This window comes from Mixophyes fleayi, chromosome 1 (assembly GCF_038048845.1).
Source record: "Mixophyes fleayi isolate aMixFle1 chromosome 1, aMixFle1.hap1, whole genome shotgun sequence".
Classification (NCBI taxonomy): domain Eukaryota; kingdom Metazoa; phylum Chordata; class Amphibia; order Anura; family Limnodynastidae; genus Mixophyes; species Mixophyes fleayi.
In genome coordinates, this window is record NC_134402.1 from 2,867,279 (window position 1) to 3,011,457 (window position 144,179).

Consider the following 144,179-nt stretch of genomic DNA (forward strand, 5'->3'; position numbering starts at 1 on the left):
TGGGATCAAGTTCCTCTGTGCTCTCAGTGTCTGCATCCTATTATCTTTGTATGCTTCCACTCATCAACACTTGTACACATCCTCACCTATTAAGCAGTGGTACAACTTGCTATACGCAGACCACTGACTTCCCCGCTACCTACCTTCACCTGGACAAGTCTTCTCACCATAAGCAGTGGTACAACTTGCTATACGCAGACCACTGACTTCCCCGCTACCTACCTTCACCTGGACAAGTCTTCTCACCATAAGCAGTGGTACAACTTGCTATACGCAGACCACTGACTTCCCCGCTACCTACCTGCACCTGGACAAGTCTCTTCACTATAAGCAGTGGTACAACTTGCTGTACGCAGACCACTGACTTCCCTGCTACCTCCCTGCATCTACTCACGTCCATCCTGATCTCTGTGTTCAATTCTGCCTTTCCATTATATCAGCTAGTCGCTGATTCATGGACCAAAGATTGCTGCAAGTCACTGACTTTCCTATTGTTTATTGGCATTCTCTCTCCATCTGCTGTGATATTTGTTCCGCTAGTCATCCTGCTACCAGTGGACCGTTGTGTGAACTTCACTACACTGGTAAGCCCAGTCATCTGGTGAAATCCTGGGCAAAACTCCTAGTGCCCGTGACAGTGAGATTGCTGTCATTCACAAAATGGTGGAGCGGCTGATTCACAGCTGTGTTTGTTCACTGGAATACACACATGCAGCAACATGCAATTGAAGGTCTCCACAGCTATGCAGCACAAACTTTAGCCCCCACATCGATCCCACTCACTCTCCACATCCATCCTACACAGTCCCAAAAATCATCCTACTCAGTCCAACATAGACTCTCCTTGTGTGACAATTAAATTAAAGAGAATTTAATCATAATGTCAGACTGGGCGATCGGGCTGTGAACCTGATCCCCGGTATACTTACCTTCCCCGCCAGCTGTCCGCTCCTTCTCGGGTGCCGCGCATGCGCAGACCCGTCCTATCTAAATCCTCTGCTGTTATTGGCCAATAAAATTGGCTCCAAACTTTAAAAGGCACCTCCCCTGGATGTTTGGTGCCTGCTCTTTAAGTTACCTTCCGGTGCTAGACTTGGCTCCTTTCCTGTGTGGTCCCTGCTTGTTTGCAGAGCTGACTTTCTACACTCGACTCCAGTGGGATAACCTACTTGTCTGCAGTGCTGACTTTCTACACTCGTCTCCAGTGGGATAACCTACTTGTCCACAAATCTGACTCTCTACACTCCATTCCTGTAGGTTATCGGCTTGTCTGCAGAGCTGACACTCTACGCTTGTCCGCAGAGCCGACACTCTTAAGGTTTCATTCCAGCTGTACCTGCTGACTACAGGACTGACACTTCCTAGTGTATCTGCTGCCATCCCAGTGGTAACCTGTTTGTCTGCAGAGCTGTCTATCTACTCCTCGCTTTACCTCCATTCCAGTGGAAACCTGCCGGATTCATGACTAACACTTCCTAGTGTATCTGACGCCATCCCAGTGGTAACCTGATCGTCTGCGGAGCTGACTATCCACTTTACACTTCCTTGCTTACCATTCCGGCTGATCTCCCAAAGGGGTTTCGTTCGGTACTCCTAGTGGCAGCTGTGACCTGCGAGACAGACGCAGTTAAGGCTAAACCACCTTGCGACGGACCCTGGTGAATCCCGTCTCCTCGTTAAACTCTGCGCCCTACTTGAGTAGCACTAATCTGGGCAAACCTTAGGATTCGAATTCTGAAACCGTGACAGGTAATAAGTGTAAAGTTGGGAGTCAGCAAACTGTTTTACCTGATATGATCATACATGTGTTGATATTGTATTGTGAGAACTGATTTGTAGGTGAGTAATTAGTGAGAAGTGGGAAACTAATGAGACTGAAAATGATAACTGACTAGGAGATGAGATGTCAGGACATATTTGTAAGTATGAATTGGATCAGATATGGGGGATTCATGGGATAAAGTGAGTGAAAGTGGTGTAGAGGGGTAAGTGGGGGTTGCAGAATAACTAATATATTAGTATCTGGGCATCAATTTAGAAAGCTGTAAGAATGTAGATTGGCACTTTTTGTTGATGATATGTTAGCATCTATCTCCTATCCCGTGACCTCGCTCCCCAGCTTGATAACCGAATTTCACACTTTTGGAAATATCCCGTATTTCAAAATGAATTTTATCAAAATCTGTGGCCATGAACCTTACCATCCCTCTCCCAATAGTTGAAAACTTTAAGAATAAATTTACATTTATTAGGCACCAATCTCATCTTAAATATCTTGGAATTAAATTGAACAAAGACCTTTCCTACTTCTTTCATTCCAATTTCTCGACTATCATTTCGTCCTTAGAGATTAACTTGGAAAAATGGCATTTTTAGAGTCTATCATTGATTGGTCGAGTTAAAATGAACATACTTCCTGAAATCCTGAATAAAATGCAAACTCTTCCAATCCATATTCCCTCAAAATGGTTCCAAGACATTCAAGGCTTAATCAGATGTTTTATTTGGGGTAAAAAATCTTCTCTGCATTCAACAAGAAATTTTATTCAGATGCAAACACTCAGGACTTCAACTCCCACACATATCTAGTTATTATGATGATATTATGCTAAATAGGATCACAGAATGGACTAGGTTTGAAGATAATAAGCAATAGGTCTCTATTGAGGAAGAATTCCTACACATCCCAACTGAGATTGTGCCTTGATTGCCGAGCCTATCCCCAATTTCTCACCCAACTATTTCACCTACACTGAATTGTTGGAAACGATTTTGAACTTTACCATATATCTCTTCTACAATCTCACCACTTACCTCCTCTTTAGTAAATCAGAATTTCTTTACAGGTACTCTCCTTCCCTCTTTCATAAATTGGTATCAAGCTCGGGTTGGGACAGCTGATGAATATAAAAGGCGTTCGTCCATTTACTGATATTCAATAAATGGTATATACCCAAAGCTGATTTCTAGAAATCCCAACAAACTCACTATTTTTTAATATGAGCTAAACGAACTCAACTAGTATATAAAGAACTTACTGGTTTTGAAGCCCTGTGTACATCTGTTTCTAAATCATCCCATACAATCTCAATTCTACAGTATATAGGCTTATTATTGAAAATATATTTCAATCACTATCTCATTTCACTAAACTTTGGGAACAAGATTTATTAAGAAACATTTCTACAGAAGAATGGCAGAATTTTTTTAAAATCACACATATATGCTCCATTAACACCACTATAATAGAGACACAATGCAAAATATTAACTCGTTGGTACAGACATCTGCGTTTACTTCTACAAATATACCCGAATACCTCTGATGTATGTTGGCGATGCTCTAATGCTGTAGGATGTTATTTACACATATGTGGGATTGTCCCATTATTCACAAATGTTGGGTACATTTTATATATATCACTAATACCATTATAAATTACAAAGCCCCTTTAGATCCTGCCTTCTGGCTCATTAACTTGTTTAAAATTCCAATAAACAATTTTAAAAAAACCACTGCTAAGCCATCTAAGCAATGCAGGCAGACTGTAATCCCCACCTGATGGAAATGTTCTAACCCTCCAACACTTAAAGACTGGTATTCCCAAATAGGCTACTATATGTTAATGGATGATTTAATTTCCTCTACAAATGAGAAAACTTCAGAATTTACTATAACCTAGTTCTCCTGGTTAGAATTCAAGACTACGGCCTGCTATAAATTTTACATTTTGTGGCAAATAAACGATTAAATATATATTTATCACATAACATCCTTCATAATAACCTACAAACTCACAAGATCACTATATCTCTATTAATATTGAATAGACCTCCTCCCTTCTTCCTTTCCCCTTTCTGTCCCTTCTTTCTTGCCCCCTTCTCTCCCTTCTTCCTTCCCCGATTCTAGCCTGTCTTCTTTCCTCCTTCTCTCCCTTCCCTTCCCCCCCTCATTTTATTTTTATTAATCTTTATATTTCTTTATTACTAACTATGAAAATGGAAAGCTCTGCAATGTATCTTGTTATGTCAACACTGATTATTTCTCTTTATTTTATTATGAGCTTTCAATAAACATGAGTTTAAACAATGTATAAAGCTAAATGGTAGTTGAGATGTGTCTATTGACTGATATTTGAGGGCTGAGGTTGGATCTGGAAAGAGTTGCGAATGAACAGACTACTGAGAGCCATGGTTGTGGAGATGAGTGGGATGGTTCAGGATACTAAATGGTTGTGGTGAATGTGTGTGATGGTTCTGGCAAACGTTTTTGTGAGCTGCATGTGATAAATGTGCATTGAGTGTGTTCATTATGGGTGCTATGATGGGTGGTTATAGGAACTGGTTGTAATGGTTGTGAAGACTGAGTTATATGGATATGAGGATTGATTGTTATGTATGTGGAGACTTCTGTTACATAGCTGCTAAGACCGTCAGTTAGATAGCCTGTATGTGTTTGTTGCAGTGAACACAGAAATCTATCAATTAGTAGCTCCCCTGTTCTGGGAGTGACAGCAATCTCACTCCATGATAGCAGTGAATCTGAAGCTAATCACTGGATAGGATGGCATACCATGTTTACATTGCACAAGGAACACAGCCAGTAAGGATTTTGCTTTAATGATTATAAATTAATTGCTTTTTGGTAAAGTTTCAAAAGTTTTCTTAACTTTTAAATCACGTGTAAGTATCAAAAGCCTTAATCTGACATGTTCAACTAGACGTTTTATGGTCTAAGAATTTTTTTTTCTTTGTGATCAATCTATTTCCATTGATTTCATGCCTGATGTCATGCCTATATAAAGTGAGAGCAGACAATTAATTAATTAAACATGATTCAGTTAACAAAGACAAAGTCCACGAGGGTACAGTATGTCATGTTTTACAAATTGTTCTTCTCCAGCATAACTTTTCTGGAGTTCAATTCAGGTTTTAGAAGCAGAATGTAGACTTTTGGGGAAAATATACAGCCAAGAATTCCAACACATGAGGTCAATATGGCGAATATCTCCACAGCCACCATGTATTTCCCTTTAGTGCTCAGATAGGCCGGGATCATTGCAATCCAGACACTGCAGAACACCAGCATGCTGAAGGTGATGTACTTGGCCTCATTAAAGCTGTCCGGTAATGTCCTCACCATGAAAGCCAGAACAAAACTCACAGCCGCCAGAATCCCCATGTAACCCAACACAGAGTAAAACCCAATCACTGACCCTTCATTACACTGAATGATGATCATTCCCTGGTAAGTGTGGTGGTCATACTCTTGGTAGGGAGGAGAAACAGACAGCCAAATACCACAAATCAGACCTTGGACAGAGGAGCACACAATGACCACATAATTAGGTACTTTATATGTGACCCACTTCCTCCAGGAACTGCCAGGTTTGGTGGCCTTGAAAGCAATGCAGACGGTTACAGTCTTGGCCAGTACAGAAGAGACAGCAGTGGAGAAGAAGATCCCAAATGCAGTTTGTCTCAGCATGCAGGTTATATCCACCGGCCGGCCGAGGAACAAGAACACACAGAGGAAGCTCAGCAAGATGGAGACCAGGAGAATGAAGCTTATAGCCCGATTATTGGCTTTCACGATTGGAGTGTTCCAGTAATAAATAAAGATTCCTAATATAAATAATGTTATGATAGAACAAGATAAAGCTATTACTGAAGATATTAGCACTATAACATCCTTATCATAGGACAGAAAGTCGTATGTTCTGGGAATACATTTCATTCTTCTCTCATCCGGCCACTCTTCATCTGGACATTTATGGCAGAAGTCACTGTCTATAATTAAATATAAAAAATACATGTATTATCTGTGTGGTCAGTAATGTGTTCAGTATAAAACTATCAAACAGCAAGCAAGATCAGAAAAGTAAAAAAATGTAATATCACTTAAACCTGTTGTTATAGTTTATAACTAACTGTTAGTAACACGTTGATATAAATGAAGTCACTTTATTGCATCTTTAAGTGAACCTATTTTTTAATACATTTAGTACATATATATGTAAGTATATGTGTGTGGGTGTGTCTGTGTAACTATACTTATGTTCATATACAGTAGGAGTATATATTTATGTTAATTATATATAACTTACACACATATAAGTATTGTTGATTGAATGTATGTGTATGAATGATTGTTAGTAGGTATATATGTATGTATTTTTTTAAATGTTATGTATATTGTTTATAATGCCATACATGATGATTTCTGTACTAATTTAGAATTTAAGTATAGGAATTTAAATCATTCATTTATGCTTTCCCAATTTCCATCCACTCTCCTCCTCATAATTATCATTTAGCCCTATTATCATCCCCTCCCCCTTCAATTTCCTCCCCTCCACTCGCCTCTCTGATCATCACCCTCTTACAATACTTAATACCTTCAATATCTCCTTCCATATTTTAACCTCTACTTCAAATGTTCATTATCACCCAATTCCTTTATTACCCCCTTTTAGCATAACACTATTCTATCCTAAGTACATAGGCATGTGCATGGGGTGTGCAGGTTGTGCCCAGGCATATCCTAATACACAGCTGTATGCAACAGCTCCACAGCCTGAATTAATAGCACTGTATTGTTTTTGGAGACTGGCCCCTCATCATGGGATCCGCCCCCCTAAATGTGCCCATCTCCTTCCCTCCCCTATGTGTGTATGTCAATAATGATATCTCACATGTTACATGCACCACATGACAAGAGCTGTCACATGCGAACAATCTGCAAGAGAGCAGACAGAAGAATCTGCCTCTAACCCAGCTGGAAGAAGGTGAGTGTGAGTGTGAGTGGGGGGTTCTTAATGCAATGAAGTGGGCTATTAATTTAATCTTGGGTGAGGGATACTTATAAAATGGTGGGTGCTATTAATTTATTTGTGGGGCATTTGATTTACTAGTGGAGCTTTTTAATTTAAGGTTGGGTGATGGGTACTTTTATGCTGGGGTGGTATAACATGTGTTTAATGATAATTACCATGTATATATGAATAATATGATTAGGGAACACTACTGTATGGCATAATATCATTAGGGGGCACTACTGTGTGGCATATTATGGACTGAGGAGACTTCTTGAGACCCTCACCCCTATGCAGTGCTAGAAAGTTAAGGCACAGAATATCCCTCTGTAGTTATACCTGGGTACATAACCTAACGAAATGTGCTGTGTGTGCCTATTCTTTACTACTGTAAAGGGAAAATTAGGGGGGGATAAAGGAAATGTGTATAAAGGGCACTCTTTTACTTAACGATATATAGAATTAGTTTCTGTTAAGAGTAATATCTTTATTAGATTAATTCAATTAGCGAAATAATAAAAACACTGAATGAATGGACATAATGACCAAATACATAAGGTAAACATACTGTTAAGAAGTAGTAAAAATACTACTGTGCTGTCTCACTGTATTCTAATAATTATAAATGATTGCACATTGATATAATAACAATGTCACGTTCACTACGTATGTCTGCCATTCTCAATATGCATAAATATAGGGATCTTATAAATGTTGAATCAAAACCTTAGTTCAGGTGTATTTGTTTATATGGGCAATAAGACACTATGAATATTATCCTACTACTCTGTGTACATCCTCTCAAATCCTTTATATTTGCTCCTAGGGGTGAGTCGCAGATTAACCCAATAGACTAGTAATATAGGGCCTGATTCATTAAGGATCTTAACTTGAGAAACTTCTTATTTCAGTCTCCTGGACAAAACCATGTTACAATGCAAGGGGTGCAAATAAACATTCTGTTTTGCACATAAGTTAAATACTGACTGTTTTTTCATGTAACACACAAATACTTGATAGCTTATTTGTACACTGAAATTTAAAGTTGATATTTGTGTGCTACATGAAAAAACAGTCAGTATGTAACTTATGTGTAAAACAGAAAACTAATTTGCACCCCTTGTATTGTAACATGGTTTTGTCCAGGAGACTGAAATAAGAAGTTTCTCAAGTTAAAATCCTTAATGAATCAGGTCCATAACTATTACAATATAATGTCATATATATTCCCCACCACTCTCCTCTATCCAATCATATATAGATGGCTAAATGTCAGGCATCACCTAACAGATAATATTAATTTTCCTGCAGTTCATCTGCTATTGGATGTGCACTTTTATATAAAGTGTCTGATAGCGTGAGACACTTGGGGCTAGATTTACTAAACTGCGGGTTTAAAAAGGTGGGGATTTTGCCTATAGCAACCAATCAGATTCTAGCTGTCATTTTGTAGAAGGTACTAAATAAATGAAAGCTAGAATCTGATTGGTTGCCACAGGCAACATCCTCACTTTTTCAAACCCGCAGCTTAGTAAACCTAGCCCTTGGTGTTATTCTAAACTCTCTCAGACAAACTTGGATAGTATAAAGCGTGACCCCTTTAGGCTGATACAATAGAGTGCTATAGTAACCTCAGAGCATAGTATTTAACTTATATTATAAAGTAACACACTCAAGATTCATTCAGTGTCTTGGTATCAAGCACGCCTAATAAACTCTGTCCCTTTCTCCTTCAGCTGTGCTGCTATTAGATTTGCTATTATAAGCCTGTTTGCAGCTATGCTGGGAACTCGTTACGGCGTGAGTTGCTTCATAATATTGTCATCTCTCTCAGATTGTCTGAGAAGAGTGTTATGATGGGCTTAATGCTAGGTGTTTATCTGATATAGTAGTATTGTCTAATATAGCGCTCAGAACTCGCTCAAGATTTTAAGGAACCACCTAATAGAGTCTTTCCATTTCTTATAGAGCTAATCTACTATGGGAGTGCTCTCTTATCTGTTACGAGCCTATTAACTACCAATTCGGAAAATCGTTATAATGTCTTTCACTTTCCTATTCTTTATTAACACACAAGTATAAGTGAAACCAAGGTGCGCTTCATTAAAGTAATTAAATGTGTGCAAGTGAATAAAATAATTACAAAAAGTGCTGCCAGGACAATTAAGACCCTGTTTGTACTGACACACAGTAATATATACATTGTTTGGACTATCTTATCTTGTGTGTTAAACATTACTTAAGAAATTCCGTAGAATAGGCAAATATGGGTTTATGAAATAGAGGTTACTAGAGAAACCTAATATGAATTCAGCATAGTGATCTACATGTATGTCTTTTACTTTCCAGTCATCTGGGGGATTGTTTCTTGTAATCTGTATTATCATCTGTCTTCTATCCTGAGCACATTTCCCATCACAGTTCTATCCTCAGTGACTCTCATATAATGATTTATCCTTTATATAACACATTCCTACCTGTTACATTGGACATTTCTCCCTCAGAACACATGACACAGTCATAGCAGCAGATGTGGAATCCTCCATCAGAAGCTTTTCTGTATCCAGGAGGACATCTGTCATTGCACCGAGATATGGGGATCTTGTACATATAATAACATGTAAATTAGGACACACGTTGTAGATAGATAGATAGATAGATGTACTTTGTATTTGTAGACTATATACTGTATCATGTTCATTCTATACAGCAGGTAATTTCCATTACGTAACCTCTGTACTTGTTGATATTTATTGGAATTAATTAATATAAGTCCCATGACTTGATTTATGTTCTATATGCAGTGTAGTTATGTCCTCACTAATAATGTTACAACTAGAGATGGTCACTGACCCCCGTGTTTTGGTTTTGCATTCGGTTTTGGATCTGGATTGCCGTTGTGTTTTGGTTTTGGTTTTGCAAAACCGCCATTGCGTGTTTTGGTTTTGTTTGGTTTTGTTTTGCAATTTGTTATAAAAATTTCATTTATTGGTGCTAAAATAACATAATTTAGGTATCATTTTGTAGCTACATTATTATTAACCTCAGTAACACTAATTTCCAGTCATTTTTTATTCAATTTTGAACACATCCTAGGTCACAATATGATTTTCATACACTTGAAAAGAAAAATTGTTGCAGTTCTTGCCAGTGATAACAAAAAGGCCATTGTCATGCCTGGGCATAAGACCAAAAATCCACCTCTTAAGTGTGGAATTATTTTTACACCAATCCTGACAACAGTTGTCTATCCATTTGTAGCATTTTTAAAGCCACACTCAGTAGAGGTAGGGACCTTAACTATCTGGGATCTTCATCCATGTTTCGTCATTTTTCAGCGAGTTATTGGAAAACTGTTGGGAAAATCAGAAACTTCGTTTAAAAAAAAAATAACAACAAGCATTCCAGCATAATCTACCTCCCTTCTCTCATCTACATCCCAGCACCTGCAATCTTCCCCCCAACAATTGGCAGTTAAACAATCCTCTGCAAGAGGAAGCAAGAATGAAACCTGTCACCCAGTCGCAAAGCGGATCACAGACGCCCTGGGTACTATGCTAGTGTTAGATCTGCGTCCAATGTCCACTATTAATACAGTTGGTTTAAGACATTTAATTGAGGTGTTATGTCCCTGTTAGCAAATGTCATCACTATACCATTTTACTAGAAAAGCTAATTCTCTCCTGTACCGGAAAGTTCCTAAAAATGTCATTATTGGGTGACAAAAGGGTATTCTACTCACTGTACACTTAACCACAGATATGTGTACAAGCGTAACTGGGCAAACAAAAGATTATATGACTGTGAAAGCCCACTGGGTTGGTCTTTCGCCTTCCCCAGCATTGACAGCAGCAGCATGTACCCAGGTACATCACATTTTTGAGAAGTAGGCTACTCTGTGTATCAGCAGCTTCACTAAGAGGCATACAGCTGGCAAACTGTTCCAAAAACTAAGGGATGTCATTGAAAGATGGCTAATCCTGCTTGGAGTCTCCTGAGGATATGTCATTTCTGATTACGACCCCAATATTGGTCCAGCATTACAGCGGGGTTGAATTCCATCACATTTCCTGTTTTGCACACACTATCAACTTGGTGTTACAGAACTTTTGAAAAATGACATGCAGGAGATGCTGTTTGCGTCCATAAACATTTAGGGTCAATTTCGGGTTTCTGCAATAGCATGTAGGAGAATGCAGCAGCTGCAAGAAGACTAACATTTGAGGGGAATATACTTTAGTCCAGCGAAGTAGTTACCTGTAAAGAAAGTGCAGACACGGTTAGCTTGAGTCAAGTGATTGCCTTAATAATAGATTTTGAAAAGGTGCTACATAAAATTATAGTGTGCAATAAAACAAAGTAAATGTGCTAACTATATTTTAATTGTAGATTAAATACTTAATTTTCTTTGCAAGGATCCCAGACTTATCAACATCTTGTTGGGAAGTCTTCTCCTTCAGTTTCTCTGGCAACTACTTGTTGTAAAAGAAATTGCTTTCCCAAGACACCCAGTGGTGATGCAGATGAGTCCGCTAAACATTTTGATATTTGCTGTGCTGTAAAAGATTTGCCCAAAAATCGTGACAGCTCTGCCCTAAAATCAACTAGTCATTCCCTTTGGAAAGCCATTATCAGCAATTACATCATACTACACAGACTTCTATGATATTGGGATGAATTAGTATTGTTGGAGGAAGATTATCACTAAACCCTGCCACCTCTCCAGTTTCGCAGTGAGCTATGGTACAATAAAATGTAACTGCAGATTTAGACCAAGACTGTCAGCCCTATTATTTCTATTTCAGCAATTACAATAAAGGGCTCACCCTGTATGTTTCGTAAACCTTACATCAACCTTATAATTCTAAACCTTTGCATGCAAATAAACACACAGAGGGCCTGAGTCATCAAGGGATGTATGTCCCTTTTCAGCGCATAGCGAACGCCAAAGTTTAGTGCGCATGCCCGGTTGCCGGGTCAGTTTACTTTCACGAACGCAAAAACTGTACGGCCGCGATCGCAAAACCCATTTGCGACGAGCTACGAGTTCTGGGCGGGAAAAGGGAGGTTGAGGGGCGTGGTGCCGTAGTCAATTTCTCATAGGGGCGTTCCCGTCTAACTACGTCCAAGTCATAGTGGTGCGAACGCAGCTGATCGCGTTTGTGGTGGCGTACGCTGTGCGCCTGCCAAGGGTCTAGTTTATCTCTCAGATCTAAACCGCGAGCACACACAACTTATCCGAAGGAACGCCCATTTGATCAGGACGCATGCAGACCCTCACCTGCATACTCTCTGCTAATTAACCACTGCTATAAAGCTCGGCGTAGATGATGTGCCCTGTTCACTGCTGATTCATTTACTGGTATGTTTGCATGATGTATTTTAAGATATTACTATGGTTTCTTTGGTTGATTTGTTTTAACATTTTATTGTTTGAATTGTCTTGGACTCTTTTGTTATTTTGGGTGTTATACTTTGTTTCAAATAATAGTTACAGATAATAGTTTGCTTGTATTGGGCTGTGTAGTACTTTGTAGATTATTTTTATCTTTTGTTTACTTTATTTTATCTTTTTTAGTTTCCCATTGACAATTGTTTGCAAGTGACCAAGATAATCCTGCTCCATTTTGAGGTAAGTAACATGGGTCTAGGTCTGCAACCTGACATAGCATAGAAGCAGATGCCATAACTTCTTATTCACCCTCTGACAATTTTTGTTTTGTTTTTTTAGCCACATTATGAGTTTGGCCAACCCACTTGTTGGTGTAAGTATATTGTCAATGTTTCCTGTGCAAATAGGAGTGACATTTTCCAAACTATGAGTTAATTGTATTTTTTTCACATCCTTCTCTTTTCAAATATAGCGTTTCTTAGAAATGGCTGAGGCACAGGAGGGCAACCAGCATCGCCGCCCCCAAAATCAGCAAGTAACCCATCGTCGCCGACCAAGGGAGCGTGTGTTCAGGCCACGTGTCAGCCTCTTTGGCATGTCTGATGCTGAGGTGGTGCGGCGTTATCGGCTCCCGCCTTGTGTCATCCTGGACACCCTGCGCATAGTGCAGATTGACCTGGAGCCCAAGCGCAACAGCCCAACAGCAATACCGCCATTGACTAAACTGTTGGCGGTATTGCACTTTTGCGCGACAGGGTCATTTCAGACCACTGTGGGAGCCGCTTCAGAGATGTCCCAGAAGTCCTTCAGTCGTGTGCTAAAGGTTGTTCTGGGGGCGTTTGTGTCGCGTCTAAGGCAATTCATACATCTGCCACTCGATGAGGAGTCCCTGGTGCCGATAAAACGGCAGTTTTCCTACATAGCCGGTTTCCCGCATGTCATAGGGGCAGTCGATGGGACTCATGTAGCCTTGGTCCCCTCCGGTGGGAATGCTGCTAATTTTTTAAATCGCAAGCATTTCCATTCTATAAATGTCCAAGCTATATGTGACGCCTCTCTCCAGATTCGTAACCTGGTAGCTATGTGGCCAGGGAGTACACATGACTCCTTTGCCTTCCGGCAATCAGGGATGTGGGAAAGATTGGAACTGAGGCAAGGTGGTGCAAGGCCGAATGGTGATGCGTGGCTGTTAGGTATTTTTATTTAACAAACATGTCACGTATGTAGTAGTTTAAAGTGGAAATAGTAATGTCTTAAGTTTCGTAGCTAAGTAGATATATTACAAAGGCACATTGCAATATCATTCAAAGGTACATTTAATTGTGATGTTTACCTTAAAATCCAACATGGACAGCTGCCCATATGAAAAGTTGTTCAAAAACTTAAACATTGGTTACAAATACATTGAATATGTTATGTGTCTGATTGCTTCTTTTGCCATTATTTCTCATCCATGTTGCCTGTCTTGTTGGCATAGATATAGTTATTTGTGTCTACAATTATGACACTCGCTCATATTTTTGCACTTTCTCCTTCTTGTCACCCCTTGTAGGAGAACACATACCCTTTTCACCCTTGGCTCCTCACTCCTCTATTAAACCCACGTACGGAGCAGGAGATGGCATACAACTCCCCACATACAGCCACTAGATCGGTTGTGGAGGGGGCATTTGGTCTTTTAAAGGCCAGATTCCGGTGCCTAGATCGGTCTGGTGGTGCTCTAATGTATGCTCCATCCACTGTGTGTGATATCATAGCTCTGTGCGTGGTGTTCCATAACATCACCATTAGGAGTGGGGTTCCTTGGGTGGAGGAGGCCGAGGTTGCTGTCCAGGAGGTGTTAGATGCTCACCCCAGCCCTCCAGAATCAGTTGATGCTGTGTCTTTCAAGCAATATGTCCTGGACACCTACTTCTCTTGTAAGTGTTTTTGTAATGTTTTTTAAAAATACAACATACATAGCTAATAAGTTTATAATTATACAATTTATTTACACAACAAAAACACATCAAACAAACAATTATTTTTTTTTACGGGGCCTCTTTGCTGGTATAATGGTTGCATCACATGGAGGATGAGTCCGGCTTCTGGTAACCCGTGACATAGAAGGCAACAGTGGGGAGGAAGCAGAGGCCAGTGGAGCAGCAGTGAGTGACTGTGCAGCAGCCGACGATTGTGTGGCACGGGGGGCACAGGGGGCGCGGGGGGCACGGGTGGCAGATGGAGCAGAGATGGCAGAGATGGCAGATGGGGCAGATATGGCAGATGGGGCAGAGATGGCAGATGGAGCAGAGATGGCAGATGGGGCAGAGATGGCAGATGGAGCAGAGATGGCAGATGGGGCAGAGATGGCAGATGGAGCAGAGATGGCAGATGGTAGATGGGGCAGATATGGCAGATATGACAGATATGGCAGATGGGGCAGATATGGCAGATGGGGCAGAGATGGCAGATGGGGCAGATGGGGCAGATATGGCAGATGGAGCAGAGATGGCAGATGGGGCAGATATGGTAGATGGGGCAGAGATGGCAGATGGGGCAGATATGGCAGATGGGGCAGATATGGCAGATGGGGCAGAGATGGCAGATGGGGCAGAGATGGCAGAGATGGCAGATATGGCAGATATGGCAGATGGGGCAGAGATAGCAGATGGGGCAGAGATGGCAGATGGTGGTAAATAATAGTTGTATTGCTGATTAGAATGTGAATATGGTTCAATGTCAACATATGGGTTGGTTTGAAAATGATGGTGATGCATTTGGGGTCTTAGACTAGAACCAATAGAACCTTGAGAGTGGAGTTGTACAATATGTGAAGACGGGTGCGCGCGATAAGGCCTACTTGTGGAATGATAATCGGGTGAAGTGTAGTATGATTGATACATGGGACTAAGAGATGGAGAGAAAGAAGTAGGAGAAGATTCCTGTGATATGCATGATTGGGGATTGGTGATATACATTGCATTAAGGTCAGTGAGACGGGTAAGGGTAGTGTTGATAGATGAAAGGTTTAAGTCCATAGTGTTCTCTATACGGATGAGGCTTCTGTGTAAAGTGTGCTCCATACGGGTGAGGGTTGTGGCAATATCTGTGGTATTGGACTGAATAGTGGCATTTGTGTCTCTAATACTGTGATAGCAGGCGTGCAGTGATTCCCGTTCACTGACTTCTGGCTCCTCATTCATCTGATGCTCTTCCACATCACGTGGCTCCTCCACCAGCTCATCCTCTGAAATGTCTTCCGCTGTATTGGGCCCTACAAGGGGAAAAAATGAAATAAATAATGCTGTCCTTAGGTAATTAGTGTGAATTTATATATTTATATATATGTGTGTGTATATACCTGTAGCTGTGATAGGCTCGATGGCGGCTGGGCTACGTCCGGTGTCAATGCGGCCCACACCTTGAACCATCTCCGCATCCAAAGAGGCCAATGCCCTGGTCTCCAATGGGGTCAATTCCAGCATTGCTGGAGGTCCACCACCTGTCATTCTTGCATGTCTTCTGTGTTCAGAAATTTTATCTTTTTGGCGGCGTTTAAAGTCTTGCCACCTGTGTGCAAAATATACACATTAGCAGGATAATATTATCCACAAAATCTGGACACATTTAACCAATTTTTGTACGCTTAAATATTTAACTTTTCTGGACCTCATTAACCTTGCGTCTGATTGGAGCCACGGCATTGACCTCATTTGTAATTTCTTCCCATATTCTTGCTTTTGATGGTGCAGAGAGTGGACGCGGAGTGGAGTGGAGCCTATCAACAGCCAATTCTACCAAAATGTCGATTTCATTTTTTGAGAAATTAGGCTGTCGTGTTTTTTTAGCAGCAGCAGCAGCAGCAGCAGCAGATTATGAGCCGGATGGCTCATTGGAGTCTTGTTCAGACATGTTCAGGTTCTCCTGTAGAAAAGAAAGTGCAATTATTTCATTTCCTACCACGCTATCTGTCAGGTAGCAGACCTAGGCCCATGTTACTTACCCCAAAATGGAGCAAGGTTCTCCTGTTTTTGAAGGTTTTTTTTGAAAGTGAGTGCAATCTAAATAAGGAAAAAAGAAAGTTCAATTATTTCATTTCCTACAATGCTATCTATGTCAGGTAGCAGACCTAGGCCCATGTTACTTACCTCAATATGTGGCAATATTAACCGTTTCCTGACAGCAACAACTTAGAAAAGCCATGCAGAAATTGTCAGGGCGAACTATCGCATGCTATATGCGATTTTATAGTGGTGTGTTCAGTTGCGAACGCGCCAGAACGCTAGGCACGCTTGAGCAGTGATTGACAGGTCAGTCAGCCATCTTAGTACAGGTTCCGCGATGGACGTGCAGATGCACCGACGTGCACTGAGAACCAATCGGTAAGCAGGATGTTAAACTGTCATTTCTGAGACAAAATGAGGTCTGCAGTATTCTCACGTACCGAACTGCGGGTGCTGACAGCAACGATGGACCGTTGTTTTGAGCCCGCAGGGAGGTATGTGGGAAATGATGAGAAACTGCAGGCATACAGAGCCGTGCACAGGCGTCTGCGTATGCAGGTTGGTACCCGCTGCTCCATCGTGCAGTTGCAACGCCGATGGAGTGATCTGCGGAGACAGCAGCCCGACCTCCTTGCACATTTGAGGGCTGAAATTATTGCTAGTAAGTCGTGCTCAAACACTAAATAATATGGCAATGAAATTTTTTCTTCTCACAGGAAATATGGACAGAAAAGGCCTATTTTCTGACCATTCTCATACTAAACGTATGAATAATGTTAGTCTTATTTGTGATTATTCTGATTATGTCCTATTATATATATGTTAAAAATTTAAGTGTACATTTATTTACAAATTTAATGTTATTGACATGAGTACCATTTTAGCATTCCAAGCTACCATTCGCTGCATGTATGTATGTATGTATTCGCTGTGTATGGTGAATACATTACAAAAATACACATAAGATAACGCATAATGGTCTCCAACAGGACGCCAACGCATCTCCGAACACCACCGCCAACATCAACAGGTGGTCACACCGGAGGCGCCAGGTGGTAGCCAACAGCAACAGGTGCAGTCAGCGGTGGTGGAGGATTCGCCGCAGTCCGCTGACCTGGCAGCATCACCTCTGCTATTCCAGAGCCAACCAGAATCCACCTCTCAGCAACCACAAGTGCTGGTTGAGGAAAGTAAGTACATTACATGGTAATTTTCGTATACTTTAGTTGTGGTTTTTTTTTTTTTTTTTCAATATATGATGCTTGGATTTTTTGGGTAGAACATGACAAACAGTTTTTACTGGCCATTCACAGTACAAGGCATCCTAAGTTCCTACAATAAGAAAAAAGTCCTCCCACCAATTCTTGTCTTGTGCGCAGGCCAACTCAGCTGGTAGGCTTTAAAAATGCACCCTAGAGGGTGAGATTCTCCTTGGCTAAATTTTGCAGAAAGTTAATGTATACAACAAAACAATATAATAGTAATATAATACTTTGTATTACTTGTGTCTCCCCCTTCCCTTTAGGTTGTAAGCTCTTATGCGCATGGCCCTCTTTTGTTGTGTGCTCCTTCTACAGTACCTTCACCCTCTTGTCCTTTTTCGATAGGCCTGTTTTCCCTGTTTTCTTAAGCTTAGGCCTTCTTCTTGCTGATTTCTACCATCACTATCTGTCAGAGATAATCTGATTTGGTTTACCCTGTCACCTGTATTTGTATCATGTTGTGTCTTGGTTCTGTTTTCAGTATATGTTATGTACTTCTACATTTATCAAAATTTAATGAATGGGGCCAGTGTTTGGTTAACATTCATTTATGCAGTATACCGAGCTTACAAAATGCAAAGGTACAAGAACCGACAGCTAGCATTTCACCACATTGAAATGTATTAAGAGTCCATTTACTAAATTGTTGTCTTTCATTTTTTCCAGCTGATGGGGAGTCGATGGGTCCTCCAAGGCACAGCCAGAGGCTTCTGGATGAATTAAAAAAACAAGAAAAAAAATATAAAAAGCATAAAGAAAAAGCAAAAAAATGTAAAAAAAAAATAAATATCTCAAAAAAATGTTAAATACCTTTTATTGATTCTTTTTTTTCCTGTTTCTTACTTAACATTTGTTAATAGTTTTAGTATATAAATTAAAATATTTTTGTTACAAGAAAAACTGGTATATGTGTGATTTCATTGAACTAATTTACGTATTAGCATTATACACTTAAGTAAAGCTGTTGTTTAAAAGCCAATGGAGAAGAGGCCAACCAATAGGGTCACACCTCACACCCGGGATATAATGTGATAAGGCCCAAAGAAATAACAGTTTGGTACGACATAACCTCTTTCTAAAACATATACTGAAAACAGAACCAAGATACAACCTGATACACAGGGAAAACAGGGCTAGCGGCATAACCTCATTGGTGTTATATAGGTTAATAAAGTCATAAAAAAATTCCTTCAGCAAAAGACACTTAACGAATAAAATTGGATCATTGTTTCTTTAAAAAATAATAAGCTTCCACTCTTTTTCTATGCTGAAAACTTTGATCTTAAACAGACCAGAGATGTACTTTGTGTTTCAACAAAAGAAGGTTATACTATAATTTACACCTATCATATAACAATTGGATGAGAAAGTATTTAGGCGTATCCTGATCCTTTTGAGTCTCCTGGATGCAATGGACAAGTCGAAGAAGTCTGCAAGTCTTTGTTGAAAATCTCTGGATTGAAAACATAGGTTCTTTGAATAACTACTTCATTTCTGTTAATATTCCTTTCCTTCCAGCTGACACCAAAGGCTTATTTAATATAATAATAATAGAATACATATGACATTATAAAAACACATCAAATATACATGATATACTGATATATGATATACGATAAAACACTGTAAATATTTCAATATTACGAAATTTTAATCATCAAAAGTAAAACATCTTGACAGAGTAAACAAAGTAGTATAACAAGGAGAATATATATTTTTACGGTTATTTGCAACCAGCACCATGATTCAACAATTGAGAGATACACCAATGATGTTACTATGCACTAAACAGCGTAGCGTTCGCTTCTGCACGTAATGCAAGTATGTGCCGGCGTGTACGGCCGTGAATGGGTAGATTAGGAAGACTTGAGCCGCAAGTCATGAAGCTGCGTATGTGAGAATACGCAGCTTCATGACTTCGGCCGTTCGCAGCCACAAAGTACGTACATTAGTGCACGTACGTACGCTGCGCTCATTTGGGTCCCGTAATGAATCAGGCCCAGAGACTTTTATAAGTTATTAAGAATTGCCAGAACTTTTTATTATGATTTTAATTTTAACTAGACCTATGGTGGCGGAGAAAGGGCCCTGCGAAACAACTCTCAAGCTGACAAACACTATCACGAGTGGACTGGCGTAAACCGCCGTACGTCCACCACCACGGGGAACAAATCCCATCATAACTTGCGCTGAGTTGGCGTCAGAGTGACTGCCCCTTTAAAACTCATGCTGCCCTCCCTCACTGAGCCAGGGACCCTCCTCACCGAAGGGCCAAAAAGGGAGTTACTGGTGCCTCAACGGGAGGCAGTGACCTACGACAACTACCAGTGCGCCCACAAATCAGCCGCTGAACGCAGTGCCTTCCTACCGCAACATAACCGGACATACCATATTAAAGGAGTGGGTGGGTGGGATCTCGTGCTGTGGAATGAGGCAGAACAGGAAGTACAGCCTCCTATATCAATCAAGGTCCCTCCCACTGGAGTTCACATTGGTCGGGCCAACCCATGTTAACCCCTTCAGGTAAGTGTTCAGCTTACTACAAACCCTGTCACCCTTTAAGTGCATTCGTCCTATTCAGCCTCCTTTGTCATTAGCAATGGAGCAATGGAGCTCTTCTCTTTGGGTGTTACCTATATAACGCAGCACAATTTGCCTGCAAATTCTACAGACAAGGCTGCTTGTCTTCCTCTCCATCAATGACTCTTAGCAATTGAGCACTCGTCTTTGGGTGTATATTACACCCAAACATTATTAGTGAAAATTATGAAAAATACGGTTTAATCCCCGATAGGCCCTCCACCATCCTTTGCATGTTAATAGTAGGATTGGTTGGAATTATGGTCAAGGTCACACATTTTTTTGACAAATCCTTCAAACCAGCCCAGATGTCAAACTGTTGTGGTCTGCCACCTGCGTCATCCCTGCTTGTGTTTGGAAAGTGCATATTGGTGCCAGAACCTCACATGCCAGAACTGCTCCCACTGTTGCCACACTGCTGCAGGACTTACACAATCAACCGCATCCTCATCGTTGGGTACCCAAATCCCCCCCACATCCTCTTCTAAAGAAAAAGTGTCATCCTCACTTGGTGTATCACCGGCTACACACGGGCTGTTCAGGCACACATCAGCAGAACTGCTGAAAGGGCCCTTCTTAATGGGTACACTAACAGAATGGTCACGATTAGACATCCCACTGTTGGATGGACTCTCCACAGGGATTGGTGTCATTTTTGATTCAGAGCAAACATTATCCTCTAATGCCTTACTGTTATCTTGCAGCTCGGCTTTGACGCGTAACAGTAGTTGTGCACCAATTCTAGGCTGGGTAACTTTTTGGGATCTGCCACTAATAGCCAAAGGTGAAGGCCTCATTCTCTCTTTGCCACTACGTGTGTAGAATGGCATGCTTGCAATTTTTTTTTTTATCGTTACTTTTGTTTTTTGCACTAATTTGGAAACACTCTGTTGTTTGACATCGCCTTGGCCAGATGACGTACTGGGAACACTAACATCAGGACTGGTGACAGAACCTGGTTGCTCATTCTGATCATATGTGGACTGCTTTGTATCCATTCTGAGCGCAAAGCACTGGGGAGTGCTAAAAATTATTTGGTAGATACTGCTGACAGATATGACTTTTGACAGCCAGAAATATTTATGCGCAATTATGGGGGGCACCCCAAAAGCACCAAGGAGTGCTAACAATTATTTGGTAGATACTGCTGACAGATATGACTTTCGACAGCCAGAAATATTTATGCACAATTATGGGGGACACCCCAAAAGCACAGAGGAGTGCTAAAAATTATTTGGTAGATACTGCTGACAGATATGACTTTTGACAGCCAGAAATATTTATGCACAATTATGGGGGACACACCAAAAGCACTGAGGAGTGTTAAAAGTTATTTGGTAGATACTGCTGACAGATATGACTTTTGACAGCCAGAAATATGTATGAACAATTATGGGGGACACCCCAAAAGCACAGAGGAGTGCTAAAAATGATTTGGTAGATATTACTGACAGATATGACTTTTGACAGCCAGAAATATTTATGCACAATTATGAGGGACACCCCAAAAGCACCGAGGAGTGCTAAAAATTATTTGGTAGATACTGCTGACAGATATGACTTTTGACAGCCAGAAATATTTATGCACAATTATGGGGGGCACCCCAAAAGCACCAAGGAGTGCTAAGAATTATTTGGTAGATACTGCTGACAGATATGACTTTTGACAGCCAGAAATATTTATGAACAATTATGGGGGACACCCCAAAAGCACAGAGGAGTGCTAAAAATTATTTGGTAGTCAGAAATATTTATGCACAATTTTGGGGGACACCCCAAAAGCACAGAGGAGTGCTAAAAATTATTTGGTAGATACTGCTGACAGATATGACTTTTGACAGCCAGAAATATTTATGCACAATTATGGGGGACACCCTAAAAGCACAGAGGAGTGCTAAAAATTATTTGGTAGATACTGCTGACAGATATGACTTTTGACAGCCAGAAATATTTATGCACAATTAGGGAGGACACCCCAGAAGCACTGGGGAGTGCTAAAAATTATTTGGTAGATACTGCTGACAGATATGACTTTTGACCGCCAGAAATATTTATGCACAATTAGGGAGGACACCCCAGAAGCACTGGGGAGTGCTAAAAATTAATTGATAGATACTGCTGACAGATATGACTTTTGACAGCCAGAAATATTTATGAACAATTATGGGGGACACCCCAAAAGCACCGAGGAGTGCTAAAAATTATTTGGTAGCCAGAAATATTTATGCACAATTAGGGAGGACACCCCAGAAGCACTGGGGAGTGCTAAAAATTATTTGGTAGATACTGCTGTCAGATATGACTTTTGACAGCCAGAAATATTTATGCACAATTAGGGAGGACACCCCAGAAGCACTGGGGAGTGCTAAAAATTAATTGATAGATACTGCTGACAGATATGACTTTTGACAGCCAGAAATATTTATGCACAATTATGGGGGGCACCCCAAAAGCACCGAGGAGTGCTAAGAATTATTTGGTAGATACTGCTGACAGATATGACTTTTGACAGCCAGAAATATTTATGAACAATTATGGGGGACACCCCAAAAGCACCGAGGAGTGCTAAAAATTATTTGGTAGCCAGAAATATTTATGCACAATTATGGGGGACACCCCAAAAACACTGGGGAGTGCCACATATTACAAAAATAAAATAAACCTCTATCCTCCTCTCTTCTCTAGCGATTTTTGTTACAGCAGTTGGAATAAGAATATTGTATTCTCTGTCTCTGCTCTAATCAGCCTGTGACTACACCCTGCTCTCTCCCTCTGTCAAATGGCGATGGATTGCTGTGGAGGTATTTATAATATTGAAGTATCGCGAGAACCGAGCCCCGAGATCCGACGACGTCACAATGACGTTCGGCGTCGATTTGGATTAGGAACGGGCGGGAGAGTACCGAGCTGCTCAAAGTTCGGGTGGGTTCGGTTCTCAGGGAGCCGGACCCGCCCATCTCTAGTTACAACATGCTTACAGGACAGAGGATGGTAGGATCCTTAGACATATCTTGTCATTATGTCCTGTAAGTGTTGGTGTCATGGTATCTGAATATTCATCCAGGTATTAAACTGGACTCTTCCTGAGTATATAACACAATATGTATCATGAATAACACTACAAACTAACTTCAACCCCTCTTGTCTCCCACCTGCTCAGACAACTTACAAGAGAAATCCCTCAGCAGGTCACACTCCTTACAATATGATCAGTTAATGTTGTCATCTTTGTATCTCACAAGCATTATTGGTCACCTTTGGTAATGTGTGGTCTCTCTGTCCATAGGAAGCGCAGACACAGATTAGCCACAAGATTTTTGTATATTCTGTTTTGCAACTTCCCTTTTTGGATGCTGATTGTGTCATAGATAACAAAGGTTTCATCCTTTTGTCAATCTGAGGAATCTGCAGCTGTCTATTTAAACATTTCACAGTGTTTCTATCTGAGCAACTGCCCCCGTCCTCATGACATGTTCCTGGATTGTAGCTTTGTCTTGTTTTCTGGTATCTCCTTCACTTGTCAGTAGTCTCCTGGTAACATTACTGTACTTTGTGTTCTCTGCCCTGTAGACTTCCTGCAGTTTATGCTAATAAAATATGATACATTTTATATACTAGTGCTGCCATTTGCTTCTTGATTAATTCTATGCTAATATCCCCTTGCATGGTCCTATGTTAATAATAATGGAGGTCATGAGCATCCATAATCTAATGGAGTCATCCATAATCCAATGGTTCCAGTTCCAATTACCAGGAGCACAGGAAGTGAATCCTCACAGTTTGCTCAGGTAATGGACCTTACTGACATTCCTCTACCAACCATGTTGTTTCATGACCTTTCAGAACGTGGTGAGAAGCAAGAAATCTGATCAGCAAATGTATTTCCATTAAAACTGCATGAATACATTTCAGACCACTCAGTACTTGCACTTCCAACATGTCAGCTTCCACTATCTCCATGGTAGTGGTGAATTAGCATCACATTGGGCCCAGGATGATGAATAAGTAATGGGCCCAATCCAGTAATTATCAAACCCCTACCATTGTTTAGTAGCACATTCCTTATATACTAAACTGCACTAAACCATTTAAATTAATATAATATACACCACTGGCCAATTAATATCAAGCATATATACATTTAAAGGCAAATAAAAACAAGTGGCAAGTATTTCTATTCAGTGTAAATATAGCAGGAGGACCCTATATACCCAATTTATGTGTAATGCTTCAATTTGGGCTGCAAGAATTTGAGTTGGACCAGGTTGCATGATATTAATGTAGGTGATTTGTTTCAACGTAATGGTCACAGCGACACCCGATACCAGTAGATCAGCCACTATAACTAGATTAATTGTGTTCGTCACCTTTAGAAGCCCCTTAACCATAGAACTTAATGGGTTCACCAGTACTAAGTCGTCCCTCAGAGACAAAAGGGTGAGGGAGGTAAGGAGGACTTTTGAACAAATAAACAGTGATGATGACAATGAAGAGCAATACACAAATGGACAAACGTTGCACCACATTGTAGGTATTAGGTCAAAATTGGACAGACAGTAAAGAACAATGGTCAAGACCAGGGCCAGAAACATTAACCCAATAGACAGCAACACACAGGTCAGTAAACCTATAACGGGTGTATAAGTAATGTCAGGCCCAAGGTCATACAAGTGCTGTTACATTGAGGCACGTGCGTGTACCCGCTCCCACAACCGCACATGTACACATGTGACCAGCACACTCAAGACAGGACGCATGCCAGACAATGCCAGAATTGGTCACAGACACCACTAAGAAGACACCATACATTAATGTATCCGACATGAGGTGATGTCTGGGTGCATTTTAACCAAAGTAACAAAAACATTTAAATGCATTATTGGTTTAATAAGTTACAATTATTATCATTACTATATATTTATATAGTGGCAGCACACTCCACAGTGCTTTACAATTGGGAACAAACATAGTAACAGGATGGAGTATTAATAGACAGGAAAAGAGGGCGCTGCTCACACACAGTTGTGTCATACAATATAATACATCTTTTAGTTTCTTTTTAGTTGTTTAAAAAGATTTCTATTTGGGCCTCAAATAATAGTTTCTTTGAAACACAACCCCCGACAACAACCATCATGTTACTTAGAAGCATTGCCTCTGCTCTGCCCCAGATGACCCTCTCTGCTGCGGCTGCTGTCTACTGTCACCACAAGCACAAAACACAGCCTCCTCCATCGTTACAGGTGGAGCCAGGCTGCGGCTGAGTGCTTGTGGTGTAAGCAGTGTGCTATGGCAGCTGTGCCAGGTAAATTGAAATGAAAATGTATTGCATTGTCTCTGGCTCATAAATGACTTGCAGGGCCTCATGAATATTAGTTTCAGCTCAAGAATATTAACCCTATATTATCATCTTTAAAGGATGATTCCAGCCATGTTTAATTCAATGGGGGGTACCTGCAGATATACATGCAGTCACCTCTCTTGAAAGTTATCACTTAGTTGTGCGCACAAAAATAATTCTATCTGGCAAAAGCTTCTCTGATGCTCCGTTCCATAATTCATCAATGAATTGTGAACATATATTTCAAGACAGATAAGGTGGTAACTGATTTTGGTAGGGGCAGAACAAATAATTTTTAACAGTCAGTTTTAAATCTGAAATGTTTTTTTCTAGAATACATGTGAACCAACAAATTGATTGTTGTGATTTAGATGTAAAGTGATAATGCCACCCTGTCTGTTGTGCTGCTGGGGACCAGCTGGGCTTGCCTTGCCACCGTCCCCTTTCTTTATCCCAAATATGCCCCTCCTGTCGCAAGAGTAGCCTGCTGCCACCACTAGGCTCCAACACTGGCACCTAGAGCCACGTTATTCTGGGTAACTCTTACTGCTAGTTTACCCCCTTGCTGGTACACCTGGGCTGGTATCCCTGACCTTTTGCCTTCAGATCAGGGTTCCTGCGGTTGGTTCCCCCTGGCCTATCACACTGGCCAGAGCTGCAGGGTAACGGGCAGGGTGTTGGTACTGGATGTGGGGTCCCAACCTCAGAACAACTGGATAACAGATTAGATTGGTCTAATCAGCAGGTCACAGAATTTACAGCAGGTAAGTAGTCATCAAAGCAGGGTCTTGAAGCAGTGATGTTTTAATAGCTGAAGTGTCCTATAAAGGGCAGTTAAATGCCAGTTTGCGGTACTAGTGATCTTCCAAGAGTTACAGATGGAATGATATATTACATGGTCAAACAGGGCCATGTTTATGCATATTCTGACACACTTTAGCAGGTAGTAACCCTGCCCCCTGATCCTAGATGGCTCCACAAAGACTGGTAAATCACATTCAATAATTACTACCTGCCTTGGAGAGATAGCAAGTCTAATTACCCTCTGCTGTCTTTCAGGCTAAAAAGATGTGTTGGCCACTGAGATAAAAATGTTTACTTAACATGAGGTTACCTGCCTTCAGACAATCACAGAAAACAAAAACATACTTTCTCTCCTGGCACTGGTCTTAGCAAGAAATAAATTTCCTATAAAAAAGTGCACAAAATATAATAAAAATCAGTACATTTGCAATTATATAAATTAGTGCACTGGGCTAATAATTTAAATATATGGCTGGATCACTTGCAAATAACTTATTGTATAAATATATTTAAACAAGTTAACCCGTGCATGATACTCATGCATTCTAGTCAAATCAAGCTACTTAAGGTGTTAAAAAGGTTCTTGTCATGCATTTGGGCCATAGCCCAGGCCTCAACCACCAACCACTCCCCACTGTCACCCCCGGCAACCACCAACCACTCCCAACTGTCACTTCTCCTTCAAGAAATATATATATTTTTTTTAAAATCTTTATAAACACTTTTAACAATTAACAAATTAAATTAACAAATTAAAAACATCTTAGTATACCAAATTTCAGCCCTTTCTGAATTTTTTTTTCCACACACACTAAGAATTTAGTAGGTCAGTGTATAACTTTGCCCAGCAGGTGGCGCTGCAGCTTGGTTTTATTTTTTACACACACACACACACACACACACACACACACAAACAGACAGACTAACACACGCCACTAGACATTTATATATTAGATTATTAGCCCAGTGCACTAATGTATATCATTGCAAATGTACTGATTTTTATTATATTTTGTGCACTTTTTTTATAGGAAATTTATTTCTTGCTAAGACCAGTGCCAGCAGAGAAAGTATGTTTTTGTTTTTAAACCAGAATTACTGCTATCTTTAAAAAAAGGTTAGCTTAGTCTACAGTACTAGGACAACTAGTTCAATGACAAATGGAGGACCACAAGTTGTGTACGTCTTGTATACGTCATCATCATCATTGCTGTATATCATAAAGTATCCTACATGTTTTATGTGAGTCACAACAATGTCTTTTTTACCAATATGTAAAATGACTTATCCCATCAAGGTGATTGCAGCCAATTATAAATAAATAGAGGAAGACACTGTGCAGCCTCATCACCATTCTATATATATATATAAACATAAATAGAAAGGCCCGTCAACCAGCAGGGTTCAATTAACTGTCACCCAAGCGCGAGCTCCTAAATTTCAATCAATGGACCAGGGAAGGGCTTTTGCGGACATAGGGGGTAGAAAAACAGAAGGGACAGGAAGTACTGGACAGATGGAAGCCCTGACACATCATAAAGGTGTAGAAGGGGTTAATTCAAGGAGGGACTAGGTATGATCCAAGATCTGAAGTTGGGGAAGGCAAATTGGTATCCATTGTTTTAACAGGACTGGCCCATTGTGGCAGGGACACAGCAGGGGAGCCATTGCAGAAGGCCGGCTCATTCCCACTCCCACTCCAACCCCCTGGTCCAGCATCCACCAATATTTAAGAAGCAGCGATCCAGGGGTTTGCCCGGGGAGGGGAAAATACAGTCAGAATTTGACACTGGAAATAAAGAGTGACTCGATGAGGGGTAAGGGGCTTGTGCTGTGGAGTGTTTCCTGGAAGGTACAAAGCTGACTAGTGTTAAGATTTTGTTCTCTACCAGCAGACCCGGTGATCATCAATGTCCTGTGTCCAGGGTAGCAGGCTGTTGCTACATCTTGAGAGCTGTCATTAACTCACTTCATCGGGAGATAATCGCCAGGTTCTGGCTAAATTGTTGAGGCCACAGGAGTAGGGAGACTGATACCCTGAGCCCCACCACACTGATGGAGAGTTGGCCAAATGGCCGGAAACAGCAAGATACCAAGATAACGCCTACCAGTGCACTAATGGGGACCTTCTCTGCTCGACACCTGAGAACCCTACTGTCAAACATGTTGTCTTCTATCCCATGGCCTCCCATCCTTCAAAAGGAGTCCTTTCTAATGGTGGCTGTACTGCAAAGCTTCTTTATGGCTAGGTAAACTCCATATCCAGTAAAACCTGCATAGCACTTGTTCTGCGACCCATCTGAATGTGTGCAGCTTCTAATACTAGGGGTAAATGAATCTGTAGAAATACCAATTGTTCTACTTTCCTCCCCTTTACAGTAATCACTCGAAATAACACACTATTTTTGACAATATATGATGGCATACAGCCTGCCGAATTGACAGGTCTCGCTATATCCCCAACATTACTAGCCATGCTTTAAAGGTACTTTGTTTTTCTCATGATATGCAAAGTTTGACACATGAAACAGTTCGAGATAGTGAGACCAGTATATACACTCGCCAACAGGCGGGCGGCCACATCCTCAATGTTACCAGCCATCGCTGATTCAAAATGTCCATGCTTCTGTGAACAGTGAAGCTTTTGTGGCACTCCTGCCATGACCCCAAGATATCCTTCTGAGTTGGCAGTTCCCAGTGATCAAGGTTCAGACTCTGTGAATTCTTTGGCAGGTTCTTTAAGACAGGACTTCTGACCATTGATTCAGTTGCTGACATGCCCGGCAGGTCTTGCTTACAGCGGACTTCTCTAAAGTGTGAAAAGTCTTGTCCTGGGATAGATGGATACGGCAGCTTCGGTGCTGTGGCAGCCACCACCTTAATGGTTTGGCCTCTGAGTCCAATTGCCAAAATAGTCCTTGCAAGCTCTTGGTTGTCCCATGCGTGCCTCGCACTTTAATTCTGAGTAATCGCGAGACCTTGCCTCGAGCCAGGACAGAGCTGAAGACCAGTGTAAATTCACTCTCAGAGTCCACAACTGCATGGACAACCTTGGTGTTCACTTGCACCGTCACTTTACTTAAATCGGGTCCACTGGTTATGAAACTCTGGGAACAGAAACTTTGCTAGGCAGGCCCAGTCCATGGGTTTTTAGGGTCAAGTGCACATGGTTCTATAGTGTCCAAGCTTTCCACACTTGAAACACCTCTGGTCAGTCACCCTTACAGCTGGACCTAGATTAGCAGCAGAGTTCCCTTTTAGGCCCATGACTTAGGGTTTACCCACTTGGACTCTCTCATCCTTGGTGTACATCAAACACATCTGAGAGATGTCAAGGCCACTACTGTCACGTTTCTCAGCATATCTAGAAAAAAGAGTCTTTTCCTCATGGAGTAATTGTTCAAGCATTTCATACTCTACAGCCAGATGAAGCCTTTCTAATTTGCACTCTACAAGTTTCCTTACAGACTCTCTTGATGTGTACACCTCTTGCTGAACCATTTTTGGTTTGAAGCAGCAATATCTTAGTCTTTCTCTGCTGCTATCTCTTTAAGAGCTCCCACTGCCTTTTCCCCTTCTTCATAACATTTCTGCAACACATTAAACTTGTCTTTCAAAGATTCAAACCCCACAATTTCCTGCTCTCTCTCCTGCAATCCCCCAGGGGGTAAATGTATCAAGCTGAGAGTTTTCCAGTTGGTTTGAAAAGTGGAGATGTTGCCTATAGCAACCAATCAGATTCTAGCTATAATTTTGTAGAATGTACTAAATAAATGACAGCTAGAATCTGATTGGTTATTCAAACCCGCCGGAAAACTCTCAGCTTGATACATTTACCCCCAGGTTGGGATATGTATAATTTCATCCAGGCTTGGGATACGTATCATTTCCTCTATGCTTGGGAAACATATAATTTTCTTCAAGCTTGGGATACATATTATTTCCTACGTGTTTGGGATATATACTATTTCCCAGGAGCCTGGGAAACATATAATTTCCTCAAGGCTTGGAATGTTAAATACATAATTTGTTACCACAAATCGCCGGATACTTAGAGATCTTTCCAGAGGATACAGTTGCTGCCAGTCTGGAACTGATATTGTTTCTGATAAATTCCATAGGGTTAAACCTACTATGCTTATAATGTTTAATCACTCAGAGTATGATCTGAGTCCGCAGATCTCACTCTGTGAGTCATTGAATCCCATTGTTATTAATTACATTATTTTATTAATTACATTATTGATCACTAATACTGAAAACAATCCAAATGCAATTTATTTATTCAGTCTATTCTTTCCCACATGGTACAGACTGGGTGTGTGCATCACTTTTACAATACATCAGTTCACCAACATGAATAATTCTTCCCTCCTTATCACTACATCCATTGTTCCCTTTACTTTTGCCATCACCCAAGAATGAGAAGACCGAAAGAAAAACCATGATGTCCAAATAATTAGTTACCTCTGACTCTCTAATTTAGCTTACAAGAATAAAGAAGACGTGGATGGTTCTAAATCAATTAATGAGAAATAAAAAGAGATAAACATAGTAGACCTCAGAAGGACAGAGGAAGGTGTGTAGCCTTGGATGACATTCAGCATTATCTAGTGCTCAGTTTGTTTATTAAATATCAGCAATATAACCCTTTGCGTCCCAGTACTAATTGTTGTACATTACAGGACTATTTTGAACTAAACTAATCTAAGCATGAAGTTCCCTAACGAGACATATGTAGTCCATAGTGGTAATTCTCAGATGTTCAACAAATTCTGACCCAAACTCAATTTTTCAAATACTTAATCAATAATATTCCCACCCAAAAACAGAAGATTCCTGCCTGACATTTCTATCTCTGTTGATAACATGACCATAAATCCCACCCTGCAAGCTCGCTGCCTACGTGTTATCCTCGACTCACACCTATCCTTTATTCCCCACATCGACTCTATATCTAAATCATGTTACATAAATCTAAAGAACATTTCCAGAATACGCACATATCTCACACAAGACACTTAATTCTTGAACCCATTATCTTCTGCATTGACTTTTGCAATTACCTCCTTACTGTTCTTCCCAAAATCAGACTTGAACCTCTGCAATCTATGTTGCACGCAGCGGGTAGATTTTCCTTGCAAATTGTTCTTCCATTGCTGAGCCACTCTGTCAGTCTCTATATTGTTTGTTTTTCAACAAATCCAGCATAAAATTCTTCTACTAACCTACAAGGCCATAAACAAAATTGCACCGACATACATCTTCTCGCTTGTCTCAAACTATCTCCCAACTCATCAACTCTGTTCTGCACAAGATCTGCGTCTCTCTTCCACTCTCATCACATCCTCCCATTCCCGGTTACAGGACTTTTTTAGGGCTGCACCCACTTTGTGGAATTCCCTCCCTCGCTTAATAAAACTTTCCTCTAATCTTCAAACCTTCAAGTGCTCTCTGAAAGCCCACCTCTTCAGACATGCTGATGATATTCCTCAGCCAGCATCGTAAACTCTCTCGGTTACCCTATTACCACCCTCTACACAGCTAACACAAGACAACAACCCTTTGATCACACAGCACACTCAAAACTTTTTAACTTTGCATTCTAGCTGGTCCAATGTGCAATATGATGTAGCACGTGCCCTTGTGTTTCAACTGCCATTGTCCTATAGATTATAAGCTTGAGAGCAGGGCCCTCTTACCTCGCTGTCTGTATGTATTACCCAGTATTGTTTTATTGATGTTTGTTCCCAAAGAGCTATGGAATGTCCTGGTGCTATATAAATAAATGTTGATGATGATGAAGATGATAAGTTAAATACTTGTGTTTTTTTCATGTAGCACACAAATATTTGATAGTTTTATTTTTACTCTGAAATGTAAAGTTAATCTAGGACACGGCTTTCCCCAGCTATAAATCTATCCCCACATTTTAAAATTAGCTCCTCTACAATGCAACATTGTTTTGCCAAAGTAAATAGTTACTCATTTTTTTGCTTTACTTTCCTTAATGAATCAGGCCCGGAGTGTCCAGGAGAAAACTTACTATTTTTTTTGCCTTACTTTCCTTAATGATTTAGGCCCATTCTCTCTGGCCCATTAGAAGGGAATGCATTTAGACATTAAGTCAAAATAATTTAGTACAGAGAAGACAATGAGCTTATTTATGTATTCAATAAATTATTCTGAAAGATGCCTTATATTAAACATTAACTGATTTCATACATGATATATCTGATAATTACTTACCGTGCCTTTTTTCCATGTGAATTCTCCTGATTCAGTTTGGTGAAACTGGATGTCCTCTACTGGTTCTTTAAAGGTTATCAAGGATTTTACAAGAAATTCAGAGTTGTAAATGACCCAGTTTGCTAAAGACCACTTAGAGGGCAAATCTCCTCTCTCATTAAAGAAAATCTCTTCTCCAGTGGGGTCTGTGTAATGAAGTTTTTTCAGATAGTGCCCCTTTCAAAATTAGAAAAAAGTATGTTAAATTAATAACAATAGAATAAAGTGTTCTGTTCACGTGTACCTACTTATAACATACATGGGGCCAAAGGTTTTATAGTCTATAAAAGCAGACTTGTGTCTTTCCCTCAAGATCAAGGATGGTGAGGTGGACAACAATCTCTCTTCTGTATATCGTGCCATCTCGCATGTATGTCTTCGCAGATGGAACATATTTTAGTGCCCATTCTTTGGTGCACTGTATTGCACATAATACAGTATGACACAGCATGTCACTTAGTGGAAGAGGAATACTAACAATGTATCCAACCAATAGTTCATAACCAAAGACCCAAGCAAGCAAGAAACATGCTGCAACTAGGTCTTCTCCATATGCATATTGTTAGGTGAGGAAGGGACGATTCATTGTATTTCAATGAAGCATTTGTTCTTTCTTTTGGTCAGTGGGGTATTTACTTTTCTGACACAAAACTAATTAACAGAAAAAAGGGTATTCTAAATATGTACATATTTGTAAAACCAGTTCTGTGTGTAGGATCTTACCCCACTCATATATCCAAAGAACCCAACAATTCTGTTAACTCACATACACATGTAAATTGATAACCAGAAACAGAAAGAAATGGCCTAGGTGCACAGTACTCTTATTTATTTTAAAATTGGAGATGGAGAGAGGTATATAAAACGTAACTTTTATTTATTACAAACAAAAAGGCGAAATAAATTTGACTATCCTCTTTTAAAAATGTGTGTGTTTAAAATCCACTGATAGAGTGATTCTGCCTCTTGTTTTATAAGGGATCGATCATGGGTAGCATCATAGAGGAATTGTTGATATAATATGGTACGATAGGGCTGCATAAAAGATTGTCTATCTGTAAATAAATCCTGGTATAGTGACCACTCGGATTGCAGCAGATTGCAGATACGTATAGATGGGTATGAGCAAATTCTGCTATAGAAAAAGACCTTCTATTATAGTACAGCAATGTGTCTTGCTATCTACCTATCTATTGCTCCTTCTCACTATGGATCTAGCGGAGCGGTAAACAGCAATATTCCTAAACGTGTCTTGCTAACTACCTAAAACTAATGCTCCTTCTAACTTGGGGTATATTGGAGCAGTTTAGACCAAAAATCCCTGCAATATAGAGAGGCAAGCACTGGATCAGCGGAACATGTAAATTGGTAACAGGGGCAAGAAAACTCACAGCCCCCACTCTTAGGCTGGGTACACACTACAGTGTTTTCAGCCAATTATCGGGTCAATCACCCGATAAATGACATTAGTGTATATACTTCCACAATGAACTACAGTCATTTCATTTGATTGTTCAGCAGAACTATAAATCTCATTCCAACCCCCTTCCGATCCTGCAGTGTGTAGGAGACCAGTTGGTCGACCAACTGCCGATAATTCCTCAGTGACCCCTTTCTGGGTGTGTATATTCAACTTCATGATGGTATCTTTACCTCTCCCACCTGGTGCAGTGTCAATTGGGAATAATGTGCTTTTTATGGAGAAGCAATTATAAACCCAGTGGCGCACGGAGGGGGGGTTTCTGGGTCTCCAGAAACCCCCCGCCCCCCTCTGCTACCTAAGTGCCCTCCATAGCGGCACCGTACTATACAGCAGCAGCGGCGCTGTCAAAGAAGCATCCGCGGCGTTGCTGTATTGTATACAACACCGCCGCGGACGCTTCTTTGACAGCGCCGTGGCTGCTGTAAAGTACAGGGCTGCCAAAACGCAGCTGCACTCTCGCGTGGTTTTTTTGTTTTTTTTTGGGATGGGGGAAACCCCCCCTAACAATCCTGCGTGCGCCCCTGAAACCTGTGTTACAAGCTCCATGTGACATTTGTGTTCCTGTATGGAAGTGTATACAAGATGTATTCTTACCACATGTAACAATACAAATTCTCATCAAAGTGTCATTGATTTCCTGATGGGACATGTGTCCATCTATTTGATTTCATATTATTATTTAAAATTATTTATAAAATACAAAGGTATAATATTCATAGATTTATGTGTATTGATTGTACATATTATGGCCAGTGAGACCTCTGTGTTCATAGGACTTTCTTACAGTAATGGCTGAGTAGGAAGCAATTTATATTGATGAGTATTACATACATCTCCTTGGATGATTTCTCACCGACATCCGCCCTGTGTGACTCCCAAAGAACATACCTGTGTATTACACATGTTTTGCCTTTATTTGAAGTCTATCTTTCTTGAAGGTGCATCAAATAAAACACAAAGTTGTTATCAATAGCATTTATTTTTAAACAATATTGAGTGAAATGGATGTAATAATAAGAAATGGCTGAACCTCTTGATCCTCTGATATATTTAACGTTTAACCTGCATTCTAACATTCATTTCTCATATATTTGAAACAATTCCAAGTAATTTTTCTCCAGTTTTTGGAACTTTTTCTTATCATTGATGTTAGCCGTCAATTCTTTAAAGTATTTGTACAGCTTTTCCATCTTCTTGGCCACACCTTTCCCATCACCGGAAGTACTATAAACATTAATTTGTGTGCCCTCCTTCTTTACTTCCAAACATTCATCAGATATGACGATGGTATCTACATGAGGAAAGGACAAGTATTTTGTCTATGGTTAACGAAGAAATGGAACACAGCCTCGTTTTTACCAGAGGGAGTACTTCCATTTGTCCCTGGACACTGCTGGAAATCCCTTTGTGCTAATGTCCCTCCTGGGTCTGGCCAGTCATGCAGCTGAGCTGGTCCATAGCATCTGAAATATACAAGCCATTTTTTACCATAGCAGAACAGGGTGCACCTTACACTTTCTTTTAAATGGTTTTTAATGACCTTCTTTATGTTCCATCATCATCATCATCATCATCATTTATTTATATAGCGCCACTAATTCCGCAGCGCTGTACAGAGAACTCATTCACATCAGTCCCTGCCCCATTGGAGCTTACAGTCTAAATTCCCTACTATAGACACACACAGACAGATAGAGAGAGAGAGAGAGACTAGGGTCAATTTTTGATTGCAGCCAATTAACCTAGCAGTATGTTTTTGGAGTGTGGGAGGAAACCGGAGCACCCGGAGGAAACCCACGCAAACACAGGGAGAACATACAAACTCCACACAGATAAGGCCATGGTCGGGGATTGAACTCATGACCCCAGTGCTGTGAGGCAGATGTGCTAACCACTAGGCCACTGTGCTGCCTACCACTTTTCCACTTTTATTTCTCTAATTACTATTTCTGTGATTTATTGTTTTATAGTTGCTATAGCATCTTTCCTTTAATTTTTTTCACTAGCTTCGCAGCTCACTTCAATGTGTATTCTTCTTTCTGTAAATAGATATCAAACTAATATTAACCATAATGAACTTTATTGTTACCGTTAATTACTAACTAGTTTTAAACATTTTTAATAACCATTATTTTTTATGTTCTTTTGGATTCTCAAAAGCCTGCTTTGCTCTTTAATTTTTAAGCCAGACCACCGTTTTTGGACTTGGAATTTTAGCCTTTTTTGCCGAGTTTCTATCTGATCTGATTGATAAGTTTTTGCATAATCAATTCTTTTCTCTGATTAACTTTTTGATATTTTTGCTTTTGACAGTCGTAGTCATGCTGGTCCAGTACTCTCACCATCATCTCCATTTCCCTTGGGATCATTGGCCTTGCTCTTTTAATGTCCTCCTATTGCATTACTTCTTCTCCATCCCCCCTTCAATTCTGCATCACTTCTCTCCTGCACCTGGTCGTCATCCGCCGTTTTCTTACGTACCGCCACCGTCAGTCTGGCTCCTCTATAAATTTATACATGTAGACATGGGAGTTTGCAGGTGGAATGGACCAATCATGGCAGCTACAGTTGCAGAGTGAAGCATTGTGGGTGAACGTTCATTTATGTATAAACCTTGTGTTTGCAGATGTGTAAGAATAACTTGCCTTCAACTCTCCATAACATATGAACGGATACCACAAGCGTTTTATCTGATTTCATTGTTATTACAGCAAGGTATATATTTTATAGCACAGACTTTTTTTACTTTTCGTTTACGGTTGTGTATGTTCATTATGTTATTATTTTGTAAAGCAGTGGAATGTTTGTATGGTTTGTGCTGTGTATATAAATCTGCGAATATAAGTGTGTGTGTGTGTGTTTTTTATACCAGTAGACGTTTTCGTACCCAATTATGATTGAGTACGAACCTGATCAGCTGCAGGGTCAGCTCCGTGGCTAGACTGTTTCTTTGAAGGTAGTGTTGGCATGTGGCTATGCCAACCTTGTGGGGTATGTTAGAGAACAGAGACTCCACATCCATAGTTGCCAGTATTGAGCCTTCTGGTAGTGGACCCAGGGCTGAAAGTTTGCAGAGAATGTCCGTGGTATCCTGGATATAGCTGGGTGTTCGTCTCACCAAGGGTTTTAGAACATTCTCTATGTCGGTGCAAGAGATGCTTTCTGTGACTCGAAAAATTTCTGGTCATTTTCGTTGTTCAGCAAACACATGTAAATCATTGCAGCAGCTATAAACAAAATGACCTATCATGCCACCAACTGAAGTAAGAAGTATGCGGTCAATGGTTAGACATTCATTTGATCAATATTTGAAATTCAATAACATTAGGTCAACAGTACAAGTGTTGACTATATTAGTAGGTCGACAATTCACATGCAGACAGTATTATATGGTTAGTGTTAGGCTATGGCTAGGGATAGGGTTAGGGATATGGTTATTATTGTCTACTAAATTATACTCTCTACATTTTCTTTGACGACCTAACAGCACTGTTATCACCATCATTATCATCATCATCACCATTTATTTATATAGCGCCACTGATTCTGCAGCGCTGTACAGAGAACTCATTCACATCAGTCCCTGCCCCATTGGAGCTTACAGTCTAAATTCCCTAACATACATACATAGACAGAGAGAGACTAGGGTCAATTTTGATAGCAGTTTTAGTTTTGGAGCTGAGGGGTGGGGGCACTGCACTAGTATTAGCCCTGGCATCACACTCATTCCAAAGTTTAATGATCCAAGCAGGGCCAGAGGCAACAGTTACAGAGTCAATTTTAAACTTCCCAGTGGGAAATTTGAAAGTGCTCTGAGGTTCCTGTACTAATCTCAGGGAGCGGTGATCGCTGAATGTAATAGGAGCAGGGAATGTGCCAGTCAGTTCATGCTTTGCTCCCAATATGGATGTAACATAGTGGCTGGACAATTCAGACCTCCTGGCACTGGATGATCCAATGTGCACATGTACCTGTGTGTCCCTTGCAGCAGTATAGTTCAGATCCTTTAACTTCTGAGCACCCTCTGCTATTCTCGATTTACATCACTTCTCTTCGAAAACTAATAACCTCCTCTGGATGTTAATACCATCTCTATGCAGATGATAAACAAATTTATCTATCCTCTCCTGATCTCTCACCATCTGTGTTGTCTCGCGTTACTGACTGTCTTTCTGCCATTTCATGTTGGATGTCTTCTCGCCAACTGAAACTCAATCTTTAAAAAACAGAGTTAATAATATTCCCACCCACCAACAGAAGCTTCCTGTCTGGCATTTCTATTTCTGTTGACAACATGACCATAAATCACTATGCAACTTTCGTTTGTTCCCCACATCTACTCTATATTTATATCATGTTGCATACATCTGAAAAAAATATTTCCAGAATACGCCTCTATCTCACACAAGACACTGAAAAAACTTTAATTCATGCACTCATCATCTCCCGCATTGACTATTGGAATCAGCTCCTACTGGTCTGCCCCAAATCACAATCTATTTTGCATGCAGCGGCTAGATTGATTTTCCTTCTAAACCGTTCTTCCTCTGCTGAGCCACTCTATCAGTCTCTACATTGGTTGCCTGTTTTTCAACAAATGTAATATAAAATTCTTCTACTAGCATACAAGGCAATCAACAAAATTTCACCAACATACATCCTCTATATAAATAAATGGTGATGATGATGATGATGATCCTCTCACTTGTCTCATAATATGTCCCAATACGACCCTTCCTCGCACAATAAGACTTTCCTCTAGTCTTCAAACCTTCAAGCGTTCTCTGAAAGAGCATCTCTTCAGGCATACTTATAATATTCCTCAACCATCCCACTAAAACACTTAGGTTACCCTATTACCACCTTCTACACCGTTAACACAAGGCAACAACATTGCAACCAACATTGCTGTGTGATTGGATCATATAGCCCACTTAGTACTTTTTAACTTTGCATTCTAGCTGGACCAATATGCAATATGTAGCACTAACCCTCATGTATCAAATTCCCATCGTCCCATAGATTGTAAGCTTGCGAGCAGGGATTTCTTAACTCTCTGTTTGTCTGTTTTACCCAGCATTGTTTGTTTTAGAGATGGGCAGGCCCAGTTCCAGGAGAACCGAACCCACCCGAATTTTAGGTATCCGGTATTCCGATGATTCGGAATTCAAAACAAGGCAAAACGTCATTGTGACGTAGTCGGATCTCGGAGCTCGGTTCTCGCGATGTTTCAAATGCATAAATATCCGCATCCACAGTGATCCAGCGCCATTTGACAGAGGGAGAGAGAAGGGTTATGTCACAGGATTAGAGACGGGAGAGAGCAGTTATTACAGCAGTAATTAGAGCAATAATTAGAGCAGTTATTAGAGCAGGAAGAGAGGAGTATAGAGGAGGCATTTTTCCAAACATTACAAACTGTTTGGGGTGTCATATTCCCTCCTAAAGAAATAATTTTCTGTCTGCAGAAATTGTAATATACCAGCACAATTTATTTCTGAATTTGCACTACAAGTGTTTGGGGTGTCAGATATTCCCCTCTTTGAAAAAAGCAATTTTCTGATGTTGGAATTATTTTATACCAGCACTATATCTTTCTAAATTTGCACTACAAGTGTTTGGGGTGTGACATATTCCCCTGTTCCAAAAAATCAATTTTCTGGTGCTGAAATTATTATATACCAGCACTATATATTTATGAATTTGCACGACAAGTGTTTGGGGTGTCAGATATTCCCCTCTTTGAAAAAATATATTTTCTGGTGTTGAAATTATTAGATACCAGCACTATATATTTCTGAATTTGCACTACACGTGTTGTGAGTCTCATTAAAATGGATTCACATCAGTCCACATATGATGCAGGATCAGCAAGCAGCTGCTGGCACCAGTCCTGATGGTAGTCTTCCCTGTACGTCATCTGGTAAAGCCTATGTAAAAGTACATAGTCTTTTTAATTCTGGGAAAAAAACACACACACAAGAAAAAAACCTTTTAACGTGTTGAAGAGAAAAAGAGCTGTAACTCATGAAAAGTTAACTGCCGAGAAAAAGAAAATTGCCAACATGCCATTCTACACACGCAGTTGCAAAAAGAGAATGAGGCCTTCGCCTTTCTCTATTAGTGCGAGATCTAAAAATGTTACTGAGCCCTCTTCTTGTAAGGTCACTCGTGACCAAGTAAGACCAAGAAATTCGGAGTCCAAAAGTGGTGCACAACTACTGTTATGTGTGAAAGCCGAGCTGGAAGAAAACAGTAAGGCAATAGAGGATAATGTATGCTCAGAATCAGAAATTACACCAATCCCTGTGGAGAGTCCATCCACCAGTGGTATGTGTAATCGTGACCATTCTGATAGTGTACCCATAAAGAAGAGCCCTTTCGGCATTTCTGCTGATGTGTGCCTGAACAGTCCGAGTGTAGCCGGTGATACACCAATTGAGGATGATACTTTGGAATTAGAAGAGGATGAGGGGGAGGTTTGTGTAGCCGACGAGGGCGCTGATGAGGATGAGGTTGTTTGTGTAAGTCCTGCACCAGTGACAGCAGTGTGGCACCAGTGACAGAAGATCTGGCACATGAGGTTCTGGCACCAAATTGCACTTTCCAAACAGAAGCAGGGATGATGCAGGTGGCAGACCACAACAGTTTGACATCTGGGATGGTGGAGGATTATTTTCAAGAGTTAATTGATATGGAAATGTCAGACAGTCCCTTTCCATACTGGGGCATTTCTATTTAACGTACATTCTTTGTAGTCTGCTGTTTTGTCAATGTCACTATAAGAATAGGGTGTAATCTAGACCCATACAGACAATCTGCTTTGGGCATTTCTATTTATGGTACAGTCTTTGTAGGCTGCTTCTCTCTCTATTTACCTATAAATGTAGGGTGTAAAATACAGACAGACAGCCAACTGCCTTTTTTTGCTATGAATGTCAATTGCTCTTTATAGAATGTTGCCTGCCACCCTGGATTGGTGTGTGTAGCTGTAGCATTAAGGAGGGCCTAGCAGGGATTAAACAGTATTTTTCATAATTTGCACTAATAAGGTTTGCCAATAATATACACCTAAACAGAACATCTGCTTTGGGCATTTCTATTGTATTATACAGTCTTAGCAGGCTGATTCTTTTTCTATTTAAATTTTGATGTCTGTGAATAATCTAGACCCAAACAGAACATCTGCTTTGGGCATTTCTATTGTATTGTACAGTCTTGCAGGCTGCTTCTTTTTCTATTTCAATTTTAGTGTATAGAAAATCTGCTTTGGCCATTTCGATTGATCGCCCAGTCTTTTCAGGCTGATTTTTTTCCAATTTAACTATAAGTGTAGGGTGTAAAATACAGATAGACACCCAACTGCCTCTTTTGCTATGTATTTCAATAGCTCTTTTTAGTGCGTTGTCTGGCACCCTGGATTGATGTGTGTCTGATAAAAGCACATATCCCGGGGGGCGCAGCGCTCTTTGACATTTATTAACTGTAGATTTACCTCACTTATCCAAAAAACAGGTGAAGCACTAAATTATGTTATTTTAGCCCAAAAAAATTGAATTTTTAACAAATTGCAAAACAAAACCAAACAAAACCAAAACACGCAAGGGCGATTTAGCCAAAACCAAAACCAAAACACGGGGGTCAGTGAGCATCTCTAGATTTTTTACTGTGTTTGTCCCCAATTGTAAAGCACTACAGAATTTACTGGTGCTATATAGTTTTACCTGTTTGATATCACCATCCCACGGACAGCTGCGGCGTTGCTAGATCTGCCTGAGCTATTAATCTTTAATGGGGTGTCTCGAGTACTATTTGCCACACTACCATTCCTTGATGCATTTTAAAGATATGAATAGCCCTCTAATCGAAGACTGCATTTGGGTGTCAGCCCTCTGCATGACTGGCCCAAGAGTTGAACATTGAGACTTTTATGAGTGAATGTACAGCAGTGGTGAGAGTGACTGACTAGCCTAAGTTCCATGCTGCCACAAAAACATTATTTTATTCTTGATTTGGACGGTAGCAATAATGTTATATTTAATACCAGCCAGCCTTTGGCTGTATTTGTTATGATGTGTTATTTCACTTTGCTCAACCTATATTAGTTAATTTTTTCTCTTAACGTCCTTTTGTTATATTTGAAACTGTGTCAGTTAATAATTTAATTCTGTGGATTAATCATAAACTGAAACAAATACTTTGCCTGAATTACTTGATACTAAGGGGTCAGAATCCCTTCTCCACTGCAGGCAAGGCAAGGCGCAGTATCCCTGGTACCGTCGATGGAGCCAATGCTGCATTGTTGCACAATGGGAACAAGGAGCACCATCCCCAATGGAGCACCAGAAAAAAGGTGTCATATTCTGAGCTTATACTAACTTTCTCCCAGGGGAGTATGGGAAACACCCACAGAGATTCCCCCAGCACCAGTACACTATTGAGCATTACACACCAGAGCACCTGAGAACTGCAGCCCGGAAAGTCGCACTTAATGTGCCCCCAAGAACGGTGCATATCTAAGTTACTTTCGCAATTGCATGTGTATTGCAAGAAAAGCAGAGATAGCACCTAAAGTGATCCCAGGGGGTCCTTCTTTCCTTCCTTGTCCTTGGTGGTGGATGTGAGGACAAAAGAACAAGATTACAATTGCACAGTGCATTTGACGCAGGCCTGGCAGCCATATTGAGGGTGAGTGTTTGGTCCTTATAATACTTTTAAACATACAAACTATCACCCTCCCTAACTACCCGAGAGGCTCCAAGAGTCACATAGTATACCACTGGCATATGGCCAAACAGTCAATAATGGCATGGAAGGCGAGGGGGCACTATGAGCGTATTTGCCTAGGGTGGTCTGGACACCTGATCAGGCCCTGGTGCAGTCGCTGTAGCTGGTACTATATGTTAGTGAGCTGTATTTCCTCCCAGTTGAGCCACATGGGTGCACTTATTTCAGGGTCAGCTGTACTACACAAGGTGGTACATAAGAAAGGCAACTAGAGGCTGTGCAGTCACTGCAGCTGATACTATATAATAGTGAGCTATATGTCCTACGCATTGAGCTGCACTTCTCTCATGGGGAGTCGTACTACACAAGGCGGTGCATAGTGGATACAGCTCAGGTAAGAGTAATGAACACTACTGAGCGTCTCTGTCAGGGGCAGTGCAACATGCAATACTGCAAACCAGCAACACTAGATGGAATATAAATTTGTAGCGATGTTTGACTTACTTGTGCCCCATTGGGAGAGAGGTACTTTCAAAAAACGACCAAGAAATACTATTCCAGCGCGTCCATCATAACTTCTGCTTCTTTAGCTGCTGTAGAACTTAAATTCACACTCTTCCCAACCTACCTGCTGGTTTGTCACTGGTTACATAGATCTGCTTGTACAGTAGGCAACACCACATAAGTATTATACTGTAAGATAGACATGCCAAGCAGCTACACTTACTGAAACATTAGACTTAACCTTGATGTTTTATACACTTTTATGCCCATGATTTGCTGTAACTGATACAGGTGCTTTGTATTCCCACTTCTCTCAGTCATAATATTCTGCATACAATGAAACCTGGAATTAGGAATTAAACCTTTCATTGGCAGACAATGTAGACTGCATTCTCATGCATCTATGTTACATTATGACACACCAGTGCATATACAACATTCCTATGCTATAAAGCATGGAGAAGTCTAGTATTTAATATTAAGAAATGCAGCATACACTGGAAATGCTAAGGAACAATATAACTAAAATTCAAGATTTTTGTTTTTTACATTAAACATGTTTTTGAACGTATTACATGCCTGCTCTTAAACCAGTTGACACTTGCAAAAAAGTAAAATTTTTGAACATACAAATTCCCCATAGATAAAACCATGGTTGAGAATCGAACTCATGATCCCAGTGCTGTGAGGCAGAAGTGCTAACCACTAGGCCACTGTGCTGCCCACTTGATTATACATGATAAGTGCGGGCATCCATTCCTTGGAGGAGGGCTTTCCCAGAGATCACGCCGGTGGTCTGTTCCAGTGGATTAACTTCCTTAGGCGAATATTTTTATTTTTTTACCGTTAGCTCCCATTTTGGAGCTGTTTAGTCCATCACTACTTTTCTAAAGTTTTCTAATGTTTATAATGTTCAAGTATTTTCTTATTGCTATGTGTTCATGCAAAAGTATACTACAAAATTGGATATGTTAGTACATATGTGTAGCCAAGGTCCTGCGTTTCTCTTCTGGGTTAGGGCCCGGGATGTGACCACCCGGGGCTCTCTTGGAGGTGATTGTCGCTGTTTGTTGCTCTCCTCAGGGCTCCCAGACCGAGTGTTATATTCCGGACCATGTTTGGACCACGGTCCTATACGGCTTACCGGAACGGTCTTATACACTTGCCAAAGATTCCTAGTTCTTTGTTGATACTGTTACTTCAGTTTAAGCATTTATGGCTCCCTGATCCTCCTTCCTCCCCCCTCACCCCTACTCCTCCCAACTTTCCCTAACCTCTATCCACTTATGGGTTCATACATCTTTACTTTTTGTGGTGGCATACATGTAATTACCTAGAATTGCTTGGTAATGGTGGGTAGGCTCAGAGGCGTTACCCTTAATGTTAAGGGTTTGAATGTACCGGAAAAGCGGTCCCGATTACTTCGCGACCTCATAGCTAAGAAAATCGATGTAGCCTTTCTCCAGGAGACACATTTCAAACAAGGTTTGGCTCCTCGATTGCATAGCCGGCAGTACCCACACTCATTCACGAGTAATAATGCAGAAAATAAGTCCCTGGGAGTGGCAATTCTTTTGTCCAGACGTTTGCCTGTTCAGAATATAGACACACATACACTGCAAGAAGGTAGAGGTTTGGCGGTGACGTGTACAATCTCCACCCAAATGTATACTTTTGTTAACATATATGCTCCGAATTCTAACCAGCCTGTTTTTTTTAGAAGCGCTCTTGGACAAAGTGGAATCGATAAAGAAAGGCATCACTATAATAGGCGGAGATTTCAACTGGGTTCTGCATCCCCTGATGGATTCTTCTTCGGGATCTGCTAGATTTGCCGGTAAGCTGTATCGAAGGGTGAGGCGTACTATGCACAAACACCAGCTGGTCGACGCGTGGAGTCTCAAATATCCCACAGACCGTGACTATACTTTCCTTTCGCACCCACATAATACATATTCGAGATTGGACTATTTCTTTCTCACACATAACCATCTGCCCCTGATCACAGACGTATGTATAGGCCAGGTTACATGGTCCGACCATGCGCCGGTATATTTGACGCTCTCTATCTCCAGGACAGGAAGCCGACCTTTTACCTGGAGGCTAAACGAGCTCCTAATTCAAGACTTGCATAACAAGACATTGATAGAGGAGGCCATAATGGACTACATCCAGACTAATGACACCCCTGACATCTCGAAGATATCATTGTGGGAGGTCCATAAATGCGTTATACGAGGCAAACTTATCCAAATGGGTGCGGTCAGAAAATGAGAAAGAATAGCATATAGGGACTCACTCCTAGAAAAAATTAAGACCTTAGAAATGCGACACAAATCTTTTCTGGATCCCTCCGTTATGACGGAACTGACGGAAGCTAGGAAGGCCCTGAATCAATTAATGTCCGATAAAATGAAACATGATCTACGTAAATGCCAGAATCAGTTTTATCAGTGGGGGAATAAAATCGGGAAACTTCTGGCTCGTGCCCTGCGCTCACAGAGAGCTCAACTCTACATTCCTCAGATTAATTGACTCAGCTGATGAATTACTAGCACTCCAAATTTTGGAAGAACTAGATACAGCAGAAAAAATACAATTTTCTTGCGATATTGATAAAACCTTACCCCTTAAAAATAAAAATAGGAATAAGAAAAAGTCTATGTTCACACCAGATATGAGCATTTGTCCTCAGGTTAAAACGTACAAAGACCTTGTATCCAAAGACTTGGATCGGCTATATTATCAGAAAAATTATAAATTGAGAAATAACTACAATCTCAAAAAGGGGGAGTGGAAAGCGCTCAAGGAAATAGAAAAATGGGACAATATTATAATAAAGCCATCCGATAAGGGTGGCAATATTGTCCTGTGGCCGAGATCACTATACCTCAAGGAAGTGTATTGTCAACTAAATGACATTAGCTGTTACAAAAGACTAATTTTCAACCCATCAGCTAATTTTCAGCTTAAATATGACAGATTAATCTCAGATGCACATATGAGAGGAATTATCTCAAGTGCTGACTTTGACTTTCTCACGGTACCTCACCCAAAAGTGGCTACCTTTTATAGCCTTCCAAAAGTTCATAAGGACGAAAAAAATCCTCCCGGAAGACCTATTGTCTCCGGTATTAATAACTTAACGGAGAATGCCAGCAAGTTTGTGGACACACAACTACGGGAATTTGTAGTGAGTCTTGATTCCTATGTAAGGGACACAACAGCTGTCCTGACAAAGATTAATAACATCAATATCAATGAGACAACCAGATTAGCCTCATTGGATGTGGAATCCCTATATTCCAACATAATCCATGAACGAGGCCTAAATTCAACTAAATATTTTTTGGATATGAGGTCCATGGATGATTTGAATGATTTCATTCTAAATCTATTGGAGTTCATACTAACTTGTAATTTTTTCATTTTCGAGGGGAAATTCTATCTCCAAAAAAGGGGAACTGCAATGGGCAGTGCGTGCGCACCAACGTATGCGAATCTCTTCCTGGGTTGGTGGGAGAGGGAGAAGGTTTTTATTGAAGAAAATTGCAGATACACCAGCCACATCGTTTTATGGCTCAGATACATTGATGATATCATGGTCTTATGGGATGGCGAGGAGGATTTATTCCTAGAATTTACCAGAACTCTGAACAGTAACGATTTAAATCTCAAATTGACGTATGAGATACATTCGGACTGTATTCATTTTCTGGATTTGACCATTCGCAGAACATCACACGGATATCTAAGCACTGATATTTACAGAAAACAAACTGCAACAAATAGCCTTCTCCATTCATCCAGTTCCCACCATCCCGCAGTCATCAGGGGTATATCCAAGGGAGAATTATTAAGAATGAAGCGTAACTGCTCAGAAACACATACGTTGAACGTAAGAGCGGATGAACTCAAAGGTAGACTTTTCTCCAGGGGCTACAGCAAACGCGTTATTCGCAAGCCTGAGACCTCGACTAACAAAAGAGAAAGAGAGGATCTTATTTATTCATCCACCAAAGATAAAACTCAGAACTCTAAGGTTCGGCTTATAGGTTCCTTCTGTCCCGAATGGAAGTTCATTGAAAAAATCTTCCAAAAACACTGGAGGGCTTTAAAATCGGATGATGACCTGGATAGGATTTTACAAGATAAGATATCCATAACATGGCGTCGTTCTAAAAATCTAAGAGATAGTTTGGTACATAGTACCTTATCCCCACCAAGGGCAAGAAACAGAAACATACCCACTGGATTTTATAAATGTGGCAAATGTCAGGCTTGCCAGTACATGGTCCAAACCAGGACTTATAAGGACCGCTATCAAAAGATTTGGAAGATCAATGAGTTTATGAATTGTGACTCTCCGAATGTAATCTATTGCCTTATGTGTCCATGCAAGTTGAACTATATAGGCATGACCAGTAGACCCTGAAAAAGAGGGTCCTGGAGCACATTGGCAATATAAGAAGGGCAGAAAGGGACATACATAATCTAAAACAAATCACCACTGTAGCGAGGCATTTTATAAAATGCCATGAGGGGAAACCATTGGGACTGGAGGCCTTCGCTATGGAACGAGTCCATTTGGGCTTAAGAGGGGGTGACCTCAATTTAGAGCTTCTCAAAAGGGAAGCAAAGAAAATCTTTCTGATGAACAGCCTTGCCCCCAAGGGTCTCAATGATCACAACAATTTCTCAGTTTTCCTATAAGTTATTATTATTTCTTTGAAGGGTCTAATGGTATAGTCTTTTTTTCATGATCCACTACTAATAGGTTTTAATTTACTCACAGTTTTCACCTGGACTGCTTTTGGGGTCCCTTAGCTTTTTACCTTTTTGGGATAAGAATTTATTATTCTCTTTTCACTATTTTACATGGACCATGTAACTTGGTCCCTTACACACCTAGTACTTTTTGATATTCTTATAATTATTGTTCCTCTACATTCACTTTATTAGTGATGGCTTCAGGTACATGTATTTCACTTTGTTATAGCTATTTTTGTGCATATCGCACATACACATTATTACTAAGTCATTTTCTTATTTAGTGGTATAATCCATTGCACATAAGGCGTATCTATTTGTGGGTTTGGCTAATATTGTACTTTTTACACTTTTTATGGGTTCCTGGGGTCGATTCCACACTGTAACGTCTGGATGGGGTCATCAATATATATTCATCAGAATCATCAGTTTGTCGTTACATCGGGCTACTGATCTTCTCTTAGCTGGATCTCCCCTGTTTTCCTCTCTCTTTTTTGTCCCTTTTTATCTTTTAATTTATTCTCTTGAGGTTTATACTTACCGTCAGCGACTCGAGTCCTCTGCTTATTTTTGGAGAGTTTTGAGTGTATCCATAGTAACCGGTTACCATGACGCGCATGGAAGGTGGGGTGATGGTGCCGGAAACCTCGAATGCATTCAGCTGCCATGACAACCGCTAAACATGACATATACCAGAGGGTGGCGGCTTGTAGTATAAATAGCCTATGGGAACGCCGGGACAGATTGCCTTGACAAAGCTTAGTAGAGTGAAACGTGCGTTGGCGTCTCACGCGCTGTTTCTTCTCTACCCCACAGTATATCACTATACATCTTTAGATTGCTCTAGGGTCTTATAGGGGCTGTCCTGATCGCTTCTCATTATCTTTTATATAGCCATTACAGCTAGTTTATCAGATATAGTAGCTGTTGCTCTTCATTACTATGAGAAGTATCTCTCAGATTATCCACTAGATCGTCCTTTCGATTAACAACTACATATCCCTGATCAGCTGCTCTATGTTTGATTCTCAATACTATCAGAGGAAGGGGAATAGTGATATCTGGTGGTAATAGTACCATGCCGCTTCATTATCGTAGCGGTCAAAGGAGGGTATGAGTTACTGGTGTAGGTGTAGCATTCATATATCTCATTATTATACATATAGCCTCACATGCTAATCAGTAACTGTAGGACAGTATAATACGCTCCTCAACCGACCTGGCATTTTTATTTAGTTATCGTATATCTTTGGGGTAGAAACAGCGCGTCCCGATAGTTCTACTATCGGTTTTAACTGTTACATATTAGTTGGTCTAATTTTGTCATATACTTGTTTTTAACATTTCACTTCGTCTAACCATTTATCAAGCGTTACAATTTTTAACAAGACATTAATAAAATTTATATATGTTTTAAGATAATTTCATTATCCTCTGAGTGCACGGTAAACACATGAGGTGCTTTCCAGTTTTTCTTCTCATTCCTCAGATTAAGACAGAAGCAGGGTCCACATTATTTCATACACCTGATATTTGTCACGGTTGCATACAGGAATACAGCTGGGAGCCAAAAATATGGTGAAAACACTCTGTGTTTATTTGCAGAAATGTAAAAAGCAGGTAATCAAGTCTGTAGAAATAAATACCAGGTGCAAGCTGATGCAGGAAATGATATGATTGTTCAGAAACCAGCAGGTAAACAGTTAATGCAGGGAAGCAGGATGTATGAACAGATTTCCAAGCAGCATGAACCAGAGGAGCAAGGCGGGAGGAAGAGTCCACAGGCTGCAACAAGGATATGACTTCACAGGATGGAACAACAGGAAATGACATTAATAACCAGCAATGTGTGCTGGGAGTGTCAGGTATATAAAAGGAAAAATGAGACCACACCCAGGTGCATGGGATAATTAGTGAAGCAGAAAGGTTAACTCCTAAAGCACAAGAAATGCACAATAGCAGCACCTCTGGACATCAGAGGTACTGCTGCAAACACATAAAAAGAACAAATACAAATAACAAAGTCTGATAGTCCAGGTTAGGAGCTGCCAGGCCAAGCAGATGCTGCAGACAGATCGTGACAATATTGCTGGGGCATTCCATGCCTATTACACTAAGCTTTACAATCTGTTTGACCCATCGAATACAGCTATACACCCCATCAAACAGGCTCGCATAGCAGAATATCTCAAACACATAGATTTCCCCACGTTAGATGAGGAATCCGTACAATCGTTAGAAGAACCTTTTACTATCGAGGAACTGGAAGAGGCGATCAAGACGACACCATCAGGGAAGAGCCCAGGGCCCGATGGTTTTACCATTTTATACTACAAAACCTTCAAAGCACAGTTAGCCCCTCTTTTGCTACAGGCCTTTAACTCTATTTCTGCCCAAAAATACTTTTCCCCACAATCTTTAGCCGCCCAGATCACTGTCTTGCCAAAGGAAGGGAAAGATCCAGCACTGTGTGCTAGCTATAGGCCCATTTCTCTACTTAATGGGGACATTAAGCTGTACGCTAAGCTGATAGCAAATAGGTTAAAACTAGAGATGAGCCCACCCGAACCTTTCCGATCTGAGTCGGATCCGAGACAGATCCGGGGATTGGCGCCAAATGAAAACTTGAAACCGAGGCTCGGCGTCATAATCCCGCTGTCGGATCTCGCGATACTCGAATCCTATAAATTCCCCGCTAGTCGCCGCCATCTTCACTCGGGCATTGATCAGGGTAGAGGGAGGGTGTGTTAGGTGGTCCTCTGTCCTGCTATATCTCGTGCTGTTCAGTTCAGTTCTGTGCTGTGCTGTGCTCTGTTGTGCTCTGTGTTCTGCTAAGTCCAGTGGTGCTGTGTCCTGTGCTCTGTCCTTCTGAGTTCAGTGGTGCTGCTGGGTCCTGTGCTGTGTCCTGTTCAGTCCAGTGGTGCTGTGACCTGTGCTCTGTCCTTCTGAGTTCAGTGGTGCTGCTGGGTCCTGTGCTGTGTCCTGTTCAGTGACAGTCCATTGGTACTGTGTCCTGTGCTCTGTGCTTCTAAGGGCATAGTGATTTCCCCATTATTCCCAAGTGTTTTAAAAAATAAAAAAAAGTTATAAAAAAAAATACAAAATTTTTTTTTTTTTTTTTTTTTATTATTTACAACTAAATTTGCAAAACCAATCCTGCAGTATAAGCCCATTGGTACTGCAATATTACCAAGTTCACACATTCAGCAGTAAAAGTCCAGTAGTGCTGTGTGCTGTGCTCTGTCAATTTTGAGTTCAGTGGTGCTGCTGGGTCCTGTGCTGTGTCCTGTTCAGTCCAGTGGTCCAGTGGTCCTGTGTCCTGTGCTCTGTGCTTCTAAAGGCATAGTTATTTCCCCGTTATTCCCAAATGTTTAAAAAAATAAAAAAAAGTTATTAAAAAAAATACAAAAAACGAATTAAATTTTTTTTTAATTACAACAAAATTTCCACAACCAATCCTGCAATATAAGCCAATTGGTACTGCAATATTACCAAGTTCACACATTCAGCAGTAAAAGTGGTACTGCAATATTACAAAGTTCACACATTCTGCAGTATCAGTCCAGTGGTGCTGTGTCCTGTGCTCTGTCCTGCTGAGTTCAGTGGTGCTGCTGGGTCCTGTGCTGTGTCCTGTTCAGTCCAGTGGTGCTGTGTCCTGTGCTCTGTCCTTCTGAGTTCAGTGGTGCTGCTGGGTCCTGTGCTGTGTCCTGTTCAGTCCAGTGGTGCTGTGTCCTGTGCTCTGTGCTTCTAAGGGCATAGTTATTAACCCATTAATCCCAAGTTTAAAAAAATAAAAAAAAAGTTATAAAAACACACTAAAAAAATAAATTTTAAAAGAAAATAATTATAACCAAATTTGCAAAACCAATCCAGCAGTATAAGTCCATTGGTACTGTCTGCAATATAACCAAGTTCACACATTCTGCAGTATCTTGTGCTACATATAATGGAGAACAAAAATTTGGAGGATAAAGTAGGGAAAGATCAAGACCCACTTCCTCCTAATGCTGAAGCTGCTGCCACTAGTCATGACATAGACGATAAAATGCCATCAACGTCGTCTTCCAAGCCCGATGCCCAATCTCCTAATACAGGGCATGTAAAATCCAAAAAGCCCAAGTTAAGTAAAAGTAGCAAAAAGAGAAACTTAAAATCATCTGCGGAGAAACGTAAAGTTGCCAATATGCCATTTACGATACGTGGTTCAGCTTCACCCACGGATCTTAGCCCTCCTCCTCCTCCCCACCCCTACAAAAAATTTAAGAGAGTTATGCTGTCAGCAACAAAACAGCAAACAACTCGGCCTTCTAAAGAGAAATTATCACAAATCGCCAAGGCGAGTTCAAGGGTGTTGGTGGTTGTCAAGCCTGACCTTCCCATCACTGTACGGGAAGAGGTGGCTCGGGAGGAGGCTATTGATGATGTAGCTGGCGCTGTGGAGGAACTTGATGATGAGGATGGTGATGTGGTTATTGTAAATGAGGCACCAGGGGGGGAAACAGTTGATGTCCATGGGATGAAAAAGCCCATCGTCATGCCTGGTCAGAAGACCAAAAAATGCACCTCTTTGGTCTGGAGTTATTTTTATCCAAATCCGGACTACCAATGTATGGCCATATGTAGCTTATGTAAAGCTCAAATAAGCAGGGGTAAGGATCTTGCCCACCTAGGGACATCCTCTCTTATACGTCACCTGAATAACCTTCATAGTTCACTGGTTAGTTCAGGAACTGGGGCTAGGACCCTCATTGGTACAGGGACACCTAAATCCCGTGGTCCAGTTGGATACACACCAGGAACACCCTCCTCGTCAACTTCCTCCACGATCTCCATCAGATTCAGTCCTGCAGTCCAAGTCAGCAGCCAGACTGAGTCCTCTTCAATACGGGATTCATCCGAGGAATCCTGCAGCGGTACGCCTACTACTGCCACTGCTGCTGTTGCTGCTGTAAGTCGATCATCTTCCCAGAGGGGAAGTCGTAAGGCCGCTAAGTCTTTCACAAAACAATTGACCGTCCAACAGTCGTTTGCCATGACCACAAAATACGATAGTAGTCACCCTATTGCAAAGCATATAACTGCGGCTGTAACTGCAATGTTGGTGTTAGACGTGCGCCCGGTGTCCGCCATCAGTGGAGTGGGATTTAGAGGGTTGATGGAGGTATTGTGTCCCCGGTACCAAATCCCGTCGAGATTCCACTTCACTAGGCAGGCGATACCAAAGATGTACAGAGAAGTACGATCAAGTGTCCTCAGTGCTCTAAAAAATGCGGTTGTACCCACTGTCCACTTAACCACGGACATGTGGACAAGTGGTTCAGCCAAACGAAGGACTATATGACTGTGACAGCCCACTGGGTAGATGCATCCCCTTCCGCAGCAACAGCAACAGCTGCCTCAGTAGCAGCATCTCCAAAATGGCTGCTCGTGCAAAGGCAGGCAACATTGTGTATTAAAGGCTTTAATAAGAGGCACAACGCTGACAACATATTAGAGAAACTGAGGGAAATTATCTCCCAGTGGCTTACCCCACTTAGACTCTCATGGGGATTTGTGGTGTCAGACAATGCCAGTAACATTGTGCGGGCATTAAATATGGGCAATTTCCAGCACGTCCCATGTTTTGCCCACACCATTAATTTGGTGGTGCAGCATTACCTGAAGAGTGACAGGGGTGTGCAGGAGATGCTTGCGGTGGCGCGCAAAATTGCTGGACACTTTCGGCATTCAGCCAGTGCCTACCTCAGACTAGAGGCACATCAAAAAACCATGAACCTGCCCTGCCATCACCTCAAACAAGTGGTTGTGATGCGCTGGAACTCCACCCTCTATATGCTGTAGAGGATGGCGGAGCAGCAAAAGGCCATTCAGGCCTACACAGCCACCTACGGCATAGGCAAAGGAGTGGGGATGCGCCTGAGTCAAGCGCAGTGGAAACTGCCCTCCAGATAGTACAGAGGGACCTGTGGTTGTGGAGTCCAGCGGGGACGAATTGATAATGTGTGAGGAGGAGGAAGTACACACTGTAGGGGTAGAGGAATGAGAGGTTGAGGATGAGGACGACATTTTGCCTCAGTAGAGCCTGTTTAGTTTGTACAGGGAGAGATGAATAGCTTTTTTGGTGTGGGGGCCCAAACAAACCAATCATTTCAGCCACAGTTGTTTGGTAGGCCCTGTCGCTGAAATGATTGGTTTGTTAAAGTGTGCACATCCTATTTCAACAACATTACCAAGGACAATTCCATCTTGCAACTATTTTTTTGGCATTATGTGACCATTCAATCGTTTGCCATGTTAAAAAAGTAAAAGAAAATGCCAACAAATTCCATAAATTTAATCTAAAGTTAAATGCTCTGTCATTATTTAAAACAAGAGGTTTTGACGTGCTAGAATTAGTGTAGTGTTAAGATGTTATAAACACTAGACTTGGAACTTGGAGAAGGTATTGTGGCCCCGGTATCAAATTGGGTACCGGGGCCACCCCACTACGCAGTCCAGATACTTGTTTGGTGGAATTCTGACCAGTTGAGGGTGTATTTATTTTATTGTGGCCCCGGTATCAAATTGGGTACCGGGGCCACCCCACTACGCAGTCCAGATACTTGTTTGGTGGAATTCTGACCAGTTGAGGGTGTATTTATTTTATTGTGGCCCCGGTATCAAATTGGGTACCGGGGCCACCCCACTACGCAGTCCAGATACTTGTTTGGTGGAATTCTGACCAGTTGAGGGTGTATTTATTTTATTGTGGCCCCGTTTCAAATTGGGTATCGGGGCCACCCCACTACGCAGTCCAGATACTTGTTTGGTGGAATTCTGACCAGTTGAGGGTGTATTTATTTTATTGTGGCCCCGGTATCAAATTGGGTACCGGGGCCACCCCACTACGCAGTCCAGATACATTTATTGGTGCGAATCATACAAGTTCAGGGTTTTTAATTTATATTGTGGTGACCACTCCTCTACGCAGTCCAGGTACATTATTCGGTGCGATTCAGACCAGTTGATGGTTTTCTTATTATATTGTGGTGACCACTCCTCTATGCAGTCCAGATACATTTATTGGTGCGAATCATACAAGTTCAGGGTTTTTAATTTATATTGTGGTGACCACTCCTCTACGCAGTCCAGGTACATTTTTTGGTGCGATTAAGACCAGTTGATGGTTTTCTTATTATATTGTGGGGACAACTCCACTACGCAGTCCAGAAAGATACCTCGTTGCAACGTTTTGGACTAATAACTATATTGTGAGGTGTTCAGAATACACTGTAAATTAGTGGAAATGATTGTTATTGAATGTTATTGAGGTTAATAATAGCGTAGGAGTCAAAATAAGCCCAAAAACTTGATTTTTGAACTTTTTATGCTTTTTTCAAAAAAAAAATCCGAATCCAAAACCTTAAATCCGAACCAAAACCTTTCGGCAGGTGTTTTGCGAAACAAATCCGAAACCCAAAACATTGCGAAAATCAGGATCCAAAACACAAAACACGAGACACCAAAAGTCGCCGGTGCACATCCCTAGTTAAAACCGTATTTAACCCAAATAATTCACACTGATCAGGTAGGGTTTGTTCCGGGGAGGGAGGCGAGGGACAATACCACCAAAATAATCAATTTGGTACAGTATGCAAACACTGCCAATATTCCAACAGTTTTACTATCCACGGATGCCGAAAAGGCGTTTGACAGAATAGATTGGGAATTTATGCAAGGGGTCCTTAGTCACCTGGGCCTGGGCCCTTTGAGTTTGGCTTGAATTGCTGCCTTGTATGTACTGCCAACTGCAAGGGTTAGGGTTAATGGGGAATTATCAGAGCCCATTGTCATATCAAATGGTACCAGACAGGGATGCCCCTTGTCCCCGTTGATTGTTATAATGTGAGTGGAAGCCTTGGCCCGCTCTATCCGGGCAAACCCTGATATTTCTGGTCTACAGATGAAGGACAAAAGCTTTAAACTGGCACTCTTTGCGGATGACCTCCTGGCAATCCTTACTAACCCTGTGGTCTCAATTCCTAATTTACTATCAGAATTTCAGCAATATGGCGAACTATCAGGCTTTAAAATTAACTATTCAAAATCAGTAGCACTTAACATCTCTGCGCCTAAGGCAGTAGTTGAAGGCCTGAAGCCAGCATTCTCATTCATGTGGCATCCCTCACGTCTCAAATATCTGGGGGTGTTTATCAACAAAGACGACTCGAAGATTTTTGAGGAAAATTTTATACCTATCACCAACACAATTTGTAGGGATCTGAGAAATTGGCACCCAAAAGGCTTTTCCTTGATAGGCAGAGTCAATGTGGTAAAAATTAACATATTGCCACGGATCCTCTATCTGCTCCACACGCTTTCCATACACCTCCCCGCCTCTTGGTTCAAGACGCTACATAAAGCAGTTAGGGATTTTAGCGTCCCCGTTTTAAACACAATACATTATATATGCGTAAACATGCTGGGGGACTACAACTCCCCAACTTTGCATTATACTACGATGCAGCTATGTTAAATAGGGTGATGGACTGGATGAGGCAGGGACTGGACAAGCATTGGGTCTGGATTGAGAGCTATGTTTCAGGTAAGGCACTCCAATTCACACCATGGCTGCACTCACTCCCTAAAGTTATTCACCCGACGATTACACCAAGTCTGGCTAGATGGGGTAAACTGCGCTCGGTTTCTCACATCTACTCATGACACTCACCTTTGACCCCGATATTTGACAAACCAGAATTTCCTCCAGGACTCGCTAGATGGACTTTCAGACATTGGATAGGGGCGGGACTCCACAGGGTCGGCCAGCTGGTGGACACGTCAGGGGTTCTGCCTTTCATCAATCTCCAGTCCAAATGGGAACTCCCGGAAGCGGAGATTTGGGGACACATACAGTTTTGCCACTTTCTAGGATCCTCGGAGTTACGGGTATGTGTGGGGCGGCCGCTTACCCAGTTTGAATCTTTATGTACTACCTCGCTATGTCCTAGACATACTTTGTCTCTCATTTACAGTATCCTCATTGAACATGCCTTTAATAAACAACCCACCTTCACACGAGACTGGGAGAGGAAGCTGGCCTGCTCAATAACCGACCAAGATTGGAATTACAGTGGCGCACGCAGGGGGGGTTTTTGGGTCTCCAGAAACCCCCCCCCTCTGCTAAAAAGTGCCCTACAAGTGCCCTACTGTAGTATACAGCAGCCGCGGCGCTGTCTAAGAAGCGTCCGCGGCGGTGCTGTATTGTATACAGCACCGCCGCGGACGCTTCTTTGACAGGGCCGCGGCTGCTGTATACTACAGTGCTGCCGAAACGGCTTTGCCTCGCATGCACGGCAGGTCTCTAGATTTGTTTATTTTTTTCCGGGGGCGGAGGAAACCCCCCCTGACAAATCCTCCGTGCGCCTCTGAGTTACATCTTTTTACGCACTCAGTCAAGCTCGGTCAGTATACGGGTTATTGAGACACAGTACAAGGTGATGACTAGGTGGTATCGATGTCCCAGTCTGTTGGCTAAGATGGTTCCCAGGGTGTCAAATATGTGCTGGCGATGTCTGTCAGCGCCAGGTACCCCATTACATATATGGTGGGAGTGCACAGCACTCAGAATTTTTTGGGATGCAGTCCTTCTAGTTGCTAAAGAAATAATGGGTGTTGAGCTACCCATTTGCCCTAAATACTGGCTATTAAATGATAATAAAATGACCATCTCCCAATATAAAAAATCAACAATTAAAAATCTCAGCAACGCGTTATTCCGGTTCATTGGAGATCCCCGAATATCCCTACCATTAAAGAGTGGTTTGCCCGATTAGAGTCTTACAGAATAATGGACGATTTACTTTATTCATCAAGGGATAAATATAGGGAATATTACTATATATGGTTTGAGTAGCTTGAATTCAAGGATTCACCACTATATTCTCAGTGGAATACGTGAACCCCTCTAAACCCCCCTGCTCTCAGCTTTGCCTTTCTTTCCCACTCTCTATCCCTCTTTGTCTTTCCCCCATCCCTATATGTTCTACTACTGAATACTAAATAGTATTTTATATGCTGGACTATTGTCCCACCTTTTATTTGTATTTCTCTGTAATACCTTCAATTTATTGCTCAATGCAAAACAGAGATGTTTGTAAAAGCTATTTAAATCTTCAATAAAAAAGAGATTTAATAAAAAAAATAAAAAATTTCCCTTCATTATGGAACAAATCTCCATGAAGACACATTTTATACATACACACCAATGTTTAGAACCTTTTTTATTACTATACAGACAAAAAAACAGGTAATAAATCATTACTATAAAATTTTTCTACGAGTTCAACAGTTTGTTTAATATCTGTTTTATTTTATTATGTTTTTTAAATTATTTTTGAAACACAAAAAGGCAGGGATGGGAGATTTTCAGCTGGGGGGTGGAAATGCAGGTCAGGCCAGTGGCCAGTATAGCTATCTTCTTGAACTGTTAAAAAAAATGCAAACAATTAGATTAGCAAGCTTACGCCAACATATATATTACTTCTGTGGGTATACTTTGTATACCCATTTGCTTGGATCAGCAGAGGTCTGAAGTGTTACATAACTTAAAAGTCTTTGCAAAGGTTCATATTATGTTAAACACTGTAGTAGCCAGAAGACTAATACTTTTTGGTGGCACATGCAGATGTATATATTTGTGGGGTGTTGGGGGGAGGGGCACTTTATTGGCAACAAACACTTATTAAGCCCATCATGTCACGAACTTGTAGAATGCCAAATGTTGCCGAGGTCTAGAGTAAGGCTTTCTGACGACACTTTAATTCTGTTCCACTCAATCCCACAAAATATCCAACATTATTACCTCAAGATACTTACATTCTTCAACAGCCTCCTCCTCCTGACAGTCCTGACCCTCCTCCAAAATGATGACCTTCTCGGCCTCCAGCGCCACCTGCTCCTCCTGGTCCTCCTCGCCCTTCTCAACATTTATTTCCTGCTCTGTCTCCTCTTCGGTTTCCTCCCCGGCCTTCTCCTCAGCCTTCTCCTGTTTCTCCTCCTCTGCCTCATTTTTAACCTCCTCCATTCCCTTATTCTCTGGCCTCATTCCTAGCCTTTGCTCTTGCCTCCTCCTCAGCCTCATTCCTAGCCTCCTCCCTTCGCTCCACCCTTGCACCTCCTCCTCACCACGAAAATTCCTGTTGCGGAGCTCAGTCAGGTGGTCTGTTGGAATAAATATGACACATTAGCTGTTTTCAAAATGTTATCTCTGTTTGACACTTACATAGAGACAGCCAGATAATGTTAGGTTACATTGTGAAATATCAATTTCCAAACATAGACAATTGAGTGGCATAAAAAACACACCTCTACAACACTTACAGATGGACTTGAACTGGGTGAGTAATATCAATCACATAGTGAATCAGAAAGTTCACTATTACAGGATATGGTTGAAGACAGAATAATTGACAGGTGAGACATGTTACATATGGTACTTGTATAAGGCCTTGTACTTTGTCAAATTAAGTCTATTACCAGTTATATTGCATAACATAAGCCAGATCTAACAGTTAACCAATTATATAAAATAAAAAAATCTGATTACTAGAGAACTCGTATCTATGAATCTCAGCCCTCAGATGTTCAAGCAGACTGCTGCCTCCTAAGATCACTCCAGTAGCACTGGAGCTGCACCACAGTGCGCCTATGGTTGACTTGGTGCCTTATGTGGTGGCAAATGGAATGGTAAGTACAGAGCTTAACCTCATTCATTATGTACCAGCCCCTAGGCCGGTATAGGTCATCCGTTGTGGCAGTAAGCATCTGTAGCTCTGCATGGGAGAAGGTGGCAGCTCTCATGTTTGCAAGTGTACGACTCTCCAACATTCTGCACAGTGATTGGTTCTAAGTGCACGTGATTGGTTCTCAGTGCATGTATGATACATTGCTCATGGATTCCTTCAGTAACGTATGTGAGATGTCTGGCTCACCTGTCAATTTATTTTCTGTCATCAACCATATCTAGGCTATTAGGGGACTGCCAAGCTCCGTGCTAATCACAAGTGAATACACCTGAATTAAATCACAGTATAATACTTTTGCATGCCCTATATAAGAGCTGACGAGACAATCATTCAACCCTGCCATTTTGTGAGATAACAAATATATCTGCTTTGACAAACTATATTCCATATAACATTATCTTTGAAATGATTGGTGAGTACAATGGCCTGTGTCAGACACTTACAAGGCATTTAAGTTGTTACTAAAGACTGTTCTATTTCCTTCTCTTTAGAACACTGCTAAATATGTCGAACGAGCAGCAGACAGGACCCAGTCAGACCTCAGGCTCCAGATGGAGACAGCCTAATTCCACTCATCAGGAGGTGGTGATCTCGTCAAGCTGGTGGTGGAGAAGCTGCACTCCACCACCCGGCAGCTGTCCTCCCCGGTCAAATCCAGGATCTGGGATGACATCATAGTTGGAAGTTGGACAATTTGTGAGGGCGCACCATCTGGAGGGACTTTAACCAGACTTGTGGAAGCCAAAAACTGTCCACAAGCTCATCAAAAGCTGGTGTTCAGAGGTGACGTGAAAGTAACGATTGTGGGCATATGGTGTGACCTGTGAGCAAGTGGGAATATGAGGTGGCATGTGAGAGAAATGTTTGTGCACATGGGTGTCATGTTAGACCAAGCTGGTGGCATGTGAGACAAAGCTGGTGGCATGTGAGAGAAAAGTTGGAGGGCTTATAGGGGATGTGTGATCTTAAACAGATTAAAACAAGTGAGTTAATGTGTCTACCTGAATTTTATTCTTTATGTTGTATGAAAGCTAAACGGATCATTATAGGTTCACTGAAGAGATGGGGTACCTTACTCATTTTGTTTAAAATATGGGATGCTATATATTATATACCCTTATTTGTAATACTGGATAATGCTGATTTTTATATATGTATTTTATTCGGAGTGATAAGTGATTGGTTTGCGTTTAATATTGTTTTTTGGAGATCCAGTGATCTACTGGGGCATCAGTGAAAGAGTTGAGCAGCCTGACTGAGAGTCTGTGTCCACTTGTCACATTGTTGAGTGTGGGGTGCAGAAATCACTGAGATGGACTACACATAGCATGAGAGATCCCACCGACAGCTTCTTCACGGTGAGTACTTTAGTTATTCTTCCTGCATACACTGATACAATCCTCATTCTACATGCTTGTTATTACTCGGGTCTCTGACAGGTGGAGGGCTGCAGGCAAAACACTTCCCACGACCAGAGTAAATGTGTAGCCTCTCTGCTGGCTGTGGGTTCTCAGGAGGCAGTCTCTCTGCCATTGATCTCTCCTCTTCTTTCTAGCCTTCTCTCACTTGGCAGCCTCTCCTACAGTGTCCATCTTTCACTCGGGTATCGCTAGAAGTCTCCTCTTAACAACTTTAGCAGCACCGTATTGCTGAAGATGTCGGTGACCTGGCATCAGCCTATAGGGATCTTCTCCCTCTCCCTCCCCAACTCCAACCCAAGTTCTCACCTCCCTACTTAAAGGTGATATATATATATATATATATATATATATATTTATCCACCCCAAACAGTGACTGGAATTTAGTGGTGTACTCAGCTACTGATCAGAAAATATTGCAGATGGAAAGTGGTGCGCTCGGGCGGCAGGAAATAAATGACAGACAGCGGCCGTGGAAGTGTGACCAGAGCAAGCTGAGCAATGAGGGCAGGGAGATGTCTCCCAACGAATGAGGGAGGAGCGCAGAAAGACATATTCTGACCCAAAGTGTTTGTGGGCAGACTGGGGTCCTGAAAGTAATAAGGGTATGGTGAGGAGTAAGGTTGGGAACATAATTGTGAATAATAATAAAAAAGGTGGAAAATGTGATGAGGTGCTCAGTATATAGAGGGGGTAAGAATGTGACCAGTGGAGAGCATGTGATAAAAATCTGGTGTGCAGGGGGTGACATGTGTATGAAATGCTGAGCACAGGGTATGAGGTGAAAACAAAGTTGGTGCACTCGGGGTGCTGTCAGAGAAATATGGTGTGCAGGGGATGACATAGGAGAAAAACTGGTGCACTAGGGGTGATGTGAGAAAAAAGATGGTGCACATATGGTGACATATGAAAGAAAAGCTGGTACGCAGGGGGTGACATGTGTGAACAGCTGGAATGCAGGAGCTGATGTGAAAGATATGCTGTTGTGCAGGCAGTGATGTGTGAGAAAAGCTGGTGCAAATGTGGGTGGCATGACAGAAAAGCTGGTTTGAATGGGGGTGGCCATAAGAAAAGCTGGTGCGCATGGGCATGACATTAAGAAAAGCTGGTGTGATTGGGGTGGCATGTGAGAATAAAATTTATGCAAAGGGGTGTAATGAGAAAATCTGATGGCAAGATGTGACAAGTCAGAGAACATTTGATGCGCAAAGGTGTGACATCAGAGAAAAGTTAGTAAAAATGGGGTGGCATCTGAGAGGAAAACTGGTGCTCAAGGGATGATGTGTATGAGAAAAGCTGGAGCATATTTAGTGTGTGACATGATAATAAAGATGGGGCATATAGGGGTGATGTGAGAGAATATTTGGTGCACGGGGTATGATGCAGGAGAAAAGCTGGTGCGCATGGGTTGACATGTAAGAAGAGCTGGTACACAGGTGGTGACGTGTGAAAAGAGCTGGTGCACAGGGTGCAATGTGATAAACAAGCAGGTGCACATTGGGTTTGGATCTAGATTTTAATTAAAAGTTGTGAAAAATAGGTAAAATAATGTCATTTTGAGCTGTTTTTGCTCATATATTACTATTTATAGCATTAATACCATTTTCCAATAATGTCCAATCATTGCCAGTTAATTGTCTAATGATCCCTTCACAACTGTCCCAATTGTCACTAAGTTTGGCCAAGTTTGTAGCAGGGGCAGACTGGGCTGGGGGGGACAAAGAATGGAATCCCGGCACCCGGTCCTATAGTGGGCTACCTTGTGCTGGCTCACTGGGCCCCTTGGGTTGGCTCACTGGGCCACCTGCGTTTTGTCCTTTAAAATGTTCCTAATAGGCTGCTGTGTCAAGTCTTGCCACCGGACTAAAACTTGCCAGCCCTGCCCTAGTCTGCAGCGAGCTGTCTTAATGAAGGATTTTGTAATTTTGCCATTGTTACATTTGTATTTTCTCATTCAATTCCAAAAATAAATAATCAGTCTATATCAGTGGTTCTTAACAAGGGGTGTGTGTACCCCTGGGGGTGCAAAAATGCATTTCTGGGGGTGTGAGTGGTAACAGTAGGTTTTTAACTTTTTTATTTGTAATCTAAAATTATAAATTTCACTCAACTGTACAATGTACTCACGGAACCCATGATACACTGGCAAACGCTACAATATGACCCCACTAGTATTTAATGACTGCCATAGTATATGTCTTTGTTTACTTTCGTTATATGTTAATTTTATTGAAACTTTATTGTTTGATTTAAAAAGTTAAATCAATAAAATAATATATATATACATATATATACACATAAATATATTTATACAAGTTAACCCGTGCATGATACTCATGCATTCTAGTCAAATCAAGCTACTTAAGGTGTTAAAAAGGTCAATTGGATGAGCCCTTTCTGAGAAAATAGTTTTTTACACACACACACACACTAACACACGCCGCTAGGCTTTTATATATTAGATAATGCTAAGAATTTAGTAGGTCAGTGTAGTATATAACTCCGCCCAGCAGGTGGTGCTGCAGTTTGAGCACTCTGTCACCCGTTAGTTTTTTACACACACACACACACACACACACACACACACTAACACACGCCGCTAGGCTTTTATATATTATATATATATATATATATATATATAAACATATATAAATATATATACATAACACATACATATACACACATATATATATATATATATATATATATATATATATTGGTACACATTTTTCAAGGGCCGGGGGAATGTATTTTAAGATTCAATGGGGAGCCGACCACAAAGAGGTTAAGAACAGCTGGTCTATACGGTTCTCAAACTCCATCACTTAGCGTACATCGTCAACTATCATATCTCCATCTCTACATGTATTCTTTACCAGGGACCAAATCTGTCCTCTTAAATTTTCAGAATGTGGACTATAAATTGCATAGTCAAGACATGTTTTGGGCAACCAGCTCTGCATCACTGTGAGATTTATACATACTTACATGTGTGGGAAGGGCAAGTATTGGCCTTTCTGAACTGTCTGTTTTACATATTTCTTATACTTCAATTATAGAACATATAAATACTATTTATATACATTCCATATTTATATACATGGGTCTTTCCCCCAGAGGACTGATTCTTTAGCCCTCCCCATAAATATATACGCATCCCCTGATTTGAATCTGAAAAGCAGCATTACGTCACAGAGCAAGTAAGTAAAACTTGATATGAAAGCTTTCCTTTTGGCTACTGATGAATGCCCTGCACACCGAGAAGTGCATAATACTAGTCTTTGAAGTTTTTGGTATGGGTGCAGGCCACCTTTGTTTATTTACTTTTAGAAATGTCTAACTCTATTAATAAATATCACTGTCAATCCAATGACCTCTGCCTGTTACTGTAGCTTCACTGTCTATGATGGATGCCCTGTAACATTAAAAATATATCTTGTGCATAATCTTTGAAGTTTTGTTGAATGGGTGCAGACACCCTTCATCTAATGACTTTTATAAATGTCTAACTATATTCATTCATACCACTCCCCATACACTGACCTCTGCCTGTCTCTGCAGCATCAGTGTCTATGATGGGTGCTCTATTATGTTTCAAATGAATTGTGAGCATAGTCTTTGAAGTTTTTGGTATGGGTGCAGGCACCTTCATCTATCATCATCAACATTTATTTATATAGCAACAGCAAATTACGTAGTGCTTTCCAATTGGTTATCTAGTTGTCTAAATATCTACTGATGCCACTGTCAATCTAATGACATCTGATTGTTACTGCCTCTTCACACTCCATGATGCAAGCTGTTTAACATTTCAAATTTAGTGTGTGCCTAGCATTGTAACATTTTTATCTCTTGCACCTTATACTAAATTTTTTTGGTTGTTTAATTTATCTAAAGGGCTTGATTCAGTTGGTGGTAAGGCAGATGATTGTTTTTTTGCAGCCACTGCAATGTTCTACATGGTGTCGCTGAATGTCGAAATGCTAAAAAAAAACCTCACATGCAAACACCCTTTTTAATATAGATGTCACTGAAAGACCCTTTACAAACTGAAAAGTATTAAAAAATAGAAAAAAGCTTAGAATATATAGCGGTTTTGGGGGTGTGCAGCTGCTTTGGCACTCACACGCAAACACCCAGTTTTTTTCAAGTTAATTCAGATGTCACTGCCCACACAAGATTACTCTTACTAGAGAAACTTAAAATTTTAAAAGAAATAAAATCAATGTGTTTTTTGGATTCTGCTATTAATATTTATATAGCAAAAGCACACTGTTTTCCTCCACTAAATATACTATTTAGTGCAGAATGATATCTAACTCAATCTTTATACCAGTACTATTATATACAGCGAGTGAAATAAGTATTGAACACTTCAACATTTTTCTCAGTAAATATATATTTAATGTGGCTATTGTAATGAAATTTACACCAAATGTCAGCAACCACCATTGTAATCCACATATGCAAAGAAATCAAACCATAGATGTCCATAACTTAAATTTTGTGTAATAATGCGAAATGACACATGGAAAAAGTATTGAACACATAAATAAAGGGAGGTGCAAGAAGGCATGGAAAGCCAAGACACTAGCTGAAATCTATCAGTAATTAGAAAGCAATCCTTCCAGCTGGTTCAGCCACAACTGATGGCCTATAAAATGGTGTCTCATTACAAAGGTGTCACACAAGAAACATCTCATGATGGGTAAAAGCAAAGAGCTCTCTCAAGACCTTCAGTACCTTATTGTTGCAAAACATACTGATAGCATTGGTTACAGAAGGATCTCTAAATTGTTGAATGTTCCAGTGAGCAATGTTGGGGCCATAATCCGGAAGTAGAAAGAATATAATTTCACCATAAACTGGCCACTACCAGGTGCACCTCGCAAGATTTCTGACAGAGCAGTGAAAAAAATTATCAGAAGAGTTGTCCAAGAACCAAGGACCACTTGTGGAGAGCTTCAGAAGGACCTGGAATTAGCAGGTACAATTGTTTCAAAGAAAACAATAAGTAATGTAGCCAAACGCCATGGCCTGTATGCACGCTCACCACGCAAGAGTCCTTTGCTGAAGAAAAAACATGTTGAAGCTCGCTTAAGGTTTACTGCAAATCATTTGGACAAGCCTGTGATATACTGGGAGAATATAGTGTGGTCAGATGAGAGCAAAATTTAAATCTTTGGATGCCATAATACACACCATATTAAATAAATTTCAGGAAGTGTGTTTAATACTTATTACCTGTGTCATTTCACATTATTACACTAAACTTATATTATGGGCATCTTTGATTTGATTTCTTTGCATGTGTATATTGCAAGGGTTGTTGCTGACATTTGGTATACATTTCATTACAATAGTCACATTAAATATATATTTACTGAGAAAAATGTTGATATGTTCAATACTTATTTCACCCACTGTGTACACTAATAACAACCCAATAGCCATTAGTCCGTCTAAACTCTCTGAAAAATTGAAAACTAAAGCAATTAATCAGCAAGCTATTCTAACTTACTGATCTCTACAGAACTGCTTTAAAATAATCACATAATTCTATTGCTTTCTATGTCCCTCTTTCACCCTTAATGCTATTTTCAGACCAGAGCACTGCAGCTAACCTCCTCCCTGCACGTTGGCAATTGAGAAAACGAGGGCACGCTATATATATATATATATATATATATATATATATATATATATATATATATCACGGGTGTTTCATGAAATTTTCCCGAAAATGACATTTTGCTTCTTTTTCAGATCCAAAATTGGCACGCTAAACCGATTCATGACTCCGATTTCCCCAAAATCTGAACCGCTCATCTCCAGTATACAGAGGTTACACAAATGGATTTGCTATGCTCTAAATAGCACATAGGGACATTTGCAAGGAGACATTTAAGCAGCAAGGTATCAAGGAACAGTATGTGGAAATAATGAATGTATACTAGCATATTTAAAATTCTCCTTTAAATGGGACTAATGGAGGACTCAAGAGAATGAAATGTTTAAATTAGAGGAATTGACAGTCAGTATAAAAAAATGACCCCATTCACTTTATATATATATATATATATATATATATATATATATATATATATATATATATCACACAACTTACTATTTTTCTTAATCCAGGTGTTTCAGATTTATTTTTATGTGGATTCATTTTCTGCAAAGCTTGAGCCAGCGCATATACTGCCGAGTATGTATAGTAGGGCTTTGTATCCTTCATACCATGAAATGTCATTGGTAGACTTCCATTGCCAGTGCAATTAATTAAAGAAAAGTTATATGCTACTTGATAAATAAGATTTTGTCCTTTGTGTGAAGAAAGACAATTAAACATTCTGAGCCAAATCTCTTCCAGTATTGGATCTCTTGGCCGATTATTCGGGTTTACATTTTTAATATCATTATTAATGTTGTGGATTTGTTTTGAGGGTAATATGAAAATCAAACTACAGTTTACAGATGGATGGAAGACATCATCCATATATTTAATATTAGTCCATGATTCGTGGAGGATTAGTGTGATATTTTTATTAATAGCTTCTGATTTATAAAAAAATGTAAGATAATTTGGGGAGAAAAGGCCACATATTACTATAACTCTAGCAGTTAATTTCTTGATATCAGTTATTTTCCTTAAATTAATATCGTCATCATTGGTCAATTTAATGATGACCTCAATGCAGATCCCATGCTGGGTCATCATTTTACTGAGTTCTCGTAATTCCATGTCCCCACTACCATCACTTGGTGTAATTATCCCAACCCAGTTCCATCCAAAATGTAGCAGACACTTAACAATAGCTGCGTAACGAACCCGATCATCTGGGACAATCCGGTAAAATGTGGGATATAATTCTCTGTCATTTAGGACAGGGTCAGTGGTTCCATAATTGATCTGTGGAAACAGAATATACAAAAAATATTGTAAATATATTCATAATATATTCAACAACAAACAAATTGTCTTAAATGGGTGTTGAGGGGACACTATTTAAAAAGTTTTTAACAATTTCTGCCACTGCATATTGTTTTATGTCAGTACTGTGGAACAACTGGTCCTTAGTCACCTCTAATGTGGAAACTTGAGAACACAAAGAGGTTCCTTTTCCAGCAGACCTTTATTTCCAAGACAATGGCTCCAAGTCTAAAGATGATCTGTTGTCATTCCGTATCTGCAACCAGCAAGTCCTTCTGTATTTGTACAATTCATATAATATTGAAGCTTATACAGATTGCCAAATCAGCTTTCTTAAAAGGCATATACAGAGAACCAGCATATTTCTAAAACAAATTAAACATTTTCTTCAACACATAAACCTTCAGTAGATAATACGCAGGGTGTGTGACCACACATTTGATAATTAGTCTGATAGCTTTTACCCCATCTGTGCACTTACAAATCTGTGGTCAACTATTCACTACAGTTTCTGTCCATTCATCTTATTCAAACTCTGCTAAATAGTTACACCCAAAATGCAAACCGGACACTTTATGTAAATGTATCTTATTTATTGTGCAGCATTATTATTATATATTGGTAAATGGATGAGTTGTGACAGCTATATTAGAGAATGTGGGGCTCATTCACAGTTGTTGTTACATCACATATACATTTTATCCACATACATTGGCTGTAAAAGGTATTCACCCTTTTGGACTTTTTCACATCTTGCTGTGTTACTAAATGGAACCATGATGGATTTATTTGGAATTTATTCCCACTAATCAACACAAAGTACTGGATAATGTGCCTGGGTGCCGCCCTGTAACAATGACCACACGCTACTATGTAAGTAGCTCATGCACATGTATATCAGCAGAGTATCTCATGCCTGAGCTAGGTGTGAGAGGTGACAGGTGGAACTGAGTGGCAGCTGGGGAACGGGCACGAGGACTGAAAGTGATACTGGGGGACATTGGAATAATATTATGTGGATAGGTGTATGATCACAGTGATTAGAGAACAGTGCGTTACTATTCAATCTGAGTGACCATGTTGATCAGCATATCAGAGTAGGCTGAGATCTCTGGAATATGAGGTGGCCCTTAAAACAAGCAGCAGAGAAGTAAACAGGGGTAATACCTTCTGCATGTTGATGGTGTCATTGGAATACTGGTGGATTGATTGTGATATTAATGTAAAATTGTGAATTGTATACTGGTCACTTTCGTGTTCTGATCATATCAACAGAGATTACTTGATTACTAGAGTGACATCCCCAATGACCATATGGAAGTCCAATATATACTATTATCATAGTGTAATACAGTTTAAGTGAAGAAGATATTATACTCTTGTAATCAAAATATCTGCATTAAACTGAATTGTTCCAGTACAATATTTTTCATTAATGGAGAGAAGAGGGTGTACAAGACCTATACAGTGACTTTAATTACCCTTTACTATAGGGGAACCGGTATCACTGAAGATTATCATCATCATCATCATCATCATCATTCATAGATTACTAGGAAGATGATATTATTAATGTCAGTAATGACTAATATTATAATATTAGATACTGAAACTAAATACTGACCTGTCGGATAAATCAGGAGTGATAATCATAAGTTCAGCAAATTAGTTATATTACCACTGCGATTATTTCTACGTGCACCAACTTATGGCCGTCATCTAACTGTGGGTTATATATTGTTATGGAAGTTTTCAGGAATAATTCAAAGACGAAGTCTGTTCAGAATATGCTCAGTTTATTTTCGTATGCGCAATACAGACCATTCAATTCAAGCAGAACAATGGTGATTACATACTAACTTTGCAAGCCTTTTAAGCACAATAAACACAAACTAATCCATAGATAAAGCATCATATAAGACTTTAAACCAATAATATCACCCCATTTGACAGGACCACTCAACATCACCCAACATCCCCCAGCTACAGGCATAAATCCAAGTAGACCTTGCCACATCTTATCTGGTGTAGACTTGCTCACCACAACTTACCCGTTTCTCATCATGGACAATGGAGGGCACATTTAATTTTAGACAAGTTGCACTATATAAAATATTATAGACATATTTCCTCATATACTTTGAGCAGCACTGGCCAAAGAACAGAAAAGCAGTTGGATCCTGTGCAGGTTTTAAGTTGGTTAAGGTCCCGGTCAGACCTCCAGTTGGTATACACTGGGCAGAACTTTGACCCGGGGAGTCTGTTCTGAGCCTTCCACTGGATGGATTTGGATGAAAACTTCACAGACTGGCAACATTGGATCCCAGAAGACATACCAGGGGGTTGAGGCCTCAGTCAGACCTTCTGTTGGTGTATGCTGGCCAAAACTTTGACCTAGGGAGCCTGTTCTGGGCCTTCCATTGGAAGGATTTGGTTTGTTTGTCTATCCAGTTATGCATTCAGACACCGCTGCACTGATTGGGATGAAACCAAAGCGAGCTGGTCCAGTTGGATCCTGACTAGGTTTTAGTGGGGCTAGGGTCCCGGACAGACCTCCCATTGGTGCATGCTGGACAAACCTTTAATCCAGGGAGCCTGTTCTGAGCCTTCCACTGGATGGATTTGAACCAAAACGTCACCGTTTGGTAACATTGGATACCAAAATACATACTAGGTGGTTGAGGTCATAGTCGGACCTCCTGTTAGTGTACTCTGAGCAGAACTTTGACCCTGGGAGCCTGTTCTGGGCCTTCCACAGGATGGATTTGGTTTATTTGTCTGCCCAGTTATATGTTCTGACCCACGTGCACTGATTGTGATGAAATCAACTCAAAGTGGTACTGTTGGAACCTGGAAATATTTTATATGGTTAGGGTCCCCATCGGTCCTCCCGTGGTATTCGCTGGGCACTTTGACCAGGGGAACCTGTTCTGGGTCTTTCACTGATGTATTTGGTTTGTTTGTCTGTGTGGTTATGCATTTGGACACCCCTACACCAATTGGAATGAAACCGATATGAAGTGGTCAAGTTTGATTCTGCCCAGGTTTCAGGGGGGGTTAGGGTCATGGTTTTACCTCTCATTGGTATACGCTGGGAAGAACTTTGATGCAGGGAGCCTTTTCTTGGCCTTCCACTGGATGGATTTGGATGACATTTAATATAAAAACAAAAACAACACTGGGCAGCTGTTATGGACTGGAATAATATCAGGCCAAGTGGGCGGTTCCCACAAAGGCCTGTGCACGTGACTTAGCTTAGTCAGGATCTTACAATGCTTAGAGAATAAGAACAAAAGAACACAAGACAATGGGTCTGCTTAACAAGTACTTCAATGAATATGAACATAAGTACATATCAACACATGATAAACAACGAAGCACGATTGTAATGATATGTTAGAGATAAGCAGATTGTCATATATAAGATTGGTAACATCATCACACATTTCTGTATCTACCCGGCATTCAAAATGATTATCTAAGTCACGATGTTCAAAATATTCCATGCTCAGCGAACAACTTTTAAAAGCACGTGCAGAAGCAGAGAGTACCAAAATACAAGCTGACTTTGCATAAAAGAAGGCAGAAATGGAAGCCAGAGTAGCACGTGAAAAGGCGTAAATAGAAGCTTTAGAGCAACAATGTGAGCATGTCGCGGCAATGGTACGGTTAAAGGTTTTGGAACAAGCTGCCAGTGGGGTGGGACAAGAGACTTAAGCGCACAAGAGACTACGTCCTAAGCCAAAACAGTGAATCACTGATTGCTGCAAGCATTCCTAACAGTGCGGACATCTTTCCGGAACAAACAGACTCAGATCCCTATGCAACGTACCACCTCCAAGGTCAGTTCAATGCACAACCATTTTGTCAGCCTGACCCATTTTCAGACACCACAGCGCACCAGGGCCCAACACCTCAACAAGCTCAATATACAAAAGCCTGATCGCAAACCAATATGCCAGTAAGTCACCAGGTCCCTGGCAACCACACAGTTACACATGTAGCGAGACCTATGGAGTTTAAACCAGCTCTTAGGCTGAATGCCTATGCTACCCCATATCTCCCTGTGTCTCTTACCCAGAACACCACAAATAATATGAACAGCACTACTCAGTCAGCAATGCCTTGCCCAAAGTCAGAGAAAACAGACATGTCAGACTTTGCAAGATACATGGTTCGCCGTGAACTTATTAAGACTGGCCTTACTAGATTTGATGACCAGCCTGAGAACTACAGAGGTTGGAAATGTGCCTCCAGAACCGCAATTAGTGACCTTGGCATTACTGCTGCTGAAGAACTAGATCTGCTGATAACGTGATTCAGCCCACAATCTACAGAACGTGTCAAGAGACTCAGATCTGACCACATTGATAATCCTGCGGCAGGCCTCATTGCTGCTTGGAAAAGGTTAGAACGAAGCTTTGGAAGTCCTGAAGCCATAGAGAATGCTCTGTTCAAACGGCTGCGAGATTTTCCAAAAAATATCTGGTAAGGACAATGAGAAATTCCAAGAGCTCTTTGAGCTCCAGCCTGGCTAAAATTGATACTCACTTACCTGGCCTCAGTTGCCTGGACAAAGCTCATGGGGTAAACCCAATAGTTTCCAAGCTGTCATACAGTATTCAAGGAAAGTGGACTACACTTGGGTCAAGATACAAAAGGGAAAATCGAGTCTCCTTTCTTCCCTTTTCCTACTTCTGTGAGTTTGTCAGGGACATCGCAGAATCCAAGAATCACCCAAGCTTCTCCTATAGTGAGTTAAGTCACCCTGGTTCACCTACTCCAAGTATGACAGCCCACGCCCTAATTACAAGAACTACAGAGGTCCAGGTCCAGGTGAAAAAGACTGAAATCCTTCCACACCAACATCAGCTCCTGACAAGAGCAACCAAGGTGAAAGAACTGAAAACCCCAATCGGCTGTGTCCCATTCATAAGAAGCCACATCCCCTCAAGAAATGCATTGGTTTCAGGAAGAAACCACTCCAAGAACCCAAGGAACTTCTAAAAGACTTGGGGTATGTTTCAGATGTTGTGCTTCTACTGATCATTTTGCTAAGGATTGTAAAACCGCTATTAAGTGCATAGAGTGCGACTGTGAGGACCATGTGCAAGCACTTCACCCATCTCAACCCAATCCTATACCGCCTGCACATTTCCCTTCTGCACCAAGGCATGGCAGGAAGAATGCAGATCAAACTGCAAGTTCTACTACTGTATCTTCTTCATGCACTAAGGTCTGTGGGGAGGATCATTCCGACAAATCTTGTGCAAAGATATGTCTAGTTAATGTATACCCCAAGGGACAGCCAGAAAGGACTCTAAAGGTGTATAACATCTTGGATGCCCAAAGCAACAGTTCACTCGCAAGACCAGAACTCTTTGATCTGTTAAATTTAAAAGGAGATACTTACCTTTACACCTTGGGTACCTGTAGTGGAATTACAGATGTCTCTGGAAGAAGAGCCAGTGGACTGGTTCTAGCTTCTCTCAAAGACAATCGTGAGATACCCTTACCCACACTTGTTGAGTGTAATCAGATACCATCAAATAAAGAGGAGATGCCTACACCAGAAGTCGCTCTTCATCACACTGACCTAAGGCCTATATCCAATGAAAAACCAACCCTTGACAAAAATGCAGAGATCTTACTTCTGCTCTGTAGAGACATCCTCAGGGTACATTATTATTATTATTATTATAATTTATTTGTTAGGTGCCTCAAGGTATCCGCAGCGCCGCACACATTACTACAGTAGACTATACAGGGTGAAACCATACAGAACAATGAACAAAAAGTACCAATACTTCAGAAACTCCGGCCAGTCATAGACAGTAAAGATGAAGCGGAAGAACAGGTATGGAGACAGGAGGGGAGGGGGCCCTGCTCATACGAGCTTACATCCTAAGGGAGGGTAAACAGACCAGGCACAAAAGGAGCCAGTTGAGGCAAGAGGAGAGAAGGGAGGATGAGCAAAGGGAGGAGTTGGGGTTTAAGTAGATGGTTGGTAGGCTTTGAGGAAGAGGTGAGTTTTGAGAGCACGTTTGAAGGAGCACAAAGTAGGAGAGAGACGGATGGAACGAGGGAGGTCGTTCCAGAGAAGGGGGGCTGCACGGGAAAAGTCTTGGATTCTGGAGTGGGAAGAGGTGATAAGGGTGGAGGAGAGGCGGCGGTCATTGGCCGAGCACAGGGAGCGGGCAGGAGTGTGAATGGAGAGGAAGTTAGAGATATAAGGGCCAGTAGAGTTGGAGAGAGCCTTGTAAGTGGTGGTGAGGACATACATAAAGTATGTCAGCAGATCAATGGACCAAATGATGCTCTGTGTTCCCAACACCTTGATCTAGGCTGGGTTATCATAGGCAATGTCTGTATAAACAAGATGAAGAAGCCTACCAAGATTTTCTCATTTAAGTCAAACATCTTGCCAAATGGTTGCAGCACTCGTTTTTGGCCATGCCCACATCATTACTAGGTGAAAGAGAAGCTGGGCAGTAGTAAATTGCAGCATTACCGTCAAGATAACATGAATTTGGTCCTGTCTTGGGATGACAGTCTTGGGTCGACAGTATTTAATTCAACAAATGAGGACAACAAGTTAGCATCTGCAAGAGAAGATAGAGAATTTGTCAAGGTAATTGACAAAGATTTCACTCAGGACGATTCCAACAGCTGGGTAGCACCTTTACCCTTCCGTTTTCCAAAAGTGAAACTACCAAACAACCTACTGCAAGCTTTTGCTAGATTTTCCTCTTCAAAACGAACCCTAAAGAGGAAACCAGAGATGGAAAAACATTTTGTGGATTTCATGCAAAACATATTTGACAGATCACGCAGAACCTGCACCAGTAAAGGAAGGAGAAGAATGCTGGTACCTTCCGTCCTTTGGTGTGTATCACCCGCGGAAACCCAACCCAATTTGGGTGGTTTTTGATTTCAGCACTCAGTATGATGGTGTCTCCCTCAACAACCTACTCCTTACTTGGCCAAACTTAAACAACAGCCTTATAGGAGTGCTAATTCTCTTTAGACAAGAACCTGTTGCAGTAATAGCTGACATCCAACAAATGTTTCATTGCTTCTTAGTCAGGGAAGACAATAGGAACTACCTAAGGTTCCTGTGGCACAAGGACAACAATGTCAACAATGAGGTCAAAGATTACCGGATGAAGATTTATGTATTTGGCAGCCCTTCTCCTGCGGTAGAAATCTATGGACACAGGAGAACAACCCAGGGAGGTGAGAAGGGCTATGGATCTGACGCTCAGCATTTTTTTTTTAAAACACTTCTATGTTGATGACGGACTTAAATCTCTACCCACAAGTAAAGAGACAATTGATCTCCACACCAGAACACAAGAAATGCTTGCTGTATCAAACCTCAGTCTCCACAAGATTATATCCAATGGCTAGAAGTTAATGGAAGCATTTTCGTCTGATGATCACGCCACCAACTTGACGGATGTTGATCTTGGTTCTTATGTTCTTATGCTCCTCTCATATAACGCTTGCTCTGGGACCTCAAACAAGACATATTTGAATTCCAAGTATCTGTCATAATCAATGCAACACCACTTGTCCCAGTATCCTCAGCCACTCTTCTCACCCAGAAGATTGGAGCTGCTTCAATTCCTCCTGAAATCTTAGACCACAGTGACATTAACAGGCGTCAGTGGAAACAGGTTCAACACCTGTCCAATATTTTCTGGCATCATTGAAGGACAGAGTATTTACACATGCTTTAAAGTTGTCACAAGTGGCAGATGTCAAACCCCAACCTCCAGATCGGTGACCTTGTTCTTTTGAAGGATAAGGAGGCCTATCGCAATGAATGGCCAATGGGACTTATCATCATCATCATCATCATTTATTTATATAGCACCAACATATTCCGTAGCGCTTTACAAGCTTATCACCACGGCTGTCCCCAGCTTATCACCAAGGCTGTACCCAGTGACGATGGAAAGACTCGTAAGGTGGAAGTTAAAGTGACCAAAGGAGGTTCAAGTTTACGTCCATCCAATCACTGAACTAGAGCTTCTTCTTCCAAAGGAAGATATCATGTAAAGAACAACTTGGCTACGAGATTCAGCTCATGATGGGAAGTATTCTACCACAAACTTCCAGCTATGATATACCATTGACACTTGATTATTTGGATTATGCTGTGAGTTGGTGGAAGTATTTTCAAGTTGCGACCTCTCCAATCCGAAGATGGGTTAATTACTTGGTTCTTGATCTAATATTTCTCTACTGTTATAGATTACAGGTCCCAAGATCAATTCCGGACTTCATTTAAGGACATTATTATAATGTTTGATTTAATGTGAAATCTAAAGATTTCAGACAGGGAGTGTCATGTCCCATATGTATGTATGTATGTATATATATATATATATATATATATATAACCCAGATATTCTCTAAGCGCAGAGCGCTTATTTAAATAATATGATAAATTGAAATAAATTAAAATACTTAAATGTAATAGGCAGCTCCCCGATCATTCAACACCTGTCTGCAAGTGTCAGACCTAGTACATGGAATACAAAAAGACAGGGGGCGCCAACATAGTGCATTACAGAAAATTGACAATGCATAAAACTCTCCAAAGATAGGTATTTTCCGTACCAAATATTGGTAGACTTAGAGCCAGTAGAATAAAATTCTCATTAGAAATACTGGGAATCTGTACCAAGCCTGTATAGCAGATGGATCCCTCCAATATGAGCAGAGTAGTATCCAGAAAACCTGTGGACTTAGATATAATCACAATAGTGTGATACCATAAAAATAGAGACCATATGTCTCGAGGCAAATGTATATTTACTAGCAGCATGAGAAGCACTGCTTCTAAGTAAAATCAATGCCCGTACATAAAAACAGTTAAAATAAGCTTATCTGCGCCCGCTACACAATCGTAGAAGAGGGTTCCAGCTGGCAACACCTCTAACATCCAACAGCGATCACAGGAAACAGATGTGGCAAAACTCTCCAACGCGTTTCGTCTTATCAATAAGACTTTTTCAAGGAGTAATATCATCAACATAACTGCGGACTCCTAAATACTCAAGTCCTCTTTAGCAAAGGCCAATCCAGGTGCGGTGCCCGGTCAGTGGGCGGCAATTTCCTGAGCCCGATACATCACATCCTGTTTTGGCACTTCCGGTATCAAAGGCATTACAACACCCGGACTGTGGGAAAAGATCTCTATAGTCCGATATGTCACATCCGGTTTATCATTTCAGATTGAATACCTGATGTGAATCGTTAATTGAATACCAGTAGTCCTATATTAAGCATCAGAACCAACAATAGAGACAAAAGATATCACAAGAATAGAAGACATCAGAACACAGTATCCAATCTTAACAGAGACAGTCTATCCAAATGTAAATATAAAACAGATACTATTGGTGTTTTTGGTGTATTTAGTATCTGTTTTGTAATGCCTTTGATACTGGAAGTCCCAAAACCGGATGTGATGTATCGGGCTCAGGAAATTGCCGCCCACTGACCGGGCACCGCAGTTGGATTGGCCTTTGCTAAAGAGGACTTGAGTATTTAGGAGTCCGCAGTTATGTTGATGATATTACTCCTTGAAAGCTGTAGTAGCAGATGGTCTGTGATTTAGTAGAGATATGAAACTGTTGTTTTTGTATTACTGGGCTTGCTAACCATGGGCTGCAGCTGCTTGACATATTAATTATGATTAATATCTAAGTTTAGTTAAAGATAGGAAGGTAAAGTTTGTGTAAATTGAAAGGTAAAGTCCAATAAGCAGTGGTAGAAGTTGTGGTGTATATGGTGGTATATATATATATATATATATAAATATATATATATATATATATATATATATATATATATATATATATATATATATATGTATGTATATATATATATATATATATATATATATATATATATATACAAGTTGAAGTTTCTGGTGTTGCCCGTGGTTAAATCTTCAGGCTTTTAAGCTAACAATGAGTTGGATTTAACTGTCATCATTTTAGAAATAATTAGCTGCTAAGAAGCTCTTCCAACACACCCATTAGGAGGCTGCCTAATCTTGTTTTTATTTTTATATTAAATGTCATCCAAATCCGGTCAAAGTTCTGGCCAGCGCACACCAACGGGAGGTCTGACATTGACCCTAACCCTCTTAATACCTGGCCATGATCCAACTGAACCACCTCGCATTGGTTTCATCCCAATCGGTGCAGGGTGTCGAATATATTTGCCAACAAATAAACGTCTTCATTTATATATATAGATGTTTTACAAATCAATCCAATGGAAGGATCAGAACAGGCTTCCCAGGACAAATTTCTGCCCAGTGTATTCCAACTGGAGATCCGATTGGGACCCAAAACCTCCTAAAACTTGGTCAGGATCCAAATGGTCCACCTCACGTTGGTTTCATGTCATTCGGTGCAGAGGTGTCTGAATGTATAACCAGACAGACAAGAAAACCAAATTCATCCAGTGGAAGGCCCAGAACAGTCTCCTCGGGTCAAATTTCTGTCCCACTTACACTATCGGTAGGTCGGACTAGGACCTTAATCCCCTAATATTTCTTCTGGGAACCAATGTTATCAGTCTGTGAAGTTTTTGTCCAAATACATCCAATGGAGGCCTCAGAACAGTCTCCCTGGGTCAAAGTTCTGCTCAGCAGACACAAGCGAAAGGTCTAACTGGGACCATAACCCCCTTAAAACCTGCCCAGAATCCAACTAGACTACCTCACAATGGTTTCATCCCAATCAGTGCAGCGGTATCCGAATGCAAACAAACCAAATCCATTCAGTGGAGGTCCTTGAACAGGCTCCCTAGTTCATAGTTCTGGGCAGTGTACACCAATGGGAGGTCCGACAGAGATCTACGCCCCCTAGTATGTCTTCTGGGATCATATGTTAAAAGTCCAAATCCATCCAGTGAAATTTTCAGAACAGGCTCCGCAGGTCAAAGTTCTGGCTTGTATACACCAACGGGAGGTCCGACCAAGTCCCTAAACCCCTTAAAATATGTCCGGGATCCAACTGGACCAGCTCACGTTGGTTTCATCCAAATCATTGCAGGGATTTCGAAGATATTTGCCTGCAAACAAACAAACAAAAAAACTTTTTCTTTCATGTATATAGACATAGAGACCACTTACCTGTGGATAATTGGACAGTGCCAGTAACTGCGCCATCGCATGGCTTGTATGAAAACCAGAATCCCCAATAAATCCAGCTACTTCTCCATGTTCCTCACATGAATAATTAGGAGCCTCCTTCTTTTCTCCAGACAAGATCCGCAGGACATATTTTAAGGTTTTCTTTGGATCTGCACAAGTATCATACACATGATAACCCAGAGTAACATTGGGCAGAAGATCGGGGTCCTTGTTAATTTCATCAATAGCAAAGATAAATGCCAAGATGCTTCGATATTCTTCAATGTTAATACTGCAAAAATTTCAGCTACATTTAATTAGTCATTAATTAAATACAGACATCCAGTTTTGAGGCTATACAGATATAGGCAGCTTCCACCCAAGAAATTGTTCAAGGAGGACAGGTGCAACAATCCTAGTCTGCCACCAAAGAAAGTAAGGAGCCAGAACTCAGCAGATACTTAAAATCTTATTAGACGTAACAATGAATTATTAAGGTGCATACAATCTCCATATAATAATATTTTATTTTCACAAAAATCTCTTCCTATTATTAATTCCTAGACGGTGGTGTGTATTGAGCAGGAAGCAACCTAACTGAAATGTAGATAGACTAAAGTGAAAGAAAACAATAGGTTTAGTCTGGTGCACTATGGTAGAATGGCTGTTATTAAAACGTAATATTTTTTTAACATAAATTAATATAATAGCTGCAACCCCCTATTCTGTGACATCATTCAAATATTAGTAAATGCTATTAGAATTAGAAAGGTGAATATAAAATACTGGTATCAAGACCTGAAGGACACTAAATCATCAGTATATTTTAAATTGTCTGATATTTCAGATGTAACACTTAGGGGGATATTCAGTTGCCCATAAATCACTCTGTGCACAAATTACTACCCGCTATAATAACTGCACAGGCGCTGTGTGCTGAGGTCTACTCAGGTAAGCGGCACCTGATCATCTCTCCACCTTCCCTGCTTTCTCCGCTCCTCTTCCCCTGACTCTTCCCCTTGTGTTTGTGTCCTATAAATTCTGTGATATTGGTTAGGATTTGAACTACCACCTCTGATTACATTGCAGTGTGCTGCATTATGGTGGAAAGTTATACCTGATGGTTGTTTTATATTTTACATTGTTTTAGGTTTTATCAATTCGAATATACTTATATTTAGGTATATGTATATACATTAGAGATGTGCGCTGACCCCAGTGCTTTGAATGTATTCTTTATTCTAAAACTTCTTTGTCATTTGGTTTTGTTTCTGGTTTTGCCAAAAAGTTATGAAAATTAGATAAAATGATGTGATTTTGAGCAGTGTTTTCTTGTATAGTTAGTGTAGTGTGCTGTCTTAATAAAGGATTTTGTAAATATACCATCAGTGCATTTGTTTTCTCTGATTCAATCAAAAAAATAATTAACCAGTCTCTATGGTTCTCTAACGTAAATCATCAGCCATAATATCTCCATCTATACATGTATTTTTTGCCAGTGTCAAATTCTGTATTCTTAATTTCTCAGAATGTGGACTTTCAATTGCATTGTCTTGTCAAGACAGATGTTTTGGCAACCAAATATGCATCATTGTTAGTTATACATACATACTTGTGTGGGAAGGCCAATTATTGTCATATCTTAGGTGTCTGTTTTACATATTTCTTAAAATTCACAAATATAACATAATATATTATTTATACACTCCTTATTTATATACATTTCATATTTATATGCATGAGTCTTTGGGACCGCTTCCGTAGCAAATCTTGGGAAGTTCCCTTTACCACAGGCTTAAGCAAGGTGAGTGTTCCAGTACCACCATCGCTGCATTTTAATGTCACCTACGGGGCCTGTCCCCCTGAGGCACAGGCACCTCAGGCTCTAAATACCACCTGCCTTCCGGTATCAGACCAAGGATAGCCTCCCATTGCATTGATTTGCTGGACAAAATGTAAGCGCCTACAGGGTTGCAAAAAGTTTTCCTTGCTGAGTGAGGAATAAGAGCATGAGCGCGGCTACATTTGCACCAGCATGCAAAAATGAGATTTCGTCTTGCTGGACAAGATTATTTTAAATTAAATGGAGCTATGGAGATGACGCAATTATAGGGGCACACCCCCTTTTACATCCTGTTTCATCAGTCCCATTTCCAGTCACACCAACGGTGCATTTTCAAGTCACCTCCAATCTGTGTCACTCCGAAGCACAGGCACTTCAGACTCCAAATACCACCATTAAGGGCATCCCTAACCAACTGTACTAGGTCTGATACTCCACTTGAGCTTAACTGAAAGGACAAATCAAGATTGACATTTTAATCTCAAACTGGACATGGTAACCGGATGTAGATATACATGGTAACTGGTCCCCTTGTTTGATTCACAAGGGCAGCATCTACGGCAGAAATGTCCCTTACTCATAGCATAAGCAAACACTTATAAGTAAAACAAAATATTTGAAAGGTCCACTCCTGGCTACCGATGAATGCTCTGCCCATCGAGAAGTGCATAGCTCTAGTCTGCAAATTTTTGAGTATGGGTGCCAGCCACCTTTATCTATTTACTTTTGTAAATGGCTAATTCCATTCATTCATAACACTGTCCATCCAACCTGGGCCTGTTTCTGTAGCATCAGTCTCTATGATGGATGTTCTATTAAGTTTCAAATGTATTGTGTCCATAGTCTTTGAAGTTTGTTAGTATGGGTGCAGGCCACTTTCGTCTACCAACAACAACATTTATTAATATAGTGCCAGCAAATTCTGTAGCGCTCTACAGTTGGGTTGCCTCTATCTATCTAATGACATGATTATTACTGTCTCTTCACTCTCCATGATGCATGCTGTGTAACGTTCCAAATTTAGTGTGCATATGGTTTCAACATTTTTATCTCTTTCACCTTACACTACATACACTACGGTTTTTTTTTGTTTAATTTATCTAATGAGCTTGCTTCAGTTGTTGGCAAGACAGATGACATTTTTTCTGCAGCCACTGCAATGCTCTACATACACAAAAAAATCCTTGCATGGAAACATCCTTTTTCTCCACTTATTAGATATCACTGAATGACTCTTTACAACTTCACATATATTGAAAAATAGAAAAAAGTTTAGTAGAGGTTTTTGAGATATTTTGCTGCTGACCCTCACACACAAACACCCTGTTCTTTTCCATCTTTATACAGATGTCACTGCCCCACACAAGCTTACTTTCACTGGAAAAACTTGAACTTTTAAAATAAATTAATGTAATTTTTTTATTTGGTTTCTGCTGCTGAGTCATACAGCAAAATCATACTGTTTTTCTCCACTAAATATACTATTCAGTTCCCAATGATATCTAACTCAGTCTATACACTAGGTGATACTAGCCACGTCAGTGACTCAAGCCGCCCCGACTCACTGTGCTCAGATGCGTCCCAGCCGTCTCCATGATGACTGGGACATCACTCACTGTTTTCACCCGTCCATTGCTAAGGCAACGGTTGGGACACCATCTAATTACCGCCGCTGAAGTTGATTACTACGTCCTGGGCTGCTCTGCTTCCATTGGCCAGTCTGTATATATAAGGCAGGAAGGGCTTAGCCTCCCTGCCAGTTCTAGTGCTCAGATCCCTGTCTGCTTGCCTACTCCTATTGCTGTTTATGAAAACCTTTGATTAATTACTGTGAATGACCTTTTGCCTGGAACCTGAACCTTGATTGTTTGCTCATTGCCTTGACCTTTGCCTTGTTACCCGTACCACCTTTGATCGCTCCCAGCCCTAACTACTTGCCTGTACCCTACCAAGTTTACTGCTTCAAACCGTAGACCTTTGGCTTGTCCCTTTCTCCGCTTACACATTCTCCCACTCTTTCAGGTGGAAGCATGTTCATAAGCTTGTACTACACTGAGTTTAAATTCTGGGGGCATCTGAGTACCTGTGAGGATAACCATCTCTACGGGAAAGGTGGCTGCTACAGGTGAAGACCTCAACTATTGGTTCTACAAGCTCATGATAAAACTGCTAGCCGTAACATTATAACCGTCCAAGAAGAGTGGAAAGTTCCATGGATGAAAGCGGGACAAATCCTTCTCCAGTTTAAGTTTTGGCAGGCCAAATTCAAATGGACCAAGGTCTGTCGCATCGTTTGTCTGCACAAAAGGAAGATGCTAGAACTACCCAAGCCCAGCAATCTTCCTGGCCACTACTGTGAAACCAAAATTGAACCTGCCAGATCAGTTCTCTGGAGATAGACCCCTATTTCGCAACTTTAAGGAGAGTTGTAAACTTTAATTTAGCTTTAGACCTCGTTCATCTGGATCGGAGCTTCAAAGGGTTGGCACCATTAGCTCCCTTCTGCAGGGTAATCCTCAGTCCTGGGCATTTAGTCTTGCTCCCGTGAGTCCTCTATTACAGTCCGTTAATGCATTCTTTAATGCCCTGGTTTGCTCTATGATGACCCGGCCAGAGTAACCTCGGCTGAATCTCGTCTCAGGGCCCTGAAGCAGGGCCGTCGCAGAGCTGAGGATTATTGTGCGGAGTTCAGGTGCTGTTCCACGGACAGCGAATGGAATGACCCAGCACTCCAGAGCCAGTTCCGCTTGGGCCTTTCTGAACAAATAAAAGACTTCCTGGTGCAATACCCAGTACCAGCTACACTGGAGAATCTAATGCAATTGGTCATCTAAATTGACCAGAGATTTAAAGAAAGAAAAGCTGAGAGTGATACTACCGTTTCCTCAAGCTCTCTTCCTACTCCTTCTGCTGCACCATTTGAAGCCACTGAGACCATGCAGCTAGGTGCTTATCGCCTCACTTCAGAAGACTATATAAACAAGGAGACTTACCTTAGACCTTTGTTTATATTGTATTATTATTATTATTATTATTATTATTATTATTATCCTTTATTTGTTTGGCGCCACAAGGGTTCCGCAGCGCCGTACACTGTACAAAACAGTAGACTATACAGGGTAAGACATTACTGAACAATAAACAATAAATACCAAACTTCAGAGGCTCCAGGCAGGCTAATGCAGTAAGGACGGAGCAGAAGAACAGGTATGGATAGAGGAGGGAAGAGGGCCCTGCTCAAGTGAGCTTACATCCTATTGTAAAACAAAACCACAGAAAAATAAGCCCGCGCTCGGTATATCCCACATTATATATGGTACCAGCTGCTTGGCAATAAGCCTGCACTCGGTATATCCCATATTGTATGTGGTACCAGCTGCATGGCAATATAAATGCCCATATATGTGTACAAAACAAAAAGACAGTTGTCAGCGTTTATCCTTTAAACTGCATATCTGTGTGTGTCTAGCAAAATGAAAACATGAGGTATTAGTTCATATTTTGATCAAAATCAGATGCACTCATCTCCCAGAGCTGGTACCACGCAGCTGGTACCACATACAATATGGGATATACCGAGCGCGGACTTATTGCCAAGCAGCTGGTACAATATATAATGAGGGACATACCAAGCGCGGGCTTATTTTTCTCTGGTTTGGTTTTAAAATATTGCCTTTCTGTCATAGAAGCTGTCCATAAAGCCTATTTAAGGCACATTTGGGTGTGGCTCACAACCCAGCCTTTGCTAGATGTAGACCCCTATACCTGGGAGGTGAGTGCATCTGATTTTAACTGCATTTTAAGGGTGTTTAAAGCATATAGGTCAGTGTAGGACCTGCATATAATGAGGTACCCTTGACGTTGGGATGCAGGCTTAAGTCTTTTGATCAAAATATGAACTAATACCTCATGTTTTCATTTTGCTAGACACACACAGATATATGCAGTTTAAAGGATAAGCGCTGACAAATGTCTTTTTGCTTTGTTTATATTGTGGCAACAGGGGTCATCTTTTCCAAAGCTGTCCCAACAAGTCAGAAAAGTCAGGAAAAAAACAGGCCTAGAGAACGTGCAAGAAGTTCGCAAGGTCTACGGAAAAATTTCTTTCAAGAATGCACTCCTGGTTCCTGCAGTGATTTCCTTTGGTGCACTATCTACCTCTGTCTCTGGCTTCCTAGACAGTGGCGCTGCTGGGAACTTTCTGGATCTTGATTTTGCCCGTTCCTTAAGGATTCTGTCTGTTAAGCTCTAGTCACTCATCACAGTTTGTGGCCTGGATGCTGGTCCTCTACCTGGCGGAAAGATATGTTCGCTGACACCTCTGTTACAGCTCACTGTGGGGTCCCTACATTCTGAGACTTTGATGTTCAATCACATTAATTGTCCTTATGTTCCTTTTATCCTCAGACATCCCTGGCTCCAGTTCCACAATCCAGTTATCGTTGGGAACAAGAGAGACATCGTTCGTTGGGGTCTTTCTTGCTCAACATCTTGTTTATCTATGCCAATCCAATAGCTTCTGGTTCCGCTATATAAGCTGCCGTTATCCTAGTATGAATTTCGAGAAGTCTTCTCCAAACAAGCGGCGGATACGCTACCTCCTCATTGCGATTACGATTGCACAATTGACCTAGTTCCTGACACTAGACTCCCCAAAAGGAATATTATACTCTCGCCCGGTGCTAGAAACGCAGGCCATGGAGGATTAAATTAAGGAGAATCTTAAAAAAGGCTTTATTAGGCCTTCTAAATCTCCTGTAGGAGCTGGATTATTCTTTGTCTCAAAAAAGACGGTACTCTTCGACCCTGCATAGATTTCTGTGGGTTAAAAAAATCACCATTAAAAATACCTAACCACTTCTGCTCATATCAGTCCTTTTCGTTCAACTCAGAGGTGCCTCAGTGTTTACCAAGCCTCAGTTCCCTGTCTGCTTGCCTGCTCCTGTTGTTTATAAAAAGCTTGGATTGATTACTGTGGATGACCTTTTGCCTGGAACCTGGACCTTGACTGTTTGCTCGTTGCCTTGACCTTTGCCTTGTTACCCGGACCACCTTTGATCGCTGCCAACCCTGACCACTTGCCTGTACCCGACCACGTTTACTGCTGCAGACCCTAGACCGTTGGCCTGTCCCTTTCTCCGCTTGTACCTTCTCCCACTCTTTCGGGTGGCAGCACGTTCATAAACTTGTACTACACTGAGTTTAGGTCCTGGGGGCACCTGAGCACCTGTGAACATAACCAGCTCTACGGGAAAGGATAATACTGTTAGCCGTCACACTAGGATTATTATATATGTATTAATAACAACCGGTAGCAACTACTCCATCTAAACTCGCTGACGGATTGAAATTAAAACCAATTGATCAGCAAACAGTTCTTTGCGAGTGATCCCTACAAAGCTGCTTTACAATAATATTTTCAATTGTTATCGCTATCTCTCTTTCACCTTGTCTAACGTTGTTCAGTAATTTAAGCTTAAATTAGCTATTTTCAGAGTAGAGCATTGCAGCTAACATCCTGCCTAAATGCTGTCTGTTCTAAAACATGAGAAAACAAGGCAGGGCTATATCTAAAAGATATTGAAAACTCTTGCGAGTTTTGGATCAATATTTTCCCAGAAATTACGTTTTGCCTCAGTTTGATATCCGAAATAGGTGCATCAAGCTAAATCATAACACTGAAACGAAATGCGTTGGTAGATTAAATCAATAAATCATTTGAGCAGCTTATGTATGATTATTATTATTATTATTATTATCATTTATTTGTTAGGCGCCACAAGGTATCCGCAGCGCCGCACACAGTACTAACAGTAGACTATACAGGGTGAAACCATACAGAACAATGAACAAAAAGTACCAATACTTCAGAAACTCCGGCTAGTCATATGATATGCAGTAAAGACGGAGCGGAAGAACAGGTATGGAGACAGGAGGGGAGGGGGCCCTGCTCATTCGAGCTTACATCCTAAGGGAGGGTAAACAGACCAGGCACAAGAGGAGCCAGTTGAGGCAAGAGGAGAGAAGGGAGGATGAGCTAAAGGAAGGAGATGGGGGTTAAGTAGATGGTTGGTAGGCTTTGAGGAAGAGGTGAGTTTTGAGTGCACGTTTGAAGGAGCACAGAGTAGGAGAGAGACGGATGGAACGAGGGAGGTCATTCCAGAGAGAGGGGGGGCTGAACGGGAAACGTCTTGGATTCTGGAGTGGGAAGAGGTGATAAGAGTGGAGGAGAGGCGGCGGTCGTTGGCCGAGCGCAGGGAGCGGGCAGGAGTGTGAATGGAGAGGCGGTTAGAGATATAAGGGGCAGTAGAGTTGGAGAGAGCCTTGTAAGTGGTGGTGAGGAGTTTGAAAAGGATTCGGTAGGGGAAGGGGAGCCAGTGTAAGGCAAGGCAGAGAGGTGAGGCAGAGGAGGAGCGGCGTGAGAGGAAGATGAGTCTTTCGGCCGCATTGAGTATAGAGCGGAGGGGGGAGAGACGGGAGTGGGGGAGGCCAGTGAGGAGGTTACAATAATCGAGGCGGGAAATAATGAGTGCGTGGATGACAGTTTTAGTGGCATCCTGAGAGAGAAAAGTACGGATGCAGGCGATGTTGCGTAGTTGGAAGCGACAGGCTTGGGCAAGGGAATGAATGTGGGGGGCAATAGAGAGAGAGGAGTCGAGGGTGACACCCAGGCAGCGAAGTTGGGTGACAGAGGAGATGGTGGTGTTGTTGACGAAAATAGAGAGGTTATGGTGAGATGGGAGTCTGGGCGGAGGAAAGACAATGAGTTCAGTTTTAGAGATGTTGATTTTGAGAAAGCGCTCAGACATCCAGGAGGAGATGGCGGAGAGGCAGTCGGATACCTGAGCGAGGAGGGTGGAGGAAAGATCAGGAGAGGAGATATAGAGTTGAATGTCGTCAGCATAAAGGTGATACTGAAGACCGAAGGAGGAGATGAGAGCACCAAGGGAGGAAGTGTAGAGCGAAAAGAGTAGAGGGCCAAGAACAGAGCCCTGCAGCTCAAGTAATTTGAAGGCTTAGGGGAGAAGAGAGATAGGGCGATAATTAGCAAGAGATGTGGGGTCAAGATTGGGTTTTTTGAGAATAGGAGAGATAAGAGCGTGTTTAAAAGAGGAGGGTACTACACCAGAGGAGAGTGATAGGTTGAAAAGGTGTGCTAGGTAAGAGCAGGCCGTTGGAGAGAGAGAGCGAAGGAGGTGGGAGGGGATGGGATCGAGAGGGCAGGTAGATGGTGGAGAGGAAAGAATAAGGGAGCGAACTTCTTCACCGGTTGTAGGGCTGAAGGAGCACCAGAGTTGGTTGATTGGGGGAGGTGAAGCGATGAGGGTGTCGGGAGAAGGGGAGGAGGAGATGTTCAGTCTGATGGCCTCAATTTTGGAAGAGAAGAAAGTGGCGAAGTCAGAAGCGGAGAGAGAAGGCGGGACAGAGGGGGAGGGGGGGAGAGGAGGGAGCTGAAGTTGGCAAAGAAGCGGCGGGGATTGGAGGACTGAGAAGAAATGAGGGACTTAAAGAAGGACTATTTAGCGAGGGAGAGGGCAGAGGAGAAAGAAGAGAGTATGAATTTAAAGTGGAGGAAGTCAGCCAGGAAGTGAGATTTCCTCCAGAGGCGTTCAGCAGTGCGAGAGCATCTTTGGAGGAAGCGGGTGAGTTTTGAGTGCCAGGGTTTGGGAATAATGCGGCATCGGCGGATAGAAGAGGCCAGGGCAACAGCGTCCAGGGCAGTGGTGAGGGAGTGGTTGTAGAGAGAGAAGGCCTGGTCGGGACAGGCCAGGGAGGGAAGGGGTGAAAGGAGAGTTTCGAGAGAGGAGGAGAAGGAGGTGGGCAGGGCCGGTGCTACGGTCCACGGTGCCCTAGGCATTTTTAAAAAAGCGCCGCCCTCCTCTCCTTACCTTGTCTCACCACCGCCGCCTCTCTGCTCCGTCTCCTCCCCTCCACTCACTGACACTAGTAAGTGGAGGGGAGGAGACGGAGCAGAGAGGCGGCGGTGGTGACAAAATATCCTCTTCCCCCCTCCCCCGTGCATCTGAATGCTGTGCGGCGGCCGTGACAGGTATGGTCAGCGGTCGCCGCACAGTTTTAAAGTAATTTTCATTCCCTCCAGGCGCCCTCCAGAGCCCGGCGCCCTAGGTAAGTGCCTAACCTTGCCTAATGGGAGCGCCGGGCCTGGAGGTGGGGTCAATAGCATCCAGGTTACGTCTAGTGAGGGTGGCTTTGGGCGATGCAGGAGCAGGGGAGTAGGACAGAGTGAAGGAGAGGAGGTGGTGGTCAAATAGTGGGAAGGGAGAGTTGGAGAAGTCAGAGAGATCACAGAGATGAGAGAAGACAAGGTCAAGGGAGTGACCAAGACAGTGGGTGGGGGAAGAGGTCCACTGAGTAAGGCCTAGGGAGGAGGAAATGGCGAGAAGTTTAATGGTGGCTGGGTCAGAACAGTTGTCAATAGGGATATTAAAGTCGCCAAGTATGATGGGGGAAGGTCAGAAGAAAGGTAGTAGGGGAGCCAGGCAGCAAAGTTGTCAAGGAAAAGGGAGGAGGGGCCTGGGGGACGATAGAAGGACGGAGATACGCAGGTGGATAGGGGAGAAGAGACGGATGGCGTGTACTTCAAAGGAAGAGAAGGAGAGGGAAGGTAAAGTGGGAATGACACGAAAAGTGCAGTTAGGGGATAGGAGGAGGCCCACTCCGCCTCCTGGACGCTCGTCTGGTCTGGTGGAGTGGGTGAAAGAGAGGCCCCTGTAGGAGAGAGCAGAGGGTGAAATGGTATCAGAAGAAGTAAGCCAGGTTTCAGTGATGGCAAGAAGATTAAGAGAGTTGGAGATGAAGAGGTCATGGATGGAGGAAAGTTTGTTGCAGATGGACCTGGAGTTCCAGAGGGCACAAGAGAAAGGGAGGAAGGGAAGAGGGAAGATGCGGATGAGATTATCAGGGTTGATGGAGCGAGGGGGAGGGTGAGGGGTGGGGCAGTGAGAGTTGGGCGAGAGAAAGGGGCTAGGGGAGAGGATGGGTATAGGAAAGGAGCGGGGTGTTATGATGAACAATAACAAACATATTTCACAGGATTTATAATTAAAACATTGAAAAACTTGTTTCTTGAGAGCGGCATATCATCAAAAGGAAATTAACAAATAGCACAAGCTGTGGCCACAGCTGATCCACTACTGCAATAATTATCTGGACGTAAGCCGCCGCACACATTGGGAAGCTGCAAAATCTTTACTTAGAGACTTAACCTGAATATCATTCATCATCATCATCATCATCACCATTTATTTATATAGCGCCACTGATTCCGCATAAGGATGAGCGGGCTCGAATTTCTCTAATCCGAGCCCTCCCGAACAGTGCGGATCCGACGGGATCCGAGCACTGTTCGGGTATTTCCGGCGCCAAAAAAAAATTAAACTGAGGCTCTGACGTCCGAGTCTCGCGTCGGATCTCGCAAGACTCGGATTGTATAAATTCCCCGCTCGCGCCCGGCATCTTCAGTCGGGCTCAGATCATTGAAGAGGGAGGTTATAGGTTTAGTGGTGCTCCGTCCTGTGTCCTGTGTCCTGTCACTCTGTCCTGCTTAATATCCAGTGGTTACTTGGTCCTGTGCTCTGTCCTGCTGATCAGTCCAGTGGTGCTGTGTCCTGTGCTCTGTCCTGCTGAGTCCAGTGGTGCTGCCTGTGTCCTGTGCTCTGTTCTGCTAAGGGCATTGTCATTTATAAATTATTCAAAAGTTATAAAAAAAATTAAAAAAAATTATAAAAAACTTTTACAAAAATAATTTAAAAAAATTATAAAAAAATAATTGAAAAAAAGATAAAAACATTAGTCAAAAAATACTAGTTACTGCTATTTAAAAGTCAAACTATGTTCACTGTTGCTGCTGTACCAAAAAATAATAAGTACTGCTATTTACTATTTATTTATTTATATACTGTTCATTATTTCTGTAGTTCCAAAAAAGAGGAACTGCCATTTCTATTACTATGTTCTTTGTTTTTATACTTCCAAAAAAGAGGAACTGCCATTTCTAATACTATGTTCTTTGTTTTTATCTGTGCAGTGGAATTTAGACCAGTTAGAGGAGGTATTGTGGCCCCGGTACCAAATTGGGTACCGGGGCCACTCCACTACGCAGTCCAGATAGATGCGTATCAGATATTAAACTACATTCAGTGTTTGGGCCAAATCCAAAATTAATGAAAATGACCTGTCATCGTCAAAAACAAGAGGTATTGACACGCTCGAACTACACCCTGTATATGCTGCAGAGGATGGAGGAGCAGCCATATGTGCAGTGGAATTCAGACCAGTTGAGGGTGACATATTGTGGCCCCGGTACTAAATTGGGTACCGGGGCCACTCCACTATGCAGTCCAGATAGATGCGTATCAGATATTAAAAAACGTTGACTGTTGCTGCCAAATCCAAAATTAATGAAAATGAACTGTCATCGTCAAAAACAAGAAGTATTGACGCACTCGAGCTACACCCTGTATATGCTGCAGAGGATATAGGAGCAGCCAGCTGTGCAGTGGAATTTAGACCATTTGAAGGCAGAGATATTGTGGCCCCGGTACCAAATTGGGTACCTGGCCCACTCCACTACGCAGTCCAGAAAGCTACCTCGGTGCAACGTTTTGGACTAAAAACAATATTGTGAGGTGTGAGGTGTTCAGAATAGACTGGAAATTAGTGGAAATGATTGTTATTGAATGTTATTGAGGTTAATAATAGCGTAGGAGTGGAAAACAACAAAAAAACAGGATTTTAGCGCTTTTTATGCTTTTTAAAAAATAAATCAGAACCCAAAACCCGGAATCAGAACCAAAACCTTTCGTCAGGTGTTTTGGCAAAACAAATGAGAACCCAAAACCTCAAGCTAATCATAACCCAAAACCCAAAACACAAAACACTAAAAGTGCCCGGTGCACACCCCTAATTCCGCAGCACTGCTTCTTCCTCGGCTATCAGGCCAGCAATTAGCTCTGTACATGCGCAGGTATTCATCTCACCTGTGTTCACCTGTCCGTCTTACCCATTGGTTACCTCTCATTTATAAGGCTCCTCCCAGCACCTCTCAGTGCTGGTTCTTCTCTTCAGACTCCGGGCCTGGAAGCAGCTCATGCACTCTGCTGCTGCAATCACCTATTACCTGCTCCACTCGTTAGTGGTAACTACTGCAAATCATCACTACCATCTCTCCAAGTCTGCTGCTGCAAATCACCTACTATCTCTCTGTGGAATATCACTGAGCATCACTCAGTCAGTACTCCTACTCATTTGTTGCTATCTAGTGCCTACATTCTTCTCTGTACTAGGTTCTCTATCACCGCTCACTGGGAACTCCCCTAGAGGGCCGCGACCTGCAAGGTGGAAGCTACCAAGCCCAAATTCACTTGTGGGAACCTCTGGTGAAAACTTTCCACTTTGTTAGATTCCGTGCCTCTGGTTGAACTATCTTCAATCCCAGGCAGAACAGAAGGATCCCACTCATCCTAGTGAATCCTGACAATAACAAGGGATGTATAGCCTTGTCTCATATACTGGGCAGATATTTTCCTGTAGAGGAAAAAGGGAGGACAGGTCCTCGGGGTAAGCATACGTCTGTGACTACACCTACGAAACTGGTGGACCACCGCAATAGGTTCTTCAATCCTGGTAGGTTGCCTCACTCACAGGGGTCTTCCACTGCTTGCATCTGCTAATACCTGTAAACAGAGCAGTGGCGGAACTACCATTGGTGCGGCAGGTGCAGTGCACCAGGGCCCATGGAGATGGGGTCTGTTGAATGGTAGAAGCAGAGGGTTGGGGCCCGGTTCCCTTCTCCCAGCCTCCTAGTACTGAGGCCCACAGTTCACTAGTTCCACCTCTGGAACAGAGTACACCCTTCCTACCTAGTCTGTCCCTATCCTATCTGCAATTACGCTCTATGTAACTGCTTGCTATCTTACAAATGCAACTGACCAATAAATGGTACAACTGAACAATGACAAGGTAGGAATTTCAACAGGAGAGATGCAGTATAACAAAAAGAATGGAGATACTATGCAACCCCATACAACTCTATGAGAGCTAGATTAAGGGTAACCTACCTAGGTATATATGGGGCCTTGAATAGAGATCAGGGATTAGTGTTGCCGAAGACCAACTCGGGTTTCAGGCTAATGAGACCTAATAACCAAAGGTTCTGGAGCTGGTTGAGGGCCTAACGGTCTGGTGCTTGCTGAGGCCTAGTGTTAGCTGAAGCCTAAGGTGTTGGGGCCGGCTAAGCCTGAAGGCTACGAGACAAGAGATATGAGACCCATGGCTGGATGGAAATTGATTTGGAGTCCTGGGGTTATTGGGCCTGGGATGGTGGCCTAGTGACAGAGTAGGCCTGGGGCATGGAGCTGACTGTCTTTGGGCAGGCACGAGTTTGGGATATATCAACCCACAGGCATCACATACCTGCTCCTGCCACTTCATTGGGGGTCCTGCCATCGCTGCAGTTGCTAGTACCTAGTACTCTCCAAAAGTGGTCCAAGGAAGGACAACCAGGGAACCAGCAACAAGGTCTTGATTGCCCAAAGTTCAATGATGCAAGTGGGGATCGAAAGCTAGCCTTTCTGGTCCAATTTCACAGAAGAGCTATTGTAGCACAAATTTCTGAAAAAGTTATTGCTGGGTATAATATAAAGGTGTTAGAACACACAGTACTTTGCAGCTTGCTGTGTATTGGGCTTCATAGCTGAAGAATGGTCAGAGTGCCCATGCTGACTCCTGTCCACCACACACATAAGCGCCAGTACTGCATCATAGAGCAATGGAAGAAGGTGGCTTGGTCTGATGAATCACATTTTCTTTTCCACCATGTGGACAACTGTGTGTGTGTGCCTCATTTACCTGGGGAAGAGATGGCAGCAGGAGGCACTATGGGCAGAAGGCAGCTGGAGAAGGCAGTGTGATGCTTGGGCAATATTCTTCTTGGAAAACCTTGGGTCCTGGCTTTTATGTGTATGTTACTTTGACGCATACCACCTACCTAAATATTGTTGCAGACCAAGTACAGCCCTTCATAGCAATGGTAATCCCTGATAGAAGTGGCTCTTTCAGCTGGAAAATGCACCCTGCCACACTGCAAAAATTGTTCAGGAATGGTTTGAAGAAACTGGAAAATAGTTCAAGGTGTTGACTTGGCCTCCAAATTCCCCAGATCTCAATCTGATCAAGCATCTGGGATGTGCTGGAAAAACAAGTCTGAGCCATGGAGGCCCCACCTCACACCTTACAGGACATGAAGAAGAAAAAAGTTATGTTGCACTAGAACAAGATTTTTTAATAGACTTTGAGCTATCCAATTCTCTTATATTTCTGTTTGCCAAAGCATTAGATTAAATCATTAGATTAGCATGAGGTGCAACCATCAGCATAAATTACTATGTCATTGCAAAAAAGAGAGAAAGGAGATGCTGAATTACTATTGGTGCACTCAAAAGTCTCAAAATTATCCCACAAATTGATTAAAGAGATCAAAAACAGTATTAAAACATAACTTTTATTATGAACAAATAGGATTTAAAAGTACTCTAGTATTTAATATAAAAACAGTGAATGACGTGGCCGCATCGCGTGTCATGTGATGCGGCCGCCTGTGCGCTGACGCGGCTGCATCGCGTGTCATGTGATGCGGCCGCCTGTGCGCCACTGCTAATCAGGAAAAATTGCATCCACCGCCGGCCCAAACAGCGGTTACACTGAGCGGCCCGGGGGTCCGATGCCCCCCTGCCCCCTGGCCCAGCCTGCCCCTCATTATAAGTGACATGTGCAATCAAAATAATGATTTTTAAAAGAAAAGCTGTGTGTGATGTGGCTTTACTGGCAGCGGTAGAGGTTAAATTTAGAGGTGTATTCTCTAATCAGTGATGCTGCCGCTAAACAAAAACTGATTGGCTGTCTATCATTTAAAAACCTGCTTCAATTCTGAATCGGGTTGCCTAGAGAAAGCTTTCACAGCAAAACGAACGTCGGCGTTCATGCTGTGTGTGATTTGCTCTGTTAATCAACATATTACCTGGAATATCAATCCCTTATTGCCTCTATTCCGAGTTAGATCTTTACCAAGCAGACAATACCTTTCTGTTATATCTTTGACGTGAGACTTAACAACAGAGGATTATACTAGACAGATATTACAGATCTATTATAGCTAGCTGCTTCGGACTAGGTAGACATTGTACCATTTAGAGATAACCGGGCAGAATACTATCGGAAATTTAGAATACTAAAGTGATTTGATCTAAGATATATTTATGAGGATTATAACTAATATGCTCAGCATATAGCCTCATTCACTAAGCCGACTTCTATCTAGCTGTAGCAGCATTAGGTTTCTATTTAACTATCAGTTTCTCACGCTGATTATATTAACTAGAAACAGACTAAGACTGTCTCCTTTTACAATCGCACTCTTACCGCTGCACTTGACTCTGTCGCCCCGGCTGTCACCGTCAAGCTTCGTCAGTCCCCGCCGCAACCGTGGCACACTAAACTTACCGGCTATCTTCAAAAATGCTCCCGCAGTGAAGAGCGGCTTTGGAGAAAGTCACGCACTCATGCTGACTTCCTCCTCTTCAACTTCATGCTTGTCTATTACAGTTCGGCCCTATCCCTCTTTAAACAATCTTTCTTTAAAGCTCTCATTTCTGCCCAATCCTCCAACCCCCGTCGGCTTTTTGCCACCTTCAACTCCCTCATCTCCCCTCCCCCTCTCCCACTCCCCCCACGCTCTCTGCTGTCGACTTTGCTACCCACTTCACCTCCAAGATTAAAGTCTATACGACATGACATCTCCCAGCAGTCCCTTCTTACCCCACCATCTCCCCCCTCCATGCTAATTCTGTCCCCGTTCTCACCCTCCTCTGCTGCTGCTATCTCCTTTCTTTCCTCCCCTCTTGCTAGCTCACACTCCTTCTCTTCCTTCACTCCAGTATCTGCAGATGCAGTCCATGCCCTTCTCTCTTCCTCTCCCCCCTCCACTTGCACACAGGAGCCAATCCCCTCCAACCTCCACCGCTCCCTCTCTCTTGAAGCCTGCTTCCATCTTGCACACCTCCTCAACCTCTCCCTCTCCTCTGGAATCTTCCCCTTCTCTTTTAAACATGCTCTTGTCTTCCACGTACTCAAGAAACCGTCCCTTGATCCCGCCTCTCACTTTAATTAGCACCCTAATTCGCTTCTTCCTTTTGCCTCCAAACTCCTTGAATGGGATGTCTACAACCGTCTCACCTCCTTTCTCTCCTCTCACTCACTCCTTGACCCGCTCCAATCTGGTTTTTGCCCCCTCCACTGAAACAGCCCTCACTAAGGTCACTAATGACCTTCTCCTCGCTAAATCCAATAGACACTACTCCCTTCTTATCCTTCTTGACCTCTCTGCTGCCTTTGATACCGTTGACCAAGCACTCCTTTTGCAAACTCTCAAATCTATAGGCCTATGTAACACTGTCCTCTCCTATTTTTTCTCTTACCTAACCAACCACTCCTTCTCAGTCTCTACTCATGATTCTACATCACCCTCTCTTCCCCTACCTATTGGCGTTCCTCAAGGCTCCGTTCTTGGCCCCCTGCTTTTCTCCATCTACACCTCCTCCCTTGGTGTCCTCATCCACTCCTTTGGCCTCCAGTACCACCTCTATGCTGATGATACCCAAATTATCTTTCATCCCCTGACATCTCACCTTCCCTTATGTCTCGTGTCTCCTCCTGTCTCTCGGCCATCTCATCTTGGATGTCCCAACGCTTCCTTAAAATCAATATTTCCAAGATTGAACTTATAGTCTTCCCCCCTGCCAGGACTCTCTCACCTCCCCCCCTCTCTATTTCTGTTAACACTACCCTCGTTTCTGTCCCCCAAGTCCGATGCCTTGGGGTCATCCTTGATTCCTCCCTCTCATCCAAGCCTCACATTCTGTCCCTCTCAAAATCCTGCTACTTCCACCTTTGGAATATATCTAAGATACGTCCCTTTCTCACCACGGAAGCTACGAAAACCCTTGTTCACTCGCTTGTTACCTCTCACCTTGACTACTGTAACCTCCTTCTCTCTGGCCTACCTGATTCTCACCTTGACCCTCTTGAGTCTATCCTCAATGCTGCTTCCCACCTCATTTTTCTCTCCCGCCGCTCTGTATCTGCAATCTCCCTCCAACAGTCACTACATTGGCTCCCCATACCTACAGAATTAAATTTAAACTCCTCAACTTTACCTTTAAAGCTCTTGGTCAATCTTCCCCTCCTTACATCTCTAATCTCATCTCTACCTACACTCCTACCCGCCCCCTCCGCTCTGCCCGTGACCTCCGGCTTACTGCTTCACTGATCACCTCCTCTCACTCTCGTCTTCAGGACTTTGCCCGGGCTGCTCCCCTGCTGTGGAACGGTCTTCCATGTTCCATCAGGTTAGCATCTACTCTCAAAGGCTTCAAGTGTGCCCTTAAGACTCATTTCTTTATTCAAGTCTATCAGTCCTCCTCCTAACTTCCTTGTTCTGGTTCTCTCCCCCAATTAGTACCACCCTATTTGCTTTACCCTGTGACCTGTGCTTGTATATATTATTGTATCATGTTGTGTCTTGGTTCTCTGTTTTCTGTATATGTAATGTACGGTGCTGCTGACCCTTTGTGGCGCTTATAAGTCAAAGATAATAATAATAATAATAATAATAATAATAATAATAATAATAATAATAATAATAATAATACTATATGTTGCGAGTTCACCAAGGAAAATTTATGGCATATACAAGCTTTGAATAGAAACAGTTACATAGTAATCTATGTTTAACATTTGCAACAATTATAGTTACAATTAGAAAAGCTGGGGATTGAATATCCAGTGCAAAAGAAGGTTTTGTTCTTTATAGGTAATTGGGGACCACTAATTCATAAGAACATATACTATACAATTGATACCCCCCCATATATCCCTTTATGAACAAACCCAACTTAGATCAATCAGATATTTCAATCACATGCAGCTTTTCTTTTACAAATCATTATTTTTATTGCACATATCACTTACAATTTGCTGTTTTTATATTCCATACTAGAGTACTTTTAAATCCTATTTGTTCATAATAAAAGTTATGTTTTAATATGGTTTTTGATCTTTTTAATCAATTTGTGGGATAATTTTGAGACTTTTGAGTGCACCAATAGTAATTCAGCATCTCCTTTCTCTCTTTTTTGCAACTTACAAGACTTAAAGGATCTGCCTCTAACATCGTTGTGCCAGATATCACTGGACACCTTCAGAGGTCCATGCCTCGAAGATTCAGAGCTGTTTTGGAAGCACGAAGGAGAACTACACAGTTTTAGCCTGGTGGTTATATTCTTGTGGCTGATCAGTGTATATGTGCTCAATGAGGATTTATTCCTGGATATAATATGCCCTGCTAATTTGAAGTTGTAGACTGATTTTGGATTTAAAGATAACAAAATCTTATCCTGACCCCTGTAGGTTACCCATTCATCAGTCTATAATAGTTGGATGGTGTCATTACTCCGCTGTGTTAACATTACGGTATGTATAGCCGAGATCAATAGAACTTCTAGAAATCCCAATATCAGAAAATTGTGGCCAAGGATATAGTGTTCTCTTTATGTTCTATATTACAGCCTTAGATTGTGGAGATAACACGTAGAGTTTCCACAATCAAAATGATGTGCAAAAGTGAACTCATTTAGTTAAATTGGACATTGTACAGTAGTTGGAAAATCAAGATTAGAAACAAAGAATCGTATCAGGCACAATATATTATCCCAATTTACGGGACTCCTAATCCAATGGGTAATCTAGAGGGATCAGAATATTTAACACGACATCCTTGGCTAAAATCTTCTGATATAGGGATAACTAGGAGTCCTATTGTGCTAGGCTCTGCATACTGTTACCATAACACAGAGTAGCAATGACACCATCTGTCTAATATTGACTGAGGAACATCCAAGATCAGTCTGCAAATCAAACTAGTGGTGAGTATTATACACTGGGCTGAATTCTCCTAGTTTACATACTTGTTACTTAAACTGTCCTTCGGAGAACACTATATCCTCCCCCAATTTCTCAGTGGTTTTCTCTTTGAGAGCACAATATCACCATGTACTGACAATTTAAATAATGAACCTTACTTATATTTCAGTCTAATATGCAAATTCAGTTGCTGTTTATGAATGTGTATGAGTGTCATCATAATTAATCCTGATTCTGGGAACTAGCTGGTAGAATGTACTAGATACATGAGAGAGAGAGATTCTGCTTCTAGTATAGGAGGGTATGATAGGTATTTCCATGTGTTCAACAGCAATGGCAAATAGTAGGGCTGAGAGGGAGGGAGTTTCCTATTTTTCAGAAAAAAAGTAATACAACTAGTTTAAAAGAAAAAACTATTACATTAAAATAAAAATGTTTTATTGATATTATTGTTTTTTTAAGTATGAACTTGATAAACACCAAACGCATCTTTCCCTAATGTGTCCATCTTATAAATGTACCATACACCCAAATAAAGCTATTGTAAGCAGCCAGCTGACCACAAACTACATTAAACGGCCCACACATTAGACCCTAAAGAAAAATAATATAAATATGACATAGGAAAAGAAAAGTAAATAGTAATCCACCCAAACACTATCCAGTCCTTGTGAACTGATGTAACGGAGATGGAGAAGGGAACCTATAACTAAATACCTTCTTCAAAAGAAATGGTCCTGCAAAAGCTGAACATGACGCGATGCTCAGAGGTAATGTGCTACCACGTTACTTTGTCCTACACATCTGATATCACTCTCTGGAGCACATTAATGCTCTGCACACATCACAATATATATTCAGAGTGGAACATAGATAATTACATAATTTTCTGTGGTATATAGTGGACTTTCCACTCTAAATCTGTTTCCCTTCAGCTCTTCCAATATGTTTCCTAGGGGTTGTCAGTGGTTGTAAGAAAGGGCCGGGGATGTTGGATTGGTCAGGGATAGTGTCAAAAGCAAACTTAGCACAATGTCTGATCCTGAGTCTACATCCATCCTCCTTTGGGAAAGAGGATGAAGCACCTATATCCTAACGTACATGTAGAGCAGCCTGTGTAGAAGAACTGGTAGCCTTGGAAGATGTCAATGTCTTGATGGCCATCTCCATTGTTACACTATGTTGCCTCTCCATATTAATACAGTGGACAATGGTCCACAGCTGGCTCGGATCAGACCTACAGTACACTCTGTGGCAGTAACTGTGTTGTTTCAAGCTGCAGGTTAGGACATTACCTGGTCTTTGGAAGGAATGCCAGGTAGGTGATAGATTAGATGGTATTTGCACACTGGGAACAACAGAAGTGATTGTACTAGGTCAACACTCATTAGAAGGACATTTCCATTCTGTTTATGACTCACAATGGGAAAAGAGACTGCAAATTTGCTTTTGATTTCTGCCACCAGCTCTGCAGCTGAGCTGCCATTTGGCTGGAGATATTGTAATTGGAGCTCAAAGATTACAATCTCCTGGACACAGAGGTGCTAACTGGATATCACATGTTCCAGTCTGTCCCTCTGACACATCTAAAGGTTCCTGTCCTGCCACAAATGTCTCCTCTGCCACAGAGTAGTGGGAGAGGGATTACCTGACAGCAACGGACCCCTCTGTCCAGTGCCAGCAGTAGGTCATTAGATTGTACCATTACTGATAGAATAAGATACAAATATATGGCCCTTCTATCTGTCTCCTTGTTGTGACTATGTGGGATTGCTTCTATATGTGTCTGATGCGGCTGTTACCTGCTCCATTGGTCTACTGAAGGCAACTTATATTACCCTGTGTTTCTTAGAATCCATACAGATCACTAAATCATATATCATTATAACTGCAGCCGGCAGCACCTCACTTCTGTTACCCACCAACATTACATCTCACATTATAATAAAGAAACAAGTTACAATGCAGCTATAATTCAATTCTCTTATTCTGGTGGAGGAACATCAGGAGAGGGTTAATAATCTCAGTCCTAGATAATTGTGATGCACCAATAACTGTCAGGACACTAACAGTGTGTTTCATGCACAGACCACACTCTATTTAGTGTAAAACACCAGAACCTTGCACCTATGTTCCCTGATAAAGCCTCATCATATATAACTGTCCTTGTTCATTATAACATGTATATAATGGTTACACAGCTTGTGAGCCTGGTTCAGCTATAACACAGTGACACTAACTTCTTATTTACACCATAAACTCTGCAGACTTGTTACAATTTCAGTCCTATCACAATCACACCTAGAGAATCATATTTACTGTCTCTGTAACCAGTAGAAGTAGCTGAACACATGTTGGGCGTCTTTCTCCGAATGTTCATGTACTTTAGTGCATGTCAGGTGGAAAATGTGTTTCCCTATTTCCCTAGGTAGCACAATACACATTATTTACCCTGACAATAAGACATCATATAATCCAATTACAAATAGTTTAACAAAACACATTAAAAATACAAAGAAAAACTTACTATGAACATCTAGTGTAGAATACAGCCTCGCCATCCACAGATGTATGCACTTCAGCTGTGGAATGTGCAGAAATTAGTCCCCCAATAATGATGTCTCCTTTTTGATAATATTTATATTCAATCAGAGTCTTGCGTGAAGAAAGATTACAATTTAAGGCTGAATTCTGCATTATACGTCCATTACATGCTGCTTGTAGGATAATTAGAAACAAATAACAGGCAGAGTGCAGAGGAGACCAGCTCATGATACAAGATCTTCTCATTCAGTATTGTCACTGACAGCTCTGCAGATCCTCAGTACAGTAGAGGTTATACAGTCACCAGCACTTTATATCCATTCACTGGGACCGATTTAGATTTACATCAGCAGCTGCCGACTGATAAACAATTGTAATAATTGCAACATGAAACTCAAAAATAAAATCTATATTTGATTGTGTAAAATGTATAATCAGCCAGTTTTCCTTATTTGTAAGATCTGTGTTCTGTTCTGATGCTTTAGACAATTGAACAAAAAAACAGGTTTTCAGGACTGCAGTTCAAATGTGAGTAATCTGATGAAACCCACTCACCTAACCAACAATGTAATGCAGATATGGTGCAATGGGGTAGATAAATAACAAGGTACCCAAAAATAAAGCATATCCCACAATATGCCCCCAATAAATTGAACAAGAAGTTCTGACTGTGAGATCTCCCCCCCCCCCCCCCCCCCAATCCTTAGGCCTTGGACATACGGGTGCTGGGTAAAGAAGTGTTTGTCTCAAGCCTTCCACCATCTGGTGCTGCATTGTGGTCCAGGCCTGTGATCGGCGGTCACGAGTGCACAGTGCATCTAATGCGGCCCATGGAAATGATTCCATTACAAATCCCTCCCAGAAGACAGGTCTAGCAGTACTATTTAAGACATACATTTCCTCCTGTGCTTGAGTAGCCCTTGTACCACTGGGTATTTCAGGGTAACTGGAGAGGAGAGGGATGGTAAATTTCAGTTTAGGTGATGCCAGGTAAAAAGGGAAAAGCTATTTGGCGTTAGAGCTGGGGCCAGAGGCAGAACTAGTGAGCTGTTGGCCCCAGTGCAGGAAAGGGGGAGGTGGGAACCGGGGCCCTGCAGCGGGCAATATTATCTCCATGGGCCCGGTATCAGGCACCTGCTGCACCAATGGTGGTTCCGCCACTGTCTGGAGCACACCGGGCACTTAAGAAAGGAGGGTCCCTATGGTGTCACATGGTTATCATTTTAGACAAATACACGGGCAATACTTAGTGCACTACTCTTAGGTCCAGGCAGCTCTTCCTTCACTAGCAGAGAAGTGTGAAGTTGGATATATCTCCCAACTGGCCTTGCAGTTGGACTAAATCCTGACGAAATGGGACAGTCAACCAAAGTCTGGACTATCTCACCATGTTCAGGACAGTTGGCAGACTGTCCTGCTTTCTCCTACCTGTTCTTGTCACTGTCACCACCTGCGTCTTTAGATCATTTGCTGCTTGTCTGGATCCTGGACAATGTTGGGGGCCCTATTTTTCAAAAGGACAAGTATATAAAATGTAAAAAGCCCCAACCCAGTGTGACATCAATAGAATCTATGTTTAATAATTAGGCCTCCCTTCCTGCAACCAGCCCCAACTATTAAAATAAATAAAATGAATAGCATTCACATTTAATAAATAGACCTATTCCACTTCAAACTGCCTTGAATTTAAACTAATAGTATTCACCTCTAATAATAGAACTATTTCCCCCAGTCCTGACATTATATTAATAGCATATACATTTAACAAATCGACCTATTCACGCCCCCAACCAGCCCCAACTTTAAATTGATAGTATTCCCATTTAATAAATAAAACTGTTTCCCTGCCCCCAAACAGCCCCAGCAAAAAATTAATAACATTTACTAATAAATATTCCTATTTCCCACAACCATAACCGACATTAAATAATTCATATTCACATTTAATAAATAGCCCTCCTTCTCCCCAAAAAACTCATATTCAATTAATAACTCCCAAACTACTCCATCGTTAAATTAAAGGACCCATTACCCCACCATAAATTAATAGGTCCCACTATTAAATTATATACGCCACCATCAACCCACAAATAAATGAATAGCACCCAGCGTTAAATAATTAGCCCCAACCAATACTCCACCATTAAATTAATAGCCGATCTACCACCCTCATTACACTAAGATCACCTCCACATTTCTTCCAGCTAGTGTTTGAGATACAGACTCTTCTATCTGCTTCTATTGCATAGGTGTCATGTGGTGTCTGTTCCATGTGACGTGTCAGTGACAGATAGGGGGGCACGAGGCTACATATAGGGGAAGGGAGGGAGAAAAGGACCATACAAACAGCGGCTGCATGATGGTGGCTGGTCCCGGAGGAAGGAGGGGCCAGCCATCAAGAAGAATACAGTGCCTGGTACGGGGGCGACCTGGGGCATGTGCTCGCTTCCGTACTTCCCCTTAAACGGCTCTGCTTGGCATGTTTATTAAATGGCTGGAAACTGGATAGCCAGTACACTTTGTAATTAAGGGGTAAAGAAAAAGGACCCTGTCATAACAAAGATATAGTTGCTTAGATGACTGGGCACCTTGGCTCTTCCTTAGCCAAGGTGCCTAGGAAGAGGGCACAGAAAGAAGAGATGGAAAACTACTCACTGATCCTGACTTCCAGCAGCGAGTACTCCTCTTCTTTTCCTACAGGTCCCGGCAGCAGAGGGCAAGTGAGCCAATCAGGGCTTACCTTCCCCTGCTGGCAAATCTGCGGCCAGATAAGTGAGCCAGTCCTGGCTCACCTCTGACCGTTTGAACTGTTGGCACCACGACAAGACAATCAGGGCTCGCAACGACAACTAGTGATGTCAGCGTGCCAGTGGCTTATATACCCGTCAAACAAAAAAAAGGCAATATGGGCTGCGCTGTGGAAAACCTGTAGCACCTGTAATCAAATCAATATGACTGGAGTCTCTCTTAAGAACCAGAAGAGAATCACTAATAATAAATGATCTAGAAGGATACAATGTTTATTCACCAGACAAAAATAGTCATACAAATCTATACAAAATAAAATACAGATGTAAAAACATCACCAGCCAGCAATTAAACCACCAGTTGAATCATATATAGTATAATAAAACCTTCAGTACTGAGGTAATGGGTTGGGTTAATTACAATAACTGTGTTTCTTCATTCAAGTGTAAAAAAACCTTTTCCCATAGTTCAGAGATGGGTATATCTTTTGAGGGGCTATAACTTCAACTTTGGCCACCTCATAGGTTGACAAGAGTAATCCTCTGCAACCACAACTATATTCCTTCCTATTGTTAGTCAAGTTGGTATGCTGAAACAACCATCCGGCTCCCCTTTGACTAGCCGGGATTGTGTATATCTTGATAGAGTTCAGACAAATAATATATCACTGCTTACCCGTGTCGTCTGCACCCCTCCAGAGGGTTTGCAGCAGTGGGAGACTAGAGTATTCCTGTCTAGCGTAACATATATTTGTATTTATTTTATTTTTTGGCAGTACACATATGTATATATATATATATATATATATATATATATATATATAAACCAGCGGAAGAGGACATTGTGGAACGTCCAGAAGAGAAGAAGCGGACACAGACGGAAATGGCAGGGAGCCCTTGTAAGAACTAGGATCTACCCTGCCACGAGAAGACGATGGAAGAAGACCTCGAGATCAAGCCAAAGAAGAGATTATCGGTGGAGAGCCCTTGTAAGGTTTTAGAGTGCCTTGCCAAGAAGACAGCGGGGGCCCAGGTATCGAAGAGACGAATCGGCACTGCCGGTTGGAGGGTCTGGAAGACCCGAAGATGCCGGGCAAGATGAGCATTCTGCGTGGAGCAGGTAAGTAGCTGCCATTAGGTAGGTTGGGCATAAGACCCATGGATACAATTTGGGAAATAGGCCTTTGGCACATTAGTGGGCACAAGGACCTGGTGCAGTTAGAGTATAGGTAGGGATTATCCGTGGCACAAGGCCCCACAGGTAACTGGGCTCTTAGCCCATAGTTAGGTAAGGGTGCACAAGGCCCTTAGTTAGCTCAGGGCACAAGGTCCATTAGTGTTCAGGGTGTAAGGCCCTTTAGTTAGTTCATAGGGCACAAGGCCCTTGAATAAGTTGGGGCGCGAGGCCCATCACTGGGAGGGTGCAAGACGTTTTGCATAGAGGACACTAGGTCCTGTATTGCTAGGAGGGTGCTAGACCCTGATAGGGTAGAAGAGCTTTAGGACCTTGTGGTTAGAGGGACATTAGGTTCCCTGTGTTAGCAGGGCAGTAGGCCTTATAGTTTATTGCAGTCAATAGGCCTTGGTTTAGCAAGGCGCTAGGCCCTTGGTAGTGAACGGGACACTTGATCCCTGATAGTGAATAGTTCAGTGCTAGGGTTGAGAGTGGCATATAAGGCCCCTCTCACCTGTCCGAAAGGGCACCTAAAGTCCTAAACCCTAAGACAAGGCGGGCTTAATAGCCGGGGTTCAGGCCACAGGCAGAGGAATGTGGAGTGGTTGAGTACCAGCGGACACGGGTGGCAAAGGACTGGTGAGCAGCAGCAGGATCAGTTCGCCTATAGAGGAGTAGAAGGGACCAATGGTGATGTGGTCACTGGCAGGTAACTTATCAAACTGTTTATTTGTATGCACCTATCTTCTTTAGTGTATTCCCCTGCAGAATCAAGGAGTCAGACCTTCACTGAACACGGTGCTGAGATAGAGAGCGACTGGAGTGAATTTGAAGTGGACGGTAGATGGTCATCGTTAAGCAGGTAAGACATCTGTGTGCGTCTGTTCTGTTCCCCCGCAGGCGTTACAATAACATAACAATCGGCAGTGACAAAAATTACAGCAATGACAGTGATAATCAGTTAGGACACTTTACTGTGAGTATGGAAGCAATACCATGTTATATGTCTCCCTCTTTTCATATAACCGCTCATACTTAGGGTTTAGGATTGATGTGGGTAATATTCACATTTAGGCATTAAGTTACAAATTCTAAACTCTCTGGAGTCTCTTTTAGGAGACTGAATGAAATGGAACAAACATCAGAACCTGAAGAATTAAATTTTGGACATAACTGGTTCTCTGGGTTTGAAAAATATGAGGTAGCAGCATGTACTGGTGACAATGACTATTTCATCTGAATTAGGGATGCAGATGAATAAAAACAGTATGTCAGACTATACATAGTCACTATGGAAATCTTTTGATGCTTTTTCTCCTTAGTAATTTTCCCAGTCCACTTTTCAGAATTTCAATGAAATTTTCCATGACCTTCTGGATCAGCCTGTTGTTCTTTGCAGGAATGATTTTTTGATTTACTCCCAGATCTTATCTGAACACCATCAGCACAGTAAATCATGAAAAAAATCGGCTCATATCAGCTTTACTGAAGGTCTACACAAATGGATTCAGAGAAGACAACTACAATCAGAAAAAAGCCAGTTCCTACAGATTTCTACAAATTTAAAAGTTGTGCACTGGTTTGTGAGTTTCGTCAACTGTAAAAGGGAGTTTATTAAGACCTTTTCTAAATTCAGAGCTAAAATTACAGGTCTGACCCACAAAGCCTTTTAAATGGTCTTCTAAAACAACAAGCATTTGAAGACAATGTTCTGTAACGGACACTCATGGGAAGATGGATTCTAAATTTTAACCTATATTGACGCTGGCCAACCAGGGTTGCGAAGTCTAACTAGCTCCCAAGTGTTCACCAAGGGGATGGGCTTCACTGCTGGGAAATTGCCACTAGATGCAACACTGTGGTAGGAGAGGCTCTTGGAGATAAGCTAATTCCAAGATAGGTCAAACAAGCCAGGAACTGGTACCCAGATGGTCAGCAAAGTACAGAATCAATATCCAAGAGCAGAGGTCACAAGAGAAGCCAAAGGTCCAGCGCAGAATAACAGTAAAAAGGAAGTCAGGCAAGTATAGGAGCCTTCTTCTCTGACACTGCTGCAAAGTCAGAGCAAGTTTTGTGCTGGGGAATTTGAATTGACTGCCTCTAGCAGTGGTCATGTGATTTCAGCCGACATACGGATATGCAGTGTGACCACACAGTCAGCAGGTGCGATCAGACATCGCAAGAGCAGGGATAAGATAAGCGTTCATTACAGTACCAGTTCCCATAAGCCTGGAAACGGAATACCCTAGAAACTTTTAGTGGAAATGTTTAAGTAGACGATGAGCATGAACATCAATAACTTTAATCCAGGAATGTTCCTCAGTACCATAACCTTTCCAATCTACCAAGAACTGAAAGGTACATCTGGAAATACGTAAATCCAGAATTTGGCTGACTTCGTACTGCTGGTTTTGAATCAATATGGGTGATGGTGGTTTGTTTAAGGTGGTGAAATGAATAATAACAACTGGTTTCAAGAGGGAAACATGAAACACATTTGGTACTCATAATGACGCAGGCGAACTTATATGCTACTGGTTTGATGATCTCTACAATTTTGAAGGGACCAATAAATCTGGGTTCTAGTTTCATACTGGGTACTCGCAGTTGAGATTGTGGATGGACAACCAGACTCTGTCTCCTGGGTTCAAATTAGGCATAGCACGACTTCTCCTATCAGAAACTTCCTGATAACGAGCAGATATCTTGTTCAAGTTTTCCTTAACTAGAGTCCAAATAGCGGAAAAGTCTCAAAAAAGGGAATTCATTGCTGGTACTTCAGAAGATGGAAGTTTGGGTAAGGTTGGTAGTCAAGGATGGCAGCCATAGAGAACAAAGAAGGGAGAGTTGGAGATTACTTCATGAAAGTGATTATTGTGAGCGAACTATGCCCAAGGGAGTAATTCAACCCAATTACTTTGATTGGCTGTGACATACACCCATAAAAACTTTTCAAGTTTCTGGTTATTTCTCTCAGTTAGCCCATTGAATTGGGGGTGATACACAGATGGAAAACTAATTATGATACCGATATTCAGACAAAAGGCTCTCCAAAAGTTAGGAACTGGGTATCCCGATCGGATACAATATCCTGAGGTCATCCAGGTAAATGGAAGACTTCCATGGTGAAGAGATCAGCTAAAGTTGAAGTAGAAGGAAGACCCTTTAGAGGAATGAAATGAACAGCTTGAGAAAATGATCAATGATGACCCAGATGACCATGCAATTTTATGGAAGGGGCAGATCACTGATGAAGTCCATCGATAAATGCAATCAAGGGCAATTGGGAACAGGTAACAGAATGAGTGGACCGTAGGCTTTTTGCCAAGGCATTTATGGTGAGCACAGTTAGCATGCAGTGACAAACTTCTTTACATTGTGATGAAGAGATGGCCACCAATAACTTAGTAAGCAGTACCCAGGTTTTCCTGATGCCTCATGACCAGAGAAGCTAGAAACGTGGTTCCAAAGCAACACTTTGATATACAACTTGGTATGGATAAAGGTCTTGCCTGGGGGACAATTAGTGACCACGGCAGGAATAGTAGCCACAATACTTTTGGGAACCAAAATGAATCTGTTTTTTTCGAAAGGTTCCATGTCAAAAGGATCAAAAGATAATGAGAGGGCATCTGCTTTCTTGTTCTTAGAGCCTGGATGGTAGCTAAGTGTGAAATTAAAACAAGAGAAAAACAATAACCATCTTGGTTATCTAGCGTTTAAAGCTCTTTATCTGCTATCCCATAGTTTTTCTCTGTGGATTGGAGTTTATGATAGAAAAAGCTGCAGGGACAAAGCTTCCCAGAGGAGTCTCGCTGAGACAGGACTAGTTCCATAAGATGATGCATACACCTATAGGTAGAAGGGATGCACGCAATTAGGTTGTTGTAAGATGGGTGCTGAAGAGAAAGCACCCTTGAGACACCCTTGAGACAATTAAAGGCTTGCTCCTCCTCCGAGGGCCATTACTTGTCATTGGCCGTTTTTCGAGTCAAGAATGTGATGGGAGTGGACAGAGTGGAATAACCTTTAATAAACTGGTGGCAATAATTCGCAAACCCTAAGAACCGCTGTATAGCCTTCGATCTCAAAGGTTGGGGCCACCCAGTGATGGCTTTGAGTTTTAACAGGATCCAATCGAAGTCTAATACAGGAAACAATATAACTCAGGAAAGGCAACTGGGTTATCTCGAATACACATTTACAAAACAGATGATTAGTTCTAAGGTGGGTGAAAACTTCCGACAAATGTCTCTGGTGGGAAAAGATGAGGATATTGTGCAGATTTACCTTCCCAAACCGATAAAAGAGTTCCTGGAAAATCTTGTTGACAAAGCTTCGGAAAACTTCAGGGGCATTACATAGGCCGAAGGGCATGACTAATATTCAAAGGGTTCGTCACGGGTCTTAAAGGCCATTTTCCATTTATTACTCTTCTTGATATGGAGAAGATTGTACGTTCCCGAAAGATCCAACTTGGAAATAATGGTGGCACCCTTGATAATGTCATGACTGCAATGCTGAAAAAGCCACTAGCTGGTATTAGCACAACTGATCAATGAGGCGCAGAGTCTAAAGCACACCCAGTATTCACCAGTGACCCCAGCAAGGGAGTATGGGCTTTGCTGCAAACAGAGCGCAGGTTGCGGTTTCCTGAGATTGTCACTAGCGCAGCGGCGGAGAAGGACAGCAGCAGTCAAACGATCTGGGTCAGACCCAGCCAGTAATTAAGATACACAGGAGTAATCCAAGAAAAGTGTCACTCACCGGACTGTGAGTGCCACTTCCCGTGTATTCAGGAACCGTGGCCGTCCGCCATCCTGAGGGTCTGCGCATGTGCAGCCCTTTCAAGCCTTCAGTACCTGTTGCTTTTTATTGATTGGATGATCAGGCAACCCTCCCTATCTAAACCACCTGTGATCATTACCTGGTTGCCTGATCTTGGAGTCTCATTCCCCATGCCTCTGAAGGTGTTCCTGTGTTTCCTCGTGTATTCAGCTCCAGCTGATTCCTGTTTATGCTTTTGTGGTTTCCAGACCACTTCAACTCTCCTGTGTTCATCGTGTCTGCACTCAGCTGATTCCTATCCGCTGCCTCCGTTGCTTCTACAGAGTTCCTGCTCACGTCAATTCTCCTGTGTTCATCGTGTCTGCACTCAGCTGATTCCTATCCGCTGCCTCCGTTGCTTCTACAGAGTTCCTGCTCACTTCAACTCTCCTGTGTTCATCGTGTCAGCGCTCCGCTGCTTCCATCTCTACTACTGGATACCAGACCGCCTCAACTCTCCCGTGTTCTTCATGTTTCCAGTTCCACTTACTACTGCTTCCTGAATATTGCTTCGTTCATTCTGGTTTATCTGCCGTGCGCTGCACCAACCTGATTACCGCTTCCACCCTCCAGTGGTCTCTCCTCCTGCCGGCCTTCAGCCGTTCAGGTATCCCTGCACGTCTCTCTGATAGCCTGCTCTCCTGAACCGCGGTATGCATACTTCTCATTGACTTTGCTTGTGTATTGCATATCCATCTGGACTGAGTTGTGTTCTCCTCCGGAGCCTCCTATCCACTGAAGCTATAGTTACCATTGACTTTGTTTCCTATTGCCTGGATTGTTATTGAGACTTTGTATACTTAAGCAGTGCTGGTCAGTTATCGTTGTATTGTGGATATCATCGTGAGATCAAGTTCTGTGTGCCCCGTGTATACTCTGCATTACAATCATCTCCTCTTGCCCCTCCTCACATATATATAGCAGTGGTACAACTTGCTGATGCAGACCACTGACTCCTGTTCCCTGTGACACCAGTTTCAAGTATCCTCTCACATAAGCAGTGGTACAACTTGCTACACGCAGACCACTGACTTCCCTGTTACCTACCTTCACCTGGATTCCATTCCTTCACTATAGACAGCGGTACAACTTGCTATACGCAGACCGCTGACTCTCACTACCTCCCCGCTACTCCTGGACAATCCTCCTCACTATAGCAGTGGTACAACTTGCTATACGCAGACCACTGACTTTCCTCACGTTTCCCCTGTCCATCTAGTTCCTCGTGTACATTCATCTACTCATTACCAGTGCTGCTAGTCATAGACTTTCCTCGAGCATTCTCTCACCATCTGCTGTTTCTCCTGTTCCGTTGTCACCCTGCTACCAGAGAACCATATTACCAACTATATTACTCTGGTAAGTCCATCATCTGGTGATATCCTGGGCAAAGACTCCTAGTGCCCGTGACAGTAAGATCAGGCCATGACAGACCCAGATGCGGAACCTACAGCTAAAGAGATGCTGCAGCATCTGGTTACCCGTATGGAACAACAGGAAGCTCGCCAACAACTTTTGCTGCAATGTTACCAGGCGTTAGCCTCCCAAAGAATGTCTGTGCAAAATATCACAGCTACTGTTGATGCTCCTGTTCCTTCCTCCGTTTCCCCAGTGCCATCCCAGGTGTCTACGGCTTCCACGCTTCACCTGCCTATTCCGTCAAAATATGATGGAGACCCCAAAACATGCAGGGGTTTTCTAAATCAATGCTCAGTTCATTTTGAGCTCCAACCTCACAATTTCTCTACTCATCGTTCCAGAGTGGCCTATCTCATTTCCTTGTTTTCCGGACAAGCTCTCGCATGGGCTTCCCCTCTGTGGGAAAGAAATGATCCATTATTACAGGATAGTGCCAAATTTATTTCCACGTTCCGAAGTGTATTTGATGAACCAGGTCGTGTTATTTCCGCTGCATCCAGCATCCTCCGTCTACGTCAGGGTTCTCGTACAGTAGGCCAGTACGTCATTCAATTTAGGATATTAGCCTCTGAACTTCAGTGGAACACTGAAGCGTTAATTGCCGCCTTCTGGCAGGGGCTTTCTGATAAAATTAAAGATGCACTGACTACTCAAGAATTACCTACTTCCTTAGAAGATTTGATTTCTCTTTGCCACCGTGTAGACATGAGATTTCGTGAAAGAGAGTCTGAAAAAACAACTTCAGTTAAAGCACCTCTTCGCTCAAGTCCTCAACCTCGCCTAGCTTCATCTCCGGCGATACCCATGGAGATAGGTCGCTCCAAATTAACTTCAGAGGAGAGGGACCGAAGAGTAAAAAATAGACTTTGTATCTATTGTGCTGATTCCACGCATATGCTCAATTCATGCCCTAAAAAATCGGGAAATGCCAGGCCCTAACCAGTTCTGGAGAGGTGAAGTTAGGGTCCCTGGAGTCCTCTCCTTGTTCTACGAAATTAAAAGTCTGTGCTTTTGATGTTACAGTTTCCTTTGCTACCAAATCCTTTAAGTCCCAAGCACTTATTGACTCTGGAGCTGCGGGAAACTTTATTTCTAAATCCCTCGTGAATCAATGGTCCCTACCAGTGATTACTTTAAAGACACCTATTACTGTGACTGCTATCGATGGATCACGCATTGTCAATGGTCTCATCACTCAGAGTACGTCTCCAGTAACCCTTCAAATTGGTGTATTACACCAAGAAGAAATTTCATTTTTAATTCTTCCTGTTACTACAAGTCCGATTGTATTAGGCCTTCCATGGCTTCAACGTCACTCTCCCCAGATTGACTGGCACACTCCTCAAGTTACGTCTTGGGGAACTGAATGTCATCATCGTTGTCTCCCTCAAGTCGTTCCTGTTAAAATACAGCAATCCTCCATTTCACCTTCCTCACCGGGACTTCCTCCTCAGTATGCTTCGTTTGCCGACGTATTTGATAAAACTCAGTCTGAACGTCTTCCTCCTCATCGTTCGTGGGACTGTCCGATTGATCTTCAACCTGGCAAGACTCCTCCCAGGGGTCGTGTGTATCCACTTTCGTTACCTGAAACTCAAGCTACATCTGAATACATTCAAGAGAATCTCCAGCGAGGATTTATTTGACCTTCTACCTCCCCCGCTGGAGCCGGGTTTTTCTTTGTAAAAAAGAAGGATGGATCATTACGCCCCTGCATAGATTTCCATGGACTTAATGCCATAACTATCAAAAATCGGTATCCCATTCCACTAATTACTGAGTTTTTTGATCGGATCAAGGGAGCTCGGATCTTTACCAAGTTGGATCTTCGTGGTGCCTACAATTTAATTAGAATCAAGTCCGGTGATGAATGGAAGACAGCTTTCAACACCAGAGAAGGGCATTATGAATACTTAGTAATGCCCTTCGGGTTATGTAATGCCCCCGCTGTTTTCCAGGGTTTCATTAATGAGATCTTCCGGGACTTGTTATATGTTTGTGTCGTCGTCTATCTGGACGACATATTGATCTTTTCATGGACCTGCCTTCTCATCATTAACATGTGGCAGAGGTCCTTTCCAGACTCCGGAAAAATTCATTATTCTGCAAGTTAGAAAAATGTTCATTCGAGTTGCCCCAGATTCCATTTCTGGGATATATTGTCTCCGGAGTTGGTCTTCAGATGGATCCAGAAAAGGTGAATGCTGTGTTACATTGGCCTCAGCCAACTACTCTTCGTGCAATTCAGCGTTTTTTAGGTTTTGCCAATTACTATAGACGCTTCATTCAAGATTTCTCCTCGATTGCATCTCCTATTGTGGCCCTAACTCGTAAAGGGGCCAATACTAAGCAATGGTCCTCTGAGGCTCTTCAAGCCTTCCAGTTTCTCAAAGAGTCCTTCTCCTCTGCTCCTATTCTTCGACAGCCTGATGTGACGCTTCCCTTCTTCCTAGAGGTAGATGCCTCTAATGTTGGTTTAGGAGCCATTCTCTCCCAAAAATCGGAGCAACAAAAATTCCATCCTTGTGCCTTTTACTCTCGAGGTCTTCTGCCTGCGGAGAAGAATTACACCATCGGGGACAAGGAGTTGCTGGCTATAAAAGTAGCATTAGAGGAGTGGAGATACTTGTTGGAGGGAGCTCGTCATCCTGTGACAATTTTTCCTGATCATAAAAATTTGTCATATTTACAGTCTGTTCAATGTTTGAATCCTCGTCAAGCAAGATGGTCTCTTTTCTTTTCTCGTTTTGAACTAATCATAACCTTCAAACCAGCTGCAAAAAATAAAAAAGCAGACGCTCTATCTCGAGCTTTTGTGACGTCCTCAGACGTTGAAGATGGTCCCAACCACTCTATATTAGACCCCAAATGTGTTTCTCTGGCTGCTTCTTCCACTAAGGTGCTACCATTTGGGAAAACCCTTGTGCCTCCTGCTCTTAGGAAGAAAATCCTTTCGTGGTTTCACTCTTCTCGTTTTTCTGGACACTCTGGTGAACGCAAGACCCTTGAAATCCTCTCTCAAAGTTACTGGTGGCCTTCTATGAGGAGAGATGTCAAAGAGTTTGTAGCCGCATGCGAATTGTGTTCCCAGTTTAAGACCCCCCGCAGAACTCCAGCGGGTTTGCTTCAACCACTACCCATTCCGTCCAAGCCATGGACCCATATTAGTATGGACTTTGTTACTGATCTTCCTCCTAGTAAAAACTGCAATACTATTTGGGTAGTGGTGGACAGATTTTCGAAGATGGCGCATTTCGTTCCTTTGACTGGTTTGCCTTCTTCTTCTACTCTGCTGAGTATTTCATCAAATAATTCTTCCGTATTCATGGATGTCCGTCCGAGATTCTTTCAGATAGAGGAGTACAATTCGTTTCCAGATTCTGGCGGGCCCTCTATAAAACCTTGGGTATCCGATTATCACTCTCATCCTCCTACCATCCTCAATCAAACGGACAAACCGAAAGGGTCAATCAAGATCTTGAGACTTTTATAAGGATGTTCTCTTCAGCCAACCAAGACAACTGGGTAGAATTGCTTCCATGGGCTGAATTCGCTCATAACAACATGTATCATGAGTCATCTTCTAAAACTCCATTCTTTGTGGTTTACGGTCACCATCCGTCTTTTCCGGAATTTCCTGCCCTCCCTCCCACCCAAGTTCCTGCTGTAGAGACTGTTTGTCAAACCTTCAAAAATATTTGGTCTCAGGTCAAAACCTGTTTAAAGAAGACATCTGCCAGATATAAGTCTTTTGCAGATAAAAAGAGACGGGCTATTCCACCACTGAAAATCGGAGATCGTGTTTGGTTATCAACCAAAAATATTCGTTTGAAGGTCCCATCTATGAAGTTCGCTTCTCGTTTTATTGGTCCGTATAGAATCATTCAAGTGATAAATCCAGTTTGTTTCAAACTTCTACTTCCTAAGAACCTTCGTATTTCCAACGCCTTCCATGTGTCTTTGCTCAAACCTCTTATCATCAACCGTTTCTCGGTCCCTCCTTCAGCACCTCGGCCAGTTCAAATTCATCAAGAGGAGGACTTTGAGATTACTCACATATTGGATGCAAAAATTTTGCGAGGAGTTCTTCGTTTCCTCGTTCATTGGAAGGGCTTTGGTCCTGAGGAGCGTTCATGGATCAAAGCAGAAGATCTCAACGCTCCAGCTCTTCTTAAGAAGTTTTATTCCAAGTTTCTGGACAAACCCGGTTCCAGGTGTTCTGTGCCCACCTTTAAAAGGGGGGGTACTGTCACTCACCGGACTGTGAGTGCCACTTCCCGTGTATTCAGGAACCGTGGCCGTCCGCCATCCTGAGGGTCTGCGCATGTGCAGCCCTTTCAAGCCTTCAGTACCTGTTGCTTTTTATTGATTGGATGATCAGGCAACCCTCTCTATTTAAACCACCTGTGATCATTACCTGGTTGCCTGATCTTGGAGTCTCATTCCCCATGAGCCTCTGAAGGTGTTCCTGTGTTTCCTCGTGTATTCAGCTCCAGCTGATTCCTGTTTATGCTTTTGTGGTTTCCAGACCACTTCAACTCTCCCGTGTTCATCGTGTCTGCACTCAGCTGATTCCTATCCGATGCCTCCGTTGCTTCTACAGAGTTCCTGCTCACGTCAATTCTCCTGTGTTCATCGTGTCTGCACTCAGCTGATTCCTATCCGCTGCCTCCGTTGCTTCTACAGAGTTCCTGCTCACTTCAACTCTCCTGTGTTCATCGTGTCTGCACTCAGCTGATTCCTATCCGCTGCCTCCATTGCTTCTACAGAGTTCCTGCTCTCTTCAACTCTCCTGTGTTCATCGTGTCAGCGCTCCGCTGCTTCCATCTCTACTACTGGATACCAGACCGCCTCAACTCTCCCGTGTTCTTCATGTTTCCAGTTCCACTTACTACTGCTTCCTGAGTATTGCTTCGTTCATACTGGTTTACCTGCCGTGCGCTGCACCAACCTGATTACCGCTTCCACCCTCCAGTGGTCTCTCCTCCTGCCGGCCTTCAGCCGTTCAGGTATCCCTGCACGTCTCTCTGATAGCCTGCTCTCCTGAACCGCGGTATGCATACTTCTCATTGACTTTGCTTATGTATTGCATATCCATCTGGACTGTGTTCTCCTCCGGAGCCTCCTATCCACTGAGGCTATAGTTACCATTGACTTTGTTTCCTATTGCCTGGATTGTTATTGTGACTTTGTATACTTAAGCAGTGCTGGTCAGTTATCGTTGTATTGTGGATATCATCGTGGGATCAAGTTCTGTGTGCCCCGTGTATACTCTGCATTACATTCATCTCCTCGTGCCCCTCCTCACATATATATAGCAGTGGTACAACTTGCTGATGCAGACCACTGACTCCTGTTCCCTGTGACACCAGTTTCAAGTATCCTCTCACATAAGCAGTGGTACAACTTGCTACACGCAGACCACTGACTTCCCTGTTACCTACCTTCACCTGGATTCCATTCCTTCACTATAGACAGTGGTACAACTTGCTATACGCAGACCGCTGACTCTCACTACCTCCCCGCTACTCCTGGACAATCCTCCTCACTATAGCAGTGGTACAACTTGCTATATGCAGACCACTGACTTTCCTCACGTTTCCTTGTCCATCTAGTTCCTCGTGTACATTCATCTACTCATTGCCAGTGCTGCTAGTCATAGACTTTCCTCGAGCATTCTCTCACCATCTGCTGTTTCTCCTGTTCCGTTGTCACCCTGCTACCAGAGAACCATATTACCACCTATATTACTCTAGTAAGTCCATCATCTGGTGATATCCTGGGCAAAGACTCCTAGTGCCCGTGACAAAAAGTCATAACAAGCCAGAGGTCAAACCAAAGCAAGCGATGAGGTTCCAGATCATGATACAGAGGAAAGTCTAGGAAACAAGCAACATCAGGAGCCAATAGCAACAAGAAGGATTCTGGAGTAGCAAGGAGAACCCTGGAGTAGGAGGTACTCCAATACTCTATAATCAAATTCTACAGCGCTCAGTGACAGAACATATAACACACCACATCTACAATCTCAATTAAACACAATAAATTTTGCGTGTGAAAACATGTGGTGTAAATCAAATATGCTGCATAGTGTATCACAGCATTTTGCAGCATACCATGGAGGAAACCCCATTGGTTTAAAATTCATGGCATTAACTCAAATCAAACCAGATTGGAGGGGGGGCGATTCCATTAAGAAGTTGAACAAAGATTAAATGAAGTGGATGTTCAAGTTGAGGACTTTAGCCCCTAGGGGGAGGAACATCGATTTCAAAATGAATTCATTATTGTAAAGTGATAGGGGTAGCTACCCTTTAATATATCAGATGTAATTTAGTGAAAGCCCTATTTATGTCTATGGGCTGATGTACTATATGTGGTCCTCAAATCCATATGAATACAGTTTTTATCATCAAATTTACTACGGATCATATATAAACTGCATCCCTTTGGAGGACTGATATCATCTAATGGAGTAACACTTTCATCCAGATATGAGTCTACAACGGTATTTTTGTTATGAAAATTATATTGGTTAGCTACAAGTTTATCTACTAGTTGGAGAGTCTATTGGTGTAATCAAGGTTCCAACGGTGCATGATTTACATATGTGGAACACCACATGTTTTCACATGCAAAATGTATTGTGTTTAATTGAGATTGTAGATGTAGTGTGTTATATGTTCTGTCACTGAGCGCTGTAGAATTTGATTATAATTTAATTTTTGAGGTCTTGGGAGAGTCTCTCTGCGTGCTGCTTGTGGCAGGGTGGTCTGTTATTACTGGATTAGAGCGCTTATCCCCACTATATGTTTATATGCAATTGGTTCTCCCATCTGGGATTATAGCAGCTCATCCAGTATATATGTTTATGTTTATGTGATTGTATGTGTATTGTTGTTTTCATTACTTCATAAAACTGGTGTAGGGAGATATAATTATAATCTGTTTATAACCCTTTGAGAATAGCATGGAGACAACATTGAATATTCAATATAGGGAGACCCTTACTAATGAATTATTTGGAAAATTTGAAACAAGCAGAGTATATACAGCACATAATCAAGAGTTTTGTCAGAATACCTTAAAATTGGAAAAATTACTGATGAAAGAGGTAAAATTATGGTGGAATATTAATACATTATAATGGTATGTGAAACAGAAATTAGTACCTAAGGGACTTAAAATTAAAAAATTACCAACTACAACCAATACGAGTGTAGCCTTTCAGGAAAAATGGCAGAATACTTTGTTGGTATGTTCCCTATCCTTAATGATTGTATTGATAGAAAACCATAAATCTGCAATGACAAATATTCATAGAGACATTCAGGATATAGAAGCAAATATGAGTGCATATTACAACAACACAGGGTACCAAGAATTACTGTCAGTAATCAAGAAAAAGATATTAGATGAGGAACAGAGAATTATCAAAAAGAAAGAGGGGAAAATCAAAAGGGATTTAGAAGCTATAACAAGCCCTTCATATAATCTTTGTAAAAAACCTAAGAATAAAAAGTTCAGCAAAGTACAAGGAATTAGAAACAATAAAAATAAAAATGAAAATGATATTCAGAAAAATCAGTATTTAGAACCATCCTCTGTTGGTTATGGACAGAAAATCCAACATCAACAAAAAGTTACCACCCAGAGAACCCCACGATATTTTGAATTGGGGTATACTTACCAAGAATATATGAAATTGCTACATGCAAAGAGTGCTAAATTAAAGGATGTAGGAGAAATGGAGGATGGTTCTCATTCATTGTCGTTATTAGATGCGTCCATTTTTTCGGTATATGAGAGTAACACAGTTAATGAGGAATATGAACAAATAGCCTACGAGTCCTTCCAATTAGGATGGCAAGAATCCCACTGTAATTCATTGATCAACCATGATAGATCTAAAGCAATATTTGACCATCCCTTAGAAGAAAGAAAAAGTCATTTAAGTTTAGGTGAGGGGACTCTTCAGGTGGAAACTATAGAACCAGAAGAAGGTAAAGACACAAACCAGACAGAGGAATTGGTTAGTACACCAACATACCATACTGAATTGAATATAGTAGAAACTGATGTGGGAATACCAGTAGATTATCCCCTACAGATCAATGGGGAATCTACTACCTCTAACAACATGGGAGGGAGTTTTTTGGAACAAATTCCCACCCAGATTTTGGATCCCCCAGTATTAAAACGAAAATTAAGTCAATTAGACGGGGAAAAAGAGTGGGTCAAAAGTGTAGACATGCCAAAGAAAATCAAAACCCACTGATGACAGGCATCAAACCCATGGGAATATTTAACCTTAGTTCACATAACTTATCCCAACCTGAAATTGCACTCCTTAATAAAGGAATAAAATTTGCCCCAACCAGTAAAATGAATAAATTTAAAGTATATTTAGACTTACATAGATTCACATGTAAATTGTCCCTAAAGAAATATTTCGTGAACACAAGTATACCTGAATCACGAACGCTGGATCAGTACACACACACCAATTTAAAATTACCATCTACTTTTAAATCCAGTTATATGAAGGGAAACCTCATAGGGACTTTTGAGAAATTAGTCACAGATGATCTGGAACAGATAGATAGTAAACCATCCAGACATCAGGACAATTTGACTAAGTCTGAAAGAGAAGCGTAATTTGGACTGCAGAATAACACCAACATTATCATCAAGCCTGCCGATAAAGGTGGCGGTTTGGTGATATTAAACATGGAAGATTACAGAACAGAAATGTCAAGAATATTGAACGATACCGGGACATATTCCCGTTTATCTACTGATCCAACACAAGAATATTATGATTCACTCATTTGCCATTTAAAATCAGGGTTAGGCAACGGCATATTAACTCAAAAAGAGTTTAAGTATTTAGAGACACCATATCCGAGAAAGCCGGTCATTTATTATCTACCGAAGGTCCATAAGAGTGTTGACCAACCCCCAGAAAGACCAATAGTTTCGGGGATTGGTTCCCTGACATCCAATTTGTCCCACTATGTGGATCATTTTCTTCAAGATCTTGTAAGAATTCAGCAATCTTATGTTCAGGATACTACCCAGGTAATTAACATATTAGATGGTTTGGTATGGAAAGAGGAATATTGGTTGGTGACCTGTGATGTCACCAACCTTTATACTGTAATAGATCACCATCAGGGATTAACTAGTTCAAGATTTTTTCTTGAAAATGTAGGTAGTTTTCCACAGACCCAGATTGATTTTATTATCGACAGCATGGCATTTATATTACACCATAATTATTTGTGGTATGAGGGGACATACTACCTCCAGACACGAGGTACAGCTATGGGCACCAGGTTTGCTCCTAGTTATGCTAATTTGTTTATGAGCAAGTGGGAGGAGGAATACATCTGGTCCACCCACAAATTCGGGGCAAACCTGGTGCTCTGGAGGCGGTATATAGATGACGTCCTCATTGTTTGCAAAGGAACACGCACGCAATTGGATGAATTCCTACAATATATAAATCATAATCAGAATAATCTTGTCTTCACTGACACTTGCAGTCAAAATAGAGTAGAATATTTAGATCTAGAGATATATGTAGAAGGGAATCTCTTGAAAACCAAAACATTTAATAAACCAGTAGATGTAAACGGATACATCCTGGCCACAAGTCACCATCATTACAATTGGTTAACCAATATTCCCCAAGGTCAGTTCCATAGAATCCGAAGGAACTGCACCGATCTTGATGTATATAAGGAACAGAGTATACAGTCGCGAGATAAATTTCTCGAGAAAAAATATGGCCGAACCACACGAAAATTAAAAGTCCGCATTAGTGAACATATTCGGAACATTAGGAAATCAAATATGCTGCATAGTGTATCACAGCATTTTGCAGCATACCATGGAGGAAACCCCATTGGTTTAAAATTCATGGCATTAACTCAAATCAAACCAGATTGGAGGGGGGCGCGATTCCATTAAGAAGTTGAACAAAGAGGAAATGAAGTGGATGTTCAAGTTGAGGACTTTAGCCCCTAGGGGGATGAACATCGATTTCGAAATTAATTCATTATTGTAAAGTGATAGGGGTAGCTACCCTTTAATATATCAGATGTAATTTAGTGAAAGCCCTATTTATGTTTATGGGCTGATGTACTATATGTGGTCCTCAAATCCATATGTTTATTCAAACCTGTGATTGATATTATGTTTTATATTATATAGTGATTATCAAGTATAAATTTAGCATTTATTACTTTTAATGAATAGTTTTAATGACATAATATTTTAATTTTTATTGATGTCCATTTTTTATCAATTTGTTTTAATCTATTTGTTTTAAATAGTATTTTTATTGCAAGGATGTATCAATAGAAAACAGAAATTAAGCAATGCCAAGATTGAGTGAACAAAGAGTTAATTATAAGATTCAGTATTGACCAATTAAAATGTTTTAATGGGTATATAAGGCACCTAGATTAATCATCACTCACTCTTGATAAAGTTCCATATGGGGACGAAACGCGTTGAGGAGTTATTATGAACATCTTGAACATTACCTCAGTGTAAGTACTGATGTACTTTGTATGGCACAATAAAGTTTTTTTACTGATCGATTATTTTGGTCTTCCTTGGTTTGTGTATGAGGATCGGAAGGGCACTATCGGTGTTCACAGGTTCATCAGTGCAAAACGCCGGAGGATCCATTAGGATACCAAAGACACGGCCTACAATACCCAGAATCATCTGATTGTGTTTTGTTGGCTGGATATTGAGACCGCAATCAGCGCTTACCATCAGGCGGCCAGCCTTCCTCCAGGAATACAGTTTTTATCATCAAATTTACTACGGATCATATATAAACTGCAGCCCTTTGGAGGGCTGATATCATCTAATGGAGTAACACTTTCATCCAGATTTGAGTCTACAACGGTATTTTTGTTATGAAAATTATATTGGTTAGCTACAAGTTTATCTACTAGTTGGAGAGTCTATTGGTGTAATCAAGGTTCCAACGGTGCATGATTTACATATGTGGAACACCACATGTTTTCACACGCAAAATGTATTGTGTTTAATTGAGATTGTAGATGTGGTGTGTTATATGTTCTGTCACTGAGAGCTGTAGAATTTGATTATAATTTAATTTTTGAGGTCTTGGGAGAGTCTCTCTGCATGCTGCTTGTGGCAGGGTGGTCTGTTATTACTGGATTAGAGCGCTTATCCCCACTATATGTTTACTCCAATACTCTACCATCCTAGAGGTGCCATAGACTTTTTTTATACAGGTAGGTCTGCCCTAACTGGGCAGAAGCAATTCAGCAGTCAGAACATAGCTGACCGCCAACAGATAAGCCAGGGAGCATAGCAACAGGACGCGGCTCCACCAGAGCATGCGCATCGGCCAGCATAGAGGAAGTGTACTGTTGCTAGGCAATGGGATGCTAGTACATGGAAGAGGCAGGCAGCCATCCCCGGCGCTTAGGGACAGTGCAGGGTCCGCACCTGGCAATACCCCCCCTTCTCTTGGAAGGGAGAATATTAGCAGCTTAATTTCTCTGGAAGTTAGCCAATAGACGAGGAGCATGGAGGTCTTCCTTATTGACCCAGGATCTCTCTTCAGTACCGTACCCCTTCCAGTGGACCAGGAACTGAATTTTGCCTCGGAGGGCTCGAGTGTTATGCACTCAGGGAAAGGAGGGAAATTAAGTTTATCGGTAACAGCATTGATTACATGGGTTATGCGAAAGAAGCCCATTTAAAGAAGTGCAAATTTCATAAACTGTACTCTTATTTTGAAATTGTGGGTGGATAACCACACCTTTTCACCCACATGGAGAACTGGAAATTTTTTATGGTGGTGATCTGCATAGTGTTTGTACCGCCGTATCTGCGAGAAATCGCGGACCATTTGCCTGGGAATTTTGTGTTGGGCACATCAGAATTTAAGTAGGGCCAAAATAATAGCGATATAAAACAACATTGGTCTTCTTAATGCTGGCATGACTACAGACTGGTACTAGAGGTCCAAAAACATCTCATTAACAAATTCTTGGAAAAACGCTGGGGCATTACACAGACTGAAGGTCATTGCAAGGTACTCATACTGTCCGTCCCTGGTGTTAAAGGCGGTTTTCCACTCATCGCCTTGGCAGATTCTAACCAAATTGTAAGTGCCTCTGAGATCCAGTTTGGTAAAGATCTGGCCTCCACGAATGTGATCAAATAGTTCTGATATAAGAAGGAGTGGATAGCGGTTCTTAACTGTAATAGAATTCAACTTAAGATAATTTATGCAAGGCCTAAGGGTGCCACGCTTTTTTTTGTATGAAGAAAAACCTGCGCCTGCGGGAGAAGATGATATTCAGATTAAACCCTAAATGCTCTAAATTTTCTGAAATGTATTCAGACATAGCTCTGGTTTCCAATAAAGACAAAGGATGTACCTTACCCCTAGGAATGTATTTGCCCGGTGTAAGGTCAATAGGACAATCCCAAGGTCAGTGAGGTGGCAAAGATTCGGAGGCAGTTTTACTGACTACAAAAATAAATTTGGAGTACATCTCAGGAATCACTGACTGAGAAGGAAGGGCTAAACAAGGAATTGAACCCCTGGGGGGGTTGGACAGCCTTCAAACAATGTTGCTTGGAGGTATGTTCCCAAGAGGTGACTTGTGCCCTGTAGCCAGTCAAATTGCAATGACTGCACCTTGAGCCAAGGTAAGCCTAAAATAATTGAGTTGACGGACTGTAGAAGAATTAGCAACTTAATCCACTCAGAGTGGAGGGCTCCTACCAACAGCCAAACAGGACTGGTTACACAGGTTATGGAACCGTTGGAGACTCAATTGCCATTAAATGTGGTCAGTGCCAAAGACTACAGCAATGGAAGGGTGGAAGGATGGAGCTCAGATGCCAGATTAGCGGATATGAAGTTCCCGGTGGATCCAGAGTCCAAAAAAGCTGTCAATGGTAGAGGGTAACCAGTGAAAGAAGAGTTATTGGCATAAGGAAATCTGATTCTCTCAGAGAGTAGGAAGTGAGAGACGCGGATCCTAGGATGACCCCTCTGTCATCATCTAGGATGAGACATTTCCTTGGCCTCCTAGGACAAAAGGAACAAAGATATCCGGACTCCCCACAATAGAGACATAGGTGGTTTTTTATACACCTATCCCGCTCTTCTTCTGTGAGGCAAGAATGGAATATCTGCATGAGTTCTTCAGGAGTGGGAGTAGGCGTCTGGAAGTGTAGTGCCAGATGAGGAAAGGAACTGGACTGGTCTCGTTCTTGGGTATGCTCTCTATGGCAGATATCCACCTTGATGCAAAGGGAAATCAGAAAATAAAGGCTGGAGGGCAGATCACGCGGAGCCTGTTCATCCCTGTTATGGTCATTTAGGGATTGCCAGAAAGTGGCTATTATTCATGCCACCTTGTCTGTTGTGTTATGTGAACTGGCTGGGCTTGCCTTGCCACTGTTTCCTTTCTTTCTCCAAAATGCGCCCACTAACCACAGTAGGCTGCCACCACTAGTCTCCTTACCAAGAACTGCGTCTTTCTGGGTAACTCTCGCTGCTAGTGTATCTCCTTGCTGATACACCTGGGCTGGTACCCCTGACCTCTTGCCTTCAGAATAGGGCTGCTGTGGGTGGTTCCCACTGGCCTATTACACTGGCCAGATCTGCATTTAGCAGGCAAAACATTGGTACTGAAGTGTTGAGTCCCAACCTCAGAACAGCTGGATAATGGTTTAGATTTGGTTTGATCTACAGATCACAGGAATTATAGCAGGGAAATTAGTTGTCAAAGCAGGTTCCTGAAGTAGTGATGTTTAATTAGCTTAAGTAGCCCTTATAAGAACAGTTATATATGGCAGTTTGTGGTACTAGTGATCTTTCCAGAAGTACAGATGGTATAATGATACATTAAATGGTCAAACATGCTTTTTTATACAGTTTTGAATACAGCCTGGCAGGGTATAACACCGCGCCCTGATCCTGATGGTTCCGCAACGTCTGAAACATTACATCAGATCTCAAGATGTTAAATTCTCAAGACTAGGAGTTAATGTGATTTAAGCTTTGACAAAATTTACATCAATCTCTTGATTTCCTGCATCCTGTTCTAGAGACACGGGAAACCTAACAAGTTTAATTACCCCCCTGTGCCTTCAAGCTAAGGGATGTGTAGGACACCGAGATGAAAAATTCTAATTAACATGAGATTACCTGCCTTGAGACAGTCACATAAAACACATTTCCTCCCCTGGCATGGCCTCAGAAATCAGTACATTACTAATACAGATATATAACACAGTATCGAAAGCAGTACATTTGCAATGATATAAACTGGCGCCTGTGCCACTAATTTAAATACATTTCTACAATAAATAATTTTTATGTGATCCAGGCAAAACTACCATCAGGATGTAATATATCCTGTAAACTTGCATTTAACACAATTTAATTTACAAAAGTCAATCTGTGAGTCTCTAAAGCTTGCTGTAATTTCCTATATTACTTGCATCCTGCCTTAGAGAGATAGGAAGCCTAACAAGTCTATTTGCCCCCCACCCCCGCCCGTGCCTTCAGGCTAAGGGATGTGATGGACATTCACACAACAAAAGGTCTAATCAGCATGGGGGAGTTTCTTTAGTAAAGTTACAAAAATCCTATTTCCTCCCCTGGTATTCGGTCTCAGCAATCAATGCATTTCCTGTACCGAAATACAACACAATATAAAAAAATCAGTACATTTGCAATTATATACAGTAGTGCACTGCAGCCCTGACAAAGGGCCAGCAGACTGGATGCAGCTGAAGAAACTTGGCCAGGTTCGTCAAAATTGTTACAAGTTTTCAATAAAGATGGTGGTGTTCTGGAGCATGGCGTCATCCTATTCCCAGGGAGGCGAGAGCTTGACCTGTGAGAAGAGAGATCATATACGCCACCTTGGTCCTTACAGACGTGACGTTTGAACTGAATGGAGCACTGGTTAAGAAATCTGTGAAATTTCTTGGGGTCTCTATCATACTTCTCTGGGGATGGAATGTGAGAGCCTCTGGAACTAGCAATGCTGGCGGTAGAAGTGGAGACAATGGAGGTTACTGTTATGGCTGGTGGTGCTTGGCACGTGGGAAGAGAACATTGAAGAGAGTCTAACCGGGACACTACCTCCTGGACACATTGTAAGAGCTGAGCTTGGTTGGACTCCTGCTGGTCCATGTTACGAGCCGCGGCTCCCCGACGGGCCGCCGCGGCTCGCTTCCGGCTCTCTCAGACGCCCCGGCCGTCTCCATGACGACCGGGGTCTCACTTCCGCCTCTGACGTCCCGGTTGCCTAGGCAACAACCGGGACGCTGTAATCCGGAGGCCGCAGCGCCCGGCCAGCGGGCTCACACCCGGGCATATTCCTGCAGGGAAAGGTAGGGAGATTATACCTTGGAGCAGACTCTGTGAGAGTCTTTTTGACTCAGTATTGGTGCTGTCTTGTCTCTGTCAGTATTTGTCTCGGTGCAGTGATTATGCTGTGGGAGGGGTTGTATTACTACAACTCCTATTGGTTCTCCTTGCTATTTAAGGCAGTGAGGACTTAGCCTCATTGCCAGTTATAGCTTCCTGTTTAGCTAGGCTCCTGTTCCTGTTTTCCTGCTCCTGTGTTTACCCTATTATTGGATTTCCTGTGTATGACCCCTGGCTTGTTTTTTGGACTTCGTTGTATTGCCTGTGACCCCTGACTTCGGCTCGTTTTCTGATATCCCTGTCTGCTGCCGGCCCTTGACCTTTTGCCTGGATCTCACATCGCTGTGTTCTACCACGCTGCCTCTGGGTTCTCCCCAGTCAGTGCACACTACACGACCCTCCGTTTGTCTGCAGCCCAGTCTGTCCCCACCACTAGGGGCTCCAGTGAACACCAGACATCGGAGCAGATTCCGGGTTCTGTCGTGCTGACTGAAGGAGTTCCTAACATTATAACTGGCCCAAAATATAACGATTCCATTCTCCACTGATGGAACCCAGTCCAGCTCAAGTCCTAGCAGGGCAGATCCAAGTTGTCTCGCAGATGGTTCAGGATCTTTCACACAGGCTTTCTGCTCAGGAAGAAGCCGCCAAGGCCTCACAAGCAACCCCGGCACCTGAGCCTAAGTTAAATCTTCCGGACCGGTTCTCTGGAGACAGAACCTTATTCCGAAATTTTAAGGAGGGCTGCAAGCTGTATTTTCGTCTCAGGCCCCGCTCCTCGGGCTCGGAGCAACAGAGGGTCGGCATTGTCATCTCCTTACTCCAAGGCGATCCCCAATCCTGGGCGTTCAGTCTGACTCCTGTGGATCCAGCTCTACAGTCCGTAGACGCCTTCTTCAACGCACTTGGTCTCTTATATGATGACCCAGATAGGGTGGCCTCGGCTGAGTCCCACCTAAGAGCGCTAAAACAGGGGAGGCGGACGGCGGAAGAATATTGTGCCGAGTTCCGACGTTGGTCGGTCGACAGTCAGTGGAATGACCCCGCACTACGGAGTCAGTTCCGGCTTGGGCTCTCGGAGCAGATAAAGGACTCCTTAGTCCAATATCCTTCATCATCTTCCTTGGAGGCCTTAATGCAACTAGTTATCAAAATTGACCGCAGGATCAAGGAAAGAAGGTCCGAAAAGGAGGCCGTCTCACCATCCTGGCCCTCTTCAGCCGTCTACTCAGTTCCTCAGGATTTACCGGAGCCCATGCAGTTAGGGGCTTATCGCCTGTCCCCTGAGGAGAAATCCAGGCGCCGGTCACTGGGGCTATGTCTCTATTGTGGCAATAAAGGCCATCTCCTGCGTAGCTGCCCTAACAAGGCGGGAAAAGACCAGGCCTAGGAGTAAAGGAGGAGGTACGCCTAGGTCTCCAGATGGTCTCTTCCAAGAATTCGGTCTTAATCCCTGCTCGGATCATGTATGGTAATCGATCCGTTTCTATCCCTGCCTTTCTTGACAGCGGGGCAGCTGGAAATTTTTTGGATATAAACTTTGCCAAGAGACTTGGTATTCCGTCCGTAAACTTAGACTCAGAAATCACGGTCTGCGGTCTGGACGGTAAACCGTTAACTGACGGAAGGGTCTCATATCAAACACCACCTTTGCAGCTTACGGTGGGAGCTCTCCATTCCGAAGTCCTCTCGTTCTTTCTAATTCCCTGTTCCTCCGTACCATTGATCCTCGGACATCCCTGGCTTCAACTTCACAACCCTCACATAGATTGGAGCACGGGGGAGATCATACGATGGAGTAAGGCTTGTTCCTCAACCTGTCTTGCTCTTCCTCTCCGGATTGTTCAGCCTAGCCCTGAATCTCTTCCATTGCCTTATCGTGAATTCCACGACGTATTCTCGAAAAAAGAAGCAGACGCTCTACCCCCACACCGTAGCTACGATTGCTCCATTGATTTGGTTCCAGATGCCAAGCTTCCTAAGGGAAGATTATATGCCTTGTCTATTCCTGAAACTAAGTCTATGGATGACTATGTGGAGGAAAACCTACGTAAGGGATTCATTCAACCCTCCAAATCACCCGTAGGAGCGGGCTTCTTCTTTGTGGCAAAAAAAGATGGAAGCCTCCGGCCGTGCATAGACTATAGGGGTCTAAATGGGATTACCGTGAAGAATACTTACCCGTTGCCACTCATCTCCGTACTTTTTGATCAGCTCAAATTAGCCACGATATTCTCCAAGATCGATCTGCGGGGGGCATATAATCTGGTTCGAATAAAAAAGGGCGACGAGTGGAAGACGGCCTTTAATACTCACTCAGGCCATTATGAATATCGGGTCATGCCCTTCGGCCTATGTAACGCCCCCGCAGTGTTCCAAGATTTTATTAACGATGTCCTGCGAGAATTCCTGGGGAGATTCGTTGTAGTTTATCTTGACGACATTTTGATTTATTCCCAGTCACTGGAGCAACACCGTACTCATGTCAAACAGGTACTTCTGAAACTCCGCCAGCACTGCCTCTTCGCTAAACTCGAGAAATGCGAGTTTGAAGTCACTCAGGTCACGTTCCTCGGATACATCATCTCACCTCGTGGCTTCTCCATGGATCCCAGTAAAGTACAGGCAGTTCTCGATTGGATCCGGCCTAGCAATCTTAAAGCCATTCAGAGGTTTTTAGGATTCGCTAATTATTATAGGCGATTCATCCAGTCATTCTCTGTATTGGTGGCTCCAATCACAGCCCTTACACGTAAAGGGGCTGATACCGTTAATTGGTCCTCTACGGCCTTGACGTCCTTTCAAAAGTTAAAAGAGGCCTTCATCTCTGCACCTGTCCTCCGACACCCCAATCCGGAATTACCGTTTGTTCTCGAAGTGGATGCCTCTGACGTCGGGGCAGGTGCGATCCTTTCCCAGAAAGATATCACTGATCACTGTTTGCATCCCTGTGCCTTTTTTTCCAGAAAATTTTCCTCCGCTGAGACCCACTATGACGTTGGGAATAGAGAATTGCTAGCTATCAAGTGGGCATTTGAAGAGTGGCGCCACTGGCTAGAGGGAGCTAATCATGTGGTTACAGTATATACTGACCACAAAAATCTACAGTATATTCAATCTGCTAAAATTGTGAACTCCAGGCAAGCCCGGTGGGTCCTTTTCTTCTCCCGTTTCAACTTTACAATTACGTTCCGGCCCGGATCCAAGAACATTAAGGCAGACGCCTTGTCTCGCAGTTTCATCGCCTCCCATCCTTCCCTCACAGAAACCGCTTTCATTATTCCGGCATCCAAAGTAGTCCTTGGCCTAACTCAGGATCTTGGCACAACCCTCCGGGGTCTCCAACAGTTGGCACCATCAGCTACTCCCAGGGGTAAATTATTCGTACCAGCTTATCTGAGGAGGACGGTCTTCACTGAATGTCATGATAATAAAACCTCAGGTCACCCTGGAGTATCCAAGACATTGGAACTTCTGTCTCGTTCCGTCTGGTGGCCTTCCTTGGCAGCCGATACCAAAGAGTTTGTGTTATCCTGTGAAACCTGTGCCAGGAATAAATCTTCTCGCAGACGTCCTGCCGGGCCTCTTATGCCACTATCCGTTCCAACGAGACCCTGGACCCACATATCGATGGACTTCATCGTAGAATTACCACGCTCATCCAGCTTTAACACCATCTGGGTGATAGTAGACAGATTTAGTAAAATGGCACATTTCATCCCTCTTGTAGGATTGCCATGCGCTAAAACCTTGGCATCCCTATTCATTCAGCACGTTTTCAAGCTCCATGGACTTCCTGTTAATATTGTCTCGGACCGCGGCTCCCAATTTGTAGCCACATTCTGGAGAGCATTCTGTGCCCAATTAGGAATTAAACTCTGTCTATCTTCGGGGTATCACCCACAATCCAACGGACAAACGGAGAGGGTTAATCAATCCCTTGAGCAATTTCTCCGTTTATATGTAACTAAATGCCATAGTGATTGGGCTGCTCTGCTTCCATGGGCAGAGTTCGCCTACAACAACTCGTGCCATTCATCTACTCTGGTATCGCCATTCTTCTGTAACTTCGGATTCCATCCTCGGTCCAACTCGCTGGAAGTCTCGAATCAAGCCAAATCTAGTTCTTCGATTTCTTATCTGTGCCGGATATGGAGAAAGGTTCACCTTGCCCTCAAACAAGCTTCATTTAAGTCTAAACATTATGCTGATCAGCATCGTGGACCGTGTCCTTTCAAGGTCGGGGACAAGGTGTGGCTGTCTACCCGCAACATTAAACTTAAGCAACCTTGTAGGAAGTTAGGTCCTAGGTTTATTGGACCCTTCTCCATTATTAAACAGATTAATCCCGTGGCTTTCAAGTTGAAACTTCCTCCTTCACTCAAGATTCCTAACACATTCCATTGTTCCTTGTTGAAAGCAGTTACATGTTCACATAAATTCAGACCACGTCAATTGCACAGACCTCGTCCTGTCTCAGTCAAAGGACACCAGGAGTTCATTGTTGAAAAGATCCTAGACTCCAAAAAGGTGCAAAGTCAACTCCACTTTTTGGTCCACTGGAAAGGCTACGGCCCGGAGGAACGGTCTTGGGTACCGCAGAAGCATCTACATGCTAACCAACTCATTAAGGACTTCTTTAAAAAGTATCCTGGGAAACCTGGAAGTCGGGGTGCATTGACCCCTCCTCAAGGGGGGGTACTGTTACGAGCCGCGGCTCCCCGACGGGCCGCCGCGGCTCGCTTCCGGCTCTCTCAGACGCCCCGGCCGTCTCCATGACGACCGGGGTCTCACTTCCGCCTCTGACGTCCCGGTTGCCTAGGCAACAACCGGGACGCTGTAATCCGGAGGCCGCAGCGCCCGGCCAGCGGGCTCACACCCGGGCATATTCCTGCAGGGAAAGGTAGGGAGATTATACCTTGGAGCAGACTCTGTGAGAGTCTTTTTGACTCAGTATTGGTGCTGTCTTGTCTCTGTCAGTATTTGTCTCGGTGCAGTGATTATGCTGTGGGAGGGGTTGTATTACTACAACTCCTATTGGTTCTCCTTGCTATTTAAGGCAGTGAGGACTTAGCCTCATTGCGAGTTATAGCTTCCTGTTTAGCTAGGCTCCTGTTCCTGTTTTCCTGCTCCTGTGTTTACCCTATTATTGGATTTCCTGTGTATGACCCCTGGCTTGTTTTTTGGACTTCGTTGTATTGCCTGTGACCCCTGACTTCGGCTCGTTTTCTGATATCCCTGTCTGCTGCCGGCCCTTGACCTTTTGCCTGGATCTCACATCGCTGTGTTCTACCACGCTGCCTCTGGGTTCTCCCCAGTCAGTGCACACTACACGACCCTCCGTTTGTCTGCAGCCCAGTCTGTCCCCACCACTAGGGGCTCCAGTGAACACCAGACATCGGAGCAGATTCCGGGTTCTGTCGTGCTGACTGAAGGAGTTCCTAACAGTCCACTCTTGAAATAGGAGATCTTGGGCACAAGGTTCGTCCTGTGCATTCATCTTGGTCAGAGTATACTGTCACAGCTGCAATGCTGAATAAGCCACTAACTGGTATAAGCACACTGATCAGGGTGTCTAACACACTCCTGGTATTCACCAGGGACCTTTGTAAGGGAGTATGGCTTTGCTGCAAAGGGTGCACAGGTCCTGGTTCTCCGAGATATTCACCAGCGCAGAGGTGGAGAAGGACAGGAGCAGTCAAAAGATCCAGGTCAGAACTGTTACGAGCCACGGCGGTGCCCAGCCGCGACTCTCACAGGTGTCCCGGCCGTCTCTATGACGACCGGGACGTCACTTCCGGGGCTCATCCCGGCTGTTATCTAGCCAACAATTGGGACGCTGAGAGACACAGCGCCGCGTCCCTCCAACGGAGAACAAATAAATTTATTAATTAGGCATAGGCTGGGGTGGTTTCAGAGCTAGGCTCTGATTGGTCACATGTAGTATTTAAGGCAGGGAGGGCTTAGCCCCCCTGCCAGTTATAGCTTCCAGTTTTCTGCCTGCTACCTGCTCCTGTGCTGTTGGTGTTAACCTTTGTGGATTATCTTTGCCGTGTATGACCCCTGCCTGTACCTTGGATTTGCCTCTTTGCCTGTGACCCTGACTCATCTTGCCTGTGCCTTGGAGCCCGCTATATTGCTCGTGGCCTTGACCTTTGGCGTGTTCCGACTATTTTTGCTTGCAAGTGACCCCTGACCTTGGATTGTTTGACCATCCGCTGCCATCTTCGCTGCCTCCTGGCCTGCGGCTACGGTTTAGTATCACAAACTCACACTACATCTGGAGATAAGTCCTGGGGGCATCTGAGTACCAGTGAGCGTATAAAGCTCTATGGGAAAGGCGGCTGTTAAAGGTGAAGACCTCCGCCAACTAGTTCTGTGAGTTCATCCATGTGCCTTCTTTTCACGCAAGTTTTCTGTTGCCGAAGTCAACTACGATGTGGGCAATCAGGAACTCCTGGCAATCAAGTGGGCTTTCGAGGAGTGGCGTTATTGGCTTGAGGGAGCAGTTCATACAATTTCAGTCATCACTGATCATAAAAACCTGTTGTATATTGAGTCTGCCAAACGGTTAAACTCCAGACAAGCTTGATGGGCGTTATTCTTTACCCATTTCAACTTTGTCCTAACCTACAGACCTGGTTCTAAGAATACAAAGGCGGATGCCTTGTCCAGGAGCTTTCTACCTCATCACCTACCTACTGGTGAACCACCACCTAGTATTTCCGGCTTCTACTATTCACACTGAGTTGACCCAAGACTTAGGAAACACTGTGCGTCAATTTCAGAAGATAGCCCCTTCTGAAACACCTGCGGGTCGCCTTTTTGTTCCGGTGCATCTACGTAGAGCTGTCCTCTCTGAGGCCCAAGAGAACAAATTGGCTGGGCATCCATCAAAGTAGTAGTGGATAGTTGGTCCACTTTATCCTTTATCATTTATAACTTAGGCTCACCCACTATCTCCCCCATTCCATCTTTCTAAGTGTAGAGAGTTGCAAGGGAGAGAGTTTCATCTCAGTCTGAGAGCAGACTCAGACTTATCTTTCGCTACTGTTTGAAAACGCACTTTATGCGCCTATAAGTCTAACATATGTCAGACTCTACATGAGGCCCCAGAGTCTAATAGACACACTGAGTGGCTTAATCATGGTCTGGAACAATAAATATAGATTTTTACTAATTTCCAGCAAGACAGTTGGATTCATCTGTTATTCTTGATTAATATTGCTTATAACTTTACCAGCAATTGCTCCATTTAGTTAAGCCTGTTGCTTGCCTCTATAGATTTCAATCTTGTTCATTTCATGATACCTGCTTCTTGCCATTTCCATCATCCATCAAACCTTCCAAACAACCAAGATAAAATGATCTGATCCCTTAATACAGCACAAGGATTTAAAAGCAGCAGAAAAAGATGCTAATCAAACCTGTGCCAAGAGGTGCAATCAATTTAGCTTTCCATAATAAAAATTTCCATTGGTGAAAACCCTTCTCAAAATTGGCTGAAAATGTATTTTTTCCTTTTAAAATTGTAACTCAGACTTCACCACTTACATTATGGCTCCACAATTCTCATTTCATGTACCAGGTTCATCCCAACTTCATGTTTCTTTATTGATACCAACTTCAAGATGCCCTGTGCTCCCGCTTACTTAGAAGGCTGGTAGAATATATTGTGGAAAAGATTAGTAATTCCAGGATCCTGTAAGAAACTTACCTGTTCAACGTTCCGGCTCCCGAATTCCCCTCTCCTATATCAGAAATGCTCAGCGACATTGCCTGTGTCAGAGCAACAAGTTTCTTGCCCAAGCGTCTGGCTCATCTTGTGTCCGGATTTGACATGACTTCTGGCTTGTCTGACTTTGCTTCTGGATTTCCTTTGTGCTGCTTAACTCCTGTGTACCAGATCCGGCTCATCCATTCTGACTAAGGTTCCTGGACTTCCCCTTTGTTCTGCACCTACTCCTGTGTTCCAGACCCAGCTTATCCATACTGACTACGGCTTTGGATTCTCCTTTGTGCTGCATTACATCAGTGTACCACACCCGGCTTACCTATACTGACCAAGTCTCGGTTACTCCCCTACACCACACTGTTCGCCGTCTTGTGCCCATCTTTCACCTATCACTTCATGGCTTAACCTAGGGGCCGAGACCTGCAAGACTGCGGCAGCAAAATCCATCCCGCCTTTCTGCGTTTTTTGGTGAAGACTGGGGTGTGCGTTAGATTCTGCATCCTAGGGAGGTCAGTGCTAAGCCTGACCATGATAGAAATTCTCCATAATCGTACCAGTTTGCACTTACCCATACTTAATGATGGGTGGATCTGGCAACCCCTCTCCAAAGGATCTACTGGAGCATCGGGTTGAGGAACAAGAGAAGAACCAGGCCCAGTTACTAAAATCCTTGTAGAGCCTTTCTACCCACTTGGACACCCTTCAGAATACTCTAGCCTCACAGACAACACCTCCAGCTTCTTCTCAACCAGTGCAAATTTCTGTGCGTCCTCTCCAGCAAACTCACATCTTCAGATTCCAAATCCTCCTAAATTCAACTGTGATGCTAAAGCATGTCATGGGTTTTTAAACCAATATGCCATCCAGTTTGAGTTTCAGTGTAGGAATTTCCCTAAGGAAAAAAATAAAGGTGGCATATATTATCTCCCTGTTGTCAGGACAAGCCTAAGCCTGGGCTCCTCTGTTATGGGAACACAACGATTCCTTGTTGCAAAATAGTTAGACCTTTTTGGAGACCTTCGAAAGGATCTTAAAAAAGCCTAGACGAGTTTAAAGCGCAGCCTTTGGTATTCTGCTTTTTCGCCAGGGTACGCTATCTGTCAGGCGCCGTCTCTGCACTGACACTTGGTGCAGGCCTGCACCTTCTTGGCAGCCGCGTCCCGTTGTCTAGCAGCAGGACGCTATCTCTGCTCACCTGTCAGCAGTCAGCATGTCTGACCGCCAAAATCTCCCTAACCCAATCGGATGTACCTTATGGTAAATAAAGCAGCCTCTGACACATGTCTAGTGCCAGAGTATTGGTTAACTCCTGCTTCAGCGTTTCCTGAACTTCTGATCCAGTGTTCTTCGGTTCTGACTCGGCTTCCTGTGACTATTCTCCTGTGTTTCGTTTTGGTACCTAGCTGCCCGGCTGGTTTGACTATTTGGCTTGGCCTGACTTCTCTCTGGATCCTCTCTGTGTACTGCACCGCTCGGTTGTCTCTGACCCGGATTGCCTGATTACACCTGTCAACTACTGTTGCTACACCGGTTCCTGTCTTGGAGAACCAAGACCTTCGTACCCTCTGCAGCTAAGCCCAAACTCCCTTGTGGGGGTCCCTGGTGAATAACTGGGGTACGTTAGACTCCGCGCCTCCCTGCTCAGTTGCGACAATATTGGTTAGCGGCCATCTCTGCAATTCCGTGACACTATACTCTGGCCATATGAGTGGACAGGACGAACCCTCAACTCGGGACCTTCTGCTATACTTAGCCCAGAGAGTGGATCAGCAAGACTCCAATCAGGCACAACTCTTGCAATGTCTACAAGGGGTTGTTTCTCGTTTAGACACCCTTCAGGGGTCTCTTCCAGCAAGCCAGATGGCCTTAGCCGTAACGATTTCCTCTGCAGCCACAACGTCTACTGCCAGCACAGCTAGTTCCAGAAGCCTACGTATTCCACTGCCCGAGAAATATGATGGCGATCCTAAGAAACGTAGTGGATTCCTTAACCAGTGCGCCATACAGTTTGAGCTTTATCCAGGAAATTTCGCCTCCGAGAGGACCAAAGTGGCTTATATAATTTCCCTCCTCTCTGGTCAAGGCTTTTCTTGGGCTTCTCCCCTCTGGGAACGGGATGATACTACGCTCCGAGATTTGTCCACCTTCATTAAGAATTTCTGAGGGTTTTTGATGAGCCCGGCCGTGTTTCCTCTGCTGCGTCTGGCAAATTAGCCCTCCGTCAAGGTTCACTCACTGCTGGGCAGTATGTCGTGCAGTTTCGCACCTTGGCTTCTGAACTCTACTGGAACAATGAGGCTCCAGTAGCCACCTTTTGGCAGGGTTTGAACGACCACATCAAGGACGATCTGGCCTCCCATGAGCTTCCGTCTAATCTTGACGACTTGGTCTCTCTGTGTGTTAAGGTGGACATCTGCCACAGGGAACGTAGTCAAGAACGTGAATGGACCCTCCAGCAATTCTTCCGGAGGAACCTATGCAGACTGGCCGCTCTCGCCTTTCAAAGGAGAAGCGTGACAGACGCATCAAGTATCGTCTTTGCCTTTATTGTGGGGAATCGGTTCACCTTCTCCCCTCAAGAGACCGGGAAACACCCCATCCTTGTCAGGAGCCACGGCAGCCACGGGCACCGCCGCGACTCTCCTCCTGTTGCCAAGGCAACGGACAGACGCCGAGTGTGCTGATCGGTGCGCCCCGACAAGTAATGCAGTCGGGCGCAAGCGCTAAAACTATAGCCTGTGGGCTGATTAATTTAGGGGCATGATTAATTACTTGGGGCCTGATGATCATTACAGGGCTAAGCCCTGATTGGCTAGTATCAGTATATAAGGCAGGGAGGGTTTAGCCTCCCTGTCGGTTATAGTGTTCCAGTTGTGTACTGTGCTGACCTGACCCGTTGGCCTGTACATTGGATTTTGCTGTTCTGCCTGTGACCTTGACGTTTGGTGTGTTTTGTTAAAGTAATAAAATAATGGTTTCAGCAAAAGAAACTTTAAGAATAAAATTATATCATTGTTTATTTACAAAAGAAAAAGCTTGCGCTCATTTTCAATCTCTGAAAACTCTGGTCTTCCAACAGACCAGACAAATAATTTTAGTACCAACCAAAAGTAGGTTGCACTACAATTTACAAATATCATATTACAGTTGGCTGAGAAGGTATATAGGCGTATCCTGATCCTTATGGGTCTCTTGGATGCAATGGAGAAATTATTTGAATAACTCCTTCATTCCTGTTCATATACCTCTCATCAGCTCACACGCAAGGATTAAATTGACATAATAATACCACATCAAATATTAAGGATTGTCACGGTTTGGTAATCTGGACTCTGGATACGTTGTGGGAACAGATCCTCGGGGAGTGAGAATATAGTAACACACTGGCAAGTGGTAGTAGTAGCCCGAGGTTCAATAGATGACAGATGCAGGATAAAAGTACAATCAGCGGTTTAATGATGACTGGATGAATATACAGGAAAGTCTTGATATATGTATATATATACACTAGGAGCGTACTACAAGGTGGGCGGAGCCACCGGCAATATCATATGCAATATGAACAATCAGCATGTAATTAGATATGGCATTGAATGAACAGTCCAGCAATAAGGTGGAAAGAATAAGGCAGCAGGTATATGGTATCACAATAGAGCAGCACACAGAGGAGAGATTAACTGTCCAGGTAGCAGTAGCAGTATATGCAACATCACCCGCATCCGCATTCGGTCCAGGTAGCAGTATATGCAACATCACCCGCATCCGCATTCGGTCCAGGTAGCAGTATATGCAACATCACCCGCATCCGCATTCGGTCCAGGTAGCAGTATATGCAACATCACCCGCATCCGCATTCGGTCCAGGTAGCAGTATATGCAACATCGCCCACATCCGGCCCTTCCTCTCTCAAGATGCCACCAAAACAATCATCCACTCTCTCATCATCTCCTGCCTCGATTTCTGCAACCTTCTCCTCACATGCCTCCCCCTCTCCCATCTTGCCCCATCCACTCCGTTCTCAATGCGGCCGCTCGACTCATCTTTCTCTAACGCCGCTCCTCCTCTACCTCCCCTCTTTACCACGCCCTACACTGGCTCCCCTTCCCCTACAGGATCCTTTTCAAACTCCTCACCACCACTTATAAAGCTCTCTCCCAGTCTACTACCCCTATATCTCTAACCTCCTCACCACTTACACTCCGGTCCGCTCCCTGCGCTCGGCCAATGACCGTCGCCTCTCCTCCACTCTGATCACCTCTTCCCACTCTAGAATCCAGGACTTCTCCCGAGCTGCCCCCCTACACTGGAACAACCTCCCTCGCTCAATCCGTCTCTCTCCCAACCTGTGCTCCTTCAAATGGGCACTTAAAACCCACCTGTTCCTTAAAGCCTACCAACCAGCCACCTAACCCCTCATCCACTCTTTTCGTTCTCCCTCTCTCCCCTGGCCCCTCTCTTCTTTCCTTCTGCTTCACTGGCTCCCTTTTGTGCCTGTTTTTGTTTCACCCTCCCTTAGGATGTAAGCTTTTATGAGCAGGCCCCCCCCTCCCCTCCTGTCTCCATACCGATTCTTCTGCTCTGTTTTTACTCCATATATCTTCCTGGAGTTCCTGAAGCATTGGTACTTTGTGTTCATTGTTCTGTACTTTGTCACCCTGTTTTGTACTACTGTTTGTACTGTGTACGGTGCTGCGGAAACCTTGTGGCGCCCAACAAATAAATGATAATAATAATAATAAAAAAAGATGCGGCACGAATCAGGAACCATACAATGCCTTAATGCTTTTTTAATAATACATGAACAGTTCAGCCAGAGAAGAGAACAACAAGCAGCTTGATGATGAAAATATTATGATTACGAGGTTTAATTTGTTCATACAGTTCTCTAATTTCTTCCCCTGTATTATTCACTCTCTTAATTTCTCTACTCAATGTTTTCTTACAAAATTTCAAGAGTACTGGTATACATTTTAATACAAAATAAATAACTAACAATATTCCTAATATAAAGAGAAGAAATCTTCCTAATGAATGCATCAACGATTGAAACCATGTACCAAAACCTGAAAAATTATTATTATATATTGTTTTTAATCTAACAATGAAAACCTTGTATCTACTGCAGATAATGTCATGTTATATATATATATATATATCTTTGCAAAATCTCTCTTTACTTTTATTACTTCATCCATATAATTATCTTCTCTAGATTATGTTTCATACTTCATCTGTAATGTTACACAATAACCTCTTGTTTGTGCAGTAAAATAATTTAAGAGCAATCTATGTTCTATTAACTATATTTTAAAAAACTTGAAGTTCTTTTGCAACATAACAAAAGGTTTCATCATACACATTTGATATTTTATCAATCAATGTAGCTAAACCCTTGGATATAAAACCAATTCATATTTCTATGTGCAGTGCCTATAACTTTTAATATAATCCATACTTGTGCACCAGTTGATTCACTAATAAGTTGTGATACTGGTTATTGTTCACTCTTTTCATCACTTCTTTCCTTTCTTTTTATAGTCAAATATCTATTAAATACTTTTTTTGATACAATTTCCTTTAAATCATTTTGTGTAAATACATTAACAACTGGAATCACCTAACCTAGATAACATATCCTACCTTAATTCAATGGTATACACTTATATGCCTTACTTCCACATTTGTAATATATCATCTAATAAAATACATGGTATTACTACATGTAATATATCTATGTATACAATATCTACAAACTTTCCGTGCTTGTTTTTCTCTAACTGCTCTTTATAATCACCATCTTGTAACATTATAATATTCTATTTTCATGCTACTGTTCCCAAAGATCTCTTTGATCCAACATATCTAAATTTTAGATTTATTTTTAAATGCAGGACTTTTCCCAATTTTACCTAGATGTTCATTTCTCTCATCTATAGGTCTATTAGTAAAATTTATACATATAACACTTTCAGTCAATACATGTGGCAACAATTTTCAATAAAGAGGTCGTGTTTCATTATATTTCCCAACAACTGGTCTTCCCTCTGGCAAATTAAGCAACTCTGTAAGATTTAAAGGTATTGGCAACAATTCAACATATTGGTGTCCATGTAGTGTATGTGTACATATCCAACAATTAGTTTAATTGCTCGTCCTATCATACCATTGTACACATTTTCAGGAGGTTATTACAATATTGACATATACATATTTCAGTTGACAAGTCTCTCATTACAATCTTCAGGTTTATCTCCAATTACTTATCTTTTAATTGTATCTTATATGTATCATTATTGTATGTGTTATTAGTTATGAGTAGAATGAATGATGAAGACAGTTCTGATTCTCTATTTTTACGACTATATGCCCCCATTTCTTCAAAACCACTACCGGATCTTACCATCAGGTCCTCATAACCAAATGTCCATAAAAAAAAATAATATAAGGTATAACAATAAAACTAAATCATGCCTATAGCGGTGACAACAATAATAATAAGGATATTTTCCTTTGACTTCTGGGTCAGATTCTTCTTCCTGAACCACATCTTTATCCAAGTCCTGAAACAAAATTGTTATATATGGTTCCAAAACTTTATTAGTCTCTGCGTCTCTTCAGGTCACTGTCGGATCGACTACCTACTTGCAGTGGGATATGTGAATCCAAGTATCTTGTTTCAGCAACTTTCCATGCTGTGGTTATTCCCATCGATCTGTCAAATAACTAGAACATTAATAAATTCTGACCATCATTTTTTTTTCTGGTTGTATATACTGACAGTTCTCAATAGGCATTTGTAGTACAATCAGTTTCAAAGTCTCTTGTTGCTTTTGTAACTGCTTAAGCTGAGTACACACTACACTGTTTTCAGCAGATTATTGGGCCAATCAGACGATAAACGACTGATTGGCCAGGTATCTTGTGAGTGTGTATACTTACACAATGATCTAAAGTCGTCCCAAAGTGCAGATCATCGTTTAAGTTTGTTGGTCGTTCTGTTTAATATTTTCGTCCCAATCGCCTTCCGATCCCCCTGCAGCATCCCCTCAGCTCAAATTACAACTTTGACAGCAACAGCGTATGCAAGGAAGCCAGCCTGCATAGTGATTGAATGCCTGCTTTACATCCCTCCCCGCCCTGCTGTTCACTCGAATTCAACCCTAAAAATCACATTATGTTTGAAAAACACACACAGCATTTAACCCTTGTTACCTGCCACACTGAGGGCTGTTAAAACTCTCTCCAATGTCTCGATCTACCCTCATACCTTCTGAGTGCACCAACTGTTCCAGACGGTAACAGGGACCTCCAGCACGCCTTGCTAGCAACACAGGGGTTAACAAAATGAATTGAACAATGTGGCTGTGTAACGGGCAGGAGAGAGGGCGGGACATGCTGTAACCTCACGCATCAGCCTGACACTTCATGGCCAGGCAGAGACCTGCTGGACATAACACTTGACAGATGAAGAGCACAGGTCGATGGTAAATCTTGTGTAGTGTGTACACCTGAATCAGCAGACTGATCGGGACTTCAGTCGTTCATTAAATCGTAACTGATAACAAATCGGTCTAAAGTGTTTGTAGTGTGTAATCAGCTTAACTCATCTCATTCAGGTACTTAACAGTTACATCTTGAATGCATTTGAAAAGTCTCTTGCGGGCTGATAATAATATTGGGTTGTCTTCTGAACAAAATCATATGGTGAAAAAATTGAATCGAGGACTGGGAGTGGTTCTGATACTATAAAATATTAGAGATAAAACCTCTAATCAAATCATCCCTGTATTCTTCATCACTTTACTCAGTGTATTTTATATACCATTAAATCGTTTCAGTAACTTATTTTTTTATTCTTTAGTAAAATACGTTAAATAAAAACTTATACATTGAAATGTGTACCTCTGTCATTCTCAATCATTGGTGATATACCATATCTATACACAAATTCATATACCAATTTATTTGCTATAAATACTGCAGTGCAACTTGCACTGGAATTACACTTCTATCCCACTTAGAAAACATATCTACAAACATTAGTACATACAGTAGACATTTTTTTTTATTTGCATGAAGCCAATTTATATTACCTGTAATAAGTCTCTGCAGGAGGGATATGTGATGGTTCTACAGATATTGCTTTACCTGGATTCTCCCCTCTGGCAAATAAAGCATGAACCAGCCTTTCTACCTGCATGAGAAGAGGAGCCAGGTGCACACCAGTAGGCCTTATGTCCACACATACCACACTTATGTAAATGAGTCAGACCATAGGCTGCTTCTGCCAGTGCTGGTAGGTAAGCCTTTGGGGCCACTGATCTATCTTTACCATCTTTCCATGTACCATTGGTATCTTGTACACATCCCTTCAACTTCCAGAGGGCCAATTCCTGTGAATAACAAAACTTTTACATTCTGATTAATTTCTGATCAGTAATTAACTGAAACGACAACAAATTCAAGTCCTGTGAAGAAATGTTGATTGGTAATGGACTTCTTACTACACCTATTGTAACTTCATCTGTCCTTTTTATTACCTAATACAATTGGATCAGTATTACTTGTGTGATCTTAACACTTAATCACTACCTGCAATAACATCTGAATAACATCTAACATCTTCTTCACATATTGAAAATGTGCTATCAAAGTACCTACTACAGTTAGACAATCTCTAAACCACCACAATGCACCAAATACATATCTACTATCTGTGTAGATGTTTTATACTTTTGCCTTGCACTAACTCACACACTGTTGTGAGTGCTACTTATCTTATATCTTATACATAACTTTCCAATCTCATTTTATCTATGATAACTACCATCTGTATAAAAAAATTATACCTACTCCTAGTAAGTGTGTATCCTCAATGTCAGATCTAGCAGTAAAGGTTCTAGTCGAAAAGTTCCATACAGTCATAAATAGGCATTAATTCATCAAAAATGTCATATACTCATCAGTACTCTCATCCACCCTCTGTGCATTCCTATGTACACTAATTAAGAACATAACAGTATTAAAGATATTACACCAACAAATAGATAAAGAAAAGCCATAAAATCTCATTTACAATTTACGACTCTGGCAGCGAAGACTTGTCATGTTTGTGCAAAATTCATCAAGAGCAAAACAGGATACGGAATGAAAAGAGATAATTTCTGACTAAGTACTAGATAT

At 42.1% G+C, this 144,179-nt stretch overlaps 1 protein-coding gene across 1 annotated transcript; it reads right to left on the reverse strand.

Moving 5' to 3' along the window:
• Positions 1–4,881: 4,881 nt before the first annotated feature.
• LOC142110761 (vomeronasal type-2 receptor 26-like) lies at positions 4,882–82,691 on the reverse strand. Its single transcript, XM_075193780.1, has 8 exons — positions 82,662–82,691; positions 81,417–81,544; positions 79,254–79,545; positions 67,885–68,071; positions 58,795–59,153; positions 48,493–48,612; positions 9,292–9,415; positions 4,882–5,789 (listed from the first exon to the last, which is right to left on the reverse strand). Exons 1-8 carry the CDS (start codon positions 82,689–82,691, stop codon positions 4,882–4,884), a joined length of 2,148 nt encoding a protein of 715 aa, XP_075049881.1.
• Between the last annotated feature and the right edge of the window lie 61,488 nt (positions 82,692–144,179).

Excerpts from the sequence above, each read along its gene's own strand:
- LOC142110761 (XM_075193780.1), bottom strand. The coding sequence starts at position 82,691 with ATGGAGACGGCTGGGACGCATCTGAGCACA. Across the intron at positions 9,416-48,492 it reads GAGGACTCGAGTCGCTGACG|ATCCCCATATCTCGGTGCAA; the intron begins GTAAGTATAAAC and ends TATATGTACAAG. Across the intron at positions 5,790-9,291 it reads AGAAATGTCCAATGTAACAG|ACAGTGACTTCTGCCATAAA; the intron begins GTAGGAATGTGT and ends ATTTAATTATAG.